The sequence below is a fragment of the Pocillopora verrucosa genome, chromosome 3, assembly GCF_036669915.1.
Source record: "Pocillopora verrucosa isolate sample1 chromosome 3, ASM3666991v2, whole genome shotgun sequence".
NCBI lineage: Eukaryota > Metazoa > Cnidaria > Anthozoa > Scleractinia > Pocilloporidae > Pocillopora > Pocillopora verrucosa.
In genome coordinates, this window is record NC_089314.1 from 12,923,385 (window position 1) to 13,039,324 (window position 115,940).

At 37.8% G+C, this 115,940-nt stretch overlaps 5 protein-coding genes and 3 pseudogenes across 8 annotated transcripts; 1 reads left to right on the forward strand and 7 right to left on the reverse strand.

The window, feature by feature from the left end:
- Positions 1-6,471: 6,471 nt before the first annotated feature.
- LOC131786533 (gamma-aminobutyric acid type B receptor subunit 2-like) lies at positions 6,472-20,460 on the reverse strand (annotated as a pseudogene).
- Positions 20,461-27,672: 7,212 nt separating this feature from the next.
- On the reverse strand, positions 27,673-37,165 carry LOC131786516 (gamma-aminobutyric acid type B receptor subunit 2-like). Its single transcript, XM_059103574.2, has 10 exons — positions 36,967-37,165; positions 36,638-36,701; positions 35,894-35,986; positions 31,917-32,067; positions 31,328-31,460; positions 30,633-30,743; positions 30,316-30,438; positions 29,184-29,522; positions 28,465-28,594; positions 27,673-27,941 (listed from the first exon to the last, which is right to left on the reverse strand). Exons 1-10 carry the CDS (start codon positions 37,138-37,140, stop codon positions 27,778-27,780), a joined length of 1,482 nt encoding a protein of 493 aa, XP_058959557.2. The 5' UTR covers positions 37,141-37,165; the 3' UTR covers positions 27,673-27,777.
- A 329-nt stretch (positions 37,166-37,494) lies between these two features.
- Positions 37,495-39,521, reverse strand: LOC136279560 (gamma-aminobutyric acid type B receptor subunit 2-like). Its single transcript, XM_066163505.1, has 5 exons — positions 39,327-39,521; positions 38,643-38,765; positions 38,324-38,389; positions 37,733-37,954; positions 37,495-37,506 (listed from the first exon to the last, which is right to left on the reverse strand). The coding sequence occupies exons 1-5, from the start codon at positions 39,519-39,521 to the stop codon at positions 37,495-37,497; spliced, it is 618 nt and encodes a 205-aa protein (XP_066019602.1).
- Positions 39,522-48,433: 8,912 nt separating this feature from the next.
- LOC131786532 (uncharacterized) lies at positions 48,434-59,224 on the reverse strand (annotated as a pseudogene).
- On the forward strand, positions 54,871-55,749 carry LOC136279996 (adenosine receptor A1-like; annotated as a pseudogene).
- A 9,253-nt stretch (positions 59,225-68,477) lies between the features above and the next one.
- On the reverse strand, positions 68,478-74,536 carry LOC136279973 (acyl-coenzyme A synthetase ACSM4, mitochondrial-like). 2 transcript variants are annotated; one of them, XM_066164536.1, is made up of 7 exons: positions 74,400-74,536; positions 74,170-74,271; positions 73,980-74,031; positions 73,494-73,569; positions 72,214-72,310; positions 71,378-71,497; positions 68,478-69,806 (listed from the first exon to the last, which is right to left on the reverse strand). In XM_066164536.1, exons 1-7 carry the CDS (start codon positions 74,487-74,489, stop codon positions 69,729-69,731), a joined length of 615 nt encoding a protein of 204 aa, XP_066020633.1. In that variant the 5' UTR covers positions 74,490-74,536; the 3' UTR covers positions 68,478-69,728. The 2 variants fall into 2 exon arrangements, with proteins under 2 accessions (XP_066020633.1, XP_066020634.1); XM_066164537.1 differs by lacking the exon at positions 68,478-69,806 and having other exon boundaries at positions 71,383-71,468.
- Positions 74,537-74,961: 425 nt separating this feature from the next.
- Positions 74,962-90,649, reverse strand: LOC131786531 (acyl-coenzyme A synthetase ACSM4, mitochondrial). 3 transcript variants are annotated; one of them, XM_066164533.1, is made up of 9 exons: positions 90,584-90,649; positions 80,384-80,501; positions 79,033-79,133; positions 78,461-78,573; positions 77,751-77,887; positions 76,597-76,664; positions 76,434-76,491; positions 75,911-76,032; positions 74,962-75,334 (listed from the first exon to the last, which is right to left on the reverse strand). In XM_066164533.1, the coding sequence occupies exons 2-9, from the start codon at positions 80,477-80,479 to the stop codon at positions 74,962-74,964; spliced, it is 1,068 nt and encodes a 355-aa protein (XP_066020630.1). In that variant the 5' UTR covers positions 80,480-80,501; positions 90,584-90,649. The 3 variants fall into 3 exon arrangements, with proteins under 3 accessions (XP_066020630.1, XP_066020631.1, XP_066020632.1); XM_066164534.1 differs by having other exon boundaries at positions 80,384-80,505; positions 90,584-90,645; XM_066164535.1 differs by lacking the exon at positions 90,584-90,649 and adding an exon at positions 81,705-81,721 and having other exon boundaries at positions 80,384-80,505.
- Positions 90,650-95,138: 4,489 nt separating this feature from the next.
- LOC131786508 (beta-1,4-N-acetylgalactosaminyltransferase 3) lies at positions 95,139-111,592 on the reverse strand. The gene is made up of 17 exons (XM_059103560.2): positions 111,250-111,592; positions 110,981-111,069; positions 108,021-108,126; positions 106,582-106,868; positions 105,453-105,639; positions 102,824-104,694; positions 102,225-102,280; positions 101,904-101,982; positions 101,650-101,671; positions 101,140-101,253; positions 100,506-100,555; positions 100,068-100,171; positions 99,579-99,651; positions 98,893-98,967; positions 98,440-98,518; positions 97,650-97,776; positions 95,139-96,909 (listed from the first exon to the last, which is right to left on the reverse strand). Exons 1-17 carry the CDS (start codon positions 111,377-111,379, stop codon positions 96,672-96,674), a joined length of 3,687 nt encoding a protein of 1,228 aa, XP_058959543.2. The 5' UTR covers positions 111,380-111,592; the 3' UTR covers positions 95,139-96,671.
- Between the last annotated feature and the right edge of the window lie 4,348 nt (positions 111,593-115,940).

The window sequence follows — 115,940 nt, forward strand, 5'->3', positions numbered from 1 at the left end:
CATTGTTTGTGAAGAAGTTAGTGTGGATTCCAAAAGGAAGTCATAAAAAACGAAAACTAATAGGTTGATCTCTGAAGGACTGGTTGGTAAAACTGAAACGTATATAAATGATCCTCTGAGTCTAAAAACGTTTTTATGACACCGTGGAGAGTACAGGGGGAAAACTGTTGTTCCGTCTTGTGTCAGCTGCAGTCAAACGAGTAGTAATCATTTTGTAACAAAGGATTCTTTGCTTAGAAATAAAATGAGATGTAAAATTTTATATTAAAATATTTTTTATATTTAAATTTTGGCTTTAGCAAAGACACCTTTGAACTGTTGTTAAATATCGTGAAAATGAAAAAATACATTTTTTGATAAGTCAACGTAATACTTACTTTCAGCATAAGTTCGTAACTAGTTAAGCTGTACTTGCATTAAGATGTTTTACCAAATTTTGAACATTCTTCTGAAATAAAAAATATATCTTTCGAAACATGTCTCACGAAGGAAAAATAAATAAATTTCCCTTTGCTGCTTTACCTCTTTAAATCTTCGACACGCACATAGGCTTGACACGTAGAGCGAGAAATCTTTAGAAATAAAAAGTATTAAAATATATTGTTTATACGTACCTCTGTAGGAAAGCAACCTTAATTTTCAGTAGGTAATGATCCTTGGTGGAACAAACAGTTTCTGGAGTGCCCAAGGAAAGCGAAACTAGTTGTTTTGAAAACGAGTCCAATTATGTTAATGAATTATTCAATTTTCGGCAAATTTCTGATGTTCCTACGCCAAATAAAAGCTTGTGATTCGTTCCTTAAGCAAGTCATTGTTTTAAAACGGCTGACCATATTGATATCTGGCCGACAGATGTTACCAACCAATCTATTCATGAAGATTTAGATATATGAAAATTCACATATTTGCACTGCGGTGGAAAGATGAAATTAGAAGATCCTCGCAGCTAAGAACACTACTGAAACTAGTAGTTGTAAGTAGGACCTGAAAAAAATTTCAGGCCCGTACGGGATTTGAACCCATGACCTCTGCGATACCGGTGCAGCGCTCTACCAATTGAGCTAACAAGCCAACTGGGAGCTGGTCAATGAATTGGGTACAAATAAACATCCGAGTGAATGAAGATTTAGATATATGAAAATTCACATATTTGCACTGCGGTGGAAAGATGAAATTAGAAGCTCAATTGGTAGAGCGCTGCACCGGTATCGCAGAGGTCATGGGTTCAAATCCCGTACGGGCCTGAAATTTTTTTCAGGTCCTACTTACTCCTACTTACTCAGTAGTGTTCTTAGCTGCGACAATCTATTCATGTTTGCAATTTTATTCATCGACTGAGTGTTTAATATTATTTTTTGAACGAGTAATCCTCTGAACAAAATGGAAAAGTATTCAAATGTATTAAGATACTGCTTTGTATTTCATTAATCTCTCTATTGAACCCTATCGCTACAACATATTAGCTGGCTTCAAAGCAAATACCTTAAAGCAAGGAAGGAAAGGACTTGGTGGCTGTTATCATTGATAATTACGCTTGGTTCGATCAAGATCTTGCGTTAAGAGAATACTGCTCAGAAGAGAGGGTTGAAGCTCATTGAATATGATATTTTGCTGTCGATTAGGCTGAAAGATCCATTAAAGTTAGATCTTAAAATATCTGGGAGAGGGGGAGAAAAAGAAAAATCTCACAGTGCGGGGGTCTTCTCTGAGTCACGCTTTGAAGTGGGCATTAAAACGGGCCCTGTCCGATAGGGTTTAACTCCATAGCTCAAACCTGCGAGAAGAGAAAAGAACATAAACAGCTCCCACTACAACCAGTATATTCGGTATGTTGTCACAATTTCAATTGTAATCATAACCATTACAATTTCCTTAATTGTGATTGATGCATCAGCTGCTTTATTTTTCAGTGACTGTTCTGTAGAGGATATTCATGTTTCGAGAAGAACTTTACATTCTTAAGTTTGGTGTTTTATCTCATTTAGATCGCGGCCAGGAAATAACTTGATGACCACGGGCTATCCAGGACTTTCTATTTCAAGATTGTTGTTTTTATTGTAAAAGCAACAAAACATTACGACATCAACATCAACCTCCGGTCATGTATTACTTCCCATGATCTAATCGCTTGTAGAGGACTTAATAAGAAATTGAACGGTCACTCATTTAACACTATAGGATCTAAGATTTTGTGTTGGAGAATCACTTTCTCCTGATAGCGTTTCTCTCCACAACGGTGCAGATGTCGGCCACGGTACAGTGGATTAGCAAATTGTTAAATACGGCAGATCTAATACTATAACTCGGCAGACATAGATAATTTCTGATGACTGACATGCTCAGTTTGTGTTAGATAACAAAGCGTTTGAAACATTTCACCATGCCAAAGCCTCAATTTACCAAACACGAATCGCTTCGAATGATTGAAAGACTCAATAAACAACTTATGTTTAAGTTTATTCGACGATCGAATCACTACCCAAACAGATGGAACTGACATGCAGAAATGATGAGTACTATTGAAATAGGTATACAGTCTTCTTCCTAAAATATGGAATATTTACTGTCTTCCATCCACAGATCGCGCAGAATGCTATTGTCTTTCGCAACATGTACTTACAGTACCCAGTTTATCAACGAGCGGAATATCAATTTGCCCGTCTAGAACTAGTCAGCTGTGATTGGTCAACAGATTTAATTTGGGAATACTTGAGTCGCTTTGCAGATTTCAGCTGCTGTCGTTTAAACGGTTGGAAGCGTGAAGTAAATCCCAAGGTGCGATAGAGTTGATGGTAGCGTACTGATTAAAGGCGGGCCGCGTTTTGCCAATTCTCGTGTACAGTGATATTTTTGTTTGACCTAATAGACGACTAACAAACTCCCGTTTGGTAAAAACGTAATCTGAATTATCGAAATAGATGTATGTCGTACAGGCGGTTTAGAACCTGCAATCAGGCGGACCTGTTAATTTCGAGTGCGAAATGCGGTGACAGGGGACTCGAACTCTCACGTTATAAATAGTGGTGCTCAATCAGCGAGTTACCTATGATGAAGTGAATTTTTTTTGCGCTAATTTACTCTTACGTGAGGCCCCGTAAAGAGAATAAACAACGCGAAAACATGGCTTAATTATTTACGTGAAGACACGTGGTAACCAGCCGAACATTTGCCGGAAGATTTCATCGCCGCCTTCGAGAACAGGTCTGTCCAACCGCTTCGCGCGAAGCTCTCCTGTTGTTTTGTCTTTTGGTTGTGGGCATCCACGCTTCTGGAATTTCTATTCCACTATCCCTGTTAATGTTGTTAGGGTGAAGTCTTATGTGAATTGCCTCTTTGACCCTGCGCTTGTAGTTATAAGGGTCACCGTTTCAGAGCATGCCCACAACACCGGACACAAGCCACTCTGAAACGAAGTAAGTAAGTGAGACAAACGAATTATTTTTATAATCACATGGTGTTCAGAGGGAACACAGGGGTACTTGGGGACGCCAAAGAGAAGAGAGTTACAGTAGTCCAAATGTGAAGTCACAAATGCATGAACAAGAGTCTTCGTGGACTCAGGACTGAGGAATTTCCTAATTTGGCGAATTTTATACAAGCCATGAAAAGCCTTGCTGCAGATCTTATAAATGTGAATGGACATAGACATATTGGAGTCAAACCAGGAACCCCAGTTTCGAACACTTTCGAGAGGCTGAACGGTAAAATCACCGACGATGATGGAATCAATTGCGATTTTTGATAATTGATGGCGGGAACCAACAACTTAGAACTCAGTTTTCGAATCGTTGATTAACAGGCGGTAATAAATCAACTATGCACGGACATCTGAGATGCAGGCCTCTACAGAAGCTATGGCGTGGTCTTGCGAAGATCTGCCATTAGGTCCAAACGACAGATAAAGTTGTGTATCATCGGCATATCCACGAGCAGAGGGAAGATGGTCAGCTATCACATGATATGGTCGAGATATGTATAATATATATAAAATAGGTCCCATACAGCTGCATATGTAGAAGGCTTACAATTGGAGGGATCTAAGGAAAACAGTTACAGAGACGAAGGGGAAGAGACGTAGAATGGAGGCAAAATTGTCTTAAGTGAACATTTAAGTCACGTACACTTAACATAGCTTATCTAAATTCGAGTTCACAATGTATCATTTGTGTATCAGTGTATCTGAAGTAAGATAAACATGCTTTCATCTCAGGGAGCTATCTACTTCAAAAATACAATTACAGTGATAAAAATCCATAATTAATGAGAAAAAAAATAATTAGGAAAGAAACAAGAAAGAAAGAAAAAGTTAAGCATTGGTAAAGGTCAAAGAGCTAAGTAAATCCTGAGACTGTAAAAAAAAAATCGGTGGTCGATGTTATCTTTATCGCTGACTCAATTCATTTTTGATTACCAATTACGTAAGGGAGGGCTTTTATATCATGAAAAGGAGAGTTGTGATGAATTTTAAGGGGAGTATTATAACTTTTTATTCAATTTCCTTTTAGGGGAATATATGGCAAAGTTTGAGTGAGGCTATCAACAATTTTCATTTTGTTTTTCACTTGATGAATCTATCCATCCATCTATCTATCTTTGAAAACAAAAGTTATCCTCAATAGATTCACACGGATAGTGCCTTAATCTCTTTAATTCCTGTGTTTTTCGAGGTAGTCCAGAGAAAAGCGTTTATGAACCAACATTTGCGTATTACGCAAAGCTCTGGAGTAGTGCACCAGGAGCGGTATTCAAGTTAGTTATTGACTGAGCTATAATTTCGCAAATCCTGATGGACCTGCTTACCAGAACATCCCGGGATTAGTATAGTTCAAGAAGGTTGCTGAAGCTAATCCGGGGGATTTTGACTTAAACTAAGTTTCCATTTCTCCATAAAAAAAATCCATATTTAGGCTAACTTGAGACTTGGTTTCATCTCAGAACAAAACAGAACACCATCAATGCAACCATCTGAAGGTCTTAAAACCAAATACAAAATTCACAGTTCTGTGCAAAAGTATTACTTTTCAATTATCACTTTATTGTAGCGCTTTTTCACTCAGAAAAAAAACACTGTGATGACTTCATATTAGCTTGCGCGAAAGCAATTATCTCTAATCAAGGGAGGCAAGAACTTGAAGACTGTCATCTATGCCAACTTCGCTTGGCGCGATCAACATCTTGCGTTAAGTGAATACTTCTCAGAATTACAGGGATGGTTAAGGCGCACCGAATATGAAAGTGGGCCTATTCTGCTCATCTTCCATGATGGCAATAGCAGTGGGTGGTACAATTAGTTAACCTAAAGGTGGCCCTCCTCTTTTAAGTGACATATTCAATTATGAGATCAGCATTAATGCAATGTGACACTGAACTAATTAGACAGAACAAGAGAACTATTGATATTTCTTTGGCATAGGGTAAAATATAGACTGGACTATTTTTTGGACCATTTTTTGGACCAATTTAAAGGCGGAGGAAGCACGCCATTGGTACTGAGGGAGGGGTGGGATGAAGTCTATCAAAAAATCACGGAAATTCCGCGATCTCGTTTGATAAGATCAATGACAAAAGGAAGATAGATAAATTTAGTAATTACATACTGTATACACAAAGGAAAACGTGAAGCAACTGATGGTGCACGAGTTGACTCAAAAGGCGCACGCAAACTCAACAGTGGAGGATCATAAACGCAATATTTTCAATAAAAATTAACGTACAGTGTTTACGTGGCAGTTTCGCTTTCGCATGACAAAAAAAATTAAGAAACGCCGCGGCCTGGCGCTAAAATTTTGACCTACAAAAAATTCAGTCGAAAAACCGATTAAAATAATTCGTACGATCGAGTAAAAGCTCCATTAACCAGTAGCGCTTACTATTACAACCGCCTCCCACCCTTCCCTGCGTAGTGATAGTCCGTCTCTCACCCCTCCCTGAGTAATAACACTCTGCCTCCCGCCCCTCCCTGAGAACTAACGGTCCAAAAAATGGCCCAAAAAATGGTCCAAAAAAATAGTCCAGTCCATATTTTAAGCTATTTACCCTATGCCATATTCTTTCGGATTAAAGTGGAACCTCCTCCAGTCTTTAAAGAATTCTATTACAGTTGAGGCAGTAGAAATAAAAAAGCTATATCCGCTTTATAATTTGCTCGCAATAGTCAGATTCAGTTTAAAACACATAGCTATAAGCTTGACATCAGGTTTTACTTTGTCCCCTTTCTTCTAGTGTCTCGACAAGTTTCAGAACAATAAACTTAGCGATAACTTGACTATGCAGTCAACTATCCTAAATTTACAAAACTTAATGAAAATCAGAGGGAATAAAGGATATCAATTACGCGGTCTTTGAAAACCGAAAGTTTAGCCTTAAGTTACATTAAGTCACAAGCATAAATGAAAAAGAGTTTATAGTCGAAATAATGGGGAAAAAAGAGGAAAGGCTTCCACGTGGAATGAAACCTTTTGCCTTTTAAATTCAGTGCTGACTTGTGACTGGCCCAGGAGTCTTTGCAGCCTTATCCTTTTGGCCCGTTGACGTTTCTGATATCAACTTTACAGGTTGAACGCCACAGCCATTTTTTTCGTCCGACGCTTCTTGAGGTATTTCCTCTGACGAGGAAAAGGCTTCATTTGCTTCAGCTAATAAGGAGAAAAACACAAAGAGGAATATTGAAAAGCGTCAATAAAAAAAATACAATAAAAAACAATCACACTTTTTCTCCCCGTTTCCTGTTTTTCTTTCTGTAATGGCTGAGCGTTCACTTGGTACCTTCTCTACCATAACATATCTCATTATTTCCTTTTATTGAAGTCAAGTGAGGTGCATTGTCAAAACATACTGTCTAAAAGGGGAAAGTAACAAAAGAGAGAGATCTTAAAAAGCCTTCCAAAATGAGACTAAGAGAAAACTTCAAGATGTGCACCTCTTTTTGAAAGTAGCAAAAATTTTTTTTGCGGAATTAAGCTGTTTACAAATGATAGGGTAAATCGTCATGCACACCTTTAGGAAAAGGGGTAGAAAGGCGAAGCGTCTTTCAGTTTTCGGTAGAAAAAGTCTAACGAAGGCATCCTGAGAGCAATTTTCAATGAATCTTGCCTAATTTTCTTGAGCAGTGTTGAAAAATAAGGCACAAGGCAAGTACGGACTTTTAATGCTTTTTTACCTTTAAGTTCTGATACGCCGAGGTCTGTTTGTGTTGCTCTACAAATAGAATTAAAAATCTGCCCCTCCATCAATTCACGGACACGGATGCTTTGGGTCGCTTCATTTACCTTAGTGCGGAACTGGTAAATCTGAAACAAACGATGTGAACTTATGGGTCCGATTAACATAATGTTTCTTATGTTACATAAATACAGTAGCCATAAATAAATACATAAATACAGTTATGTTACATAAATATAGTAGGTTTATCGGTCTTTGAGACACATTCCTCGACTCCACTATGAAACAATAAAAATCTTAATGGTGCTGAGTTTCTCATCAACTGTTGCATAGATTTCTTGCCTGGCGTTGCATGCCTCTTCCATCAAACCTAATATTTCATTAAAAACTAAATAGAAATTTCCAGTGGCTTTAAAAGCAAAATGAAATTCTGTTTCGGAAGGACCATACCGGAATCAACCCAGGAAACATTGCGTGGAGGTTTTGGACATGGCGTTTTTTACTTTACAATACCTTTCGCCAAGCAGGAGTGCTAATATGGACTGGCGAATGGCAGGAGGGAATAAAGATCCATTTCAACTGAATAGTTTACCAGTGCATTTGCTTTATGTCGACGCTTTGATGTATCTAACATGAGCAAAATCAAGTCAATTCTAGAATCCTCATAGTCAAGGGTGTTCATGGTAGGCTTTAATTTGGAACGTTCAAGATTCTTACCTTGGGCACAAACACCAGAAGCAAAGTGACAGATGTACTCATGATAAGGCACATTGATAAAATGGCATATGGAGCCTCGTGGTGCACAGATCCTTGAAAAGCCAGAGACACAGACGCACCAATAATGGACAAAACGAACACGTTATATATACTTGGAGTCGTTCAGAGCAGGAATAGCAACATTGCGTGTCTCCCAGGCAAGAAAAATACCAAATAACAATAACAAGCCTTTATAGGTAAACACGAACGCAAGGAAATACGTCTTGTATCTGCAAGTACATTGATACAACGCTGGGATAGTAACAATGTGGTTTTCCAGGCTGGCCTGAATAAATAATCAAATAATGAAATTAATTAAGAAAATTAACTAAAATAGTTTCCCAATGAATCAAGAGTAATGTTTAATAAAAATCGCCACCTTCCATTTGTGAAACTGGTACGTCCCGACTCAGATTTGGAAAATAATCCCTATGCAATCGAAATATTCTGATAAGACCACCTTGCATAGAATTAAGTATTCATTGTAGAGTGGTGCCAATGAAGACAGTTTTCATTTCAGGAAATACGTAAAAGCTTTGGCTGTTATGCAAGGCGGCCACTATTATGATCTTGAAAAAAGAATGCCGGGTTGGGAAACTTTTTTTTACTAGGGGTACCCTTAGATGAATCCTATTAGGAACATACCCACCGTGTTGGTCGTTTTAATTTGTTAACATTGTTAAAGTTTCAATACCTTGTTCATGTATAAAACAGAACAGATTTGAACCAGTCTTTTAAATTGCATATTTCCTTTTCAGTTCCTTTGTTCAAGAGCGTCGGACAAGAAAAAAAATCGGAGAAACAAACACAAAGCCTTTGGAATTGTCCTTCGACGCTCTACCACTGAGTTACGGAGAGCTGGAGTGCAAAGCTAAGCTATACACAAGTATGGCCTCGGTAACATTCGATAGAGCATCAGAGGGCAAATCCGGGATTCATATTCCACGTAGCGGATTCAAATTTTTTCTCTGCCCTTCACTCTTAACAAAAACGAATAACATTTTTCATCATTCCATGGTTAAAATTAAAATTTGCCATCTTTCTTGGTCGATTTTTCAATGCGCGTTTTAAAAATGAAATCTCTCACCCTCTCTTCAAACGTTAGTATTTTAGCTTGGAGCGGATCTGTTAAAATCCAGAAGGACAAAAACACCACATCGATCATCAGCAATGCAGCTATAGTAACTAGCAGATGGCTATCCTTGATTGCCTGAAATGAAGAAAGTGAGGGATATAATTTAAAGTTTGAATTTACAGGCTAGCTGTTACGCAGATGGTGTTAAAAGAGCGGTAGATGTAGCCCCTCGCAGACGTGTTTAAACATTTGAAATCATTTCACTCTAATGAATTCTGGGTGAATTACTTAAATTAAAAAAAAAGAGTGAAAAAGGTATGATTTCTCACCATTTTGTCACGACTAAACCCTGCCGTGAATATTTTGTGAACTCTCCAGGTTTTGCTGAACATTGCGCCGAATGAGAGAGAGTATCCAATGCACAACACTGCACTTCGGGCCTGCCATCGAAGATCAAATTTTTATGTTATCTTTAATGGCGATCTCCTGGCTGTAACAGCAGATACAACCATTACGATAGATTATTGTTCAAGGGCAGTTCCCTCCCTCCTTCACTCGGTGACACATCACAAGTCATTATGTCTACTTTTTCCAGAAGAGAGAGACGAGCGCCAGTTTATTTAAAGGCTAGTCAATGCTTCTTTTTCGCATGAAGAAGCAGCGGCGGACTATTTTAGGGTACCACCTCAATGAAACCTGAAACTTAGTTTCGTGTGTTTCTCACTCTGACGGGTCATTAATTGAATAAAGAAAATATATTAGCCTGTTGAGAAGTGATACAGGTTCCTGTCGTTACAAGAATTGTGGTGTTGGAAAAGTTGTCAAAAACCCAAGGGTCTGTAAGGTAAAGGTTTGGATCCCCCCCACACCCACCTCCGGCAATCCGCTACTGGGAATCCGAAATCATAATTTGTCAAGCGAAAGGAAACTGAAATGGGCATTTTCCGTGAAACATAAGAATTTTTGCAACATTTTTAGTTTTTAAAGGTTGTTTGACACAGTCAGCAACACCGCCCAGACGTACATTACAAACGAAGGTGTATTCCTCCACGTACAGGAACCTCACATCGAGTCCAATCAAAATCACAGCGGCGTAACACAACATGCAACCCATAACGATGATGCTATTGAGGTTTGGTGAGGACATCTTAATAACACTAAACAAAATGAAACCATCACGTGACGAGTTAGTTAACAACAACAAAAAAATTTCTTCCTAAAGGTAATTTGGTCCGTACAAAAGTGTTCGAGCTTCACACCGACATTACTTCAACACAGTAGGTCTACATTCTGGAAAAGGCCTTTTGTGTATGTTATATTTCTAAACCGCTCTGGCGAGTTTCAGATCTAAAGTTGCACTATTAATAATAACTTATTTACAGGTCGGAGGCTAACATGCCAATCCAAGCCTCAGGCCAGGTTCAGCTGAATGGGAAAGTTTGAATTTCTATACTTCCATCCAAATGGCTAACACTTTTTAAAACTTCCATCACTGAGCATGCCAAAATATGATCCCATCCCGTCGCCTTTTATTTGATTATACAACTAAACAAACAAAGTTTGAAATGCATGAGTGGGAAACGAAAAATATTTACCTCCGTCCCGTGTCTCACCTCTTTTTACGGTTTTCTATGTTGAAACACAAAAAACCTGATGAACAGGCTATTCCAATAGCTGCAAACCCCCACATAGCTGCTATCAATGGCACTTGAATCTTCATGAACTCTAGTTCCCTCTGTGAGTGATCCATAGGTTGATAATTATCTGAAAGTAGTGTGATAGGATAACGTCATAGAGAAAAGCGCAAATGAGCGCTTGTTAAGAAAATATCTTACATTTCAGAATTCAAAGGCCCCGTGTGATACCGAAATTAAATACTCGACCACCGCAAAACATAATACTCAAGAAATGTGATTTGTGTTCTGAAACGAGAACTCGTTTTCTTTTTCATTATTATTTTTCAAAGGGGTAGGAAAAGAGAGGCATACACTCTACACTTCTGTTATTGCTTTCTCGAGTGCAGAAAATAATAATAATAATAATAATAATAATAATAATAATAATAACTTTATTAACCTCCTCAAAAAGGCTTTTCAGCTTAATTTATAATGTCAAATATGTAAAACTTAGTTTTCCAAAAATACCCTTAAAAAATGCTGTTTTATTTTTACTTTAAATACATCGAAAATTGTGATAGACTGAAACTCATCTGGGAGACTATTCCATAGCTTTTGGCCTCTGAAAGTAAATGCGCGCTGACCTGCAGCTCTCCTACAGAGCGGTATATGTAGGCGATCCCTATTCCTAGTGTTGCAGAGGTGCACTTCCGATCTGGTTTTAAACTTCTGACACTGTAACTGCTTGAGAATAGGTGTAACGTGATCAAATTTTCTCGTTCCAGAAACTATCCGGCCTGCAGAGTTTTGCACTGTTTGTAATAGCTCAATATTTTTCTTGGTAGTATTAGCCCATACCGATGCACAATACAATAATTTACTGAATACTAGAGAATCAATTATAGTGATCAACGTACGCCTATCAAACAGATATTTTACGCGATTAATTTGACAAAGGCTACCTGTATATTTCGAAGTTATTTGAGTTACATGTTTGTCGTACGTTAGATTACAGTCCATTGTAACCCCCAAGTTTTTCGCAGACTTAGATGATGTAATCTCCTTGCTGAGTAGTGTAATGCTTAGATCATCTGGTATCTTCGTCAGAACCATAAGTTTTGTCTTGTCCGGATTAATGAGTAATGAGTAATGAGTAACAGTAGAATGTTCTTGCAACATCATGCGGCAATATTCCAAAGATCTTCTGTCAGCTGATCTGCGGCTTAGGTGGCATCACTTACAGGAAATGAGAGGTATAACTGTGAGTCATCAACATAGCACTCTAACGACCCTACCTTAGGTACAGATGGTAGATCGTTGATGTAGATATTAAACAATACCGGGCCCAAGATTGATCCTTGTGGTACACCATACGAGACTAGGCGGGGTTCAGATGTTTCGCAACCAATTCTCACCCACTGTTTTCTTCCGGTCAAGTAGCTTCTAAACCATTCTGTTGCTTCTTTAGAGGTACCCATTGCACGTAGCTTCTTTAACAAGGACATGTGATCAATGCTGCCAAATGCCTTGGAAAGGTCTAATAACACCAAGGCAGTGACTTGCTTGCGATCCATTGCCTCCAGGGCTAGATCTGACATCAAAATATTGAGTGTCTCTGTCGAATGCCGTTTCTTATTCCCACTCTGGTGTCCACTGAGACAGTTTCTCCTTGCTGCATATTCGGTGAATTTATTTAAGGCTACTCGTTCACATATCTTAGATAGGGCAGGTAACAACGACACAGGTCTATTCTCGTTGGCTACTTCCGGATCTCCACCATCCTTTGGAATTGGAACAATATCAGATTCTTTCTATGATGAGGGAAATACATATGTCAAAAGTGAACTGTTTATGATCTCAGTCGAAATCGGGAGGATAGCCGGTAGAGCATCTTTTACCACTGCCATTTGTAATTTATCTTTCCCTGGTGCTTTATTTGAAGGAAATGACTGTACAATCTTATTGATCTCGAAAGAGGTAGCAGCTCGAAATTGAAACTCATCTTCTTCGGGTATAAAATTGAAAGGGAGTTCCTGATGTGAAGTAGGTAGACCATTGACTGATGCGAGTCTTTTGGCTTCCTCTGCGGCACGTACTCCCACCTCCGTAAAGAATTCATTAAATTCCGTCGCAAGTTCTTTCATATCCCTAGAATAAGTTGAGCACGACTTCTCCCTAGTTTGTATGCAATTCCGTATCGCCTTCCACCGTTCACCAGAGCTCTGATTCTTTTTAACCTCATTCTGGACATACTCCTTGTCCGCCTCGCGTAATACCCTCTTAACGTCGTTACGACAGTCCCGATAATACTGCCAATCCACAAGAGCACCCGTCTCTCGCGCAATTTTATGAGCTTGATGTCTTTTTGCCATTTTCTCTTTGATCTCTTCATTTATAAATGGACATCTCCGATTTTTTATTTTAATTTTCTTAAGACTTTATTAAAATGGAGCAGTTTCTCGTTTACATCGTCAGACAAAATGTTTTCATACCAAGGGATCTTGTTATGGTCGCTCAAAAAGCTCTGAGGATCGTAGTGCTTATAGCTCCTAGCGATAACGTAAGCAGCCGGGGGCTTAGGCATCCTTAGATTTAACTCAGCGAAGAGTAAATAGTGATCACTGATGTGAGTCTCCACTATACCGATGTCCACGGCTGTTGCCGGGTTTGAGCTAAAATGACATCAATCAGAGTTCTAGATGTTTCCTCACTCTTGTGGGCTGGGTAATGAGCTGATTCATATTTAGACTTGTTCACAGGTTGTTTAATGTTTTTGATTTAGAAGAACTAACGAGCAAATCACAGTTCAGATCTCCGACCACTAGAATAGGTAGGCCATAAACAAGTGCTTGCGTATAACGGTCCCTGAAGTCTTCAAAGCAGGCAATATCAGAATCAGGAGGCTTGTAAGTGACGCACAGCAAGAATGACTCAAACGTTTTGTGCTTAACTTGCATCCATAATTGGTGAAAACCAGTGTCTGATATTCCGGATAGGTCTTTAAGTACTTTAGACTTCAAGGTTTTGCGCATGTACAGGCACATCCCACCACCAAACTCATTCTTTTTGTTTCTCGGCCTGTCCAGTCTTGACAAACTGTATCCGTCAATTTCGATCTCGGCGTTCTTGACACTTGAATTTAGCCAAGATTTTTAAATTGTTAAGATTGCATACTTCTTTTCATCCATTAAATCCCTCACTTGAGTCAAATGCTCTCTTGTCTTCAACGATCGCACGTTCAAGTGTGCCACGGTTGCTTTTGATTTCTGAGAATTATTTCCATGGATTGTTGAGTGCAAGGTCCCATGAGAGGTTGTCTTAGTTGCAAAGATGTCAACTGGAATATTTAATAAGTTACTTTGGTTTGCACCACGCCTTTTCTCTTGGAAGTTTTGTTGACGCTCTACACGAATAATAACATCGATAGGTCTATCGTTTTGCCGTCTTCGGTGGTTTCTCCCACGTTGTCCTCTCCTCGGAGCGAGCAAGTTGAGATTCTTAAGTGTTAGCCATACTTGCCTTGACAAGGGCCGGTACATTAGTCCGTGACCAAGGTTTTTGCTTGTCGATTTCCAGCAATTCGGCAATGAAAAAAGGAATTTCTCGTATACAAAAATTCGATAAAATTCAAGAGCCAAAATCTTTGCAGCCACATGGGCGCATTGGGTATTCAGATAAAAATAAATAAATGATAAATGGTTATTCTGTCAACGAAATAATAAAGTATATGCTTTTGGAGAAGACTGAATAGATAAACAAATGAAACAAAATAAATTGCTAACACTTGGATTGGGTCTCACAATCGCTTCCGAGATTAAGTTCCATCCTTGGCGCTTATGTTGCACAGCATAATAATAGGAAATGAAGTATAAACAGCGCTGGACCGTTGCGCTAATTTCTCCCTTATCGGTGATGAATTGATACTATATAACGTTTTCTGTTTGTTTTCTTTCACGAATGGTAGTAAGTAAGTGCATAATTACTACTCAACTTTACCTTTCCACAAAGTGTCCTTGAATTCATCATATACCACGAATTTATCTTGTATAATATGGTACTCACCAATGGGAACCAGCGCCGTTCTATCGGCTGTAGAAATGAGTAATATATATTTTCATAAGTGTGGTCAGGATCATAGACAAGAAGGGCGTCGCTCAGAGGAGTTAAAAATGAAGTCTATACACAAATCACATTAACAATGCTAGCCTTTGTACTTTCTATGGCACGGTAGAAATAACTAAACAATAATTTCCCAAGGTGCACTACGAAATGTTTCTCTCACCTCTCTTTTTTCCTTCGTACATTTTTACAGACTCGTCTCTTTTTTGGAAAGCATTACAAGTGCATTGCAAGTGCATTGCAAGTGCATTGCAAGTGCATTGCAAGTGCATTGAAAGAGCATTGGAAGTGTGTTAAAAGTGCATTGCAAGAACATTGCAAGTTCATTGCAAGAGCATTGCAAGTGTATTGCAAGTGCATTCCATTGCATAAATCGAGGGAAAACTCTCTATTACGGTATCCAAAACATTATAATGAGAAGTAGCTCATTTCACCGTTCTTAAAACAGATACCACCTTTAAACAAATCAGACCTTGAAAACTGCTACTATTTGTGTTTCGTTGAGGGTATCAAACAACACACTTTCCGAAAACGTAAGAATGTCATTTTCATACTTTTTCATTCGGTCTGGTTTCCCAGTTTCTCCTTGCTCTTTGACGCGAACTCTTACCTTGATATTGCCTTATTATTACGATTCCACTTCTTTCCTCATTCTTAGTAAATGAAACAGGTCCCTATGTGTGAAAGAAAAAGTAACGGAGCTGACAGCGTATTCTTTCCTCATTCGTTTAAGGGGCAAGGATGCAAATTGGCTCAGCTTGCTCGCAATTGCGAAGCATGCCTAACAGCCTAAAAATATTAATTTACGTGACCTTCAATATTTTTCCACTAGTCCGTGAAGAAACATCTTCTCGTGAAAGGTAACAATCATCATTCCCATCAAATTTCACATTTTAACACATTGTTAAGATCATGCAGAAGTAAAGTACTGCAAATTACCGTGAGTCCTTCAAAGCTGACATTACGTAATTTGAGTTCTATGGTTTTCGTTATTCGAGCATTTCCAAGGAAACTTTTCACATTCTGCTCCAGAGGCATAGAGTTTGGCAGTTCCTTGCTGCTTTCTTTCAAAGCCAGCATAACGCCCCACATTGTATCAAACGCAATGGTCATTTTGATTTTCTGTGATTTGCTTAAGGCTCCCACATCTGGAGTATTAAATATTTGCCTTAAAGTCTACAAAAGTAAAGAAAATAAAGTTTTGAGCGACATGATGCTCACTTTAGACAGGCATAAATACGTCAATAAACGCATAAACAAATATTTGAAAATGAATAACTGATCTAGTATTCAAACGATCAATATGATATGCACGAGGTACTGAATGAATGAAAGAAAACAGAAGTGTGATAGAATAGATAATTGCCAACTGACTTACAGCCTGAGTGACTGACTGATTGGGTATGTTCGATTGAACGAATGAGAATGTCGATGTAAGGGATGAACAAATGAATGAATGAAAAAGAGTCAACTATCAGTCAGTCTGTCGATAAATCAATCAGTCAATAATTTAAACAATCGATTAATCAATGTGGGAATTACTACTTGAAATAAGTGTGTCCATTGTCCATGAATAAGTGGATAAAAAAGTGAAATTTATTATCCATTCAATGCACTAAACAAAACTATTTTCACCAATGAAACCACTTTAATTTAAAGTACTCTGATAATGGTCCGTCGTCACTAGATATTATTTTATGACTCTTACCAAGCCTGAGGCAGTAGTTGTATTCTCATTACTGCGATATGTGATGTTTTTGTCGAGTATGAAAATTCTTTCTGCCACTCGTTGGTATTGTTCTCTAGTGCAAAGGCCGGACCGATTCATAAGTAATCTTTCAATTGTGGCGTAGTAAACCCAAAGGTCGATGTTTCCAGCATTTGGATGCAAGATCCAAACAAACCCTGGTCCAAACAAACCCATTTTGAATACCTATAGCAAGAAATTACTAAATTAACGAGCATCAAAATCATGCATTTAAAGAAAATACTCATACATCTTCCTGGAAAGGGGTCGGTCCTATGCTCTTCTCTAGTAGCCCCACCATTTGAAGAAAATATTCGGTCTCCAACTGGAAACGATGAACGAAACATCGACTCAACCAAGCATAAAAGCAGAAATCTAGATCTTTTTTATTCGCAAGTCCTTTGAATGAAGTCAAGCCCTTGTGGAAAATTACTCGCATATGGATGTGCTATCAAGACTCTCTGTGAATCACTATTCTAGTGAGGGACAAACATTGTCGATTTTCACTCAATAAACTATACAAGCTAATTTTTCAAGTCAAGTTTTCAATGTCACCTTACCTCGCAAAATACCAGCGATGCTCCTCTGCTACTGAATGCCCCAAAGAATATTTTGGAATCTAAATCCTTAATTACAAATAATAATCAATTCATTATTGATGAATATAACTTTTAAACTCGAATTTAAAATGCAAAAGTTTACAGGAAGAAAATCGTTGTAAGTTTTGCGAGATAGAACCGCTATTCAGACAGGGGATTAAAGATAGAAAAATAAGAAAATATATAATGCACAGTTTTCGCTAGCCTTACTCGTGAATTAAAAGACGAGTTAATAAAATAATAAAGATGTTGTTGTCTAGTACAGGTTCATTACCATTACCTTAAGTTTTCTAAGCTTGTCCTGGGTACCCTGGTTTATGCCAAAAATATCAATCGCTTCATGGCCAATTATCGTAAGGTCAGTGTTCATCGTAAGGCTTTCAACATTCTGGAATGAAAAATTGTTAAAATCAAGACATATCTTATGGCCGATTGAGTTACATGGAAATGCAAATGTGAATAGGTGACATTGTGCATTACTCAGTCAAATTTTATACATACGCCTAAAAAACCCTTTTTATCATATAAAATACGGTGTTATACGAGGATTTCCAGCGCTGAGAAAAGCTCTAAAAGGTGAAAAAATACGATAATTTTTTTCACGTGTGTTTGATATCGCCACGTCGTTCACCTTCGCGCCACTCTGTCAGGTTGATGTATGAATGGCGAAGCTTTCGCCATTCTCAATGCATGGTCGTTTGCCAAAATTTTCTCTGACAATGACTGCTAAAACATTTAAAATTCGTATCACTCACAGAAATTAAAGTTCAAAATTCCCAGAAGGAGAAGAAAACCAAACCCCCCCCCCCCCCCCCAAAAAAAAAAAACCCCGAAGATTGCGTAATCAGTGGCTTTGGTGAAGGCATTCTTGCGGCTAAGTACGAAAATCATCAGTGGAAGATTTGCCACAAGTTCAAACGTCAAGGAGAAGACACTAATATCGCTAAGAGGTAGCATAAAGAATAGATTACTTAATTGTGCTGGATAAACCACAAACTGATGAAGGCATTTATCTTCAGATCTGTGAAAGACGCTTTTTAATTGGCATCTGAATTGGATCCGTACCTTAACATAAAAACCTCCCGTCTCCAGGAGATCATAAACAATCGCGAATCTTTTCCATTTAAAGTGGTTCATCATCTTTAAAACGGCTTTGAGGTAGGGAAATGGTGCTGGAGCGAATGTGAATCCGTATGGATCCCGTCTCTCTCTGCCATCACCAGTTGTTGTCAGATACGTAACCTATTACGAGGAAAATGAAGAAGGCCATAATGACGTAATTACTTCTGAGCCGAGCAGAGAGGATATTTCCATAGCGTCGATGAAGCCTTACGACTTAATAACAAGCTCAGTTAACGGCTTTAATTTTGTAACCTGGTTCAAATCGGTTAAGAAAATCCGGTTTAAACAACGTTTAGCTCAATTGAACAATTTAACGATCACTGGACGGATTAATGAGTCGGCCGAAGCTAGATGCATGTATTCTGTATAACGTACGGTAAGAACGCACTGATTTCATTCCTTTCATTTCGTTTTTGGCAAGTGTTCGGTTATCCTTCATTTTTCATATACATATATTGTATATATATATATACATACATATATTATATATATATATATATTCACACATATATACATACACGAACATGTATACATACACAAACATATATATACATATATACATACACACACACACACACATATATAAGTCGTTGTTAATTTTGTATGCAATTAATTTATCTTGCTTCGTCGTCTTTTTTTTGAGAAGAAAAGGTCATGATCATTGCAAACATATATACACACACACATACATATACATACTCACACATATATTTACACACGCACACGCACGCACGCACGCACACACACGCACACATATATAAGTCGTTGTTAATTTTGTATGCAATTAATTTATCTTGCTTCATCGCTATTTTTCTGGGAAGAAAAGCTCATGATCGTCGCTTTTAAGAATTTTTCGGGGCTCAAGCATTTGACCTTTTTATGCTTTTCATTTTATTTCCTTTCCTGGAGCCCTAAAATGTTTTATTTATCCCGAGTTTAATTGAGATTCTTGTTAACGGTGGAGTAAATAGCATATTTGCAGATCAAGAACCTTCAATTAAGCTCATTTAGAAGATGTCATCAATGAGGTAAAAAGCCATTCAAATATTTATCAAACAACTGACTAGTTCATAAAACAGATTTCTGAAATGATCTGTTTATCACCATTGCATCGGGTAAGCAATCAAACTCAATGGAATACATCTGTTTGAGATATATATAGCGACCGTTCATTATCTCCCCTCACCGTTAACTTTCGGTAATATCTTGCGATCATAAGAACCCAGGAGGCCTCAGAAGAAGTTTGAGGTCCGAGCAGAAGCAAAGGGAATCCGCCCTTCCTGTACCTTAAGGCATGAGTGGCGGAAGCAATACTTGATATAACATTTCCCTGTTGAGAAGAAAATGAATAACAAACTTTTTGACAAATCTTTGAGAAAATGTAACGCTTTCAGTGTAAAGTGCCGAAAGACTATGTCTATCCCTGGTTTTTTTTCAGGGATGCTGTGAGACTTTGCTTATTCACAAAGAAATATAGCAACTTGAAAGAGAAACGGCCGTCTTGAATGACTTCATGGGCCCTCATCCCGATCAGCAACAGATTTAAATCAGGGGTGACGTAATTTCGTGGTAAGAGAGTAAATAGAAAGATGATTGCGACGAGTGAAGGGTAAATCGATGTGTTGTTAATCATATTCATCAGCATTTTCCTTCTCACTTGGTTGCCTAGGTTATATCTGTGCATCTTTATCCACCCATTTTCCTCCCTTACTTTTTAAAAGAATTAAATTTTATCTTATTTTTATTTATATCTAATTGGCAATATTAACAGGAGCAGGGTTGAACAACAAAAATGTTTCGCGTTATATTGTGAAGGACTGAAGTAGTCGACAGTTAACCTCCGTCGTTTTCAACCAACTGTTTGCAACGTGTATTTCCTGCAGCAGCATGATAAATTATTCCTGAATATGAACATTTGTACAACTTACTCTGGTATGATAAGAAACGATCCTTATTTCGTACTTTTCGAGGAAATCTTTCAAGCTCGAAGAGTTTTTTGCGACATGAATGGCGTGTGTGATTCCAAGTTGAACCCCTCTGTCTTTATCCTCGCTTCTTTCCAGCGATCCAATTATGAGCTCTGTTTTGTCAGCGTTACACTTAAGTGACAAAACAACACAGAGAATACCCAGGGTGGAAAAGACCCTTGTGCTCCTCATGTCAGGGCTAAGTAAAAACAATTTGACGATGTTAGAAATATTATGTAGCTGTGACACCTCTGTCATTTACAAAGTAATGAGTATGGTCTTACCTTAGGCCCCGCATAGCCTAAAACGAATCGGAACAGAATAAAATCTGGTAATTACAATAAAAAAAATGCACTTGCAAAGGCCGATGCCTTGGGCTTTCGGGCAGGAATTTCCTGTCTTTTCCAATGTTTTAGTTTTCTCTTTATCATCGCAACAATTTGTTTCTTAAGCTGAAAAAATAAAGCCCGGAAACGTACGTATGTACATATTTGCCCTAAGTGTGCAGGTTGTGCCTTGTAGACATATAGGCTTCAACGGAACTCGATCTCCTGATATTTCTTTCGTTGCCTCTTTCTCATTATCTTCAAGGGATAATAGTGATTTTTTTCTTAGGCTAGAGAGTAAACGTGCTTAGTCTATTTTTATTTGTTAGTCAGAAAGGTGCGTGTATTTTAGCAAATTGGTTTGCAAATTTCTGACTTCAATTTGAGAAAACATCTGTCATATAATTTTAGTATACGGTTTGAAAATATCGTTCATATGCCTTGAGTAATGAAATGAAATTCCCCAAATACCTATAGAAGCTCCTGTCTCTGATAAAACGAGCGCCAAGTCAAACGCAACTATTTCTAAAGCCTCTATATTTCAATTGTGTAATTTATTTTGATTAAATAGAGAAGGTTGAGTCATAAGACATAAGGTAAGCTACAGTCCTTAATTAGAATTCGTTGTTTGTGAAGAAGTCAGTGTGGATTCCAAAAGGAAGTCCTTAAAAACAAAAACTAACAGGTTGATCTCTGAAAGGACTGGGTTTTAGAACTGAAATGTGTCAAAATGTTTTTCTCCATCCTCTGAGTCTAAAAACGTTTTTATGACACCGTGGAGAGTACAGGGGGAAAACTGTTGTTTCGTCTTGTGTCAGCTGTACTCAAACGAGTAGTAATCATTTTGTAACAAAGGATTCTTTGCATAGAAATAAAATGAGATGTAAAATTTTATATTGCAATATTTTTTATATTACAATATTTTTGATATTACAATATTTTTTAAAAACACTTTTGAACTGTTGTGTTAATTATCGTGAAAATAAAAAAATGCATTTTTTGATAAGTCAACGTAGACTTACTTTCAGCATTAGTTCGTAACTAGTTGAGCTGTATTTGTACTGAGATTTTTTAACAAATTTTGAGCATTCTTCCGTAAAAAAAAAGATATCTTGCGAAACATGTCTCACAAAGGAAAAATAAATAAAATTTCCCTTGGCTGCTTTACCTCTTTAAATCTTCGACACGCACATAGGCTTGACACGTAGAGCGAGAAATCTTTAAAAATAATAGTTATTAAAATATATTGTTTATAGGTACCTCTGTAGGAAAGCAACCTTAATTTTCAGTTGGTAATGATCCTTGGTGGAACAAACAGTTTCTGGAGCGCCCAGGGAAAGCGAAACAAGTTGTTTTGAAAAGGAGTCCAATTGCGTCAGTGAATTATTCAATTTTCGGCAACTTTCTGATGTTCCTACGCCAAATAAAAGCTTATGATTCGTTCCTTAAGCAAGTCATTGTTTTAAAACGGCTGACCATATTGATATCTGGCCGACAGATGTTACCAACCTATCTATTCATGTTTGCAATTTTATTCATCGACTGACTGTTTAATATTATTTTTAGAACGAGTAATCCTCTGAAAAAAATGGAAAAGTATTCAAATGTATTAAGATACTGCTTTGTATTTCATTAATCTCTCTATTGAACCCTATCGCGACAGCATATTAGCTGGCTTCAAAGCAAATACATTTAAGCAAGGAAGGAAAGGACTTGGTGGCTGTTATCATTGATAACTACGCTTGGTTCGATCAAGATCTTGCGTTAAGAGAATACTGCTCAGAAGAGAGGGTTACAGCTCATTGAATATGATATTTTGCTGTCGATTAGGCTGAAAGATCCATTAAAGTTAGATCTTAAAATATCTGGGATAGAGGGAGAAAAAGGAAAATCTCACAATGCAGGGGGTCCTCTCTGAGTCACGCTTTGAAGTGGGCATTAAAACGGGCCCTGTCCGATAGGGTTTAACTCCATAGCTCAAACCTGCGAGAAGAGAAAAGAACATAAACAGCTCCCACTACAACCAGTATATTCGGTATGTTGTCACAATTTCAATTGTAATCATAACCATTACAATTTCCTTAATTGTGATAGATGCATCAGCTGCTTTATTTTTCAGTGACTGTTCTGTAGAGGATATTCATGTTTCGAGAAGAACTTTACATTCTTAAGTTTGGTGTTTTATCTCATTTAGATCGCGGCCAGAAAATAACTTGATGACCACGGGCTATCCAGGACTTTCTATTTCAAGATTGTTGTTTTTATTGTAAAAGCAACAAAACATTACGACATCAACATCAACCTCCGGTCATGTATTACTTCCCATGATCTAATCGCTTGTAGAGGACTTAATAAGAAATTGAACGGTCACTCATTTAACTCTATAGGATCTAAGATTTTGTGTTGGAGAATCACTTTCTCCTGATAGCGTTTCTCTCCACAACGGTGCAGATGTCGGCCACGGTACAGTGGATTAGCAAATTGTTAAATACGGCAGATCTAATACTATAACTCGGCAGACATAGATAATTTCTGATGACTGACATGCTCAGTTTGTGTTAGATAACAAAGCGTTTGAAACATTTCACCATGCCAAAGCCTCAATTTACCAAACACGAATCGCTTCGAATGATTGAAAGACTCAATAAACAACTTATGTTTAAGTTTATTCGACGATCGAATCACTACCCAAACAGATGGAACTGACATGCAGAAATGATGAGTACTATTGAAATAGGTATACAGTCTTCTTTCTAAAATATGGAATATTTACTGTCTTCCATCCACAGATCGCGCAGAATGCTATTGTCTTTCGCAACATGTACTTACAGTACCCAGTTTATCAACGAGCGGAATATCAATTTGCCCGTCTAGAACTAGTCAGCTGTGATTGGTCAACAGATTTAATTTGGGAATACTTGAGTCGCTTTGCAGATTTCAGCTGCTGTCGTTTAAACGGTTGGAAGCGTGAAGTAAATCCCAAGGTGCGATAGAGTTGATGGTAGCGTACTGATTAAAGGCGGGCCGCGTTTTGCCAATTCTCGTGTACAGTGATATTTTGTTTGACCTAATAGACGACTAACAAACTCCCGTTTGGTAAAAACGTAATCTGAATTATCGAAATAGATGTATGTCGTACAGGCGGTTTAGAACCTGCAATCAGGCGGACCTGTTAATTTCGAGTGCGAAATGCGGTGACAGGGGACTCGAACTCTCACGTTATAAATAGTGGTGCTCAATCAGCGAGTTACCTATGATGAAGTGAATTTTTTTTGGGCTAATTTACTCTTACGTGAGGCCCCGTAAAGAGAATAAACAACGCGAAAACATGGCTTAATTATTTACGTGAAGACACGTGGTAACCAGCCGAACATTTGCCGGAAGATTTCATCGCCGCCTTCGAGAACAGGTCTGTCCAACCGCTTCGCGCGAAGCTCTCCTGTTGTTTTGTCTTTTGGTTGTGGGCATCCACGCTTCTGGAATTTCTATTCCACTATCCCTGTTAATGTTGTTAGGGTGAAGTCTTATGTGAATTGCCTCTTTGACCCTGCGCTTGTAGTTATAAGGGTCACCGTTTCAGAGCATGCCCACAACACCGGACACAAGCCACTCTGAAACGAAGTAAGTAAGTGAGACAAACGAATTATTTTTATAATCACATGGTGTTCAGAGGGAACACAGGGGTCCTTGGGGACGCCAAAGAGAAGAGAGTTACAGTAGTCCAAATGTGAAGTCACAAATGCATGAACAAGAGTCTTCGTGGACTCAGGACTGAGGAATTTCCTAATTTGGCGAATTTTATACAAGCCATGAAAAGCCTTGCTGCAGATCTTATAAATGTGAATGGACATAGACATATTGGAGTCAAACCAGGAACCCCAGTTTCGAACACTTTCGAGAGGCTGAACGGTAAAATCACCGACGATGATGGAATCAATTGCGATTTTTGATAATTGATGGCGGGAACCAACAACTTAGAACTCTGTTTTCGAATCGTTGATTAACAGGCGGTAACAAATCAACTATGCACGGACATCTGAGATGCAGGCCTCTACAGAAGCTATGGCGTGGTCTTGCGAAGATCTGCCATTAGGTCCAAACGACAGATAAAGTTGTGTATCATCGGCATATCCACGAGCAGAGGGAAGATGGTCAGCTATCACATGATATGGTCGAGATATGTATAATATATATAAAATAGGTCCCATACAGCTGCACATGTAGAAGGCTTACAATTGGAGGGATCTAAGGAAAACAGTTACAGAGACGAAGGGGAAGAGACGTAGAATGGATGCAAAATTGTCTTAAGTGAACATTTAAGTCACGTACACTTAACATAGCTGATCTAAATTCGAGTTCACAATGTATCATTTGTGTATCAGTGTATCTGAAGTAAGATAAACATGCTTTCATCTCAGGGAGCTATCTACTTCAAAAATACAATTACAGTGATAAAAATCCATAATTAATGAGAAAAAAAATAATTAGGAAAGAAACAAGAAAGAAAGAAAAAGTTAAGCATTGGTAAAGGTCAAAGAGCTAAGTAAATCCTGAGACTGTAAAAAAAAATCGGTGGTCGATGTTATCTTTATCGCTGACTCAATTCATTTTTGATTACCAATTACGTAAGGGAGGGCTTTTATATCATGAAAAGGAGAGTTGTGATGAATTTTAAGGGGAGTATTATAACTTTTTATTCAATTTCCTTTTAGGGGAATATATGGCAAAGTTTGAGTGAGGCTATCAACAATTTTCATTTTGTTTTTCACTTGATGAATCTATCCATCCATCTATCTATCTTTGAAAACAAAAGTTATCCTCAATAGATTCACAAGGATAGTGCCTTAATCTCTTTAATTCCTGTGTTTTTCGAGGTAGTCCAGAGAAAAGCGTTTATGAACCAACATTTGCGTATTACGCAAAGCTCTGGAGTAGTGCACCAGGAGCGGTATTCAAGTTAGTTATTGACTGAGCTATAACTTCGCAAATCCTGATGGACCTGCTTACCAGAACATCCCGGGATTAGTATAGTACAAGAAGGTTGCTGAAGCTAATCCGGGGGATTTTGAGTTAAACTAAGTTTCCATTTCTCCATAAAAAAATCCATATTTAGGCTAACTTGAGACTTGGTTTCATCTCAGAACAAAACAGAACACCATCAATGCAACCATCTGAAGGTCTTAAAACCAAATACAAAATTCACAGTTCTGTGCAAAAGTATTACTTTTCAATTATCACTTTATTGTAGCGCTTTTTCACTCAGAAAAAAAAACACTGTGATGACTTCATATTAGCTTACGCGAAAGCAATTATCTCTAATCAAGGGAGGCAGGAACTTGAAGACTGTCATCTATGCCAACTTCGCTTGGTGCGATCAACATCTTGCGTTAAGTGAATACTTCTCAGAATTAAAGGGATGGTTAAGGCGCACCGAATATGAAAGTGGGCCTATTCTGCTCATCTTCCATGATGGCAATAGCAGTGGGTGGCACAATTATTTAACCTAAAGGTGGCCCTCCTCTTTTTAGTGACATATTCAATTATGAGATCAGCATTAATGCAATGTGACACTGAACTAATTAGACAGAACAAGAGAACTATTGATATTTCTTTGGCATAGGGTAAAATATAGACTGGACTATTTTTTGGACCATTTTTTGGACCAATTTAAAGGCGGAGAAAGCACGCCATTGGTACTGAGGGAGGGGTGGGATGAAGTCTATCAGTACTGAGGGAGGGGTGGGAGGCAGAGTGTTACTACTCAGGGAGGGGTAAGAGACGGACTATTACTTCGCAGGGAGGGGTGGGAGGCGGTTGCAATAGTAAACACTACTGGTTAATGGAGCTTTTACTCGATCGTACAAACTATTTCAATTGGTTTTTCGACTGACTTTTTGTATGTCAAAATTTTTAGCGTTGGGCCGCGGCGTTTCTTAATTTTTATGTCATTCGAAAGCCAAACTGCCACGTAAACACTGGACTTCTACGTTTTGCCGACGGAAAATATTGGCAAGCAACAGTAGCCACCATAGTTCCACTTCGCTGGTTTCGTAGGTTTTTACGCAAGAAGTGATCGGCAGCGACCCGGGCAAACTGGAAAACAAACCTCGAGGAGTCGCGAGGAATACCTGGTCGCGATTTCTGGTGTCGGTGATTAACTCCTATGTTTGCGAGACAGATGAAATCGATATTCGCAGTGTCTCATTTTACAAGTACAGCAGTGTTTTTGGTCGATTTGAGAACATATGGATTCCTCTTCGAATTCTTTCGCTGATGATATTATAAACTTTAAAATTGCGATAGTGCTTGTGAATTCTTTATGCTGCTAAGTTAAGGGCTGAGGGCCGGAAATTCCGCGATCTCGTTTGATAAGATCAATGACAAAAGGAAGATAGATAAATTTAGTAATTACATATTGTATACACAAAGGAAAACGTGAAGCAACTGATGGTGCACGAGTTGACTCAAAAGGCGCTCGCAAACTCAACAGTGGAGGATCGTAAACGCAATATTTTCAATAAAAATTAACGTCCAGTGTTAACGTGGCAGTTTCACTTTCGCATGACAAAGAAATTAAGAAACGCCGCGGACTGGCGCTAAAATTTTGACCTACAAAAAAGTCAGTCGAAAAACCGATTAAAATAATTCGTACGATCGAGTAAAAGCTCCATTAACCAGTAGCGTTTACTATTACAACCGCCTCCCACCCTTCCCTGCGTAGTACTAGTCCGTCTCTCACCCTTCCCTGAGTAATAACACTCTGCCTCCCGCCCCTCCCTGAGAACTAATGGTCCAAAAAATGGCCCAAAAAATGGTCCAAAAAAATAGTCCAGTCCATATTTTAAGCTATTTACCCTATGCCATATTCTTTCGGATTAAAGTGGAACCTCCTCCAGTCTTTAAAGAATTCTATTACACTTGAGGCAGTAGAAATAAAAAAGCTATATCCGCTTTATAATTTGCTCGCAATAGTCAGATTCAGTTTAAAACACGTAGCTATAAGCTTGACATCAGGTTTTACTTTGTCCCCTTTCTTCTAGTGTCTCGACAAGTTTCAGAACAATAAACTTAGCGATAACTTGACTATGCAGTCAACTATCCTAAATTTACAAAACTTAATGAAAATCAGAGAGAATAAAGGATATCAATTACGCGGTCTTTGAAAACCGAAAGTTTAGCCTTAAGTTACATTAAGTCACAACCATAAATGAAAAAGAGTTTATAGTCGAAATAATGGGGAAAAAAGAGGAAAGGCTTCCACGTGGAATGAAACCTTTTGCCTTTTGAATTCAGTGCTGACTTGTGACTGGCCCAGGAGTCTTTGCAGCCTTATCCTTTTGGCCCGTTGACCTTTCTGATATCAACTTTACAGGTTGAATGCCACAGCCATTTTTTTCGTCCGACGCTTCTTGAGGTATTTCCTCTGACGAGGAAAAGGCTTCATTTGCTTCAGCTAATAAGGAGAAAAACACAAAGAGGAATATTGAAAAGCGTCAATAAAAAAAAAACAATAAAAACAATCACACTTTTTCTCCCCGTTTCCTGTTTTTCTTTCTGTAATGGCTGAGCGTTCACTTGGTACCTTCTCTACCATAACATATCTCATTATTTCCTTTTATTGAAGTCAAGTGAGGTGCATTGTCAAAACATACTGTCTAAAAGGGGAAAGTAACAAAAGAGAGAGATCTTAACAAGCCTTCCAAAATGAGACTAAGAGAAAACTTCAAGATGTGCACCTCTTTTTGAAAGTAGCAAAACATTTTTTTGCGGAATTAAGCTGTTTACAAATGATAGGGTAAATCGTCATGCACACCTTTAGGAAAAGGGGTAGAAAGGCGAAGCATCTTTCAGTTTTCGGTAGAAAAAGTCTAACGAAGGCATCCTGAGAGCAATTTTCAATGAATCTTGCCTAATTTTCTTGAGCAGTGTTGAAAAATAAGGCACAAGGCAAGTACGGACTTTTAATGCTTTTTTACCTTTAAGTTCTGATACGCCGAGGTCTGTTTGTGTTGCTCTACAAATAGAATTAAAAATCTGCCCCTCCATCAATTCACGGACACGGATGCTTTGGGTCGCTTCATTTACCTTAGTGCGGAACTGGTAAATCTGAAACAAACGATGTGAACTTATGGGTCCGATTAACATAATGTTTCTTATGTTACATAAATAAAGTAGCCATAAATAAATACATAAATACAGTTATGTTACATAAATATAGTAGGTTTATCGGTCTTTGAGACACATTCCTCGACTCCACTATGAAACAATAAAAATCTTAATGGTGCTGAGTTTCTCATCAATTGTTGCATAGATTTCTTGCCTGGCGTTGCATGCCTCTTCCATCAAACCTAATATTTCATTAAAAACTAAATAGAAATTTCCAGTGGCTTTAAAAGCAAAATGAAATTCTGTTTCGAAAGGACCATACCGGAATCAACCCAGGAAACATTGCGTGGAGGTTTTGGACATGGCGTTTTTTACTTTACAATACCTTTCGTCAAGCAAGAGTGCTAATATGGACTGGCGAATGGCAGAAGGGAATAAAGATCCATTTCAACTGAATAGTTTACCAGTGCATTTGCTTTATGTCGACGCTTTGATGTATCTAACATGAGCAAAATCAAGTCAATTCTAGAATCCTCATAGTCAAGGGTGTTCATGGCAGGGTTTAATTTGGAACGTTCAAGATTCTTACCTTGGGCACAAACACCAGAAGCAAAGTGACAGATGTACTCATGATAAGGCATATTGATAAAATGGCATATGGAGCCTCGTAGTGCACAGATCCTTGAAAAGCCAGAGACACAGACGCACCAATAATGGACAAAACGAACACGTTATAAACTGACATCCCGATGTACTTGGAGTCGTTCAGAGCAGGAATAGAAACATTGCGTGTCTCCCAGGCAAGAAAAATACCAAATAACAATAACAAGCCTTTATAGGTAAACACGAACGCAAGGAAATACGTCTTGTATCTGCAAGTACATTGATACAACGCTGGGATAGTAACAATGTGGTTTTCCAGGCTGGCCTGAATAAATAATCAAATAATGAAATTAATTAAGAAAATTAACTAAAATAGTTTCCCAATGAATCAAGAGTAATATTTAATAAAAATCGCCACCTTCCATTTGTGAAACCGGTACGTCCCGACTCAGATTTGGAAAATCATCCCTATGCAATCGAAATATTCTGATAAGACCACCTTGCATAGAATTAAGTATTCATTGTAGAGTGGTGCCAATGAAGACAGTTTTCATTTCAGGAAATACGTAAAAGCTTTGGCTGTTATGCAAGGCGGCCACTATTATGATCTTGAAAAAAGAATGCCGGGTTGGGAAAATTTTTTTACTAAGGGTACCCTTGGATGAATCCTATTAGGAACATACCCACCGTGTTGGTCGTTTTAATTTGTTAACATTGTTAAAGTTTCAATACCTTGTTCATGTATAAAACAGAACAGATTTGAACCAGTCTTTTAAATTGCATATTTCCTTTTCAGTTCCTTTGGTCAAGAGCGTCGGACAAGAAAAAAAATCGGAGATACAAACACAAAGCCTTTGGAATTGTCCTTCGACGCTCTACCACTGAGTTACGGAGAGCTGGAGTGCAAAGCTAAGCTATACACAAGTATGGCCTCGGTAACATTCGATAGAGGGCAAATCCGGGATTCATATTCCACGTAGCGGATTCAAATTTTTTCTCTGCCCTTCACTCTTAACAAAAACGAGTAACATTTTTCATCATTCCATGGTTAAAATTAAAATTTGCCATCTTTCTTGGTCGATTTTTTTAATGCGCGTTTTAAAAATGAAATCTCTCACCCTCTCTTCAAACGTTAGTATTTTAGCTTGGAGCGGATCTGTTAAAATCCAGAAGGACAAAAACACCACATCGATCATCAGCAATGCAGCTATAGTAACTAGCAGATGGCTATCCTTGATTGCCTGAAATGAAGAAAGTGAGGGATATAATTTAAAGTTTGAATTTACAGGCTAGCTGTTACGCAGATGGTGTTAAAAGAGCGGTAGATGTAGCCCCTCGCAGACGTGTTTAAACATTTGAAATCATTTCACTCTAATGAATTCTGGGTGAATTACTTAAATAAAAAAAAAAGAGTGAAAAAGGTAAGATTTCTCACCATTTTGTCACGACTTAACCCTGCCGTGAATATTTTGTGAACTCTCCAGGTTTTGCTGAACATTGCGCCAAATGAGAGAGAGTATCCAATGCACAACACTGCACTTCGGGCCTGCCATCGAAGATCAAATTTTTATGTTATCTTTAATGGCGATCTCCTGGCTGTAACAGCAGATACAACCATTACGATAGATTATTGTTCAAGGGCAGTTCCCTCCCTCCTTCACTCGGTGACACATCACAAGTCATTACGTCTACTTTTTCCAGAAGAGAGAGACGAGCGCCAGTTTATTTAAAGGCTGGTCAATGCTTCTTTTTCGCATGAAGAAGCAGCGGCGGACTATTTTAGGGTACCACCTCAATGAAACCTGAAACTTAGTTTCGTGTGTTTCTCACTCTGGCGGGTCATTAATTGAATAAAGAAAATATATTAGCCTGTTGAGAAGTGATACAGGATCCTGTCGTTACAAGAATTGTGGTGTTGGAAAAGTTGTCAAAAACCCAAGGGTCTGTAAGGTAAAGGTCTGGATCCCCCCCACACCCACCTCCGGCAATCCGCTACTGGGAATCCGAAATCATAATTTGTCAAGCGAAAGGAAACTGAAATGGGCATTTTCCGTGAAACATAAGAATTTTTGTAACTTTTTTAGTTTTTAAAGGTTGTTTGACACAGTCAGCAACACCGCCCAGACGTACATTACAAACGAAGGTGTATTCCTCCACGTACAGGAACCTCACATCGAGTCCAATCAAAATCACAGCGGCGTAACACAACATGCAACCCATAACGATGATGCTATTGAGGTTTGGTGAGGACATCTTAATAACACTAAACAAAATGAAACCATCGCGTGACGAGTTAGTTAACAACAACAAAAAAATTTCTTCCTAAAGGTAATTTGGTCCGTACAAAAGTGTTCGAGCTTCACACCGACATTACTTCAACACAGTAGGTCTACATTCTGGAAAAGGCCTTTTGTGTATGTTATATTTCTAAACCGCTCTGGCGAGTTTCAGATCTAAAGTTGCACTATTAATAATAACTTATTTACAGGTCGGAGGCTAACATGCCAATCCAAGCCTCAGGCCAGGTTCAGCTGAATGGGAAAGTTTGAATTTCTATAATTCCATCCAAATGGCTAACACTTTTTAAAACTTCCATCACTGAGCATGCCAAAATATAATCCCATCCCGTCGCCTTTTATTTGATTATACAACTAAACAAACAAAGTTTGAAATGCATGAGTGGCAAACGAAAAATATTTACCTCCGTCCCGTGTCTCACCTCTTTTTACGGTTTCCTATGTTGAAACACAAAAAACCTGATGAACAGGCTATTCCAATAGCTGCAAACCCCCACATAGCTGCTATCAATGGCACTTGAATCTTCATGAACTCTAGTTCCCTCTGTGAGTGATCCATAGGTTGATGATTATCTGAAATTAGTGTGATAGGATAACGTCATAGAGAAAAGCGCAAATGAGCGCTTGTTAAGAAAATATCTTACATTTCAGAATTCAAAGGCCCCGTGTGATACCGAAATTAAATACTCGACCACCGCAAAACATAATACTCAAGAAATGCGATTTGTGTTCTGAAACGAGAACTCGTTATCTTTTTCATTATTATTTTTCAAAGGGGTAGGAAAAGAGAGGCATACACTCTACACTTCTGTTATTGCTTTCTCGAGTGCAGAAAATAATAATAATAATAATAATAATAATAATAATAACTTTATTAACCTCCTCAAAAAGGCTTTTCAGCTTAATTTATAATGTCAAATATCTAAAACTTAGTTTTCCAAAAATACCCTTAACAAATGCTGTTTTATTTTTACTTTAAATACATCGAAAATTGTGATAGACTGAAACTCATCTGGGAGACTATTCCATAGCTTTTGGCCTCTGAAAGTAAATGCGCGCTGACCTGCAGCTCTCCTACAGAGTGGTATATGTAGGCGATACCTATTCCTAGTGTTGCAGAGGTGCACTTCCGATCTGGTTTTAAACTTCTGACACTGTAACTGCTTGAGAATAGGTGTAACGTGATCAAATTTTCTCGTTCCAGAAACTATCCGGGCTGCAGAGTTTTGCACTGTTTGTAATAGCTCAATATTTTTCTTGGTGGTATAAGCCCATACCGATGCACAATACAATAATTCACTGAATACTAGAGAATCAATTATAGTGGTCAACGTACGCCTATCAAACAGATATTTTACGCGATTAATTTGACAAAGGCCACCTGTACATTTCTTTCGAAGTTATTTGAGTTACATGTTTGTCGTACGTTAGATTACAGTCCATTGTAACCCCCAAGTTTTTCGCAGACTTAGATGATGTAATCTCCTTGCTGAGTAGTGTAATGCTTAGATCATCTGGTATCTTCGTCAGAACCATAAGTTTTGTCTTGTCCGGATTAATGAGTAGAATGTTCTTGCAACACCATGCGGCAATATTCCAAAGATCTTCTGTCAGCTGATCTGCGGCTTAGGTGGCATCACTTACAGGAAATGAGAGGTATAACTGTGAGTCATCAACATAACACTCTAACGACCCTACCTTAGGTACAGATGGTAGATCGTTGATGTAGATATTAAACAATGCCGGGCCCAAGATTGATCCTTGTGGTACACCATACGAGACTAGGCGGGGTTCAGATGTTTCGCAACCAATTCTCTCCCACTGTTTTCTTCCGGTCAAGTAGCTTCTAAACCATTCTGTTGCTTCTTTAGAGGTACCCATTGCACGTAGCTTCTTTAACAAGGACATGTGATCAATGCTGTCAAATGCCTTGGAAAGGTCTAATAACACCAAGGCAGTGACTTTCCTGCGATCCATTGCCTCCAGGGCTAGATCTGACGTCAAAATATTGAGTGTCTCTGTTGAATGCCGTTTCTTATTCCCACTCTGGTGTCCACTGAGACAGTTTCTCCTTGTTGCATATTCGGTGAATTGATTTAAGGCCACTCGTTCACATATCTTAGATAGGGCAGGTAACAACGACACAGGTCTATACTCGTTGGCTACTTCCGGATCTCCACCATCCTTTGGAATTGGAACAATTTCAGATTCTTTCTATGATGAGGGAAATACAGATGTCAAAAGTGAACTGTTTATGATCTCAGTCGAAATCGGGAGGATAGCCGGTAGAGCATCTTTTACCACTGCCATTTGTAATTTATCTTTCCCTGGTGCTTTATTTGAAGGAAATGACTGTACAATCTTATTGATCTCGAAAGAGGTAGCAGCTCGAAATTGAAACTCATCTTCTTCGGGTATAAAATTGAAAGGGAGTTCCTGATGTGAAGTAGGTAGACCATTGACTGATGCGAGTCTTTTGGCTTCCTCTGCGGCACGTACTCCCACCTCCGTAAAGAATTCATTAAATTCCATCGCAAGTTCTTTCATATACCTAGAATAAGTTGAGCGCGACTTCTCCCTAGTTTGTATGCAATTCCGTATCGCCTTCCACCGTTCACTAGAGCTCTGATTCTTTTTAACCTCATTCTGGACATACTCCTTCTGCGCCTCGCGTAATACCCTCTTAACGTAGTTACGACAGTCCCGATAATACTGCCAATCCACAAGAGCACCCGTCTCTCGCGCAATTTTATGAGCTTGATGTCTTTTTGCCATTTTCTCTTTGATCTCTTCATTTATAAATGGACATCTCCGATTTTTTATTTTAATTTTCTTAAGGCTTTATTAAAATGGAGCAGTTTCTCGTTTACATCGTCAGACAAAATGTTTTCATACCAAGGGATCTTGTTAAGGTCGCTCAAAAAGCTCTGAGGATCGTAGTGCTTATAGCTCCTAGCGATAACGTAAGCAGCCGGGGGCTTAGGCATCCTTAGATTTAACTCAGCGAAGACTAAATAGTGATCACTGATGTGAGTCTCCACTATACCGATGTCCACAGCTGTTGCCGGGTTTGAACTAAAATGACATCAATCAGAGTTCTAGATGTTTCTTCACTCTTGTGGGCTGGGTAATGAGCTGATTCATATTCAGACTTGTTCACAGGTTGTTTAATGTTTTTGATTTAGAAGAACTAACGAGCAAATAACAGTTCAGATCTCCGACCACTAGAATAGGTAGGCCATAAACAAGCGCTTGCGTATAACGGTCCCTGAAGTCTTCAAAGCAGGCAATATCAGAATCAGGAGGCTTGTAAGTGACGCACAGCAAGAATGACTCAAACGTTTTGTGCCTAACTTGCATCCATAATTGGTGAAAACCAGTGTCTGATATTCCGGATAGGTCTTTAAGTACTTTAGACTTCAAGGTTTTGCGCATGTACACGCACATCCCACCACCAAACTCATTCTTTTTGTTTCTCGGCCTGTCCAGTCTTGACAAACTGTATCCGTCAATTTCGATCTCGGCGTTCTTGACACTTGAATTTAGCCAAGATTTTTAAATTGCTAAGATTGCATACTTCTTTTCATCCATTAAATCCCTCACTTGAGTCAAATGCTCTCTTGTCTTCAACGATCGCACGTTCAAGTGTGCCACGGTTGCTTTTGATTTCTGAGAATTATTTCCATGGATTGTTGAGTGCAAGGTCCCATGAGAGGTTGTCTTAGTTGCAAAGATGTCAACTGGAATATTTAATAAGTTACTTTGGTTTGCACCACGCCTTTTCTCTTGGAAGTTTTGTTGACGCTCTACACGAATAATAACATCGATAGGTCTATCGTTTTGCCGTCTTCGGTGGTTTCTCCCACGTTGTCCTCTCCTCGGAGCGAGCAAGTTGAGATTCTTAAGTGTTAGCCATACTTGCCTTGACAAGGGCCGGTACATTAGTCCGTGACCAAGGTTTTTGCTTGTCGATTTCCAGCAATTCGGCAATGAAAAAAGGAATTTCTCGTATACAAAAATTCGATAAAATTCAAGAGCCAAAATCTTTGCAGCCACATGGGCGCATTGGGTATTCAGATAAAAATAAATAAATGATAAATGGTTATTCTGTCAACGAAATAATAAAGTATATGCTTTTGGAGAAGACTGAATAGATAAACAAATGAAACAAAATAAATTGCTAACACTTGGATTGGGTCTCACAATCGCTTCCGAGATTAAGTTCCATCCTTGGCGCTTATGTTGCACAGCATAATAATAGGAAATGAAGTATAAACAGCGCTGGACCGTTGCGCTAATTTCTCCCTTATCGGTGATGAATTGATACTATATAACGTTTTCTGTTTGTTTTCTTTCACGAATGGTAGTAAGTAAGTGCATAATTACTACTCAACTTTACCTTTCCACAAAGTGTCCTTGAATTCATCATATACCACGAATTTATCTTGTATAATATGGTACTCACCAATGGGAACCAGCGCCGTTCTATCGGCTGTAGAAATGAGTAATATATATTTTCATAAGTGTGGTCAGGATCATAGACAAGAAGGGCGTCGCTCAGAGGAGTTAAAAATGAAGTCTATACACAAATCACATTAACAATGCTAGCCTTTGTACTTTCTATGGCACGGTAGAAATAACTAAACAATAATTTCCCAAGGTGCACTACGAAATGTTTCTCTCACCTCTCTTTTTTCCTTCGTACATTTTTACAGACTCGTCTCTTTTTTGGAAAGCATTACAAGTGCATTGCAAGTGCATTGCAAGTGCATTGCAAGTGCATTGCAAGTGCATTACAAGTGCATTGAAAGAGCATTGGAAGTGTGTTAAAAGTGCATTGCAAGAACATTGCAAGTTCATTGCAAGAGCATTGCAAGTGTATTGCAAGTGCATTCCATTGCATAAATCGAGGGAAAACTCTCTATTACGGTATCCACAACATTATAATGAGAAGTAGCTCATTTCACCGTTCTTAAAACAGATACCACCTTTAAACAAATCAGATCTTGAAAACTGCTACTATTTGTGTTTCGTTGAGGGTATCAAACAACACACTTTCCGAAAACGTAAGAATGTCATTTTCATACTTTTTCATTCGGTCTGGTTTCCCAGTTTCTCCTTGCTCTTTGACGCGAACTCTTACCTTGATATTGCCTTATTATTACGATTCCACTTCTTTCCTCATTCTTAGTAAATGAAACAGGTCCCTATGTGTGAAAGAAAGAGTAACGGAGCTGACAGCGTATTCTTTCTTCATTCGTTTAAGGGGCAAGGATGCAAATTGGCTCAGCTTGCTCGCAATTGCGAAGCATGCCTAACAGCCTAAAAATATTTATTTACGTGACCTTCAATATTTTTCCACTAGTCCGTGAAGTAACATCTTCTCGTGAAAGGTAACAGTCATCATTCCCATCATATGTCACATTTTAACACATTGTTAAGATCATGCAGAAGTAAGGTACTGCAAATTACCGTGAGTCCTTCAAAGCTGACATTACGTAATTTGAGTTCTATGGTTTTCGTTATTCGGGCATTTCCAAGGAACCTTTTCACATTCTGCTCCAGAGGCATAGAGTTTGGCAGTTCCTTACTGCTTTCTTTCAAAGCCAGCATAACGCCCCACATTGTATCAAACGCAATGGTCATTTCGATTTTCCGTGATTTTCTTAAGGCTCCCACATCTGGAGTATTGAATATTTGTCTTAAAGTCTACAAAAGGAAAGAAAATAAAGTTTTAAGTGACGTGATGCTCACTTTAGACAGACATAAATACGTGAATAAACGCATAAACAAATATTTGAAAATAAATAACTGATCTAGTATTCAAACGATCAATATCATATGCACGAGATACTGAAAGAATGAAAGGAAACAGAAGTGTGATAGGATAGATAATTGCCAACTGACTGGCAGCCTGAGTAACTGACTGATTGGCTATGTTCGATTGAACGAATGAGCATGTTAATGTAAGGGATGAATGAATGAATGAAAAAGGGTTAATCATCTGTCAGTCTGTCAATAAATCAACCAGTCAATAATTTAAACAATCGATCAATCAATGTAGGAATTACTACTTGAAATAAGTGAGTCCATTGTCCATGAAAAAATGGCCAAAAAAAGTGAAATTTATCATCCATTCAATACACTAAACAAAGCTATTTTCACTAATGAAGCCACTTTAATTTAAAGTACTCTGGTAATCGTCCATCCTCATGAGATATTATTTTATGACTCTTACCAAGCCTGAAGCAGTAGTTGTATTCTTATCACTGCGATATACGATCTTTTTGTCGAGTATGAAAATTCTTTCTGCTACTTGTTGGTATTGTTCTCTGCTACAAAGGCCAGACCGGTTCTTTCTTCTTTCAATCTCGGCGCTGCGAACCCAAAGGTCGATGTTTCCAGCATTCGGGTGCAAGATCCAAACAAACTCTGGTCCAAACAAACCCATTTTGAATACCTATAATCAGAAATTACTAAATTAACGATCATCAGTATCATGCATCTAAAGAAAATATTCATACATCTCCCTAGAGAGAGGTCGGTCCTATGCCCTTCTCTAACAGCCCCACCCTTTAAAAAAATATTTGGTCTCTAACTGGAACAAATGAAACATCGACTGAACCAAGCGTAAAAGCAGTAATCTAGATCTTTTTTATTCGCAAGTCCTTTGAATGAAGTCAAACCCTTGTGGAAAGTACTTGCACATGGATGTACTATTAAGACTCTCTATGAATCACTAATCTAGTGAGGGACAACCATGGACGATTTTCACCAGATAAATTTTACAGGCTGAGTTTACAAGTCAAGCTGTTCAATGTCACCTTACCTCGCAAAATACCAGCGACGCTCCTCTGCTGCTGAATGCCCCATAGAATATTTTGGAATCTGAATCCTTAATTAAAAATAATAATCAATTCATCATTGATGAATATAACTTTTAAACTCGAGTTTAAAGTGTTAACGTAAACCGGAAGAAGATCGCTGTAAATTTTGCGAGATCAAACCGCTATTCAGACGGGCGATTAAAGATAGAATAATGAGAAAATACACAGTGTACAGTTTTCGCCAGCATTAATCGTGAATTAAAAGACGAGTTAATAAAATTTTAAAGAAGTTGTTGTCTAGTAAAGGTTCACTACCATTACCTTTAGTTTTCTAAGCTTGTCTTGGGTATCCTGGTTTCTGCTTCTATAATTAACTTCACCAGTATTTATCGCTTCATGGCCAATTATCGTAGAGTCAGTGTTCATCATAAGGCTTTCAACATTCTGGAATGAAAATTGTTAAAAAGCAAGACATACTTTATGGCGGATTGAGTTACATGGAAATGCACATGTGAATAGGTGATATTGCGCATTACTCAGTCAAAGTTTATACATACGCCTAAATTTTAGGCGTATTTTATCCATATAAACTACGGTTTATAAACTAAGCTTTCGCCATTTTCAATGCACGGTCGTTTGTCGAAATTTTCTCTGACAATGACTGCTAAAACACTGAAAATTCGTATCGCTTGCAGAAATTGAAGTTCAACATTTCCCAGAAGGAGAAGAAAACCAAAATACGAAAGAAAAAAACAAAAACAAAAACAAAGATTACGTAATCAGTGGCGTTGGTGAAGGCATTCTTGCGGCTGAGAACGAAAATCGACATTGGAAGATTTGCCACAAGTCCAAACATCAAGGGGAAGACACTAATATCGCTAAGAGGCAGCATAAAGAATAGATTGCCTAATTGTGCTGGATAAACCACAAACTGATGAAGGAATTTTATTTTCAGATCTGTGAAAAACGTTTTTTGATTGGCATCTGAATTACATGGATCCATACCTTAACATAAAGACCTTGCGTCTCCAGGAAATCATAAACAATCGCGAATCTTTTCCATTTAAAGTGATTCATTATCTTTAAAACAGTTTTGATGTAGGTAAGTTGTGTTGGAGCGAATGTGAATCCGTATGGATCCCTTCTCTCGCTGTCATCGTTAGATACATAACCTATTACGAGGAAAATGAAGAAGACCATAGTGACTTATTTTGTTACTTCTGAGCCGAACAGAAGGATATTTCCATAGCGTAGATGAAGCCTTACGACTAAATAACAAGCTCGGTTAACGACTTTAATTTTGTAACTTGGTTCAAATCGGTTCAGAGAATCCGGTTGAAACAACGTTTACCTCAATTGAACGATCACTTAACGAATTAATGAGTCGCCCGAAGCTAGATGCATGCATTCTGTATAACGTACAGTAAGAACGCAATTTCATTCTATTCGCTTATCCTTCATTTTTCATATCATATATATATATATATATACATATATATATATAAGTCGTTGTTAATTTTGTACGCAATTAATTTATCCTGCTACGCCCTTTTTTTGAGAAGAAAAGCTCATGATCATCGCTTTTAAGAATTTTTCGGGGCTCCAGCATTTGACCTTTTATACTCTTCATTTCATCCTGAGTTTAATTAAGACTCCTGCTAACGGTGAGGAAAATGGCATATTTGCAGATCATGAACCTTCAATTAAGCTCATTCAGATGGTGTCATCAATGAGGTAAAAATCCATTCAAACATTTATCAAACAACTGACTAGTTCATAAAACAGATTTCTAAAATGATCTGTTTATCACCATAAACAAGCAATCAAACTCAATGGAATACATCTGTTTGATATATATATAGCGATCGTTCATTATCTCTCCTCACCATTAACTTTCGGTAATATCTTGCGATCATAAGAACCGTGGAGGCCTCAGAAGAGGTTTGAGGTCCGAGCAGAAGCAAAGGGAATCCGCCCTTCCTGTACCTTAAGGCATGAGTGGCGGAATTAATACTTGATGTTACATCTCCCTGTCGAGAAGGAAATAAATGAGAATTTTTTTAGACTAATCTTAGAGAAAATGTAACACTTTCTGTGTAAAGTGCCAAAAGACTTTGTCCTTTATATCCCTGGTATTTGTCAGGGAAGCTGTGAGACTTTGCTTTTTCACAAAGATATATAACAACTTGAAAAAGAAACCGCCATCTTGAATGACTTCATGGGCTCTCATGTCGATCAGTAACAGATCTAAATCAGGAGGTGACGTAAATTCTTGGTAAAAGAGTAAATAGAGTAAATAGAAAGATGATAGCAACGAGTGTAGGATAGATCAATGTATCGTTAATCATATTCGTCAGCATTTTCCTTCTCACTTGGTTGCCTAGGTTATATCTGTGCATCTTTATCCGCCCATTTTCCTCCCTTACTTTTTAAAATAATTCAATTTATCTTGTTTTTATTTATATCTAGTTGACAATATTAACAGGAGCAAGGCTGAACAACAAAAGTGTTCAGTGTTATATTGTGAAGGACTTTAGTAGTCGGCAGTTAACCTCCGTTGTTTTCAATCGCACAGATTTGAATTTTGAAGATGGTATCAACTCCTATTTCAAGTTACAACTGTTTGCAACGTGTATTTCCTGCAGCAGCATGATAAATTATTCCTGAATATGAACATTTGTACAACTTACTCTGGTATGATAAGAAACGATCCTTATTTCATACTTTTTGAGGAAATCTTTCAAGCTCGAAGAGTTTTTAGCGACGTGGATGGCGTGTGTGATTCCAAGTTGAACCCCTCTGTCTTTATCCTCGCTTATTTCCAGCGATCCAATTATGAGCTCTGTCTTGTTAGCGTTACAACGTTTAAGTGACAAAACAACACAGAGAATACCCAAGGTGGAAAAGACGCCTGTGCCCCTCATGTCAGAGCTAAGTAAAAACAATTTGACGATGTTAATATAGAAATATTGTGTAGCTGTGACACCTCTGCCATTTACAAATTGATGTGTATGGTCCTACCTTAAGCCCCGCATAGCCTAAAGCGAATCGGAACAGAATAAAATCTGGTAACTACAACAAAATAAATGCACTTGCAAAGGCTGAGCCAAAAAGTTGTTTTTTTGGTATCTTGTGTGTTCAATTTCATAAGTAAATGTCGCGCAGGAATTTTCTGTCTTTTCCAATGTTTCAGTTTTCTCTTCATCACGCAACAATCTGTTTCTTAGGCTGAAAAAATAAAGCCCGGAAACATATGTACATATTTACCCTAAGGGGGCGGGTTGCACCTTGTTGACATATCGGCTTCAACGGAACTCGATCTCGATCTCGATCTCCCCCGTTCACCCGATGCATACGCATCTGTAATCATACTTTACTTCTCTCGTTGCCCCTCTCTCATTATCTTCAAGAGATAATAGTGATTGTTTTCTTAGACAAGAGAGTAAATGTGCTTGGTTTATTTTCCCCTACGTCAGTAAAAAGGTGCATGTGTTTAGCAAATTGGTTTGCAAATTTCTGACTTCAATTCGAGAAACATCTGTTATATAATTTTACTATACGGTTTTAAAATATCGTTATTACGCCTTGAGAAATGAGACATAATTCCCCAAAAACCTATAGAAGCTCCTGTCTCGGATAAAACGAGTGCCAAGTCAAACGTAACTATTTCTAAATCCTCTTTATTTCAACTATGTAATTTATTTTGAATAAATAGAGAAGGCTGAATTTAATTAAAATTCATTGTTTGTGAATAAGTTAGTGTGGATTCCAAAAGGAAGTCGCTAAAAATAAAAACTAAAAGGTTGGTCTCTGAAAGGACTAGGTTGTAAAACTGAAACGTATTAAAATGTTTTCCTCCGTCCTCTGAGTCTAAAAACGTTTTTATGACATCGAGTAGAGTACAGGAGGAAAACTGTTGTCTCGTCTTGCGTCAGCTGTACTCAAACGAAAAGTTATTATTTGGTAACAAAGGCTTCTTTGCTTAGAAATAAGACGAAATGTAAAATTTTACATTACAGTATTTGTTATATTGTAAATTTCGGATCTGGCAAAGACACTTTTGAACTGTTATTATTAATTACCGCAAAAATAAAAAAAAATGCGTTTTTTGATAAGTTAACCTAATATTTACTTTCAGCATTAGTTCGTAACTAGTTAAGCTGTACTTGTTCTAAGATTTTTTACCAAATTTTGACCATTGTTCTGAATCATAAAAAATATCTTCCGAAACATGTCTCTTAAAGGAAAAATAAATAAATTTCCTTATGCTGCTTTATCTCTTTAAATCTACCTTTAAAAATAAAAGGTATTAAAATATATTGTTTATATGTAACTCTGTAGGAAAGCAACCTCAATTTTCAGTTGGTAATGATGTTGGTGAAACAAACAGTTTCTGGAACGTCCAGAAAAAGCAAACAAGTTGTTTTGAAAATTAGTCAATTATGTTAATGGTTATTCAATTTTCAGCAACGGTTTCCGATGTTCCTACACCAAAATAAAAGCTTGCGATTCGTTCCTTAAGTAAGCCATTGTTTTAAAACAGCTGACCTTTTTGATATCTGACCAACAGATGTTACTAACTAATCTATTCGCGTTTGCAATTTTATTCATCGACTGACTGTTTAACATTATTTTCTGAGCGAGTAATCCTCGAAACAAAATGGAAAAATATTCAAACTTATTAAGATATTGCTTTTTATTTTTTTTTCAGAGGGCACGGTAACGAGTCCTGTAATCTGTCCTGTAATTGTCAGTATTTTCCTATCTCTGCCTAAGGGCCACGGTAACGCTTTCGTGAGTCGCCGAGTACATCCCAAATTTCGTTGCCATTTTTCATAAATATATCTCGTTTTTCCAGCTGGGCAGTATTTTTAAGCAAACACGTTGGTAACTACCTCAAGCCGATAAATAATTTATGAATCCTCTCTTTTCTTTCTCTCAAATCACTTTGACAGAGAAATATTGGTTTCAGAATGAATTTGTATAAGCAATAGTGTCATTACATTGGTTGACAAGCGGCCTAAATACCGTCTGTAATTAATTTTAATCGTTCGCAAAAAGTACCTAGAAAGTTAAAACGTGAGGTATTTGGTTACAGTTGAACTGAACGATGGAACTTTCATTCATTTAATATCTGAATTTTCTTTAACAATTTGTGCGTAGTGAAAGAGCGAGCGAAGTTTTAATATCAGTTCTTCAACAGAAACTGAAGGAATTTATCGAGAAAAGGCCGCATTAAATCCCCTTGTGTCTCGTTGGAGTGTGCCATTCGAATTTAGTTTTTGTGGAGGAAAGATCAGATTCACACACGCCATTGCAGCAAACAAACCAGCAAATTCTCACAACTTCAAATAAAAAAATTTGAATTTACTCACAATTACTTTCCTCGCCGTTTACTTAATGAACAGAGGTAAATCTTCGTACATGAATTAATCGTCGATGAGAGTGAATAACACTTTCCGTTAGATCATTGACTGTTTTTAAAAAAACATTGTCGGGACAGTCCTTGCAAAACTACTTCAGTTGTTTTTCATATGTTCTTGCACTTTTTTTCTTACGCGCTCTCTAATTGACAGGTGTCTGTTTGGAAGCCTTTTTAACTCGTGAATTGCGCGCATGCGCAAGAGCGAGTTATAGATACCATGTGGGGAATGGCATTCGCTCGCTCGCTCGCTCGCTCGCTCGCTCGATTGGTCGATTCCTGTAAACTTTTTTTAGATTTTAGGCCTTTGAGTGCATTTGATAGTTTTTGGCAAGCAATAAACAGACGAAATGGCGACCTTTGTTGCTAAGAATAGTGGTGGGGTGAAAAAGAAGCCAATGATAATCTTAAAAGAGTTTTTTTTTCGTTTTAGTTTCAACAAGTGGCGCCAGCGACTGGCAGGCATGCAAGGATTCACACTGAAATAACAGAACAACCTTCGTTTTTCATAAAATTGTAATTTACAATCCTTAAACTTGAAAACAATCCGAAGATTCATTGAAAATATCACTTACTGCTAAGCGCTCGGAGTTTACAGATGTTCAAAGCTTTTTCTGTTATAGCGTGAGATTGAGGACAAAATTGATCATTACGTTTCGTCGCGTGTGTTTTTCCTGTGTGAAGCAACAAAAGATGCCGGCGACTGACGAAATAACAAGTTAACACGAAAACCAAATAACACCTAAACAAACAATTTTAGCTACCGATTTTCAGTGAATTTTTAAAGAACAATTTTCTTTTAAGTTTCAAGACAATTTGAAGATTCAACATACATACAACGTACTAAAATGCGAAAGTTACACACCACAAAATTGATAAATAGGCCTGAAATGAAATTCTATCTTGTTATTGATTATACGTTGCCCAGCACGTGACTTAAATCTACCCAGGCGGAGATCCAAAATGACGGTGGCAGGCTTGGCTTTCTTTCGGAAAGAATTTCGTCAAGTTTAAAAAAATAAATATGTTATTTACCGGCTAAGGGTCGAACCGTTGTAGTGTGACCTTCAAGAATGTTCTAGAAGTAGCTGTGTCTTGCTGAATCATCCATGAATCAATATGTAAATAGAATCTGTTGTAATATTACGGAACGTTCTAAATCCTCAACCGTACCTATAAAAGCCGAGCTTGTAACTAGATGTAGAGAGTAGTTTAGTGACTGGTATAGCCCGTCAGATATTAATAAAGGTGGATGCTGCAGAATACAAAACGTCCACACTTCATCCGTATGGTGAAAAACTGTGACCTCGGTTACAGTTTTCACCATACAGACCTCCCAGCCGGCAAATAACATACATGTATTTCTTTAGTCTCTCTATTGAACCCTATCGCGACAACATATTAGCTGGCTTCAAAGCAAATTCCTTTAAGCTAGGAAGGAAAGGATTTGGTGGCTGTCCTCATTGATAATTACGCTTGGTTCGATCAAGATCTTGCGTTAAGAGAATACTGCTCAGAAGAGAGGGTTGAAGCTCATTGAATATAATATTTTTCTGTCGATTAGGCTGAAAGATCTGTTAAAGTGAGTTCTAAAAATATCTGGGAGAGGGGGAAAAAAAGAAAAATCTCACAGTGCGGGGGTCTTCTCTGAGTCACGCATTTAAATGGGCATTGAAATGGGCCCTGTCCGATAGGGCTTAACCCTATTACTCAAACCTGCGAGAAGAGAAAAGAACATAAACAACTCCTACTTCGAGCAGTATATTCGGTATGTTGTCAAACGGTTGGATGCGTGGAGTAAATCCCAAGGTGCGATAGAGTTGACGGTAGCGTACTGATTAAAGGCGAGCCGCACAGCTATGAAAGCGTTTTGCCAATTCTCGTGTACAGCGATATTTTTATTTGACTTAATAGACGACTAACAAACTCTCGTTTGGTCAAAACGTTATCTGAATCATCGAAATAGTTTTATGTCAAACAGGCTGTTTAGAACCTGCGATCAGGCGGACCTTTTAATTTCGAGTGCGAAATACGGTGGCAGGGGACTCGAAATCTCACGTTGTAAATAGCGGTGCTCAATCAGCGAGTTACCTGCGATCAAGAGAATTTTTTATTGCGCTAACTTACTCTTACGTGGGTAAGAACATTTGCCAGAAGATATCATCGCCGACTTCGAGAACAGGTCTGTCGATCCGCCTCGCGCCAATAAATGTAGTGAGAGACTGATGGCATGATCTCAGCGGGCCATAGGGACCAGTCTTCACATTATCATTATCACCTGAGGGGGGTAGGAGGACTTTGGAAGGGATCGCATAGCTTTCAGAGGGAACAGAGGGGGAATCGTCTCTAACAGAGTTTGAAAGGGGGTTGGGACTATGGAAAATTGACTACCTATGAAGGGGGATCATCACTACAGAGCCTTATGGGAGATCAAGTAAATTTTATGTTGACACAACAAAAATCCTCGACCTCCTCAGGGGATAAATAATGAACGGTCCTTACCCGGCAGAAGTGGGTTTTAATCAGATCTTTGAGACTATGCTTGCCTTTTCAACATATATCTTGCAACTATGCACGAGAAATTTCCCTGGCTATCAAATGAAACAAGCTCGATCACTTTCTTCGCCAACTTGTTTATCAAGTGATTACTGACAGGGACCACGCAGAGGGAGGGGCTGGGGGGGCTTTAGCCCCCCCCCCCCCCCACTTTTTTGCAAGAATAAAAATAAATTAAACGAAAAATAATTAAACAAAAAAATTTTCCTTCACGCATTCTTCTTTAGCCCCCCCACTCGAAAACTTGCTGCGCGGTCCCTGACTGATCACTCCATGTGCACCTCCGCCAACGCCATCTATTGCATAACTTGCACTTATTGCAAAGAGGTATTCATTGGTGAAAGAGGTAGACGACTAGGTATCGCATTCTGAGAACACCTTCGCCGCGTACAAAGGAATTACAAGAACGCATCTGAACCAGCCGCTAGACACTTTTATTCCCCTAATCATTCTAAGCAGAGTATGGCACTTTTCGGCCTTTCCCTACATCCCGGCCGTCGCAAATACTCTAGAACAAAAGTTTATTTTTCAAATCGGAATTTTTATTCCCCGCGGTATTAACGAGCGCTTTTGATTCAACTAATATATTCTTGTTTTCTCGTCACCTAGGCCTATTCCCACCTATAGCGTAGCTCCATTTTCTGCTATAAACACACACATAATTCACAAATATTCCATTCGCTCTGACGAAGGGCTAACGCTTGAAAAGTTAGCTTTGAAACTCTTAACGGTGGGCAACTTACGTTATCAACTCAGTTGATAATACCAAATTACTTTGTTATACTCTCCTAGTGACGCAGCATCACAGTTTCTTTAGAAACGTACCCCTTTAATTATTTTTCTTTAGTCCCGTCTGAGTACTTCGGAGCCTTATCTGGTTACCAAGCCTCCAGTACCTATAACCACCACTTGAATTTCAGTATCTTTCATTTTCAAAACAGGAAGGCGAAAGGAAAAGTGATCACCCAGCTTTGTGGTGGATTGATGCTGTTGGCAAGGAGATTAAGGGGATTTTTCAAGATATCGTTCTGTACTCTAAAAAAATAAGATAAAACCTTCTGTGTGCAATTTACTAAAATAGCCGCCAGAGTCTTTAAAGAGACCCCTTTATCGTTTCTGTAGAACTGAGATACCTTCTGTCTCTTGACGGAAGATTCAAAAGTCGATGAAGCACAAAGCGAAGTAACTTTGATAGAGTCTAATCGATTTTTTTGTCAAATAAGTGTGAGGCTTAATGGATATCAAGAAAGATCATGTAGTCTTTCTTACCTTATCTCCATAGTTTATCCACGATTGCAAAGGAATTTTCTAATGTTCTCATTTCTAATTTCAGGTCAGTATTACTTGCAGTACTACCTGGGCAATTTCGCGAGATTAAGATGATATGACATTTACTAAGATATTGACAGAGCTATGAATTCCATGTAAATACTTTGTATCTGGGGTTCACCTCCTTCATCTTCTATCCTAACTTTTGCAACTGCAACGATTACGACCACTTATTCATGCTTTATTGTATATGAATACTTTCATGTCGCAAAATTCAAGGATTTCTAATCTTACGGACTCACTACTCCGACCTCATTTTTACCGTGATCAAAACCAAGGTTCTGCCTGCAAAACCAGGTTCTGCCTGCATCTCGCAACAGCTTTCACTAGACGAGATAAGTTTACCTATGATAACCAATTTCCCTGTGTTACGAGACTCTCCGAATAGGATAACAAAATAATAATTAACTCTAACTCTCTGTATACTGCTGAATTGACCACGCATAACATCAAAATGTGTCCACCCCTTCCATGCATTTAAACACGACTAGTAACCTCTCTTCCGTACGTCAATAAGCAAAATGTTTTTCATAGTAGTAGATAAATAATGTAATACAGATATTAAAATTTATTATAAGCTTTGACTGATACAAACACATTTAACTAAGTGCTACCTGGTTGTTTTGATTATAACATGAGAGCTTCTTTATATAACAAAGCTTTTTATACCAACCACTAAAAAAAACTATGCGAAGAAGGATTATAGAACTGTTGCTACACTCGCTGACAGATGATTCTACCGCAAAGTCTGGCGATGCTATTGGGAAAAATGAAATCATTGATTGATAGCTGATTGACTCCTGCTTTATTGTGAATGAATATCTTCTGTTCCTTGTGATACATCATTACCCTCTGCCAAAATCTCCATGTCTTCCCCCTCCTTTGCTGGTGCTTTATTGTATGCTCCATTTTTCATGTCTACCTTCTGCTTTGCTGACGCATCGCTAAATGTCTTCTTTTTCACGTCTCTCTTCTGCTTTGATGATGCTGTACCGTCTGCCTCTTTCTTCGTGCATGTTTTCAGCTTTGGTGATGCATTGCATTCTGCTTCAACTGCAGCCATTTGAAGCAAAGAGGGCTGGTGTCTACGAAAAAAAAACATTCGGAGTTACAATCAGCACAAATTTTAGAGGGATTAAAATACCTTTACTTAGGCCTAGCCTACCTTTTATGTCTTTCATCCTCAATAGTGAAACGTAGCTTAAGCAGACGATATTCGGCGTTACTCACAATGATTACCCCAGTCGTTCATGAGAATTCGACAACCGAAAAAGAACAGAACAGTACTAGCTTATCACTTGAAAAGGTCTACCCAGTCTGTATGCAGGAAAGCCCTTACGTCTACCATCATGTCTGTATTTGGATGGTCTCTTTACCTCAGTTCAGGGCAATAGCTCTGGTGAAATTAATGTTGTTTCGCATTTTTTTAATTCCACGAATGTTTCCTCTGTTTTCTGTGTTTCTTTTTCCTTTACATGGTAATTTGGTAACATTTTCCTACGATCCGTAACTTACATTTGGACAATCTTGGACACAATTTTTCCATTACTACACCTTCACGGGGAATAGAGCCATTACGTACTTAAAATCAAGGCCGTAATGATGCTTTTATAGGAGATGCAGTGAAGGGAGATGATACCAGAACAAATACTTGAGCTACCAAATAGGCTAATCAATGTGCAATCATTGCAACACCAACAACGTGTATTCCTATTCATATGTTTTTGAATGAAATATGCAATGCGACGAGAATTGATGACACAAGGGTGGGCGAAATGGAGTTTATTTTCTCAAGTTTTTTCAGTTGTAACTTTACCAAGAACAAAAGATGCAGTTAATTGTCTGTTACCCAAATCAGTCTGTTTTTGTTTTTTCACAGGGTCGGATAGGTTGGCGTGGACCTCTACACTTTCTTTTCACTTTACAGACGAGGTGGACTAAATGCTGCCCAAAGGTTTTTCCACATTCACTTAATTTTAAATTGTCATAGCACTCACTCAGTAGTCTGCTTTGTGCCGTCCGTTAATCCAGACTCCACCTTTAAGGAGAAAGTTGGCAAAAGACCCTCTGTTTGTGTCCAACGATGAAATTTTTTAACGTTGTCCTTGACGAACTGTTCCTCTCGTTCATCCTCGCTTTGGAGTTCCTCATGACAAAGAGTGAATCTCATAGCTCCGCTTTCAAGCGCAGCGGCAGCAATTGATGGTTTCTTTAATATCCCTTTGTCAAGCTGAGTTTTCATCAAGTTTTTACCAACCATTCCTCGAATTTCTCCTTGCAAGTCATTGCCTGGAAGAAGCAAAGCCAAACAGCAAGAAAAGGACCACTGTGGGTTTTTGCGCCACTCCTTGAGGTACTCGTACAAAAACACAAGGTATTGAACTGAAATAGAGATATGAATCACATATCTCATTTACAATTTTTTGATTGACGAATTTAATTTCATTTTAGGCGATATTCGTTGTTCCATTGATATTCCATTCTATTCTTGCTTATGTTCGGGTTTGTTTGTTTGTTTGTATGGCTGTTTCCCTTAGTTAGATTATACTGCTCCTCCCCAGTCATTATCTTTATGATAGAAAACTTTGTAATAATTATCAGTTCAGTTGTTTTAAGGTGAAGGGAACAATAAAAACTTTGTAAGTAAAAAATCATACATACGCGAATAGCTAAGCTTGTGGCTCATTGAAAGTTGAAATAGTTTCGGTGGAAAATTTACTTCGTGCTTTACAGAGCGACCAACGGGAGAGACCAAACTACCCTTTAATTCGATCCTTCAATTCTTATAAATACATTGTACTCTCTTACCAACAAGAACACCAATCACCATGGTATTGGCACCCAGTATAAGTAATTTCATTGCGATTTCTTCTCTTTGCTTATCCTCCATGTCTGATATATTCTCGCCTGGGATTCTGCTCACAGCGCCAATGCCTATGTTTACAACTGTGACAGCTAAGGAAGTCGTCATCAGTCTGTTTTCGGAGGCCTCCCGTACGGGTTTCATCCAGGAGAAAAGTACTCCATACATACCGGCAACAACCCATGCCAAACAAATGTAGGACCTGCTCTCTTGTCCCACAAGGATAAGACCAGAGGTAAGAACAACTTTATGAGCCATTTCAACCAGTTCCTAATACCACGAAGAAGGTTTATAGTTTTCGGAAAGAAATTTCAGCCCCTCAATTATCTCCTTGTCAGAAACGTTATTATCTTTTTTCATAGTTGATATCTCTCTCCGATGCCTCCAAAGTACGATGAACGAAGTGGCAGGTAAAGTAAAGAGAAAGGCGGTCGAAATGTATGCCAAAATCAGCCAATAGTTGTAAATGTGTCCTTGGCATCTTAAACTGTAATCTGCTTTGGCGTATTCTTCACACAGCTCTTCCTTGTCATCTCTGCAGAGTTTCCGGCAGGCAAATGGCAGAACGCTTGCTGTCTTGGAAAATGTACTCAGATAAGTCACATATAGGAAGAAACACAGATTTTTGTAAAACAGCTGTTTTGTTCGGGAAATTTTGCTCGACTTCTCTTCCTCTTCAAGATCATCATTTTTCAAGGTTACTGACCTATAGATAACGTAACAAAACCCTGAGGCGCCAATGACACTAAAATTCAAAGTCAACATCAGGAACAATTCTCCAAAGGCATTTACATGTAATCCTGAAAATAGACAGTGAATAGGTGCGATCTGAAGCAGATTCAGTTGGAGTATTCCTGAATATGTGGCGACAGCTTGCAGTGAATCCGGCCAATCGATGTATGAGAACACCTGTAGTAAGCGGTGAGTGACCTGATAAAAACCAATCAGTATTTTAAGCTTAGAAAAGAACATGTCTATCAGGTAGTGGCCCTGGTCTTGTTCCCATTTAGTTTTTTTCTTCCACATCATAAACGCAATAACCAGAAACAGAACGACGACGATAATCGTCAATTGTGTAGCAATCCACGCTCTTGAAGGACATTTTGCACATGATTTCAGTTGCTTGTAATATCCTGAACTACAAACTGCACAAAGTGGACCATCGTACCCCTCTCCACATGTGGAATCCAAACCCCCTCTGCAAGCGTCCTCTACCTGACATCTATAGGGTGTTGGGATCGCATGTGGGTATTGTATGGAAGAATTATCCAGCGCTGGTGAAGACGCCAAAAGATTTTGTATGAAATCCTGGTAGCGCTGTTTGTATGACTCGTTACGCCACCGCCACCAAAATCCAGATTTTAATGAGGCATATTCATCTTGGCATAACTGTCCTACTTTGCATTTGTGACATTTAGCGAATCGATGGGTTCGATAAAATCCTTCCAAACATGGACAAGCTCGATATCCGGCAAAAAAGTCGCTTTCGGTTCCTATTGAAATGTATAACAGTGCCAGTGTTATTAAAAGTAAGTAAAAAAGTAATTTTTAAGTAATTTCATCGTACGTAGTGCTAAAACATTTTCAGATAATAGACAAAAATGTCTGAATTTATGATGGCGTCGCATTCACTGCGAAAGTTAGGTTATACAATGACACCATATACATTTTTTGTATAAATCAGGCGGCAATCAGGTTAGCGCTGTGGAAATAATAGAAAAGGACCCCTGAAGCATCTCCCACCTCTACCCATCACAAATAAAATGGTCAAAACCCGTACAGCGTGGTCCGATTAGAACCGCTCCTTAAATTACATTCCGACATTTTTTGAGCTACTTATACTACCCGTATTCTAATTCCGACGTACGTAAGGCTTTGATGAACAGTAAGTAGCAAGAGTAATACAATTATGTGATAAGAATAATTTCTTACCCAAGGGGCACGCCTTACAATCTAGAATTGACTTTCCTGGTGTTTGGTGGAACGGAACGTACGATCCGTTAGGACATCTCCTGCAGCTTTCAGCCACGTACCCGAGAGTGTCAGAATAGAAACCACCTTGAAAAAAAAAGGCAAGTCCAAAGCTAGGCTAGATTGAGAAATGACTTTAGTGAAGAACAAGATTATCAAAATGATGAACTTTTATGTATGTCAGCAGTAGAAGACTTTTTTCGTGTTTACAAACTGTCTAATCTGAACACAAGAGGTTGGGAGAATTCGAGAAAGGTATGGTTTACGGTTTTCCAAGTTTTCATTGGAAAAATGCTTGAGGACAAATAGCCAGCTTTCTCACTTTTCAATAAATCATGACGTATCCAAAAAAAAATTGCACGTTATGTAGACGAAAAGGCATTATTTTAATAGATCAGTTAGTCACATTTATCAACTCGTATCATGCCATCATTAGACAATAGTGAACTCAAGTAAGTGTCAACAATTTAGCAATTAAAGCGGTCAAGGACTGAATTTATGGCTTTATAAGACAAACTTTAGACTTTGGGATGGAAAAATGTTTGCTTAACTATTTCCCTCAATGTTATCTTTTTTTCTCTGTCATAACTGTTTTGCATATTTTAAATTCAGCGATGTATAGTCGTACGAAATTGCGGAAATCGCGTCACCATTATTCAAGCCGTGAATGGGTAATTCCAAACATTTATAGAATAAACAGTTTTCATGAGATATGCGCCGAATGGAAAATATTCGACAGCCAGTCTGGGAAAGTTTGGATGCGCCTCGTATGAAACAAAAGTAACAGATTTTGGAGGTGAAACAGAGAAGTATTCGCTCGTGGTTAGCGACAAATATTCGGAATATTTTTTTTTTCAGCGCAAGTCATACTGTGAATTCTGGATAGAGATGTTTACTTCGCTAAAAATGCTTCAATCCTATGACTCTTGCTTGTTTGAGGAAATGAAATAAGTTATTACTGCACAAGGTAATTCTCTGCAACAACTCCATTCATATGTGGACCAAAGTAATTCGAATTTTTTTCAGTCAGAATGTCTCCTTTCCACTCACACTTCCATTGGACGGCAATGATTAACCAGGCTACTGAGTTTTACCAAGGGGTGACTGGAAGTAATGATGTGGGTATAGGAACATTAATAACCAACCCAAATTAGAATGAGTCACATTGCCATGGCGAAAAAAGCCAAAAAATCCAATTAATTTTTGAATGCTTGTCTGCTTTTTTTATTGTTTTTCGTACCATAAAAATGAAAATAAACTTCGTCGAATCGACTTTAAAGTGAACCTGGTGATGTTGTCATGCATAGAATCATTAGTTAACAGAGCAACGAATCGGTAATTGATTTCATTCAAGAATTTTTTAGCTTCTTCCCTTTCAGTGGTAAACTATGGAATATCAAATTGTACTTAAAAAAAAAAATTCAGTGTTTCTTCAAGTTACTTAAGGATAGAGAAAATCAAGAGAAATTCAGTACTTCATCAGCTGTGTTCTCCTTCAAGTCTCCATCCGGAGGTACATGATAACTTGACTTCATTGCAAAGTTTCCTTGGCTAAAAATGATTGTTTGTTTTGAATATATTAACGATTATAATAAGTCCTATTACTTAGAATTTTACCTTCATTTTGCCAAGCAGTAATTAAAACAATACGTTAGGCAATTTAAATAGTCTAAGAAACACAATCGTAGACAATTAAATATTCCTACACGCTACTTTCTCATTTAAAACCATTTTCTCTCAGCGGCTTGCTTTTCCGTCAGTCTCGATTGCACAAGAAAGTGATTCCAACAACATTAGTTCTTTGTTTGTGTGCCATCGCCACCACTGCTTGTTTGGATGGTACTGTAAAGTTCTACTTTTCCTTTCCTTGTATTTTTTGCGGCCTAGAAACTGGTAAGTTATCACCTCAAAGAAAACTGAAATATTTCTTCCACATAAGGGTGCAATGTAGAACTTAACATGTTTTTTTTTTCTTAAGTCAGGGTCAATAAATGAATCTATTTAAATAGAGCTTCAATCCTGCTTTAGTAAAATCCTCGAGGAGACAGGGTTAACAAGTATGTAATATATGATACCATGTTACTGTTGTGCGCCAAAGTCAGAATTTTACAGAAAGTAAAAGAATGCAGCTTTATCCCGTGAATGGCACAGAAAACAAAATATCAAGATATCCTGATATATGGACTTGCTTATATACATTAATTTATCATTCAACGGAGTAGTTACTTATCAAGCATGCTCTGCACGTACTCAATGTCATAACGGACGCTACTATTGCAGAGCTGTGTTTCGCGACTAGATTTTATGGTTCCTTGATATTTCCGCACGCACACAGTTTTTGTTTGAGTTTATTTATTTGTTTTTATTGTTGTCATTTGTAGTTCTTCTACAAAGCAAGATTCATCAAAATGAACAACTCCTCCATCTCCACTCAGTGAAATGAGAAAGAACCAAACATGAAGTTATCAGAATTAATGGCGTGGAGTTCTGCGTATGGATTTGTCGATGTTGTCATTCTTGTTGGCAATGTCCTTACCCTCACCGTTTTCTCTACAAACCAGAAGCTTCTTCGCATGCGTGCAAATTACTTCCTGATAAATCTGGCACTAGCGGATATGATGGTTGGTACGTTCGCTATGCCCATGTACCTTTACCAGTTAATTGCGGCATGGAAAAAGGGTTAAAGCGTCTGGATGCAATATAGTTACAAGATTTACAAGGTGGTTGATGTTTTTGTTGGCCGTGCCTCCATATTTAACCTCACTACTATAGCCCTGGAGCGAGCATTCTCAGTTTGGTTGCCTCATGTTCATCGTCACGTCAGAAGCAATAGCTATTATGGACTTCCTGGCCTAATATGGCTGTTGTCTATTCTGATCTCTTGTTTGCGATTCCTTTTTGAGGAAAAACTCCTTTCACTTCCGTTTTTCTTCTACTTTATGCTGGTTTCCTTTGCCGTTGCCCTCTCGATAATTTGCATGTCTTATGTGGTAATATGATTCAAAATGAAATTTCGTTTCGCCAGTAGAGACAGCGTACATAAGCGGTCCGGTGAACGTGTCAAACGACTCGCTGTAATACTGTCTGCAGTAACTGTTGTGTTTGTTATCACCTGGATTCAATTTCAGGTCATAAACATTGTAGCATTTTTCTGCATGTCTTGCCAGAAAATGCCAAACGAAATCGCTTATTTTGCAAAGTTTTTACATCATGGTAACTCGTGCGTTAATCCTATTATTTACTCATTCTTGGTACCTGAGTTTATGAAGACATTTGTCAAAATGTGAAGCAAAGCTGAACGAGTTAATCGTTAATTAATCCTTTACACCCTGAGAACAGTGTCCATAGATTCCATACTCTCCTCTATATATTCCTTTGGTACTGGCAAGGAGAATTCATTTAATGATCAAAGCTTCGTAAGTTGGCGAACATTTCAGTTGTTCTCTTGTTCTCATGATCGTAATGAAGGATGCAGTGGCATTAATGAAAGGAGAAATTAAATGCTGGTCACTCTTAGGGTTCACAGGGTTAATCACACGTCGCATGTCTTACTTAAAATGAATCTACTAAAACAAACCTGGAGGGCATTCTGTGCATTTGCCATTTGCTTTTGAAAACGTTCCCAGTGAACAGGGTTGAAGTATGTCGTAAAGTCTTATACGATTTCTTGTAAAACCCATGTGTAGCATAGCATTTTGAAGCGAATAAGCTTCATCACGACGGAACTTGATAACTTCTATTTGAGGATCGAGTGGATTCCTGGAAGAAAGTATTGACCACCAAAATCAACTAGTTTGTCATCAGGTGCTAAGGGCGAATAACGATTAAGATCCAAGAAGCGTTCGATATATCTGAATCATACACATCATACTGACAGATGTACTTCCAAGGTAGTCCTGTTCGAATTGTAGTAATAAATGATCCGAGGAATTCTTTGCCACGAGTTACTGAAACTCAAGTGCCGCAGCCCACAGTACATTAAAAAAATAAAAGCCTCTGCTATTTTGGGAATTATTCGTAAGTTAATCTTTAAAAATTAGTTTTTAACAGCCTCTTTTTACGCCCCTGCTACTATCTGGTTCGTGGCGTATACTTCGCTAAAGAGTTTAATCGTAGACAATTAACGCACAGAGAAACCTTGACTGTGCCATGTTCTGTTGTAAAGCATGCGGGAAGCAGCTAGAGCATGAAAGAGGTTTAGGGAGAAACACAAGACGTTGTCGAGTGTTTCTTCTCACTTGTTGAGTGAAAATCGAAGTGATATTAAGTCTTTATTTTACGAGGCAACATACGATTACTTCTTTATAAAACAGAGGGCAAAATTATTTTTTATTAAGAGGGTCAAAAACGCACGCTGTCGCGCAATTTTGTAGGATGCCATTTCAGTGTTCATTTTGCGTCAATGAACTGAAAACACACACGAATTAGCTGAGTGAGATTCAATTTTTGTAAAACAACACCAATGCAATGAAACCAGGCCTGCCTAAAAACATTCCCCATCGATGAAATTACAATTCTTTCGGAAAAGTTATGCCGTTTTCAAAGTGTTTTTAACTTTGAAAAGTTACTCTGAAGGTTTTTAAAAGTTACCCAGAGTCGAGAGGACGCTTAGTTTCGGTGATCTATTGAAAGTGACTTTGCAGTGGCTGAAGTAGTGCAATGGGGGGCTTGAACTACATGAAGCAGGAAATTTAAGCGAATTTTGAGGTTACCGCTGACTCATAGCACATTTTTGGTTTGTTAGTGATTGGTAAAATTATTTGTTGTCCTCTCTGGTTTCCGAGTCGTTGTCGTCGAGACTTATGGTTGATATGGGACCTGTGTTTTTCTATTTTCAGGCTATGGGTCACCGAAAGTTTTCGGCTTAATTCTTCCTCACTAGCACTACGGTTGTGATGGCGGGCGGCGGGACGGTCATCTGCTTGGTCAAAGATCTTTGAAGGGTGAGTTCTCTTTCATTTTCTTCATTATCTTGTCAATGGTGTGTTTTTGCCGATTGGTGTTTTCTTGTAGCGGCATAAAATTGTGACAGAATTTGGTCTTATTCATTGGATACATTACGGCTTGAAATATCTAGTAACACACAGTTCGAAATACCGAGATGGCGATCAACATTTTCCCGTTAGATGATCTTGAGTAGTTATTTATTTTAACTATTTTAATGTCAATTGATATAATTCTCTCAGACATTCATTTGGTACATTACAGCTTAAGATTGTCAGCGATGAGGTCCGTGAAGAAATCCGAGGTGAATATTTTCAAATTTGTTCGCATAAGAAACCTGTTACAAACAGCTATTAGTTTTGCCAAAAAAAAAACCACACATACAAAAACCAGCACTATGTGAAGAACAGTTTCTTAGAAATGTTTGAATAATTGCATACAGCGGGGAAGATGCTGAATGAAGATGACGTCTCAATTAGATAGGAGAAAAATAAATTATAGGGGCAGATTTTACACTTTTTTAAAACAATTTATTCATATGAAAAGTTGAACGTTAGAGAGTTAACACTTTCTCTGGCAAAGAGAGTTTTCTCCATAAAATAAAATTAATGTGAAAAAATGAAAATGAAAATGGACAGGGTGAATAGTATAACAATTGTGAATAGTCTGACCAATGGTTGAGATGACTTACACTCTAGTGTTAGAAGACACACCAAAGCAAAAGGCCTCGGGCTCGATTGTTTTTATAGGATTATCGGATAGTGTTCTAAAATTTAAAGATAAATTTATAAAAATGATATCATTGTCATTGTCATCATCGTCATCATCTTCGTTATCATGATCGTCATCGTCATCACTATAGTCGTAACTCTTATTGCAATCACCGTCACCGTTATTATCGCCATAGCCACCGTTTTTGTCTTCCTAATTATTATTGCCATCATGAGAGGCTGCTTTTTGTGGAACACCTGCTTGGCCAGGTTACTGAGATTTTCTCGAAATTGAAGGGGTTTTGGTCGCGTTTTAAGCACATTTACCGCCCCCTGGTTGGTTAAGGTAGTAGAGTGCTGGAATGTCGAAGGAGAGGTCGAGGGTTCAAGTCCCAGATCGGACCAACGCTCAGGGTCTTCAAATAACTGAGAAGAATCTTCTGCCTTAACAATGACATCTGCAAATGGTTAGTCTTCTCGGAGAAGGACGGAAAACCTCTCCTACATGGTCCCGTCTCTTACATTTTCTCTGTATTGGTTAGCACTTAAAAAACCAACGCACTTCTCGCAAGGAGTTGTGGTTTGGCCTTGATTCCGAAATTGGGGACAAATGCAAAAATTTTCCTCAAAATTGTACATTGCTCGATGCAGTCTGCCCAAAGACCCTCGCATAGTGTTGTAAATTTATTCAGATCACCCTATTAGGAGGGCAGTTAACAAAAACTACTGTATTGGATACATTTTAGGAAACTTTTCAATTTAAATTTATTCAGATCACCCTATTAGGAGGGCAGTTAACAAAAACTACTGTATTGGATACATTTTAGGAAACTTTTCAAACAGTTTGGTTTCTTTTTCGCCATCATCAGCGAGTAGTCGGTAAATAGTTTTTAGGCATAAGTATTTTACGGCAGAAGTGACGCATGCACTCCAGAACAACATTAATTATTACTATATGTTAAAATTTATCAAATATGAAGCGCATTATGTCAGCCAAAAGAAACCTCACCATACTCTCCTGGTCAATTTTCTCCAAACTGGTGGATTCGTGTATACTCGCATTATCTTTAGTCGTTTCAAGGCAAAGAACAGTCTGTACGGAATGCATTCTAAATTGTTCCTATGGAGGAATCTAACAAAAAAACATAAAGAAAAAAATAATTGAGTGTCAGTTTCTGCAGTAGTGGAATAGAAATGTGGGTCAATCGATAATGAAGAAACTTGCTGCTGGAGTTGGCCAACCATAAAAGTTGCTTGTTTTTCCCTTTTTAAGTCCCAGAGTTTTAAGGTGCGGGTGCCATTTGGGTCTCTGAAGCTCGAGAAATCAGGTAATTTATGTGGTGAATCCAGCATTGGATAAAGAATCGAATTCGACGTACAGGTTTTCAAGCCTGTCTAGCTTGCCAAAGAAACCTTCCGGAACAGAGGCGATAGCGTTTGAAGAAAAGTCCCTGTGGGAACAAACGAATTACCTCACGAAATTGAAAGTGATGCTTCATAATCGTGGCTATCGAAAAAGGGAAAATACCTTTTTGGTAGGAAACTATACTATTTTGTATTCGATTCCAAGGGTATCGAATTTTTTTTTAATTACATGAAACGATCAGGGCTGAGGTGTACCAACATAATTAGGTCAGCTTGGAGAGAAAATTTCCTGAGTAAAATTTCTGTTTCATAGTATGTTCAGAAATTTTGTAGGGTAAGCCAGGGCTTATCAAATTTTACTTACAGGTACTCAAGCCTCGTCTGCCTACTAAGCAATCCTACTGGAAGAGAGGCGATAAAGTTTGAAGACAAATCCCTGCGGAAAGATCTAGTAATTCAACCGGGCGAATGATGAATGCTTCCTAGTCACAAAGATTGGGGAAAATAGGGAAGAAAAGAACATTTAAACTTAGACTGCTAACTAAGAAAGAAGTGAGAAGTGCGAATGAAACAACGAACAACAGAACTGAAGAAATGTTTGTATCTCTGACATCTCTCCTTAATGGTACAGCAAGGTAAAACTACAGTTTTCATTTTTAGAAATGCTTCAAGTCACCTTCAGCATTTTGGTTGATGAGATTCGCTTTGGTTTATAAAGAAAGAGTTTCTTTGGTAGGAAGGCAATTCAAATTTTCTCGAAAGAAGGAAGTATCTAAAACTTATTAGAGGAAATAAGTAATTGAATGTAAACAATTGTTATATTTAGATTTAGCAATCAGTCTAAATAATGGTTTACAGAGAACATTTTATAATGAAAAGTAAGTATGTTTCAAAATACGCACAGGTAAATTAGGTTGGTTAGATTAGCAAACACCGTTTCCTTTAGAGAAGTAATTTTTTTTGAAGACAAATACCTAATCTAACATCTAACTTAGCAAGAATGAACGAACGTCACGAACGACCATTGTTAATTTGTTTGTCTCCCAAGTTTTCGTTCGTACTTCCTTCCTTGTAAATCAGTCAGACTGGAAAATTGATTGTATTACGATGTCATATTTTGTGCATTTTTCTCAACCTTTTACACTAAAATAACAGGAATATAAAGTCTGGACCTAACTACCACAATGTGCAAGATGTAAAGAAGCCGACACGCCAAAGTAAATGGACACAACTTAAGAACATTCGAAGTTTTTCTTCATCTAGTCCCGACATAAACGTTGGATAAGGCATGAGGAGAACATTTTTACTGTTCATACCACACACATGATTTTTGGTATCTACGCTTGTTAACTGGGTATATTGAATTCCCTCACAGATGCTGAATCTTGACCCGCCTCAGGGACAATCCATCATGAAGTGAGGTAATAACATTTGAAGAAGAATACCTGTGTAAAAAATCAACTACTTTAGCCAAAGGAAAAAGTAATAGTCTGTTATTATCAGGACTCTATAGAGGAGACAGATAATAAAAATAGAGCGTGTAATTAATAGGGTAATCGAGAAGCCTGATATTCTAACTGAAAAGTAAAAAAGAAAGGGAAAAATAGCCCTGAAGCAGAACTCATGGTCCTCAGTAATGCGGTGGTTTCATTACCTAGGAATGTTTCAATTTAAAGGTAACACCAAACAATATTTCCCCTGATGAAGGCACTAGACAGGAGTGTCGAAACGTTGGGTCTATGAATTGTAACTTCTTCGGTTACATTCATTAAATCTGCAAACCAAAAAAGCAAACTATGTCTGAACATTTCTGCAACTGAGATCATCACTTAAGCTGAATTATCGTTGAAGAAGGTTGTCCCCTAAAAAGCGGACATTGAACGAAAAGGGGGTTCTAAATATCCTCGAACAGGATGAGCTACCGAAGCCTGATATAACAGAAGAAATGAAAAGATCCCTTGAAAAACTTTAACAAAACGACTCTGTCATGATTCTTTCAACTACAAAGGTCGTGTCAACTGAGTTTTAGATACTACCACTTATCGTGCTAAAATGAGAATGCCGAGATTGAAAGTGGTCCGTACATATATTTCAGCAAAGACCCAGTGGACGGAGTAGCCATAGATAAGCCAGCGTTCGTAGTTATAACTAACCAATACATTAACGGGTTTGAAGAACAAACCTCGACAACTATTCCTCATACGTAGATCAGTGTTAAAACTCTTTGAAATTATTCGAAAACTCAACGACGTAAAAAATCTAAAAAATGAATAGCCTTCGATCCGTTTAACTATGGAGATAAGGGGAGGTAACGTCATAAAAAGTATTTTTCTTTAGACGGTAAATAGTGAAAACGCTAAAGGACATATAATCAAGGGTATACGTAGGAAGCCCAATCGGATTAATACTAAAGGTGGCTCCATAGGATATTTGCTCAATGTTGGCACTCGCGTCAGCGGATTGTTTTTCAAAACAAATTTCCGTGAGCAAGGTTCGGACCATCGTTTGATAGATATTAGATAGATACTAGGTATATTATAGATATTAAGAAAATGATTTTCTTCAATTTTCTTCGGTGAAATCTCTCAAAATTGTCACAATTTTGTGAAAATTGTCCAGCCGATTATTTAAGAATAGGGGGCACTATTTTTTAGCGCTATTTGCAATTTTGTGTTTTCTTCCTTTAACTCAAATTTTGGCCATATGATTTTTTTTATCAACAAGCACTAAGAAGGACACAAATATGTGTAACGGTCCAGCAAATCTTAGGAAGTTTCACTGGAGGAAAAGCGATAAAATCTTACTCGAAAGATCCCTATTTTCTTTGTAGCAAAGAATAACGTAATGCAATCGAATTCGCCATGACCGGTATTTGGGGATGCATGGACTTTCGAATCTGTCGCCTTTTTAGCAATCTTTCCCACGGTGTTTTCTTTTCGGTTGACCTCTTTTTCAGGCGGAGAGGGCCTATTAATATTACGGGTGCAGTTGCTGGAAACCCTAGATTCCATCACATTATTTTAAACTGTTTTTCAACCACCTTTTCAGATAACAATCGTGCGATCGTATCGAGCCGCCATGTATGTTTTGCATGTTGACACTTTTAAAGCTCGTGCTATGTTGGCACCTAGATCTCGCGCGGTCAAAAAACTCTATGGAGCCACCTTAACCTATAACCCACATCATTCTTCATCGGTAAAACGTGGTGTTATTAAGTGTCTACATGTCTAGGCTAAATATCCGATAATTGACGAAACTATCAGTAGGCTATCGACAAAAAAAACACCTAAAAGCAGGTCTACTTTCGAACGGATATTCTCCTGGTCAACAGAACTTGCAGGGGAGTTAAAATCCATCGTGGTTCTACGTTATACTGAAGGTGCAAGGCCTGGAGTCCGTTTTCAAATCGAACTGAACACTGAGGTCATAGTTATGCGATATTGAGACCCTGTCGAGAAGGGAAGTTGAGACAGTGTCGTCCATGGGTGGGTCCGTGAGGGTGTGTGTGTGTGATAAAGAGATTTACGAGAGAATGATAGAACACGAAAAATCCTTACAGCTCACTGATCTCCGAACTAATATGGGAAGTTTCAGAGGACGCTAAAGGAACAGGAAAATTTCCTGTTTGAAGCCAGGTCAAGTTCATTGATTTGGAATATTAATAGATATCAAAATGTACCAATAGGGGCGCAGTAAAGCCATGCAACAGTAGTTGACTTTACAAATGATAGACCCTTAATCGTGTGACAAAAGGTAAGTGAAAGTGGAAACTTTTAAAAGAAAGTGATAAAACACTGTAAAAAATATTCAGTGGATGTTGAGCCTAAATTTTGATAAAAACGTTTTTATTATTGGACAGGTTAATAACATAATCACACGCATTCGGCCACTGAAAATTTTCCTAGTCTTAAATTGCGATTTGGCTGATGGTATTCGTTTGAGAAAGAGTATTTTTGGTACGTAATAGGGTTACGATACCAAACAACTAATTTTTTTCGATGAAATGAAACACTAGAGAGCAAAAAGCACCAGCAAATAGCCCGAGAACATCTGATTCTCGGAGAGTGTTGAGGTGCGTTCGTCACGTTCGCCTATCATTGCTCCGTCTGTTTATTTTCCCGTTGTGAGCTTGCTAAACCCAGCAACACAGGTTATTGCGAAGTGTTTTCTTGAAATTATATAGTAGAGGAAAATTAGATCCATCGTTACATCCTGAACTCGATCGCACTGAGAACTGAATGCATAGTAGCATGAAAATAACATCTGATTTGTTTGATTCCTTATTACTAAGCGCAGAAAGTTAATTTTTGTAAGGTTTACCAAGGTGTTAAAAGCATTACGTACAGGTACACCAGCCTTGTCAGCTTAGAAAATAATCCTTCTAACAGGGAAATGTCGACATTTGAAAACAAATTCCTGGGAAAACATAAGATAACTCAGCCGAAAAAAGAAAATGTAAATGCAATATATGGCGATCTTGGTGTGTATAGGAGAAGACGAGAAAGAACAGAAAGTGGAAAGTTATTAATCTACACGATACCCCTTATAGACGACCGTTCAAAACATTGTTAAATGGAGAGTTCAAGAACAATTGTATACATTTTTAGTTAAAATCCGAAAGCTATGAATATTCGGCTAGCCAAGTGGATTATAAAAATCTACTGTGGCATTGTTTAGAAAACTTCAAATTGCTAATTTTGGTTGAAGGATTTGGTGAAACTTTTTGTTAAATGCGATATGACACTAATAGTGTGATGCATTAAAGCTAAGGCTGTTACTGACAAGCAGTCGACGTCGCTGTGAAAAGTATTGTCTGGAATCAAGACAGATATTCGTGTATTGATTGAACCTTGTGATAAATTTTGGGAAGGGAGGAGAGAGAGGTGAATATCAAAACAACCAGCCAGGACACATCAACGCAGCTTCCTCTGCTGCCTGTACTTGAATCCTTCTCAAACTTCAGTCTGATGTACTACGCTCATAGAGGACAAATATCAGTTTGAAAGGCAGCCTATGACTGAGTTGTTTTAAACTTGTTATCATCAGATATTTATTTACCTCTGATTATCACAGAGAACATTCGCAAGTCAGTCATAAAAGTTATTGTCACATTCATAATTTCCATAATATTTTCTTTTCACCAGGACTGTTAACCAACGTGGCTGCACACCCAGGACTTAGAGAGTCAGCATCTGGTTCAATCGTCTCTCCTCCCAGTTTAGTGAATAGATTTTTCTTGCGTTTCATTAACACACGAAAAAATGGTGATTAATATAAACCGTTTTTCTGCGGCGTAAAAGATACCAATCTTAATTTGTTGTGGTTGTTGTTGCAGTTGTTTTTGCTTCTCCTTGATGCCCTATGGACTTAAAACTCAGCCCGCAGACCTTTATCGAATTATCTTTTATTTGTCCGCAAACGTCGAACCCGAGTTATTTAACCTAACATGGCAAAAAAAAATCCTAGTGACACGGCAGAAAAAGCCGTACGCTCAAAGATATCATCATGTCACACATACGAAATAGAGTATTGCTTCGGTGGGAGAACGGCTATCTCTTCATGGCCAAATTATTCTTACCGAAATATGGCTGAATTGGCTAAAGCGCCAATATCAATGCCACGCCGAATGAATACCGTATCATAGCATTTTGGAAATTGTCTGAAAGCTTCTTTCCGGGTCTCAGGAAAAATATTCGTCTTGACTACTAAAAAGAAAGAATAGCAAGATGGCCCATTAATGTTCTTGTTTTAAGCATTCTTTACCATGTTTGCTTTGATTTCCTGTGGTGAATCCGATTAATTACACCGTTGCTTGCAACAAAAGAGCCGTATTCATGAGAAAGCATCAACATGTTTCTTCGGGTAAAATGGGAAGCCGCTCTGCTTGAACATGGAGTAAGAAATCACAGGACAAGAAAGTATCATGGGATGCAGTTCAAGGACGGCACTTTTTTATTTTGATGGCTGTTGTGTTACACGCTTCATTTCCGCAAAGACAGAAGAATACTAATGCGAAAAATGTCATCGGCATGATGAATTTCTACATTTGAGCTGTAGAGGTTAGCATGCCAAACGAGCTAGATCTTCTCCGATATCATTTTATTTTACCAAACATAAATTTGGTTGGGAAGCAAATGTTATCCATGTCGGCGAAGCAGTTGGATCCTCTCCGATATCATTTTATTTCACCAAACATTAATTTGGTTGGGAAACAAATGTTATCCATGTCAGCGAAGCAAGCTAACTGCTATTAGTAGCTATATAAAAATAGTAGAAAAATGAGCTGACCTTGTGTAGCTAAGACACCAAAATTGTCCTTCCATATCAAAACGCAAATAAGTAGAAGTGATGTGGTGGAAAGAAGTGGTATGTTCTTCATCTTATATCTCTGTGGGCAGAATTAGTGATGAAAGAAAAGGGTATTTCAAATTCACAAACTCTAGAAAAAATCTTGCACAGCAGGCGAAAGATGGACAGCGTGTATCGAAACTAAAAATTCAACAAGTCTCCTAGCTGGTTGTTTTACCTTCAAGTAAGAATAACTCGAATGTTACTTTGAAATACGATTTTCATTTCTATCATGAGTTTTGAGAAATATGCAAAAAAGGAAAAAAAACAAAAACAAAACAAAACAAAAACTACATAATTAATGATCAGTGTGGTTCCTACGCCCCTCCTTCTGTCTTCCAATTTTTGTTGTTGTACTTTCTGGCAATATTCTTTAAACCGTCTTCTTCTCCTCGGCAATACTTTGTTCGACTTTCATTCTATTCAACGTAGTGAAATGGATCGAAAGCTTTACCCTTGAAATTGTCATCAGTATTTAATTCACTCTTTCTTTTGGACATTATCCTGCTCAATGCACAAATCGTAACTTCAGTTTGTTCCAGCCTACTAACTTTCTTAACAGACTGAAATTGTCTTTCGCCAAAGATCGACTCAAGTAAAAGGCGGCAAATAAAGAAGGAAGCCAGTGTAAAATTCCTCGCCATGTGAAATTTGACAAAAAAAATCTTTGTTGGAAAGGAACAATTTCTATACAAGATGCAATATTCTGTATCTTCCAATATACACCTCTTCGCTTTCAATGTGTCTTTCATCGCCTTTTGACATGAGAAACCATTTTCCATTCAGGATAACAATCTGAATTCCTTTTTATCGGAAGTCTTACCTTATTTTCCCCCTCTGAACTCTATTGCTTTGTGCGACCTTCGCACATTTTCTATTTATAACAGTCCTGTACAAGCGGTTTCATTTCTAAAAGTATTGAATTTTAATTGTTTATTGAATGGGGGCAATTACGAGGAAATAAAGGATACATAGTCTGGAAATGGCCGATTTCTCGGGCTGTTATACGTACAGTGATACGACAGGACCATGTTGAGGACTATTGTTATTGTTGGATTTGGAAATATCATTCTCGAACAAAGAATTAAGTTCATCCTGTGCATTTTGTCTGCTATAATGCATCAGCGGCAAATGACTAAAATGTGTTCGCCAACACTCTCTTCAATAGATTGATTATTTGAACTCCCAACCGAGTTTTGCTGTGGAAGAAAAACTACAATCATAATACGTACTGCAAGCAGTTAAAGCAAACACTCAAAATTTTAGCTCTTTTAAAAAATTCATTAAGTTGGAGAATGACTGAGAAAATTTGAAGCTAACTGCACCAATAAAGTAACGTTTCTTGTGGTTGACACCTCAAGGTGTTTAATTTCATGAGACCTATTTTGAAGTAATGTAGCGTATGGTGAAAGTAAACAAAGGGCTCTATCGTCTAATTCTATGCTCTCTCTTAAAAAGATGGCGCTTAAATGGTCGGAATATGTTGTGATCATCACTCTGAGAGCTGAAGGCAATATCAGATTTTGCCAAGTGATCTCGATGATCAACTTGAATAGCAAAACCAGCGAAAAAACGCACCAGCATCTCTTAATGTCAAGGGAAAGGTCAGATTGCGCTGCTGTTATCCTTTGTTTAGCCTGACTTTAAGGTCAGCAAAGCAGTGATATGAAATAAACAAGGAATTCTGTCACATGTGTTTTGAAAGCTGCTTTTGTTGTGTCAAAAAAATCGTTCCTTCCACAAGATGAGACCGAATTGAATTTATTGTCATTTTTTATCTTTAGTTGATTATTTGTCTTGGCATATGTCCTTTTTGTTGTTGTTGTTGTTATTTTGTTTTTTTGCGTTGTACCTTTTGAATGTTGTGGCATCAACAGTGTTTTTTATTCAATTCCTTTTGATGTGGCTAAATTGTCTGTGGATATTATAGAGCTACTTGACGTTTGATTTTTGAATAACACTCTCTAGAACAATAGGAGTGTTAAGTTTTCTTTTGTTATTTAAACAGTTATTTTTCGTTCAAATCAGTTTGCATGTTTGTTTTCATATACTTCTTTACTGTGTGTAACCATCGCTAAGCACAAAATAAAGATATTTGTGTTATTTCAATGTCGTAAAATTTAAAATTGTCTACACCTTACAGGTTGCGTACATGTAGATAGCTGACTCGGTTAGTAAATGGTAAATGCGTACGCTTGCACAGACGTTGATGTCATTTTTTTTTTGCCTTCATAACAACTACAGCAACTTCATTCTCAAATTGAAGTTGAAAGCCCCAGATAGCCCATGGTCACCCGAAGTCATTCTCAGGCCGCATCTTCCTGCCATATTATGCATAGCTCCATAAAAGTGTGTACTTATTTACCCCACTACATTCTGGAGCCGTTGACAAGAAAATCCTGAGACAGGTGTTTCAAATTGGTGGCTATCGCCTCCCTTAAGGGAATCGAAAGTTAACCTTGGTAGTTATTTCTCTTTAACAAAAATACATCTTTTGGCTGGTATGTGTTTTTTTTATCATACAGTGAGGCAAAAACGAAGGAAACAGAATAAATAAACGCAACCATCTGAAAAGTTGTAAAACCAAGTATAAATGTCACAGCACTGTACAAAAGTAATGTTTCCATTCATCACTTTATTGCACTGTTCTTTGTCTAGAAAAATGGAACCCAATCATGGCTACAAATATATTAACTGGATCCAAACCGAATATCTTTGAGCAAGGGAAGAACGGACATAGAGATTGTCATCATTATAAACTTCGCTTGGTGCATTATACACAACGTTAAGTGAAAAGATAGTTTTGGCTCATGATCACTTCATATAATGTTTTGCTGCCCATGAAACTGAAAGATCCCCTAAAGTAAAAGTTAAAAACATCTGTAAAATAAAAACGAAAATCTCACAAAACAGGTTTTTTTTAAAGTACAAGTACTTGAATTCACCGTTCGGACCTGCGAGGATAAAAGAGAACATAGGAAACTGCACTTCTAAGCTTTATTACTTCATTACATGGGTCATACTTAGGAATCGCTCTTTCTTTTATCGAAGGAGCGTACAAAAAACACACTCATATCGATCGTTACCAGCCAACCACAGTTTCGCTTTAAAACCATCAATAGATCATGTTCTATAGTTATGCATGTCAAAAAATAAGAACTTTCTTCGGCGAAGAAAAACTGAAAGAAAATTTATCATTTATTCGTAAACAAGAAGTCATATGTCACATCTTCCTAAATACTCGGCTGCACTGCCTCCTTAGAATATTATATATGCTATACTAGAATGTAAAGAATGCATTGATGGAAACTGTAGCTAAATACTACATGTTTTACGCCACAACACGAATGCAAGTTTAATCTAACCTCAGATAGACAAATATTTAGATGTAAAGATGTGTAGATGTGCAAATGTGATTCGACTGAAAATAAATAATTAATACAAATATCTAAGTACAAATATAACAACAACAAAAATAACGAAAGGCTACGAAATAGAAACGAACTTACAATTTGTGGCGTAACCAGGTCCGGTAGTAAAAATCTTAAACAAAAGTAACATGGCGCTGGCAAAAACCATAACGAAACGACTGAAATCAACTGGCAATGGAAATTATTTAACGTAAACAACGCTTATACTGGCGAGAAAGAAAAGACTACCAGTGTTACGTAATTCTTACACAATCTCATGCAAAAACGCGAACTTAATTGAATAGAGACAAAACATCACAGTAGTAGTTCGATTGAAAGAAAAAAAAATGTAAAACAATTTCGCAGTTACTTAAAGATAAACAGAAATGCAAATTCTATTTGCTACAGAAACGTTTCTCTTGTTGCAATGTCACAGTCCTAGGCTGCAATCTCACTTAAAGCTGCGGCAATTTTTCTTTGGATGGTTTTTCACAAATCAGCACATTGTAGTTTTCGTCTGTCAACCTTGCCCGTTCCAGTCTTTGGAAGATCATCGATGAATTCCATCTGTAAAATTGGATAAAATTTATAATGCAGTTTGTTATGCACATATCTTAAAAATGTATTGTAGAGAATACATCCCTTGATATTTTCGAAAAGACGAGCTTCATGACAGGTAAAATTACTCTTTATGTTTGGCACAGACATTAAGCACGTCAAATTTCTTTGAAACGTAGCCGTTACTGTAAAGGAAGAGGGATCTGATGAGTTATTTCCCCTCTTTACATAAAAATTTCTTGCAAGGGTTAAAGTTTCTTTGTTTCTATCTCAATGCTAAAAAGTCAAACTATGTTATCTTTCGTCCATATCAACGTAAGTTGAACTACTCGATTAACATTGAAATGATCGATAACTGTACTCAAATTCCTACCACGCTTCAGTGCGAAGACCATGTTAAATATCTTGGCGTCCTATTGGACAGCAACTTAAGCTGGAAATTTCAAATAAATAATGTTGCATTGAAAATAAGCAGAACTGTTGGTGTTGTTGCCCGTCTTAGGCACTTCGTCCCACGTACAACCCTTTTAAATATTTATCAATCATTGATCTTGCCTCATCTGACATATGGTTTGGCGGCTTGGGGTCAAGCTGCCAAAACCCATTTAAAAAAAATCCTCGTGCTTCAAAAACGAGCCCTTCGTTTGATGTACTTTTCTGAACCTAGAGCCCATGCTGTGCCTTTATTTATTTCCTCAAAAATTCTACCCCTACAAATGTTATATGCTGAAAAAGTATCTTCTATAATGTTTGACGTTTCCTGCATGAATGCTCCGTCTAACATCTGTGATTTCTTCACTAAAGCTAATTCAAAGCACAGGCATGAGACCAGGTTTTCTTCGTCTGGAAATTATTATGTTCAAACTTCAAGACTGAATTTAAATCAAGATTCTTTTTCCAGGTTTGGAGCTAAACTTTGGAACGCAATTCCTAACGAATTTCGTCAACTCTCCAAAGGAGCTTTTAAGAAAAATTTTCATGACTTTTTGCTCTCGATAATGGAAGCAGAGGACGATTATGTTGAAGTGCCCATTCTCCTACAAAAAATGGCAAATTCTGCATCCTCGACTCAATGTATATAATTGATAGTTCTGTTAGTAGTAAATTTGATTGTAATATCATTCTGTAAGACTATATATTTTGTAACTTTAGCTTGTTTTTTTTTTTTTTGTTTTTTTTGTTTTTTTTGTTTTTTGTTTTTGTTTTTTTGTTTTTTTTGTTTTTTTGTTTTTTTGTTTTTGTTTTTTTGTTTTTTTCTCAGTAGTTCTTATTTATCCAGATAGTTTATTTAGTTACTTTACAATTATCATATTATCTGTTATGACTGCTGTAACCTTTCCTCTCCGCTTGCCTCGTCTAGCTTTTGCTATTTGCGGGTGGAGATGGCAAAATGATATGCATGAAATAAAGTATAGTGTGTGCATCTTTAAAGTATCAAATCCACGAGCAGTATATTAGATATGCTGTCATAGCTTCAACTCTTACGCTTATGTTTCATTTTGGGCATTCAAGATTTTCATTTCAAATTGGTATTATCTATTTCTCTGATTAAACTTATAGGATAGGATTATATATACAACCTTCTCTGGAGACATCCAGGATGCACTATTGTATGTCACATGATCTTGTAGCGTTTTGATCAAATGGTCTTGATTTTCATTTTTGAAGCCACTAGATAACACAATGAAAGCTTTCATGATCTAAAGCAAACGCAAGCAGAATGTCTTATCAATAATAAGTCACGATTCAGTGCCTTTATATGGTCTATATATAACTGCAGTCAGTTATATAGTCAAGAAGTTCTATTTCCAAGTTTTCCTACACAGTGCAAATATTTCTTGAAATATCTCCTAATCAAAATGGTTCTACTATGGTGTAAGACCGAGTGGAGCTCTTTTTTGGTTTGTCACTATCATTTTCTTAAGCTCCATTTTTTTAACCTCTCTGTTTCGTTTTCCCTACTTCACTCGTGAATTTAATAGGTTCTTGCACCGAAGGTGAGCCCAAAAGACCTATTTACCAGTTTTGGAACAAGAAGTCTTCTCAAGAACGAGAACGAGAGCGAGAGTTGCAAGTGCAGACTAAGTGAAGGCTAAGTGAATTCACAAGGGCACATTTCAGGGGAATGGTAAAAAGTTTCATATCAATTACCCGAGAAACCTCTTTGGTAACTGCAGCCTTAACCTCACCTTCCCCAGAATTAAGTTGACAGAGCACAAGAGGCGAAACCCTCACGAACTATTGGGTCTTTAGACATATGATGAAGTCTCTCTATATATCGCCTTCTCGTTTTCGTCTTTTTATGATTAACTTATGGTTGTGCGCTTCTTTCGAGATTTCTCGCTTACAGCAACTATCGAAATCCAGCCTTTTTAGCCTTAGCCAACGTTAAGTATTGAGTATTCAAATGACCTACCTGTCTATTGAGATAAGAAACGCTGACCACAACGCAGTTCAATACAGCTGGATGTTCTTTAAGACAGTTTTCTACGTCGCCAGGGATTATGTTACATCTGGAATGTGGGTTAAATCAATAGAGTGAGCAAGTCAGTTACGCTTCCATGCATACAGAGGGTGAAAACACCAAAGGGAAGTTTCCGGCTGGGAAACAGCTGTGACTATGAAGCACCCCGTGAACTATCGTCTTCAGCACAAATAAAAAGATTCAACTAAATTTTCCGTCATTTTCTTGGCTTCTTTTCAGCTTCATAACGTAATTGATACACATCTGGTTATGTCTACGAGTGCTTAATAATAATTGTTGAATGTTTATCAGGTCACGGCCGACCTCCGAAAGCTGCCACAAGCAGATCTGTGGAAAGTGATACCGAATCAGCCTTCGATGTCGAACAACGTGACAACTATACCTGATACACCTCGTACATTTTGAATGAAATGAAACGTTAACGTCGGCTTTCCCCGACCAGCCAGCGATACAACTGGCGACAGAACTCAGAAGGCGACATCTGCCTGTCATCGATCTCGCTAATGAGCGCGATACCTTTTTTGAGCAAATTGTTTTAGTAGTTTTTGCCGCGTTTGCGTGTATGCAAACAAATATCAAAGTTCGATTTTAAGTATTTAGATATCTTTAACTTTCCATTGTAACACCTAAGCAGTTCATACCGATTTTAATTATGTTAGTAAGTTTATTATAATTTTTTATATTGTCAATCTTGTTTTGGTTTTACCCGAACTTGACGTAAGACCAGGAGATTTAAGTTAGCAAGACATTTCGTAAAGCGTAAACACCGCGAAGGTATCTACTTGGTATGCGAATATTATTCGCTCTGCATAGCTTAGGGTGTAAAAGCAAAAAAAAAAGTGTAAAAGCATGACGAAGGTTAGACTGACAGCTCCGTAAATGTCACCTTTATAAGCGGTGACCCACACTTTCCTAGAGAGATCAGAGCTAGTCCCCGTTGTAATAACTTGCGTAATAAAAGAGAGAATGAAAGAAATAGTCAACTGAACGATGAGTGTTAGGAAATTAGAACTAACAATTGTCAAATGTTACTGGACTGAATTGGAAAATGCTGGTGAAGCAAAATCACCTTCACTCGCATTATCCTGCTCTTAGTCAACTGTACGACGAGTGTTAGGAAATTAGAACTAATAATTGTCAAATGTTACTGGACTGAATTGGAAAATGCTGGTGAAGCAAAATCATCTTCACATGCACTGTCCTGCTCTTACCCGTCGATGATTAAAACGTCGTCAGTTCTTCCAACGATCCAGAAATAACTGTCTTCGTCCATTCGACCCAAATCACCTATCAACAAAAATATGACCAATTTGCTAAGTATACTATTATCTAAAAAAAAACCCAAAAATCAAGACATACTCCATGCATCATATGTAGTTTTCATATTAGATATGAGTAAGAGCGAATTGGATCCGAGTAGAATGGTGAAATACTTTGTCGATACTTCTTGTTAAACAAACTCATGCCAATTTAGACGTCCACATCTCCTGATAGTCGCATCCCTATCCAAATGAAACACTGGATATGCAAATAATTCCACTTCATAGCTATAACTGTACAACCATCCACTTTTTTTGAAAATAGTTGTAACAGTTTCCCAAAAATCTTTAAGAACATTCAATTGAGAACAAGTCGTCAAATTCTTGGAGGAAAAAGTCCCATCTTTCTTTAGTTCCCTTTAGTTCCGTTGTTTTTACCAGTGATAAAGAAATCTCCGCAAAAACATGACTCAGTTTTCTCTGGATCGTCCTGCAAAAAAAATTCATTTAAGAGAACATTCAGGGTCAAAAAGGCACATAAAGTCTTACTGCCACTTTTTCTAGAAATTGCAAGCGTGTTGGATGTTGTACCGTTGAGATTTACTGTGTTGTTTAGCGGCTAACTTACCACATAACGAGTGAACATTCCCACGGGACAATAAGGCTTCACACGAACAACAACTCTTCCCTGTGTACCTGGGGTTACTTCATTATATTTCTCATCGACAATCTGAGACGCAATAACATCAAGAAAAATGAGAGAGAGAAAGGGAGGGAGAGAAGGGGAAGGAGGGAAAGGGAGAGAGAGAGGGGGGGGGGCAATCTAATCATTCAATAAATGTATTTTTAAGAACTTACCAGCATATCGATTCCGGTAAGAAGTTTCCCGACTGAATCGGGACGGGAATCATCCCCAGGTTCTCTTGGAAAAGTCAAGATATCCTGCATAAAGAAATACAGTTCACTAGTTACAATAATTGTTGATACTAAAATATATTCCAGCGCTAAGAATAAGAAATTCTGCTGATCCCAGCAGTATGCAGGACGCGTGTCATATGAACTTTGTAATAGACCTCGTTCACCATGGAGTCTCTGTGGTTCAGTGGTAGAGCATCGGAGCGCGGAATCCGAAGGTCTGAGGTTCTATTCCTCATGGGGAATCAGAATTTTTTCTTTTCCTACGCTCGTGACAAGACGAAAAGACATCTTTTTCTAAAATTATTTTCATACTTATTCTAATTAAATCACTAGTACGAAGGGTGAATTTCGTCAGTTTTCTGTTTCCAACGTTTATAAAATCACGCACCCGTTGGCGATAATTACAATGTGTTCTAGGTTCTAAACCAAAAAGTAGAATAAGAAAATGTATCTAGCCCCTGAGTCTCTCTCTCGATCAGGAAACCCATGAACCTCTGTTTATTTACAAGACTCGTACGGTTTCCGTTTGACCATAGTAATTCCAAAGTTCTATCCCTGTTTCCTCTTTCCATCTGCGAATCATATGCTTGCTCGCTGGCTCTCCAGCCACAAAAAAGCGTTTTAATTTCGCGAAGCTAAGGCTCTTGAGATCCTCGTCGTCTAAGGCTTTCAAGTAAAGTGAATGGCTAAATTGTGCGTCAGTAATCGGATGCTTTTGAAGGGTCTCCAAAGCTTTACGGGCGGTCACAAATGCAACATAATGTACAAACGTGCCAGCGCCAACAGACCAGGTCGAGAAGAAACTGACGACGGAGAGAACTGGCCAACCCGTGGGGGAAGCAATCCAAATCAAGTCAGATTCCACGAAATGAGACCTGAAACAAAATGAAATAACAATTGAGGCCCGCTTCAGACTCGTAAACCTTCCAAACAAAACTATTAGCAAAAGGGATATTGCCTTGGAGATAACAGGACGTTCAGGTGTTCAAAGTGTTACGCACTGAAGGGATATTCGTGTTTTGAGAAGAACTTCATTTTTATCTCAGAATGCAAGTACCAAAAACAGTGTTCATGATAACCAGGGAATCTCCATGTCAGGCGTGGCAACTAAGATGCATATACTACGAATAATAAAATGCTCTTTAGAGTGAGTCGCAATTGCAAATTTATTGCTCCATCTGTAAATATGTACGATTAAGGCTGTCGACTTATTAATTTAGTATGCCACAGGCATTCGACTGCTCAGGTATCGCTGTGATCCAAAAACTACCAATTGATTGGTGGCTTAAATACTTTTTAGAATTGCTTTATTGTTTGCGGTTGCACTTTTCCAATTATTTTTTCTTTTTACCATGGTTACAAAAATGATGTAAAAGCATTGGCCATCGACAGATCCTGTTCATTTTCTTCTAGTTTAATTTATCAGTAACTCAACCAACCAAGCTACGTACCTCCTCATTCCACCACTACACAGGCCTGTGCTGGCTTGTGAATGTTCTACCATCTTAGAATTCCCCGTTGTTCCGCTTGTGTGGTATATAATTACAGGATCTGAGCTTTGAGACTTCACGGACTAATGAAAAAGGAAAGGCATGACAAAGCAGCTTATCTCTTGGGATTTCGCGTGGTTTACCTTAAAGTTTGCAGGTACCCATCGATACCCCATGGTAGAGAAGGGTGATTAGAATGAAATTTCTTGCCTGAGAGCAAAATTAAACGCCGGCCAGGCTCGAATTCGGACCTCTCGACCTGAGGTTCAATGCGTTATTTACGAGGTCAGGGCTTGTCCCTGCGCCCTTTTTTAGGTGGGAAGTAGGGGAGACAAACCAGAACACTGTCGCGTGTTCCCCTGTTGAAAGAACATCCGCAGCTTACTTTGCCCCGCAGAGCTATATCAGTCAGAAGGGTACCGTACTGCTACTGAAGTCACTGGCCGAATGCAGGGATAAAATCATGTATGAATCATTCACATACGTGATAATCAGCACTTGCTTTTTGAAAGAGATCTTCAAATAAGAGCCAATCTCTTCGCCTGCAAAATAAAAAGGTCTTTTTTCAACGAGTTATCATTTTGATAGAGATTCATAAGGATATTTCTTGAAGTGAACTGAAAGATCTTTTAAAAACTTGAGGTTACCTTTCTTCATATTTCATTCTGTTGACCAAAATCCTGCTCCGTATATCGACTTCCGCAGAGCAAAAAACCTAGAACAGAGAAGAAGTAACAGATCAACGGTTAACGTTGCCACTTATCGTGAAAAATTAACGCTAGAAAACATACAAGATCCGTTAAAAAAACACAGTGCCAAAATGTTACAATACATCATGTGGAAACTATTACATATCTGATGCAGCGCAGTTTAGTGATACGTGAGGATAACGTTATATTGAGGCAAAGATTTAAAATACAAAAGCTATTTGTCGTGTGAGAAATGTTGTCGAATGATTCCCGAGGCGAAGTCGAACAGTGGAGAAGTCTGAAGTTAAAATACAACTTTTCTTGCGTTGAAATATTTCAGCTGGAGTGTGTGAGATTGGCACACTCAGAGAGGACGCGGTGTTCATGGATGTGTGTTCTATCACCATCGTGGACGACTCACTTAAATCTATTGTTCAGGACTATAACCCTAACGCCAAAAATATGTGTACTGATTCAACCGACTGCTGCTGTGTATATTGCAGACTGATTTGTATCCCAAAGGACCTTAGGTAAGAATTTGACATTCATTTGCTTCAACTGAAGTAGATTAGGGTTTGCTTCTTTCTTAACGGGAACCAAGTAAGCGTAGTTTGTGATTCTACTATTATATGATTACTAACGCTTCTCTTATCATTATTTTATTTTTACCTATATAATATAAAATATAATATCAAAGAGCTTTGACAGATATTTAGCGATAATCGATGGAGTTTAATTCGGTTAAACTGGTATTAAAATTCAGTGAAGTTATAGTCGCACTATCGTCAACCAAAGCTCTATCAAATTATTAGTTTTAGTTCAAAGAAAGAAGCTAGTAGACTTTTAAAATACATTAGTTAATTTTTAAATTATATTTATTCTCACCAGGAGGATATCTTTGTTAGATATCGATGAAGAAACCTCGAGAGCTACCGACAGCCATTTTGTTTTGCACCGAAAGGAAAGGGAGAACAGAAGCTCTGAAATTATATCTAAACGGCGTGAGTCACTTCACTGAAAAATAGTTTTCCAGTGGCTTCCCCCGTGGATGAATAAATATTTACCGACGATGGAACGAAAGAATAAAATTTAATGAATTAGGAATGACGCACCTCATCTACCACATCCAGTAGTTCGTTATTGACCTGATCACAAGGAGCTGCCACCACACACACTGGTTTTGATTTTAACATTCTTCGGTGAAGCTCTTTTGGACCAACATTTGTTGGCATTATTAAGAATACACTACCTGGAAATGAATATAAAATTCATTAACTTTGAACTGCATTACGTTTAAGCTCCAATTTGTTTGCGCTATAGTGTATAATCTAAAAAGTGTCACAAAAACAATCTTTGTCTATTTTGGTTATATATGCTGAACGTTTGAATGAGGCAGCAGTTACAGTGACATTTCACTGTTGAAGGATTGGTAATGTAAGAAAATACATTAAAGGGTGTTTTGATCAATCGGTTCCTTCAGCGATTTCTAAAAATTTCTTTGATGTGTTTACAAGTGATGAAAAAATCGGGCGACTTGATTTTTATTTCGGGCGACATGACTCAGGCTACGAGCGAGATAACTTCCGGGCGACTTGACCGTAAACCACTAGGCTGAGTATCTCCTTTCAAAACTTCCCTCAATAAAACGCTGAAGATAACCCCTCCTCCTCTCGTTTTTCAATTTTGTGTCCCTGTTCCTCTTAAACCATTAATAGTAACGGGTCCACTTCAATGTACTTGTCTGTTCCTCTTAAACCATTAATAGTAACGGGTCCACTTCAATGTAAGTGTCTATCTTTGAAGAAAAAGCTGTATTCAGTACCTGTTCTCAAACAGGCCGCCTGTATCAGCCAATATTCTGGAATTGCTGGTAATATCACCATCACACGATCTCCTGGTTTGACGTCAGCCTCATTAGACAGAAGATTAGCAACTCTCAAAACAAGAGAAAAATTATTCATTAATATCAGAGTGAAGCGAGTTTGGAATTTGTACGCATATAACCTTTTTGAAAACATAACAAGGAAGATGTAAAATTAAGTGATCCTCAGTCACATCTTGTTTCCATTTTGCAATATTAGCTTGATACATTCACTGACATTTATTTAAAGCAAAAAATATTTCAGTCATAAATATCAATTCAGAGGCCGACATTATCCAAGTTTGAACTTGCCTTACAGTTCGTCGCTCCGTCATTAGTTTAAATTAAAATGCCTTAGTCATTCCGGCTCCTAATCAATTATGATGAATTAGACATAGCACTGAAGATTTTACGTTTTCTATTCAATGACAATTATAGATGCTGTCTTAACTCTTTTGAAAGTATTTACAGGTCTCTGCAAATTAAGATTATGGCTGCTCTTTGTAAATTGCATACAGAAGGATGTGTCTTACTTTTTAGAGTTCACAGCAACATCTCCAAAAGTCCACTTAACCTCGTTACCAGCACCATCAATCCACCACAGAGCTGGATGATCACTTTGTTTTTTGCCCTCCTATGAGAACATGAAAGATACCCGAATTCAGGAGCGTAATATGGGAAACCATCCGCTGTTTAAGAAATGAGCCTAAAACGGAACGTTGTTCGGACCTCAGAGAGAGGCCGAAATCGAACCTACAGAATCTAAAAACATATATACGTCTATATCCTCACAGTTTGGAGAAACTTTCTACGGCTGAACAGGAATCGTATAACACTCATAGTGACAAAAGAAGCAGATTCAAAATCAAATTAAATATTATTTTCATCGCTACTCTAATTATTATTAGTAGGTGTATAGTCATTATCACTATTGTCTTTATTTTTATTTCAATTATCATCAAAAATGTTTTTTTCATTCGGTGTATTGACAGAGGGCCAAAGCTTTGTCCGTGAAGACGTACGAGACAGGTTATTTGAAACGAAACTCGTTTAAAAGAAACTAAACATGAATATTCTGTCAACTTATTTTGTTCAGAATGTTCTGCCTCTCTGACTGAAGGATAGAAACTTATGATTTTTTATCAACCGGGTTTTGTATGTGGTAATCTAATCAGTAGACATCAGAAAAAAAGAAATGACAATGTCAATAATTTTAGTCTGTCACACGTGGTTCGACCAACATCATTTCGCTTTTCAGTTTTCGAATCTGTGCAATTTTTGTTTGCCTGTTTTTTTTACGTTGTTGTTTTTGCAACATTTTTAGATACCCATGAAGCGAAAAATAAATAATTTATCATCCATCAAGTTTCTATTATCATCCTACGTCTGGGACTTGAGGACATAACAAACCATAACAACAGGACTCTGCGCTTTCTCGAGCGTTCGTATGCACCACACAGAGTACCTTTAAATTGTGGGTTAGACGATTTCTTTCAATCTGAGAATGAATTTCGATTATTTCAAGAAGTGTAACAAGTTATTTGAATGCGACTTCCTCGTACACAAACAAATCTTTAGTTTATCAGATACCTTGATAACAACCCTTGAACTAAAAAAGCTTAGAGATAAGGCCATCGACACATGTACACTTTCATACATACTCATGTAGATGGGTATACTAAAAAACCAGATTTCAACGTAGAAAGTTTCGTGAAAAACCATTTATTACCTAGAATCATTGCAATAAGACTACGACAAACATTGGTTAAAATAAGATTTTAGTCAGTATTTACAGTTCTATGATAAACTGAGAAAAATAATTCTCTTTGAAGCTATTCAATGAGTGTCGACAAAATTATCTTCTCTATAAACATTTCTACTTACCTTTTCTTTTTGTGCCCACTCGTCTATAACGTCAGCAAAGTTGAAATAATCTGGAACACAAAAACCTTTTGTTCCTCTAATCCCCAGAAAATCCATCTCAACGTCAGCCTTGAATGCACTGTCTGTTTAAAAAATATTCAATGCAGCTGTTAACATTGGCAATAGAAGCAGCTGCAGCCATAGCAGTAGAAGTAGTAGTAACAGTTGTATCAGTAGCAATAGTAGTAGTTGTAGTTGTAGTTGTGGTAGTAGAAGTAGTAGTAGTAGTAGTCGTAGAAGCAGTAGTAGTAAAGGTGGTAGTAGTAGCAGCAGAAGTAGTAGTAGTAGTAGTAGTAGTAGTAGTAGTAGTAGTAGTAGTAGTAGTAGTAGTAGTAGTAGTAACAGTAGTAGTAGTGGTAGTAGTAGAAGTAGTAGTCACAATAGTAGCAGAAGCAGTAGTAGTAGTAGTAGTTGTAACAGTAGTAGCAGTAGTAGTAGTACAAGTAGTAGTGGTAGTGGCAGTAGCGGTAGTAGCAATAGTAACAGTAGTAGCAGTCGTGGTGGTGGTAGCGGAGCCACCAGTGCGCACAGCGTAACCCCATAATGATAGGAAGTAATAATAACCCGAGGGAGTAGGTAATGCGCAGCCATGATTGGATACCCCATTTATCAGTTTATAATTCGTCAACCATTTCTGTAACCTGCTTGGCCTTTTCTTTTGAATTAATTGAGTCACACCCTCAGAATTTCATCAGTAATTAATTATGGTAATTGAACTGAGTGGAGTGCAATTTGGGCTGAAATCATTCTTGTGATTTCAAAATCGAACGAAATCACAAGTATGATTTCAGACCAAAATTGCACGGCACAAGGTTCAATTACCACTTTATTACATCCATTTTGAAATTGCCCAAATACAGGAATTGGTCAATTCAAATATTTTATTGATGCAGTACTGAGCTAGTTTGAAATTAAATTCATCCATTTTGGGGGGGAAAAACAAGAGTTTTGGAAACAAAGCTTGCAAAATTTGCCACATGATACCCTTTGCCTTTCATTTTCCTACGATTAGATTGGTTACTTTATACAAGCCTTGAAATCTGATTGGTTGTTTTTTTTTGTGTAGCCTCCTCATTGGCTGGGAAAATGATGCGATTTAAAGCAAAAAATGGTGCAACTCGTGAATAAATCGCACCAATTAGAGCCAATCAGATTACAGGGACCACCAGTGATTTCAAAATGGGTGTAATAAAGAACCATAAATTCGTATGTGTAGCACAAGTGCAGCACTTTCCGTGCGAAACTATACTTAACTGACTCTCGATAAATTGGCCTGGCATACCTCGTTGACTATTTTATTATTTTGTTTCCCCAAAAGCCCGCCATATGACTCTGGAGGTACTGAACTTGATATATTTGATACACAAGGCACCCTTCAAGGAGGAAGGTTAGAATAAAATTGCTTTTACGACCGTACATTGCACCCGGTTTACATATGTAGGTAATTGCTCAAAAAATACCTATTTTAGCTGTATTTAGAAGCATAGAAATGTAGGTAATATGCCTCTGCTTTATTTTATCGAGAGGGGTTTCTTTTCATGTAACATATATCCATTCCTTTAATTTCCTTCCTAAACTGCCTGCAAATGATTGAATTTTACGTTTTAATTCAAGTGTGAGAAGATAAAACGGAAGTGTTAAAGAGTTCTCTTTTCCATATGCATTTCCTGAATCTTTAATTATATTGCCCTGGTTTTTTCACAAAGCCTCTTTTATGTCTTTGTGTGCTATCTAATGATTAAAATCTCAGTGCATAGATATGCTATATTTTAGTAGTTGTTTTTTTTTAATTCTATCTTTTAGTTTTTGACATTTACTATTTTAAAATTCATAAATGGCATTCCCTTTTAATCCTTGTAAAGAGGTATCACACATTTCTTTAACTAAAATCTGAATCATGAAGTCAACTTAATTTCAATTACTTCGAAGCTTCATTCTACATTAGAACACTTTACTGGAATATAATGTTACATTTATATGCTATCTTTCTGTAATGATTAAATTATACTTAGGCTTTGAAACAAAAAATGTGATAAGAATCTTATCTTATGAAACACTTACAATGGAAAAACCTGTTTCTCCATTATAAGTGTTTTTAAAGCAATACTAATTTTCATGGGTAATGTTTTTCTTTGAAAGCGGAGATACAGAAGTTTTCAAAGCAACTAGAAATAAGCTGTTTGCAAGTAATGAAAAGAAAATTGAAAGTGCACTTGATTCTTCTCAGATGTCAGCTGGTAAAAGATACGTACTGAAAATAGATGACCATAAGAAAAAGTACACATCGTCAAAAAAGTCACACCGAAGTGGTGATTGATTTGAGATATTCAGAATGATAAAAGAAGGAAAAACACTTTGAAGTTTTTTCCCATTCATCAGCAAGTTAATTAGATTTTAGATTATACATTCAAACCGGGTGAGATTTAATTTATTTATATCATGCTTCATTATGGTTTGTTTACATGGAAAGGTAATTTTTATCATAGCTTTACAGATGTTTTCGTTGCCGTCGCAGTTATCATTCATAACGAAGTTTCATTTAACATAGAACATTTCAAGAACTTTCTTCCTTTCTGTTCAATACTAATTACTATATCCAAAGCACAATTAGAGGAAGCAGGTTCTTAAAAAAACCATAACTTTTGATTCAGGTAATCATTTGAATATGTGAGAAAAAAAAGGAGTGAACTTGAAACTTGAGAACTTGGTAAATACACCTTGGCTTGCAATTCTAACGATTAAATTTTGCTGAGGAAATCAAAATGTTACAGTCATATGCTATGAGATAACTTCAAAAAAAGGCATTTGTGTTGGTAGAACTATGGTAAGTCCAGTACCATCTAATGAGAAAAATTAATGATTTCCTGTAAGCATGAATGTTTGGGAGAAGTTGTGGTGGTAACTGACCCTCATTTTGCTAAGATGCATAGGCTTTGATGATTCTAATGTGTATCTTTTAGCTTTCAAACTTTCAACTTTATATTAATTCCAACTGTTTTCCACGTCCATTTCTCTGTATCTTAAGCCCTCAAAAGTTGAAGCAGGTGAGTCTATAATTTGACTTCCTTTGTTTGGAATGGTGATTATATAATTTTGTTGTGTAAGTAACCACATTGTAACATATAATATTATTATTTAGATTGGGTTAAATACTCAAGCTTTCAATAGTGCATAGTGTTTTTTACCAATGCTCTCACTCAAACTAAACATTGATATAATGAATTGGTCACAAGATATGTGACCACGTAATGCGAAAAGCAAGAATATAAATGCCTTAGCTTTAAAGGTTAAAAAAATGAAATAAGAGAGAGTTGTGCAGACCATATCTAACTTTTTATCCTCCCCTGGATATTTACTCATAACACAGACACTACCAGTTTCATTCACTCTCACTTTTCACTGAACTTGCGGAAAGATGATAACCTCAGTATTTTTTAAATGAAGAAAGGAAAGCTTGCCCTCGTACCACAGATAGTTCTTTTGCGCATGAGCATATTTCTATTTTTAAAGTAATCTCTTAAGTTTAAAATTTATGGCAGACCCAGGGCTTTGGTTTGATGCCAATTCTTGATCATTATTTTCTTGTAAAACAGTGATTTTTCTCATTATCAGTACAAACCTGGTCTAATTTTTACAAGAAGGTTATTGTTCTAGGTAGGCTAACCTTATACACGACTTTCATAATGGCCGCGGTGCGCGAGACTGGTAATTAATTAAACATGAAACCGAGGTCAGAAAGGCCACTCCTAAGGACAACACTGTAAACAAAAAGTCAACTAAGGTTGAATAGGTGATCTGTTTTGACTCGATCCGGTCGAATTATTTACAAGAAGAGAAAATGCCGACTCATTGTTGTGTTCCAGAATGTACGAAGAAATACTACCAGATAGACGATGGGACAAAAGTGTCTTATTTTTAATTTCCGACCGAGAACCCGTTAAGAAGAAATGCCTCTACGCGATAAGAAGAGACGAGGGAAAGCACTTCAAGGTAACCGAAAATACAAAGATACGCTCCCAGCATTTCAGGAAAGGTTATATTAGAAATGTCTTGCGGTCAAAAATGAACTAAGAGATGGAGGTGTCCCTTCTGTGTTTTTATGGATTCGAACATCGCCACGCAAAGGAAAGGAGCCGGCGGAAAGAAACTTGGAACTGACAGCTTCGAAAAGTGAATCACAAAAATTGTCTTCCCCAGCTGTTGTTCTTGAAAAATTATCAAATTAATCGTCAAACGAATTATCAAACGAAATGGTCCCAGATCTACCAGATTGTAACTTAAAAGTCGAAGACGAAACACAAACTAATTTTACCGACCAGGAGGCCTACTTGAGAGAAATTATTGACAACAATAACAACAAGATTCATAAACTCGAACAGGAAATTGAGGAACTTAAGCGCCAACTTCAAGATACCCAGCGGCAACGTGATGCTCTTAATAAAAGATTGTTTAACTTTAAAAACTGTAAGTCAAAAGATTCCAATGCTGCTTTTTATACTGGCTTTCAAAGCTGGGACACTTTAATGGCTGTTTTTGAGTACCTTTATCATTTCCTACTGGCGGTCAAAAACTGACAACATCACTGAGTCTGATAACAGTGAGGGCAGACTACTAACAAAAAAGGGAAGAGCTAGATCTTTAAGGCCCCATGATTAATTTTTTAATAGTCATGTGTAGACTAAGGCAAGGATTCCCAGAGGACCATCTAGCTCAATTATTTAATGTATAAGCATCCACAGTAAGTAGAATATTTTTCACATGGGTCAATTTTATGTTCTTTAAGTTTGGACAAATAAGCATTTGGCCCAGCAGAAAAGTAATTGATACGATACCCGAATCTTTTAAGGGAAGGTACAAATCTACTAGAGTCATAATTGACTGTACTGAGGTTATATGTCAAATGCCAAGCAGCTTGCAGTTGAATTGAGAACTTTTCAGTGCTTACAAAAATCACACAACTTTGAAAGGTTTGGTTGGTATTTCTCCCAGTGGAGCAGTGACATTCAAGTCAACTGTATGCAGGTTCTATCTACGATCAGGAAATTGTGAGATGGAGTGGATTCTTAAGTCTACCATTTGATGACAAAGACTCCATTACAGCAGATAAGGGATTCATAGTTTAGGATTTGTTGCCTTTGGGAGTCAGTTTAAATTTGCCATCCTTTCTTGGAGCATCTTCTCAAATAGCTTTAGAAGATGTGGTAAATTGCAAGTTTACGGATACATGTTGAACCTGCCTTTAACAAGATTAAGAATTTTCACATCTGGGACAGAGTTGTTCCACTACATCAAATGGAAATTGTAAACCAGATGTGGGCAGTGTGTGCATTCTGTTGTAATGCACAACCTAACATAATATTAGTGTGAATATCACATTCACGTGAGGCATGAATGAATTTCTTAACCCATAAATTGCCTTCAAATCTCTTCTCTCCCTAGATTGTAAGGGGCTACAAATTGGGCGTTAACATAAAGACAACATTTTCCCCTCTGTTCTGACTATTTATTGTAAGGTTTACATCATAATTGAGCGACTTCTTTTCTGTCTGTAAAGACCATGTTGCCTATGTTGTGTTTAAATTATCTTTAGTGCAAAATTTTTAAACCAGTTTAGTTAATTTTCCTTTGTATTCTTTAGCATACTTTGAAACAAAGGAGATCAAAAATCAAACTGGTTGGAAAAATTTCAACCCACAACAAATTAAAGCTACAAAACAGTAAGAATTTATTCATCTAAGGTATTAATTCCCAGTCAACAAGTAAATTCACGACAATTAAGAATATTTGAATGTAGAAACATGGTATTACCAATTCCGTTGAAAAAAACAGAGATGTCATAAAATAGCTTTTGCAGGAAAACTGTAGATGACAGGGTCAAGCAGATGTAGCTGTTCACAAGACTTCACAATCACTTTTGTTATTTGCCAGACAACTTCATTTGAAAAGCTTTGCTTAAGCAAACTTAATAAAATGTCCAAAGTAATAAGCAGCTTCTGCCCTTGTTCGGCCTAGAAACCAAGTTTCGTATGCAGTTATGCACTCACTTCACCGCGTCTCCACAACATTTAAGCCAAAATTTAATCTCTGAGATTTTTAACTCCTCAGGTTTTCTTCCAAGAAGAGAAGCGCCAGGTATATCGTTTTCCGTAAGAAATGTCGGATTTTGAAACATTCGAAGTACTCGCCATAGCAAACGAGGAGGGACGCGACGCGACGCGACGCGATAGGTTGGCCTTTCTGACCTCGTTTTCATGCAACTCGATCCAGGACTCTCGCGATGTCCGCCATTATGAAAGTCGTGTACAACTCAGTTGTGAAAATTTCTTAAACCTGTCTTCGTATGAATGTTTGACTCAACTTTACCTCACTAACCTAAACTGAATAAATAAAAACTTGAAATTTATTTGTTGTCCTTTTGAGGTGTGTATCAAAATTATGCAGTTATCGCAAGCTTGAACTACAGATTCATGTGTATGTGTTTTTAACATTAAAACCAGGATTATGACTACTTCGAGTGACTTAACTACGTGCCGAAAAGGTACAGGCAAGTGTTGTAAAACAGTTTGCTTAGCTTTTTCAAGAGTAAACATTTCTTTTTCTAACAATCTTGATTATCCGCCCCATGCTGAGTTCTAATTTTGCGACCAAATTTTATACTCTTTTGATTATTCTTAGATCTCCTAGTATCAGTTAATATTCATGCAAATGAAATAATTACGTGAAATCTTGCAGGTGTATGGCACATTATACTTTCTTCTGATCCTACTAACATCTTATTGTGTGTATGGATTGTTATTTGCTATGAAAGTATTCTCAAAATAAAGTTTGTACACAGCCTACGCATCAAATTTACGTGATAAAATATTACATCCTTCTTAAAACTAGTTTATCAGAGTAAGAATGAGTTACCAAGCACAAGTATGGTTTTTCATGATGATAGTTTCCAGGTTTGAAAAAAATTCACTGCCCAATAAAATCCTCTGTTCCTTTGTCCTGACAGCCCAACCTCATCAAAACATTGGCAACAGGAACTACTGTATCGCTTGTGTATATGGTAACTGCGCAAACGGATTTCACACGCTCAGACGTAGGGTAATCAGACGCGCATATACAATTTTTTTGCGCGCACGGTCGAAATAAATGCGCGACTGATGTGCCTTTGTTTTTCAGTGCATAAGATTCCTTAGTATTGCGTTGTTGTGAAAAACAAAGAAATTGTAGGTTTGAAAAAGCGACGAGTCGACAACGGAAAATTTACCTTGTGGAAAAAGCTATCATATTACACTCACACGTCGCATCGCTTCGTGATGGCTATAAAAGTATTCCAGCTTCCAGTGGATAGTCAAATGAAAAGTTTTTACACATCAATAAAATTTATTGTTGTGTTTCATGTCAACATGTTGCAACAAATACACCTCCCACTAAATTCAGTTATTTGCAAACATGAAAAAATACGAACTAAAACTTTTCAACCTAATTAATATAGCCAATAACAACATTAACTCAACTTTTAAACTAAAGAGAAAACTTGATTGATGTTTGGAATTGATTTCTGTTATAAAAAATTACTTATAGATTGAATCCAGCTATCACCTCAAGTTTTTAATCATGATATTCTCGTTCTAACTTGTCTTCCTTTAAATAAAACTTTCGCAGCGCATGAAACATGTTAGACAAATTTCGAATTTAATAGCAAGAGTTGCTAAGATCATGAATTTAAGATGGCTTAAAGACACCTACATTACATGCCGGTTACAACAGAGATTACTAAATCAAATGACAGAAAAAATCTCAAAAAGACACAGTGTATTTCCAGCCAGAGGATAATCATGGAAGAAAAATATAAGATAAAAAAAAAACATAACAAGTTCGAACACGAGTTTAAAATGACTTTTTTTTTATCAGAGGATGTTGAAACGTTAGGGAAAAACGGTGGGGCAAGTACATCAATTTTGGCTCATTTTCCCAAATCGAAATTATCAATCATGCTCAATAGAATATAATTTAAACTGAAGCTTGATGCCGACATCATGCACTTCATCTGAAGAAGAAAACATTCCCGACCTTCGAAAAATGGTCAAAACATCACGAACAATAACTTGAACTTGGACCATGAAGGTACTACTGGCTAGCATGCGTGTTGATCGCTTTGCAAGTTGTGAGAACATCGTCCCAAGGTTGCAGACCTCGTCAATTCTCCTCCCCCCCCCCCCTCCCCCTCCTCATTACCCGGACTGGTTACTATTAACATTCCCTTGAAGAAACTCTTCTACAGCCAGTGATGAAGAGGTGTATAACAGTTTTCATTACAGTTAAGGGCTGGAAAACAGACTAACAAGAGCTCCTCTTTAAGGTTATGCTAAATCTATATATTATTAAAATAAAGTTCGGATATAACGCGCGCTGTCATTGGTTGAAAGAGCGTGCTGTATGAGAGTATAGAGCATAGAGCTGAGCTACCATGTTCGACCTTTTCCGGGGCCTCTTTTTAGCTTTATTCCGATAATTGAAAGTGAAATTTCGGAGCAAGCGAGCCGGCAAGAAGATAACATACTAGGCGCCGTAATTTACGTTATTAAAACGTGAGCAGATACGAAAATCCTCAAAGGAAAAACAAAATAGACATTCCGAGTTTTAAAGATTGATTCACGCTCAGTTAGATTGCAAGCTTACGTACGAAAATAAAAATCAAACACAGCTAACATTCATATAGTATATAAAGTTCAGTGTTCAAAAACAAAACAGAACAAAACAGAAATGATGAAAAGTATAACCAAACTGGTTTAACTGTGAAAATTCATTCTAATCATGACGGTGTCTAAGCGAATATGATCATGCTGAAGTCCATCGCGGCTCGCTCGTCATGCGATCTCCGGTCATCAGAGTAAAGCAAGCCTCAGAAACTACATCGGCCGCCATTCTAGTGAAAGAATAAGAGCTTATTCTGATATCCTTTCCGATGCGTTGAGTGGAAAGTCACATCTGTCACTGCAGCCGAGTTTTGCCGCGCTGTCATCCCGAGCGATCTTCATGCTCTGGTGAATTCGGCTGTCGTTCACTCAAAAAACACTCGCCTTGAACAGTTTGTTTTCTACCTTGTCATGTGAAAAAAACTCGCGTGTATTTATGAGCCATAACTCGGCTGAAGTTCACTGAACATTTCACTTCAAGATTCTGTATTAGAGACTTAAAAACTTCAGGCAAAACTGTTAAATTCGACCTGCCGAACTATTTTAGTTTGTAACTATCGTAGAATGTGAACTTTGATGGTTTTTTAACTTTGATGGTTTGACACTTTTGACAGCTTTAGTCTTGTACAGCCAATCAGATTATTTGAACCATTCTAACAGGGATTCTGATTGGCTTATGGTAGCGTGCTTTATGAGAGTATAGAGCATGCTGACGACACTATTGTTCGCTTTGGAAATAAAGTTTGTTTTGAAAATTGAAAGAAATGCTTGGGTAATTTAACGGATTCTTTATTATAAAACAAATAGAGAAGCCTTGACTGTGCTCTGTTCTGTTATAAAGCACGCAGAAAGCGGCTAGAGCACGAAAGAAGTAAGAAGAAACACTCGACTACGTCTCGTGTTTCTCCCTACACTTCTTTCGTGCTCTAGCCGCTTCCTGCGTGCTTTATAACAGAACAGAGCACAGTCAAGGCCTCTCTATTTGTTAAGTAGTAGTGGCAGCAGTAGCAGCAGCAGCAATAGTACGTAGTAGTAGTGCTAGTAATAGTAGTAGTAGCGGCTATATTCTTTATCTGAAAACATGACTCGCTATCCACTTTCTCGAAAAAAACCCGGTAAACACGAGCCGCTTTTAATTTTTTTTTGTATTGAGCAAACCACATGCAAATGATGTCAACCAGAACGAGCAAAGGAGCCCGTCACGAAACGTCGCTTTCGACAAATATGTACCTTTTATAGTTAAGAACACAAACTATCTTATCAAAAACTGAGGATTTCAGTAATTGGAAGCGGTTTATGTCCAGAAAATTGAACCTTTGTATCTGGTCTCCAGTCTTACAACTTTCGGTGTCAAATGCTCCAAAAAAACCTTAAGAAACTTCTCCTACCTTGACCCTAAGAGAGAACACCGTTAATTCCATGAATTACTGTTCTTAACTTTGCACATATATGAAGTTAAAATGTGGCTCACCTGCACAAACCGTTCGGACTCAAGTAAAGAAACGTACCGAAATAATCAGACCAGAATCAACATTAGTTATGCAAATAATATACATACAGTGTTGTTTTTTTTTACTTCATTAGCATCTGTCAGCATTCGTGCGTATCCATGAAAGTCATTCGCTGACAGCTCACTTCATTTGGAGATGTGTATGAGTTAAAATAACAAATTCCTTTTAGTTCAATGAAACACTAAATGGCATGATTTGAACGTAGACGTTTCTGAAACGCAATCTGTATTTGCAATATTGGCCAGTCTTAGATGGATATCAGATTAGATAACCACGTGACTTCACAACATGGCGACCATTTTTTAAAACTATTTACGGCGAAAAAAAATTACCGCTGCCCCCATGTAATAGCGCGAGGGGGTAAAATTTCCGCAACAGCCCCATACACATTATGCATTCAGTTCTTGGATAGAGAAAACAATGAAAAAACAATACATTGCCATTGGGACAACAGATTTGTTTTACAATAGCATATGGCTGCGCGGAAATTTTACCGATAGTTTTGTCGTTGAATTGAAAATGTTAGCCAAGACATTTGATTTTTGCGACTGTTTACGGAATAGTTTGATCCGTGATCGTATTGTTCTCGGAATTAAGAACGAGCAGGCTACGATCTTACGTTCTGGAACTCATTAATTATTCGTGAGGTTATCTGCCAATGAAGGAAAAGTATTTCGTCACATGCATGAATCTAGATATTCGATAAAAACACATATCCAGTGATCTGGATATACGTTTTTATTAGATATCTAGATTTATGCATGGCATGAAATGCAAATAAGAAAAACTACACCATAGGTTGATTTGGAGACACTCCTTTAGCAGTTTACTTTCATCTTCACCGCTTTTTGGGACACGAAAACGGTTAACTACATTACTTTCTGTCATAATCAAGCTCCGACTAACCACGGAGCTATAAACTAAATGAGCAAAACTACCATAAATTGAGCATACACTTTGAATTCCTATATTTTCTATATTTTTCCGATATTTCACAGAAAACCTCACGTAGCACCTTTCCCTCCGTAGCGTAATTCAGAACAAATACCTTTGGAATGAAGAAAACAGACAAGATGTGCTCCTTGAACACATAATGGAAGTATAAAAATCAAGACCTGGGATTCAAATAACACCTTTGTATACAACTGGAAAAGATGGAGTTCAAGGGGAGGACACCAAGAATGTAACTGAATTAGGGAATCTCCAGAGAGCAGAGAAGAAAAATTCAGCTTGTCTGTGACTAAGATGTTAAGGGTGCGCTTCAAATTAAGCTCAATAATTTTCAAGGAAGTTTCCTCCATAAAAAAGAAAATTTTCTCTTTGTCTTCAATATTGTGCGTTAAGAACTCAAACAGGATATGGACACTGAGCAGGAACTTTATTGTGGAATATCATGATCATGAAGTTCAGTCACTGTACATTTCCCTCTGCATATTTGAGTCATCGTTCCCATCATTGTTATTGTTACATGACTATGGCATTGCATGGGTGTTAACATGGTTCTTCATTTCACCTAAGTAATGGGTTTAAACTTTAGTTTCTTGCTGTAAAAGCAAGAAATAATCTGACCATTTTCATAATTGCTTCCTCGCTTTCGCTTTATTTGTTATTATAATAAAGTTCGGATATAACGCAGTTGAAAGAGCGTACTCTATGAGAGTATAGAGCATAGAGCTGAGCTAAAGCAGTCACACCATTTGCCAATTGTACTATGTTCGAGCTTTTCCGGGACTTCTTTATAGCTTTATTCCGAAAACTGAAAGTGAAATTTCGGAACTGAAGCGAGCCGGCAAGAAGCAACAGAAGAATCAAACAAAGGTTTGTAAACATACCAGGCGCCGTAATTTACGTTATTAAAACGCGAGCAGATACGAAAATCCTCAAAGGAAAAACAAAATAAACATTCCGAGTTTTAAAGATTTTCACGCTCAGTTAGATTGCAAGCTTAAGAACGGTAGTAAAAATCAAACACAGCTAACACTCGTATAGCATATAAAGTTCAGTGTCCAAGAACAAAACAGAACAAACCAGAAATGATGAAAAATATAACCAAACTGGCATAATTGTTAAAATTCATACTAATCATGACGGTGTCTGAGCGAATATGATCATGCTGAAGTTGTTCCCGGTTCGCTTATCATGGCGATCTTATCATGGCGCCCTTCGAGTGAAAAATAAGAGCCTGCTCTGATATCCTTTCCGATGCGTTGAGTGGAAAGTCACATCAGTCACTGCAGCCGAGTTTTGCGGCCCTGTCATCACGAGCGATCTTCATGCTCCGGTGAATTCGGCTGTCGTTCACTCAAAAAACACTCGCCTTGAACAGTTTGTTTTCTACCTTGTCATGTGAACAAAACTCGCGTGTTTTTATGAGCCATAACTCGGCTGAAGTTTACTGAACATTTCACTTCAAGATTCTGTATTAGAGACTTAAAAACTTCAGGCAAAACTGTTAAATTCGACTTGCCGAACTATTTTAGTTTGTAAACTATCGTAGAATGTGAACTTTGATGGTTTGACATTTTTGACAGCTTTAGTCTTGTACAGCTAATCAGATTATTTGAACCATTCTAACAGGGATTCTGATTGGCTTATGGTAGCGTGCTTTATGAGAGTATAGAGCATGCTGACGACACAGTTGTTCGCTTTGGAAATAAAGTTTGTTTTGAAAATTGAAAGTAATGCTTGGGTAATTTAACGGATTCTTTATTATAAAACAAATAGAGAAGCCTTGACTGTACTCAGTTCTGTTATAAAGCACGTAGGAAGCAGCTAGAGCACGAAAGAAGAGTAGGGAGAAACACGAAACGTAGTCGCTTCCTGCGTGCTTTATAACAGAACAGAGCACAGTCAAGGTTCTCCATTTGTTAATTCGAAAATAATACATCTTCTTGGATGGCTTTGATTGAAGTAGTTTTATGTAATGATTCTTATGTTCTGAACTAGATGATTTTAAACATTGCAAATGGTAATGATTTTGGATATATGAAATTCATATATTTGCAGCGGTGAAGAAACGAATTTAAGAGATCCTCGCAGCTAAGAACACTACTGAACTAGTAGTTGAAAATAGGACTTGAAAAAAAAAAAAAAATGGGATTTGAACCCATGACCTCTGCGATACCGGTGCAGCGCTATATCAACTGAGCTAACAAGCCAACTGGGAGATACATAGTTGCAACGTACCGAAACGAGCGCTGAAAAACTTGGGGGCTTCGGACGACATGTTGAATATATCATTGTTGCCTAAGTAATATGTACGTGAACGTGAATCTGAGCAGCGATTGGTTACTGTTTTGTTTTGGTCAGGGTTATGAAATTTGATACCTGTAACAGACTGTTGGACACAAGTGGTTAACAATTTTTGCACAAAAAAAGGAATGTGTCAGAAGGGGCAAAGGGCATTCAACATCGCCTTGGTATACTACGTAGTCACTATTCATCCATTTTACGGTTTGTTTAAGAGGTAAGAGATAAGGGGTGTGTGTGTCGGGAACGTGTATCCGACAAATAAGTCACAGGTTTAAACCTCAAACTGGTTTACTGTTGTTTTCCCTAATTACAGATATCTTCGGTTCGCTATCTCGCTCTATCTCTCTCTCAAACACACACCCCTTAAAAGCCGATCTTATTACACTGTTTCGCAATCAAGTCTAATGTTCAAAGGAGATTGTCTTTCACTTAATATTAATAATAGTAATGCTTTCTTGTCACGTTACGTCATGCTATGTCACGCTTTCCGTCATGTGATAACTGACAAATGGCCTGGTCGGACGAAACACCAGAAAAAAAAATGATATAGATATCCTTCGGGAAAAACACTCTAAAACTCTATTATGAATACCTCATCGGATCGGGAAAAAGTCTTCCACGTAATATATGACTAGTAAACAAAGGCTGTGAAGACGCGAAAACTGAGCTTGGCAAAAAGTGAAAGTCAGGAACAAAGAAAATTATGTAATAATCATTGTTCTCAATTAATAATCTTTGTGTTTTGTTAACACCCCAATGTATCTTGATCCTAAAACAGTCTTTCCAACATGGCTGACATGCAACGTCACATGTGCTCGATTTTAGTGGTCTACATTGCATAAATGCGCGTTGTCTAACTCCTTATCGTATTAATTTCCACTCAGTCCAAACAATTACTTACACCCGTCACTGCTTTGATCGTGGATACAAGGAATCTCATATGAAAGTCACCAGAAAAAAATGAAATGATCAACAACTAAAGAAACTATTGATTGCTAAACAAATTCTCCTTGTCAGCACCTTATGAGATGCGAGGAGAACTCTATGAAGAATATGCATAATAATGTCGGGGTTAATCAAACTAACGGGAAATTACAACGTTTATAACAAGAAGGGTTTTATAAGAAAATCATCGCACTTAGAAACGAATTGCGAAATTATTTTAGTTCGATTCATCATGTGGACTCAGAACAGTAAGAATTGATACAGAAAGGCCTTTTTAAGGCGCTTCAAAACAAAAGCACTCAAATAATAATACCACGGCTTTTATTAAAAGTAAATTTAAATTACATTTAATTTTTAAACTAAAGCCATAATTGATTGTATAATCTAGCACACAATCCTGGTGTGTATAGTTTGAAATCTCTCTGTGCGTCTAACATTATGGAGCAATTTTCAATTGGGTGTCGATCGTAATCCGGGATTGCATTTTGCTTTACTTTGCTCTGTGATTGGTCCTGGAAAAGTCGCCACCAATCAGATGTAACACTACAGCCGTCGCCTACGTTTTCCTGCGCTCAAGGCGGTTTGCTTGTTTTTACTTTGAATACTCATTGGCTCTTTACGGTATTTTGCTCTCTTCTGATTGGCTGTTGTGATTGCTTTGGTTTTGGTTTACGACACTCAATCGAAAAGCACTTCAAGAACAGTCACTATTCATCTTTAGTTAAACCAAACTAATTACAAATTAAGTGATAAAGCATAAGTAAAATTCTTCCAATCCTTTCAGGCAACAACGGTTGTATTAAGACGATTTAAAATTTCCTATATAACGTACGTGCTTTCATGTAATTAAGCGAAGTTATTCAGTAAAACTCGCATTGCGTAATTAGTAAAAATTCTCACAACCAAGTAAATAAATTTAGTATACCTTGTAAAATAATTTTAATGCTTTCTGTTACATTCTCATTTTCATCACACGTCTTGTTCTTTAAATTGAAGTCACTTTAAAAATATCTTTGTTTCTTGTCTGTACTTCACAGTCATTATTGTTAAAATTATTAAAATACTTATATTAATTTTATAAATTATTACTTTTTGGCAAAATATTCCGTAACCCCACCGGTTACTGTAAAATTTAGGGGACCATCATTGGAGATTCTGCTATGTTCTACAGGTATCTTAGAAAGATGCCGACGTTCACCATTGTCATCTTTGCATAAGAGTCCGGCGACGAGGGGGGAAGGGAGGGGCTGGAATGGTAACTTTAAATAAAGATAGTGCACAGAGCACAATCCTCAGGTTAATTTTAACTAAACTCTTTGGGTCTTATTTAAAAGCGCCTTGCATTTCCTTTAAAGTCAGTTACCTGATTGGCACATCATATGAGTTAACTTGTTCAAACAGCAAGACATACCAACCTAGGTTTAAATAATATTTTAAAAGTTTTCCATGAATTCACGCTTTATATCAGAGAAGTAAAAACACAAAACCTTACTACGTGACTAACTCACACAGCTTCCTGAGATTACTTCGGTTTTCACGACTGGAGGTGCAAGGGGTGTAGCCTCCTCCCTTGGATGGAGTACTAATCCGTCACAGGTTAACCACCCTCCAAGTATTTCCACACGTTTTTCATACGCAGTCATACCCAATCATACCCATCTATCACGGGTGGGGAGAGGCACTTTGGGACTGAATTGTCCTACCCAAAAACAATACTCTGATCCCGGCTAAGAATTAACCTCATGTAGAGTCCCGCGGGCTCACCGATAAGCCACCTGTTCTCCAATATTCCCCGAAAGGCGTAATAATAAAGGACCTAGCATTTCAAATTGAGGAAGATATAACCAAACGTTATCTGACGTTGCTCTTTTCGGAAGCAACGTGTCGCTGGTGATCTTCTCCCCTTTCCTTTCTACTGCCATAAAGGATGATGACTTCAGTGTCGCCTTGGTGACCATGGCTATCGAACATGTCCCTCCTATAGGAATTAAACAAGTCCCTGGTTCCCCACATTCCTTTCTTTGAGTGAAAATAATGATAAAACTTGGGCACACGTAACCTCTCCACTTCCATCTTGTACTGAAGAACTCTGTAACAATTCAAACAACATTGCACTAATCAGAAGCCCTCAGAAGTCGAAAACAGCTACATAACTAGAGAATGAAATTTCCAAAGCTTGGAGATTTTTGTTAAGACAGGCGATGTTTAAGCCAATTGGCCGGGGTCAAGACTGCCGAGAGCCGGCATCAATAAATAAGCCTTTCTTTTCCCTTTCTTTGAATCGATTCAGATGAAAAAAAACTTAACCACGTAATCAAAGCATAAGTTTAAGTAAAGGCAAAGTTGGTCTGCACTCGAGCCAAGATGACCATAAAGCGCTAGGGTTTTATCCCGGTCTCCGAAGCACGCGGCCAATGAGAGTGTTGCCAATCCCCTGGGATGGGATGCTACACTGGATTCAACACATGTTACCCCACAGCATTTCGTTAGGCATCCATGGCAGTTCGCCGCTACCAATATATTCTCCTGGGTGGAGAGCAAGCGGGGGTAAAATTTCTTGCCCAAAACCCCAACCCAGACCACCTTACCCGGAGTGCACCAACCGTTAAGCCACCGAGCCTCCTCTACAGCTCAACGTGGAAAGAAAATTCCAATTTGCCACTTGCTGTGGAGGCTCTCACTAAATATTCTAACATAAAATTGGGTTCATCCTTGACGTGCAAACTACTGTGATTTGAACAGGTTGAGTATGTGTGTCAGTTTGATTTTTGCTTCGTAGCAAAATACTTCCCTCTGCTAACTGTGTTGCTACCATGAATTAACACCCACCTGTCTAATAGTTCCCAGTCCTCTCCTCCCCAAGTGGTTCTAAACTCCTTGTAATTCATTCCACCAACTCGAGTGAAATCTGACTTGTACATGGCGAAAAGACCGTAACCTTGAAGCTCCCAAAAACCTTTCGTGAGCGGAAACAAAATAATCAGTGAAGTAACATCATACTGCGAGGATCAATGAAATTCGTTTCTTCAACCGCGGTGTACATATACGATTTTCATATATTTATAGTCAATGCCAACATCAACATGTTAGAAAAATCTATCTGCCACTGGATGGTTTCTTCCCCCCAAAAGAGGCCTCCCCCAGCCCCACCCCCTACCCTGCTGAACCATTTTACCCCTTGGGTGACTGGTTTATACTTTCTCCTTACGGTATAGCACTTGAATCAAATGAAAAAGTCACGAGAATAAAGGAAAGAACTACTGATTTAGGAAGCTCCTCACTGTTACACACAGTTCCTTGTCAGTTCAAGAGGAGGAGTACAGAGAACAGAGTGGAGAATATGGATACCAATGTGAGGGTTTAAAGGATTATACACAAGAATGCATAAAAGGGATGTGGCTTCACATATATCTGATACTTTTCCCTTTTCCATGCTTTTCTACTCCTCTGTAGGTAAAACTTAGAACTCATCCGAAGAACTTCCACCAACGAGTATTCTGTTTGCCATATGAACCAATGGACTTTTGAGTCCAACTGAACCCGCATAACTTAGCTTATACAGCAATGAGCAACTTGTTCACTTTCACCATTAATTACATCATCAAAAAAACAATCTTACCAAAGGGCAGTGAAGGAGAAAACCCACAATGAAGTCGAGCAACTATCGGAGCAAATGCCATCTTTCCTTGAACACAGTGCTGAAAACAACACAAACATCCTTTGCTCTCCTCATACTCATTTAAAAACCGAGCAGACTTCTTCTACCATTCACGCAACTGAAGAGAATTACGAATACGGTGGTTTTTAATACCAAATTTTCCGCACTCAAATACAGAGACATCAATGCCAGTCACATAAGGGGAATTCGCACACAGTTGGACGAGAAAGGCCAAACGCCTTACTGTTATCTGATCCCACAAATGCACGTTTAAAATTTCCATTCCCCAGTCAGGAAACGTCTGCTAATTGTTGTCCAATAGCAACATCTCCCACGAACTCGCGGGCCCTACCTCTTCTCCGAAGAATGCAAACGACAAGCTTTTCCAAACTAATAATCGAACAAGTCACTTACCTTTCTAATAATGTCCACGATGTTACTTGGGATTTGAAGATGAAGATCACACATGAAAATTATATCACGGGGATTCTAAAGCACAAAAAAGCTAAGTCAAGTCTCAAGCTAGGAAAGTATATACTAAACCGAGACACAAGTACGTATTCTCTTATTTCTGTCAATGTACTGCAAAATGGTCGGAAGTGAAACTTTTGACGCGCGATATTATCTTTTTGGTTACTCCGACGATAACAGTGCCTGCTGATCACATATGAGCTGGCCGATAAGCGTAAGAAAAGCACTATTCACCTCCGTGGTATATAGGAATTAAGATTAAACCCAACAAAAAAGCAACCAGCTCTTTCCATCAGATTATCAAGTAGACAACCATTTGCTGATGCCAAAAACAAAATTTAAATAAAAGTAAAAAAGGAACAAGGATTGTTGAAGATGGCGAAAAAACGGAGCGGACCGCATATGTCTACATTTCTTAAGATGGTACACAAACCTTTAAGAAAACGACTCCATTCTTCTTCTCTCGATCACTTGTAAAAATATTCCTAACTCGATATTCACACAAGATTTTCGTCCAAGCCCCAAAATGTACGTAACATATGGCTAGGCATGAAAGATCCTCAAAACCTTATACTCCAGCGATCTGCTTATGCAGTTTATGCAATTATTGATTGACTTCTTAAACAAACCTTAACTAGCGCCGCGCCAGCTTGAATGCCGTATGCTCTCTGAAAAGGTCCTTTTAATTTTCTCACTTGGTATCTAAAAGTGAAAAAGATAAACACGAAGATTACCTCAGTAAGTTTCCAAACAGGGACATTAAATAATAAGACTTCAAATAAAAAAGTAGTGTAAAAAATGCCCCTCAGCCAATCAAAACTAGAAACAATATCACATGATTGGCCAATACTGACATTCTCGGTTCGAAAGTGGAACATCACTGATAAGCTGAATTTTTGCATATAACCGTAACTCCCCCTCTGTCTCTCATGCGAACATTCACCTTTTCCTCAACCTTTAGGCGGGGCGAATTAATACTGCTAACCCAGTGTGAAAATTTGTGCAATCTTCAATAAAAACGCCCCTTCAACAAAGTTTATTCTTATTTTCTTGATTATTATCAGGATCCATGATCGGCTAAGATCCTTTTTAGAACTGATTAACACCTTCCTATTCACCTTTTCAACTGGCTTCGTTCTAGGGCAGCTTCCACATCAATGTCTGTGCTACTGAAGTCCACAATGATAATGTTTACATGAGGATCACCTGTCTCTAAGTACAGCTAAAGAAAAATATACGCAACAATTACAAGGGTAAAACATCATCTACCCTCAAGAAACCAGGAGCATAAGACAAGACAAGACGAGACGAAGGAACAATACTGAAGTAACGAGTTTGTCCTGGTTTAATGAAAATTGAAAGTCAACAAGTCTAGAACTACAAAAGCCTTCAAAATTTCAGAGGAGAGCTTAGACCTCCCTAGGAACAAAAGGTTCTCTTGGCCCTCAGAACTTCATCCCTGCCATTCTAAACTTCACATTCATAGCAAATTTTATTGGAACCACCTATTTCTGGTGGCAAGCCGGCTCACTTGCGGTACAAACATCCATTCTTACCTCCACCATGTTATCAATAAAATGCTGCACCCATTTGCCTTGATTCTTGACTGAAAAACGTACAAACGGGGACAATAAAAACCAGGATTTTGAACACATGCTCCTTAGTAGGTTACAGCAGTACCTCTCTTTTTCTCCAAGAAGCTTCCCCCTCCCCCCTTCCTTCCCAAAAACTCTTAACCTCTTTATCCTTTTGACTTATAAGAGCGACCAGCATCTAATGCTCCCAACAATATCAGTTCTGAATCACGCATAAAACTTGAGAGATTAAAGGAAAAGTTTACCATCTAAAGCAGCTCTTGATTGTTAAACGAATTCTCCATGGGAAATGTATGGAAAACAGTATGAGGAATATACATACCAATTTTAGAGTGTACAGGGGCAAATGAAAACAAAGGGAAGATAAGGAGGCCTTGACGAAACTATACAATTGTTTATCACGCAGTATTGTTGAACATTTAAGCTAAGTGGCGTTGCAATTTTGAGTCATCTTGTACTAGAAAGCCTGTTTTACTTTTTGTTTTAACATTATAGGCTTTCCAACCAAAGAAATGCACGCAGTACAGGGAATTTATTCCCGCTAGACGTAAGTTTAGAAAAAAAGTCTCAAACAAAAAGATTGTTATTTTCTAACCTGGAATGATAATGTGTACTGTAGCATGTTGATTCAGCACAAATCCCTCCGGCAAACAAAAATCCGTCTTGCCAATTTTCTGATAGACGTACTGTGACAACCGCACTGAAGAATCTGCGAAACACAGACAACCGCAAAGAGTTAATGAGGAGGCCTCAAGTTTATGGAGCAATTTTAAATACAATGTTGAGAGCGGTTTATGATTGCATTGGTTTTACTTCAATAAGTTCTCCGATTGATCCAGAAATTCGCGCCATTATCTTAACCAATCAGATTTCAAGGAAATGAGACTAGGCCATTTGCGTTTGCCCGTGCTTCAGGCAGTTTGCCTGATTGAACTTTCAGTTCTCACTGCTCGGTCAACCAGCTCGATTTACTGGTTCATATAAGGAGACCTTGAGACGATGAGTGTTACGTATGCGCGAGGGCAAAATCATCGCCCAGAGTATCGAACAGAAAACTACAGTGATCCCGTTACCTCAAACATTAACAAATATTTTGACTACTTACTTTTCCCTTCGACATCGAGCTCCTGAAAAAAAACAAAGAATTGTTTCAGTTCATAAACAAGGTGCAGTTTATTGTGTGATAAAATGGTGCTCGAGAGTTGCATTACGAGGCAAGAACGAGACACTATGCAATTCCCCCCAATCTTGAAATATTTTGTGTCTCCCTTTAGTTCAACTGCGTTTTCCAGTGTGTTTTCTTATATTTTTTTGAGTTAGAGAAAGTTACTAACAGTATTAAATAAAGCACTGGCTTACCAGGTCTATAAGATATCTATCTCCTTTTAACACATCGTGATTTTCTTCGACGTTTACGATGTTCTTCAAGGAGTACTTGCTGAAAAATTCAATAAAATATCATTGTAAATAAACAGAAATAAAACTTATCTTAAAACTCTGACGAAAATCTCCATTAAAGCGCACTCAGAGAGAAAACCGAAAGAGACAGTTTCAATTGGCAGCTTCGTCGCGAATCGCTTTAGCGCACGAAAAACTGTAGAGCGCACAAAAAATCGCCAGCCACACAGGCAACTTCAAAACTTCAAAAAATTTCCCTATTTGCGATGTTTCAGTTCTAACCTGTTCGTTGCTTGTCTCAAGGCACGCATGTATCGATTCACAACACTGTTCGCCACCTTTGTACAGAAACAAAAACAAACATTATTAGGGACGGCGCTCACACATTAACTCACACCTGTTCAAATTGGAACCTTGACTTAAATGCAGACTCGGAAGTGCTTTTAAAATTCGGAATCACACGTTTAGAACTATAAGTTGGACCTGAGACTACATCACTCAGTCGATGGAAAAAAAGAAAAAAAAAAGCAGCTGAATAATATAAACTGATGTTCCTAACCCATGAGTGATCATGAAAAGATTTACATAAACAAAAACACCATAGTAAAGGAATTAATTCTCAAACGACACTTAATTCCTGTGATACCCTCGACATTTGGATAGACTAACATACATCATTGTATTTTACAAAAAGACACTCTACATCAAAACCAAAAAACCCTGAGCTCTTGATGCGACACGATAAGACCGGTCGTGTTTAATTTAAATTAAATCTACTTAATAAGTAGGAAAATTCCTTCAGAGGCAGATTGGATGACAGTCTCCACTTTTCTCCGCTTCCTAGGAAAACTAGTAGGTGTTAACTGCGTCCAAGTACTTACTGCATCATTCAGCAACAAGTTTCCATCACTTGCGCACATTGTCCTGTTTTGATGAAAAACCCATCCGTTGTAATCAGGGACTTTAATTATGTTAGGAATCTTCAACGCCACTCCGAATTTTCTGCGCACACCTTCCGCCAGAGTGCGCGAATTCACGCGATGGTTAAACATCTGCGCTGCGTACATCATCTTGCGCACAAACTCTCTCGCGGAGTTCATTCGAGTCATGCGATCGTCTTCCTCGTCAACAGGATAAAACGAAATACGTCCTCTAGTGCGCTGTTGTAGACTGTTGGAGCTTGAGTTCACCTCTCTCTGAGGAACTAGTTCAGCCAGGTTATATGAAATTGGAGAAAAACTTCTAAAACGTTGTCTTCCTGTCTGTACGACCTCGTGCAACGACCCATTTGAAACTCGCCTCGTGAAGGGCAAATGTCTCCTCGTTGGTATGGCCTCAAGGGACGAGACATTAGCAATTCTTTTCTCATTACTCATTGGTACATTCGTAGAAACCGTAATGCTGTCGATTGATCTCGCGCTCTTCGAGTTGTAGCTCAACAATTTACGCTGGTTGCCCTTTGAACTCACATAACCATTTGATTGGCGCATGGCATAATCACGTGAGGTTTCTTCGCGTGAACTGAGAGGCGCATCACGTGACTGTCTCTTTTCCACGACTTTCTCAACGCGCGAACGTTGCTGAGGCTTTCCGTCAGAATGTCTAATCCTGCTTTCATTATTCGTTTGCTTTTTAACAGACTCTCTTTTTCTTGAAGTCCTCTTTTTGGACCTGTCTATAGAAACGGCGTCTGAGCCTCTCCTCTTCACTCTTTCTTTCTTCTCAAAATCGTTCTCTTCATCATTTTTCTCTGAAGAGTCACCGGCCACAAAAGATGAATCTTCCATCGACTTAGAGGCCTGCTGGTCAGCGACTTGACTGAGTCTTTTCATATCCAGCAAATCCATTTGTGTCTCAAGTAACTGCTCTTTAACTCTCTCCTTCTCTGCTGCACTTTTCGCTAAAGACAAAGGCAAGAATACCTTGCTGTTCTTAAACACAGCTATACTGCCATCTTCATAGAGCATTTTTTTATACCTCGGGTTTGGTGGCAGAGAACTATTTCGCCTACCATGAGAATCTTCCTGCTGTCTTTGTTCAGATCTCGGTTTTGGTGGCGGTGAGCTCACCTGGTTGCCATGGGAATCTAGATTTCTCCATAGCGCGCATCGGTCGTATTGTCTCATGTGACTAAGCTCGGAATAATCATCGGGAAAACGAGAAGTGTCGTGAATCAAATGCACGCCTTCGTAACGCTTCAATTTGAAGTCCACCAAGTAGCTGGGATGGTAAGGACAAGTCGGGAATACGTTCTCTATATCGCCCTCGTCCACGAAATTTGCTTTATGTGCCACATCACGCAAATCTTCCGATCCAAATTTGTACACATCCTGATCCAGTTTTAAGCTCGTTCTATAATGCGAGTGACTCGGAAGGTCTTGCGGTATAAAATTAGCATACTTTGTTACATCTTTTGGAGCTATTGTATCGTTGATCGCCGCCGAAATCGAGGATCCAGTAAGATGTCTAAAATCATGCGAACCAGGCATCTTCCAGCCCACCAAAATGTGTTCTTGTAGATTTCCTTGCTTGTGCAAAGCTTCGATGAAGTACTTCTGTCCTTTACGAAGAAGCACTGGACGTGACAGCTGTGTTCTGTACTTATCAAATTGTGCAATTTTGGTTTTAAAGGTGCCACTGAGCAAAGTGCGATTTCCGACCCAAGCTATGAGTTTCACTTTTGAAGGAGTATCATCTGAACTCAACCAGAGCTCTGAACTATCGTCTGAAGAAATGGCAAACGTGTACTTCCCTGGAAATAACAAAAGCGAAACTGAGTATCCTTGATACTTGTAGCAAAGAGGGTATTTTCTAAAGAAACTGTGTTGCTGCGTCCGCGGGGGTTTTACGAGATAATCTGGTTTATCAACTGAGTTGACACGGTAAAAGCTGATGCTTGGAACGCTACCCCTACGTGTTTCGCTCTGAAGAAGGGTAACGATTGAAACGTCAGCTTTAAAAACCCTTTACGGTGGCAAATTTACATTATCAACTCATTAGGAACACTGACCATTACAAACAATACACATTTGCGCCTTAGGCTCGATTACATCTACTGCTCGAGGAAAAGAGCTTGCATTCCTACGTCCGCTTCGCTCGAGGAAGGACCGACGATCACACCCGAGAAAACTTAAAAAGTAATAAAAGAATAAAGCTTTCTGCTATTTTAACAAATTCAATATAGTTCCTAACAGCAACATGCGGACTCCAAGCCTACGAGTCAAACTTGCATTTCGTTTCATGCTGCCGTCTATCATTAACGTTACAGACACGAAAAATGTCTGCCGTCTATCATTAACGTTACAGACACGAAAAAGCAGAATTTACCGAAATGGATCAAAATCCTCCTATCACAGCCCAGGATATGACCAAATGCCGAACCCCTGAAACGTAGCTCCTGTTTCGTGACAGGCCACAACATGATTGACGGCAGCGCAAAACAAATTTTCCAACAATCTATCTCAATTTTTTAATTCGCATGTTACTGGTACTTGCACGAGCGCTTGATACCTGAGACAGGGGGATGAACGTAACCAAATATTCTTTGTCCATAGTCGGCTTGCATGTGACGAAGAAAGAACTTCTTCACAGTCAAGCGAATGTCTGGGTACAGCGGGAAAAATCTGTTCCTACGCAAATCATGAATTGTGCTACCACACCAAGCTTGCCAAACGTGAACATTTAATGCGCCAACCATCTTGAAAATAAGAGACGTGATATTCAATATACAGTACAAGCATACAATATGGACATGAACAAGGATGTGTGAAGGACACAAAAACCAGACAATAAATTCTTTATAGACACAAGCAACAAGGCACACTTAGCTTTGAATGAACAAGGCACACTTATTTTCAAATATTAATTACTTTCCGCCTTATTAATCCTTATTAAAAAAAAACCCTTGAGCCCAGACCCTCTCTTTTTTAACCTGAATATCAGTTCTTTTCATTTGTCCAATGAAATCATTGAACTGAAAAAGCTGATAATAGTTAAAACTACTCTTGAGTTACCCTTTCACACCTAAGAGTAACTAGTATCCAATTTCTCCTTCAGTACTGCTGACTCAAACATTAACCCTTTAACCCCCATGAGTGACCAAGACAGAATTTCTCCTTACACTATCAATACAATATCAATCAGATAAGTGATGAGAATAAAGAAAAATATCAATTTGGGAATAACTGGTTGATCCAATACCAAATGCTCCAAGCTAACATCACAAGATTTATATAGCAGACAGTAAGGAGAATTTCTAATAAGATCTTGGGTGTTAAAGGGTTAAGGTCGTGACAATATAGAAAATGATCACCAACTAAAACAGCTCTTGATTGTCAAACCAACTGTCCTGGTCAACACCACAGCAAATGCAAATATTGCAATATAGAGAATATGTGTACTAATTTTAGGGTTTAAAGGATCAAATTCAAATGAAAACATGCAGATGCTGCATGACAAAGAGAACTACATTATGTGCATGCAAATGAAGCATCTTAAGAATTCAAGGGTTTATTTAAGATGATTTCCAAAGAGGTAATGGCTCTTGCACATACTCAAAGACAACAAAACCCAATAGTATTTATAATTCTTAAACCAAAGAAATGATCAAATAACAGGGTTATAAAAAGAAAAGACATACATTTTCTCCCCATGGAAATTTTGTCCAGGTGGGATTAGGTTCTTGATGGTGACCACCATGTAATTTCTTGCTGTGCATTTTAGAAGCTTTCCCTAATGCTTTTTTCTTTTCGTTGTGAACACTCTGGGTAGTTTCATTTTGAAGAGTTGAAAGCACCCTTAATCCACTGAGAGTTGTTGTACTGGGAGTGGTGAAATTCAATGCTTCACTTTCATTTGGCATTTGATTCAGTTTCCTTTTGTCAACATGGCCAATGTTCTCCCTTCCAACTGTCTCTCTCCATTTTCCTTTAAACAGGAATATTTAAAAGAAAATTAAATCCTTAACTCTGTCACTATGAGGAGTGACCAAATATGAATATTGCCTTGCACTATCCAAACATTTACAGGTAGAAAGGTAATGAGAAGTTAGAAAAATATAAACTTAAAAAAGTAGATTCCATGTTGCAGTGAGTCTGTACAGTAATACATGTAGATCACGGATAACATCAAAATGTGGAAAGAATAAAAAAAAGGGACACGAGGTGCTGTCAAGTGGATCACTGATGTTCTTACCACATTTTGAGACCCAAAGTGTTGTGGAATCTATTTTTTTTAGATAAAAAAGCAAAATACAGTTAATGGTGAAGTCATCTAACTGCATGCCTCTGTCCTTCCTTAGATCATAGGTATTGAGAATCAATCAAGAATCAGCTTAGTAAATAATAGGAAATATCACTTGATTTCACATCAAGTTCTTAGATCTAAAATTATAGCAAATGTATGACAGTTGGTGTAAAGAATTGATATTTAGTTTCTGAGAGTAAAAGGGTTAACAAAAGATTATTTGCAGAACAGAGAGCAGATGAAGAAAGTTGGGTGGTATGTTGTTCTCAGCTTACAATTATTTTTTCTTTTGAACGTAATTTAATTCAATACCTTTGATACTATCAAGAAAAAGGTTACAGTAAGTGAAGAAATGATAAAACTTGGGTGGTGTGTTGTGTCTCAGCTTAGAAAATATTTCCTTTTGTAGCAAAATAGTTTCCACCAGCAGTAAAGTTCCATTCTCTCCACCAACCATCTATTACAACTGTGTTTACAATTTTATATGAACTTGATGTAAATGTACATTGTAGTCTCTACAAATCTCAAGACTAACCTTTGAAACAAACTATGTCAAACTAATGCACTCAAGAAAACTTTTCTCACTCTAACTGCATACTGTTCATGAAAATTGCTTTAGTTCTGCTTTTGGCTCAGTTTCCATCTCTGGAATGAGAAATTTCCATACCCCAGAACAAAAAACACTATGAGACACACAATACAATGTACTACAGCAAGTATTTTTTTTAGCAGAATATCTGCTACAGATGTCCAAGAAGAGAGTATTGAGTCAGTAATAAATCTATTGAACTCAAGGATGCCAAGTTTTTTTTTTTTTTTTCAAACATGCCTCACCATTAAAAGTCTTTTTCTTCTCCACTTGGTGTTTTGCTTTCTCGTTAAATACTGTTTTCCAGTCATCTTCTTCATCACTGGCTGCATCCCCATTTTCATTTATTTCCTAGATGAAAAAAGTAATAGATTACATTAGAGCAGCAAGCTGCAGGAAATAATCACAGAGTGGGCATAAAAGTATTTTAAAACTGAAAGACTACATATATGTACTATCAGGCCACCAGCTTTTAACCCAATGAACCCTAGGAGTGACTGACATCTAATTTTTCCTTACAATATCACCTCTGAATTTCACTTTAAGGCCAGGAGAATAAAGGAAATGATCACCCGCTGAAGGATATCTCAATTGTGACACAAATTCCCTTTGTCAGCACCTCTAGAAATTCCTATCTCTATTCCTATTGAGAACTTCCTGGAGAATATGCATCATCTTGAATTGACACCCCCCTGACATTACAATAAACCTCCTCACTTTTGCCTTTCAAGCATATTATTTTTATGTTTAAAGAAAGGACAGACTCACAGCTATGAACAAGAGCTAATAGCAGGCTAAAACCACTGTGTAGTTTGCCAACTTGCAAGACATCAATTTTGAAAAATGGAAATCCCTCACAGATATTTCCATATCCAATTAATTTTTTTCAAAGAAGACACATGCCTACAAAAACATCATTTTTTTATTGCTGCCAAAGTTTTACCAACATTTAATGCCTTTGGGTGACAACATGTCAAGTTAGGTCAACACTCTGAAGACTGACGTCCTGCAGAATATCAGGAGACTCACAGCAAAAACATATTTTGCAGGACACTATCTAACAGTTGCTCATGACAGACCTTAGTTCTACTCCTCGTGACATAACTTGTTAATGGTTACTGGTCAAGTATGAGCAGCAAACATTGCCCAGACCAAGAGCCCTTTTCCACTTCCGTTATATTTTTCTGCCATTCCTTGTTGGACTTTTTTAATTTTTTCTCTTACACACAGGCTTCTTTCAGACTTTCACCTAAGAATTCTTCACCTTTTTATCTTTCCCAATTCACGGTTGAGTTTTGTATGCAGACAGATAACAAAGATCACCAAGAGCAACTGAAATCAGGAGACATTTAGCTATTTGAAATTAAAGAACCCATATGTTTTCTCATGAAGGGCACTAACAAAGTCATCTGTGGTGACATGTTACATTCACAGCTTAGCAGGCAAAAAAATCAGGTTGAAAATACATTTTTCTAAATGACTGTTGAGCTTTTCAATATTTTACTAACATTTGTCTAGGAAACTGTGGTTAAAATAGCAATTCTTAGTTGGACACACAAAAAAAATTGACTCTTGAAAGTGTACCAGATCATTTTCTTTTAGAGCGTGTTGCTAGAATATTATGTACACTGTAGGTCGCCATCAGAAAATCCCTCTTTGCTTTAAGAGCAAAATTTTTCAAATTGTTAATGACAATTAAAAATGAAAGGCTGAAAAGTCAACAGTATCACACTTTATCCCTCAATTGGCAACATAATCTAAAAGCTTTTGATCACATCTATTGAGTTACTGTCACCAGATGAAGTTTACACAAACTCCAAAGGATCAAACATTCAATTAAAAGTACTGAATATACTCCAGCGAGGGGTCCTTTTCTGCCGAAAAATAATCATCATTCGTTAAAAGTTAATTTAAGTTTCAATTACAGGAACATAGCATTTAAAATTACAGTAATGAAAATGTTTTTCAGAGACGATTTTATACACAGATACATTATGCAGAAGTGAAACTTACTCTTTTCTTGCGCGCTACACGTTTAAATGAATAAAAATGAACCTTCATTTTCTCAGAAAAACAAAACTGTAGCAAGACCTAAGCTAAAAAAAAATTAATTGCCATGGGGAATTTCAGAAAATTATCATTGCAATTCTGCTTTTTGCATGGGTGACCAAAGTCATGAAGTTTTAATAATTAGAATTTTCATGATCTTTGGGGTGTTGTTTAGGTTGAAAGAGAAGCATAACAAATCTCCCTTAATGGCAATTATTATTTTTAAATCTTCAGTAAAGAAAGCAAATGTTGGAATTAAAAAAGGAAATGGTTATTACTGACGGGTCGAAGTAAAATAACGATCGAACAGTGATTCTGTAAAATCTAAACCTATTTGCATGTTTACATCTGGCGCAAAACCAAACAATCATATTTTCGAATGGATTAATATACGGGAAACCGCAGAGAAAGAATCCATATTCATATTTTTTTGGTCAATTGACGCTTGGGAGAAGAAAGAAAAGGCAATATTTCCTTGAAGGACCCTCAAATTAGATTTAGATAAACGCGTAACAATGGCGTGACACTGTGCTACTTGAAGTTCAGCCACACGTTCAACGCTCTTAAGCTGCTAAGCAAGTACAAATTCATAGAGCGTGACTCGAAACAAGAAATATAAATGTCTCTATCAGATAAACTATTTTGATAATTACAATAATACATTCGAGCAAAACGAAATGCTGATTAATTTTGTGGGATATCGCACATGTTATAAAGTGAAAGCTGATTAAAGCATTCCTTCACAAGGTGTAATTTATCACGTTGAAACATTCCTTCGATTTGTCGGAATGCTGGTAATTACTACATTCGCTTCCGTAAAACAGCAGAGTCAATTAATCGAGAAGCTTTGAATAAAAAAAAAAACATTTTTCCCTTAAATTCAAATCTCTCTGTTTCGCCAATACTGAGGTAAACTGATATGAAATCGCAATTACTAATATAGAAATCAGCTCATCAGACAGCGAGGTCTTGCGACATTCTAAAAATAGACCTTGTTCTGAAAAAATGAAATTTCCTTTGCTGTTACAGAGAAAAAAACGTCTTTAAATAACTATAACTAACTAAGCAAAAGGTTCGTTTCCTCAATCAATCAAAGATTCTTGATTTGTCTCAGTACGATACAAGATTTCACTCTACAATGGACCCTTGTATTTACCTTAAATATTTCATTAACATCAAATTCCCGATCAGGGCTTAAGAAGGTCTTCGATAGGTCTTGCTTCTCCACATTAAAGGACGTTTTTGCTGAAAATCAAAATCAAAGAAAAAAAATCATTAACCAGACAAACTCTTCAATTTTTTCGCGATCTAAGGTACGATATTGACACAAGAATGTAAGCGTAAATGAACAGCACAAGTGGTTGGAAAACAACATTCAAACATCCAGTCAGGCGTAAATAGGAAACTTTTAAGGAATTTCCTTACCTCTTTTGGCAGTATTGTGCTTCTCCGAGTCCGATATCTCGTTCCATTGAAGAAACAGTAGTATCGTAGCGAGGAAAACAGCGAGCACCGAGAACTGCACCAAACGTTTCACCCTCCGAATGGCTACCATGCTGTTAAAATCATTTCATTTCAACCCATGTTTGCTCGATCGTTTGTTCGAAGGCCGGTATAATGTACACTAGATTCTTACACAAAAGAATCTAGTTTCCTGGGTATACTTATTGGCGAGGGAGGCATTCTACAGCAGACAATTCGCACTCTGCAGACCCATGAGTTCAATTACGAGTAATCACAATTTTTTAGGTTAATCTCAACAACATGCTCATCCGGGCACTTGGAAACGGAAGTGAAGTAAATGTTCCGGAACAAACAATAGCTTTGCAGGACAATAGCTTTACAGGTTGTCTAAATATTATTTACAAATGAAATTACTGAAATAGAAATCCTAACACAGTTCATCGGATTTCTAAAACCTACTTGTTCCTTCCTCACCTTAAAAATTTTTATTTTTTCCATCGACGCGGTTTGAGCTTCCAACCGCACTAAACAACAGTCGGCAATTTAAGCGCTTACGAAACTTTTATTCTGCACTGATAATTGTTGAATCTCATTTGCGTTGAAAGCGTGGAAAATCTGACTTCCGCGTTGATTGAATTTCGTTGAAGTATAATTTAAAATTACAAGTTTTAAGCTTTCGACTTTGAAAACTCACATTTCAGGTTTGTTAGATGGATCATCAAACAACGGGGCACCTACCTACTATCCGTCTTCAAAGCATCGCGGTTGAAGTGTTGGTTCTGGTCTGGTTTTAAGTCTCTCACCACTAAAAGCAAGGAAAGTCACAAATATCGGAGTGGCTTGCTTATCTACAAAGGTTATCTTTCGTCTTGAATAAAACATTGAAAAATGGTAGGAATTGACCGCCCGAAGCAGAAAAAACGTATTCCTATCAAGATGAATGCATCTCACTACACTTCTCTAAGTCGGGTAGATCACAAAAAAGGGAAAAACAAAAAAGAAAATCTTTTAATCACTAAATACTTTTTTTATAACTTGCTTGGCTTTGACATGAGCCAAGCTATTTACATTTATTCATTGATTTCGTGAGAAACATGACAAAATTTATTTAAATTTTATAACAAGTACCAGCGGTTCCATATTTCATCAAAATGAAATGCACGAAAGAATCACAGAGCGACATCGCAAACACAATTTTCTGAAGTATCGGTGTGACAATATAACTGTTGCAGTTTCCGTGTTTCCTTCTACATGTTTCGCTCCAGCTACGTTAAAAGTATTTCCCCTTTTTACAAAGACACGTGATCAGTTTCCTAAAGGCGCACGTAGATCCGACATTGTTTAACCCGTGGTTTACCAGCAGGCCACGCTTTCGTAAAATAACAAGCCAATGTTACCCATTAGACTGCCCACATTGCATCAATTATTCACCGCACGGGTGATTATTTTAAGATGGATCTTAGCAGCCGACCTCATGATTTTGCTTTCGAGTCCCACATTTACAATTAAAAGACGAACTTACATCGCTTCACGGAGGCTTTTGCATGTAGAGCCGATGAGATTGAAAAAGATGTTGGCAACGTCTTCTTTTAACCTGGAACCTGTTGTAACACTGACTTAAAGTCTTCTGATTAAATCTTTTTATGCAGCGCGTGCACTTAAAGATCGTTTTGCTTACATTTGAGAGAAATCAAAACTACGTTTGAATAATGATAGAACGAAATTCGAGAAACAAATGATAGAAAGTAAAATCTAGTGCAATTTTTTCCATTTGACTCTTGCAAGAGAGACTTACCCCACTACCCCTATATATAACATGAGCCTGAGGATATTTTAACTGAAAAAAAATTGCTGTCGCAAATACTTTGTTAATTTGTAGTCTCATAAATTATTACTTTCGCACAAACAGGAATTCTGTGATTTTGTCTTTATTTACAGGGTGTAGTTTAACAGGTACAAAAAAAATTTCTTACTGATAGTGAATTTAATGAACATTTTCCGGCCGTTTTGGATATTTTTACCTGAATGTAAATATGGCCGTGCCTTCAAGCGGTGATGGGAAACCCATTAAATCCACTCTACCTTTTCGAGTGTTTTGTAGCTTCATTTGGAATTCCCCTGTGTATAAGCTACATAGGCATGCGCCGCTTTAAGCCAAGATCTGTTTGTGAATCCTCCTCACTGGTGGCTATAAGAGGAGGAAATTGAAATTTTGGTTATTTTTTAGACCGATTTGTCAGTTTTTGAGCCAAATCTCGGTTGGTGTTCATTGCAGTTTGCCGATTTTCCATTTCATAGCAGTTGGTTCTCGGTTTTAGTAAAAAATGCTATCGGGTTTTCGGATTTGGTATCCGATGTGGTTTTCGGGTTTTCCTGTTTGGTTTCCGGTTTCTCCTTGATCTGAGCGGCAAGTATGCGCCTCTACTGATCTTGAATAGCCATGAAACCTCTGTATGCTCCACTTGTCGCTGACTGTATCGGATCGATTAGGATTTTGATAACAGGGATGTGAAAATTTATCTGTTTCGACGGTTTTGCGTGTGGTTTTCGGTTTTAATCGAATATTTTTTTTGTTGCGGTTCTGCGGTTTTGGATGATTTTTCTACGGTTTTGCGGTTTCTAATAGACCCTAATGCCCTCTCCTACTCACTTCTTTATAAATGAATCACAAGAATTTGGCGTCACATCAACAACTTATGCCTGATAAGTTTGAGTATTCTCATACCTGTTTGCTGGATAAAGTATGGATACTGAAGGGAGAAGTCACATGTTGATCTCTTCTGGGTGTAAAAGGGTTAAGAGTTATTATCTTGAGCCCTTTTGGTTTGAAAAGACTGCTTATCGTGATTTTGAATCGACCATGCGAGATCTCAAATGCATTTGTCTCGAATGGATAACGGAGAAAGTAACTTAAATTAATTAATCTACCATAATTCTGGGTTACGCTGAAACAATTCATGGTTCGTAAGCAAAGTGCGACTCTTAAAAGCTTGATTTAAAAATGGGTATGGATTTTAGAGGCTGAAGGTGAAGACAGGTGTGGAAAGTGTCGTGTTTTTGGTTTGACTCTGGACGGAACACTCCTTCCGATAATTTTGTGGTGAATCAACCCTTGCCCCCTCTCCCTTCTGAGGATCTTCACTTGACGGGTGAACGCCTCTTTTTGATTATGGGCATCATGAAATGCGATAACCTTCCGACACGAATCATTTTGTCTTTTCTTATTGATGACTAATCGTGCTGTCTTCGTGTACGTTCTCAAACGAAAATCACCATAAACAAGATCGATCTGAGAAATTTGCGGACCTGAAGAATAACAATGTCCCTAAACAACGTGGCTATTTTTCTGTGAATTGATTTATACTGCCTCTTCGAAGCAACTTTTTTTAAGTATCTGTCAAACCCCTACAACTGCCTCCAGCCTTCTCTAAACTACTGACCGTCAACAGATATTTTCGTTGATGGCTGTCGTTCCGCGTTTTAGGATATTCTTTCATTCCGCGGTTAAGGGTATTGTTTCATCCTGTGATTTAGGAAATTCCACCATCCGCGTTTTAAGATATTTTCCCACTTTCCTCCGAATAGAGTAACGCTCAACAACAGGCTTGATCCTGCCCTAAGCTTGGTTGTCCGAGGAGCATATTTTCATTCACAGAAGTCGAATGATCTTAAAGAGAGATCTACTTAAAGTAATAAAATAACCCGATGAGAACTCAGAACAAGGGCTTCCTTCTCTTTTATTTCTTATTTGTTTGGTGTAAAGGACCCACATACAGCCTTGCCTTTTACGTGAGACGTGCTCCGGAAACAGAAATCTCACAAAGGTTCGGGTGAAAAAGAAACTTAAGACAGCCGCCGAGGACATTCAGACTGTAGGCTAAATTTCAAAGCAAGAAAAAGCCAACGTTACGCTGAACATGTATCAATACTAAAAAGGCATACGGTTACAGTAAGCTAAATAACAGGGAACAATTGAAAACCGTGACTTGCCACTAGCGCTTTAAATGTAAATGAGTAACTTAATGACGCTCGAAATCTCGACTGAATCTTGACTTTTAAAGCTCACCTTGCTTAACAGAAATGATAGGACCTCTTAAAATTTGTTGAAGTCATTTCGTTTTTAATTTTCTGGCAAGAGTGCTCGAACTTAACCAAGTGTCAATAGGTACCAGTCCTTATCATTGCCTGGACGAATTTTTGGGGATCACATGGTTTTCAGGGGGAAGGAGAGGGCATCAGTCGTCACCAACAGAGTATTGAGGAAGTACGAAAGAAGGTTGACTGCAAATTAAATGCAAATGATAAGGAGATTATAAAAATATTGCAAAGCCTTAGGGGAGGTATCAGGTAATTTTATCGTGACACAAACGAAATCCTCCGACCTCTCCATGGGATAAATAACGACCAGTCATTGACCGTTATTGTTAAGGTCAATGAAAAATATCAAGACTTCAACTTCTTTCCGTTTCAAATTAAATGTCAATGATTAGGAGATTATAAAAATATTGCAAAGCCTTAGGGAGGGATCAGGTAATTTTATCGTGACACAAACGAAATCCTCCGACCTCTCCATGGGATAAATAACGACCAGTCATTGACCGTTATTGTTACGGTCAATGAAAAATATCAAGACTTCAACTTCTTTCCATTTC

Bases quoted from the DNA above. Each gene is read 5' to 3' on its own strand.
- LOC131786516 (XM_059103574.2), bottom strand. From the start codon at position 37,140: ATGACCATTGCGTTTGATACAATGTGGGGCGTTATGCTGGCTTTGAAA. The intron at 32,068-35,893 runs GTAAAGTTGAGT...CACTAATTTCAG, and splicing joins CAAGGACACTTTGTGGAAAG to ATAATCATCAACCTATGGAT. The intron at 29,523-30,315 runs GTGAGAGATTTC...TTATTTATTCAG, and splicing joins TACTAACGTTTGAAGAGAGG to GCCAGCCTGGAAAACCACAT.
- LOC136279560 (XM_066163505.1), bottom strand. From the start codon at position 39,521: ATGGTCTTCTTCATTTTCCTCGTAATAGGTTATGTATCTAACGATGAC. The intron at 38,766-39,326 runs GTATGGATCCAT...TTTTCATTCCAG, and splicing joins CGCAAGGTCTTTATGTTAAG to AATGTTGAAAGCCTTATGAT. The intron at 37,955-38,323 runs GTAAGGTGACAT...TTCTGATTATAG, and splicing joins CGTCGCTGGTATTTTGCGAG to GTATTCAAAATGGGTTTGTT.
- LOC136279973 (XM_066164536.1), bottom strand. From the start codon at position 74,489: ATGCAGGATATCTTGACTTTTCCAAGAGAACCTGGGGATGATTCCCGT. The intron at 74,032-74,169 runs GTAAGTTAGCCG...TTTTTTTTGCAG, and splicing joins GAATGTTCACTCGTTATGTG to GACGATCCAGAGAAAACTGA. The intron at 69,807-71,377 runs GTTGTATATATA...CCAATTTTACAG, and splicing joins CCTGGATGTCTCCAGAGAAG to ATGGAATTCATCGATGATCT.
- LOC131786531 (XM_066164533.1), bottom strand. From the start codon at position 80,479: ATGGATTTTCTGGGGATTAGAGGAACAAAAGGTTTTTGTGTTCCAGAT. The intron at 76,665-77,750 runs GTGCGTCATTCC...TCTCTGTTCTAG, and splicing joins TACTGGATGTGGTAGATGAG to GTTTTTTGCTCTGCGGAAGT. The intron at 76,492-76,596 runs GTAACCTCAAGT...TTTATTTTGCAG, and splicing joins AGAATGAAATATGAAGAAAG to GCGAAGAGATTGGCTCTTAT.
- LOC131786508 (XM_059103560.2), bottom strand. From the start codon at position 111,379: ATGGTAGCCATTCGGAGGGTGAAACGTTTGGTGCAGTTCTCGGTGCTC. The intron at 101,254-101,649 runs GTAAGTAGTCAA...TGTGTTTCGCAG, and splicing joins GCTCGATGTCGAAGGGAAAA to ATTCTTCAGTGCGGTTGTCA. The intron at 100,172-100,505 runs GTAAGAATGGAT...ATTTTTCTTTAG, and splicing joins TTATTGATAACATGGTGGAG to CTGTACTTAGAGACAGGTGA.